Source organism: Caretta caretta, chromosome 3 (assembly GCF_965140235.1).
Source record: "Caretta caretta isolate rCarCar2 chromosome 3, rCarCar1.hap1, whole genome shotgun sequence".
NCBI lineage: Eukaryota > Metazoa > Chordata > Testudines > Cheloniidae > Caretta > Caretta caretta.
In genome coordinates, this window is record NC_134208.1 from 33185256 (window position 1) to 33329434 (window position 144179).

The 144179-nt window shown below is 41.6% G+C and overlaps 1 long non-coding RNA gene across 1 annotated transcript; it reads left to right on the plus strand.

Annotated features, from left to right (window-relative positions):
- The first annotated feature begins 67823 nt into the window (after positions 1–67823).
- LOC125634544 (uncharacterized) lies at positions 67824–116904 on the plus strand. Its single transcript, XR_007355960.2, has 4 exons — positions 67824–68112; positions 81683–81754; positions 113705–113769; positions 116689–116904. It is a non-coding gene; the product is annotated as an uncharacterized LOC125634544 (long non-coding RNA).
- The last annotated feature ends 27275 nt before the right edge of the window (positions 116905–144179 follow it).

The window sequence follows — 144179 nt, forward strand, 5'->3', positions numbered from 1 at the left end:
TGCAGAGCCACTCACTAGTTTGGGATGTTGGTGCTGGAGCTTGTAGGCCTTGACTGGACTCCTACACCTAGCAGGAGTTTCAGATTTCCCATGGCTGCTGAGCAATCCATTTCCATAACGTGGATAAGGGCTCAGAGACTGGGCGTGCTTGGGGCAATGGCACTATTTCCTCCAACATGACCCTTTGGACATGTGAAAGGGGCTGTAGGAGAAGGTGCCAGCACAGTGTGCTTTTCACCATACTATGCACTTGCTTGCAGCTCCCCAACTTGCCCTAGGAAGGCTTTCAGGACTGGACCCCTGAACATTTGGGTTCACTTCAGGGACACCTCCTTGCAGCATTTTACCTGGTAACGTCAAAGACCAGTGCTGGTTTTATGTTTTTGTAGGCAGTGGGAGAATTACTTAGTAGATATATCTGTTTCTTCAGTCACCTGCTTTTTTCCCCTCAACCAGAAAACTCTTGTCCTTCAAACCTCACTCCTCATAGGGCCCACCACTACTCTCTTCTCTTTCCACCTGGGGCAAGGACATGACCAGGATGTAGGAGGTTGTGCCTAATGGTTGGAGCTATGGAGGTAGCCAGGCCTAGAGGTTAGAGTGGAACCAAGCTAGAGTCAATGATGAGGACCTTGGGATACCCAGGGGTGTAGTTGAGAGCAGAGCCAGTGATCATAAGCCGAATGCCGAAGCCAGTGGGTGCGCCTGAGATGTGATTGGGAAGCAGAGCCAGGGTTCAGAACCAGAGATGTCAAGGATGGAGAAGGGAAGCAGCTGAAGCAGGCACAGGAAGCAGTACCAAGTGCAGCTGCGGGCTTGCAATGTGTTGAGTGGCCAACAAGATCTAGGCTCTTGGTGGGTCAAGTAGTAGCTAGCTCCACCCCTCCACCAGCCAGGAAGTGCAATCAATCAGACAGTCCCTGCCAGGATCAGCTGTGTCCAGTGTGTTGCTAGGAGACTGACTCTGCTGAAGCTAGCTCCCTGACACCACCTCTGTCCTTTCCATCTTCTTCCTCTTCAAAAACAAGAATAATGTACTTGCTGCTCCCAGTAACAGCAGATTGACCACTGAATGGGGGGTACCGCATGTGGGCCCCCATCCCTAGGAATGGCTCTGGATGTGATTCAAAACAATTACTAAATCTTGTTGGAACCGCAAGATAGCCCCCCCACTCTCGCCTCCCTAGTCTCTCCCATTTCCTGGATTATTGTTGCCAGGTTACCTTTCACTGTCTCGATTGTTAGGCAGAGTGGATCGGTAAAGCAGGTTGAATAATACAAAGTGATTTGTGAATGTTTTCTCACTCAAAAACTGTGAGTTTGTTTCAAAGTTGTTTGTGAGGACCTTAGATTTTTTGCTTGCTGCAAGGAGGACTCCTTGGGGTGAACCCAATGTTCAGGGGCCCAGTCCTGTAAGCCTTTATAGGGCAAGGGCTTGGAATAGCTTCTGGGTATTTCTGGAAATGTTCATGAATCCCCAAATGGTCTCAAATTTTGCCATGGATGATTTTTCATCTGAGAATTTGTGCCAGATATGTGTTGTTTGCAATTGATTATTCTCTAAAAAGTTTCGGTCATTCAATAAAGGATCAGATGCAATACCATATGATGTAGGTAACCAACTGTATATTGTGAATAGCTGAGGTGTGTAGTCCTTAAACAACCTCTAGGCTGAAATGTGTTACATGCACTATTTGGTGAATAGTTATATATACATTTGTGGACATCGAGATTGGATTACAAACAATCTACAAACAGAAAAAAGGGGAAATTAGCAACATATAATATTTGCAATGAATAATTTGACCAGCTGTAAGCATAGATCTGCTGAACTTCCAGGTCATGGTACTACCTGAAATGGTTAAACCTGGGAAGAGAGCTGGAATATAGAGCATCAGCAAACTGGTACGTTATTTACACTGGCAAAGTTCTCAGCTGTAGGGAAACCTATTCCAAGAAGTGTTAGTCTGGGCATGGTCAGCATTGGCTAGAGTTTATATAAAATGTAGATTCAGGAGATTATTGGGCACAAAAACAGACTTTGAGAATATTATAGATTTTAAAACACCTAAGAATGTTCAGCCTGTTCAATTATTCAGTCTGCTGAAAATATTCTACACATTTCTTTGGAAAAGAGAAGTTGGCTTTTGCCATGGAACAACAAATAAATGGTCCCATTGTCCCTCTGGACTGGGCTGTTAAGTAGGAAAGAGCTATGTACATAAACAAATACCAGCTTTTACATTTATTTAAGAGGCTAATAATAACCTTCAGTGGAGCTTTGTAGTCTATTCAAAGTGTGTTCCTCCCCCACAATATCATTGCATGTTAGCATTATGTTTATAATTTCACCCACACTACTCATGTACTGACATGAACAATTTGGGTAGTTTTTTCATGATAGGCTTGGGCATGAGTTATGGAAGAGTCATTGGATCAATGTCACAAGTCATGGAAATCACAGGATAAATTATGAAATGTTACCCGTGTTTTATAGTAAATAACCTATATTTTTATAGTGAATAACCTATCTTCCCAGAAGCAGGCCTCTACATTAAGAGCTAAATCTGGTGGTCCTTAAACTCTCAGTGAAGTCTGTGGGAATTTTGGCTGACTAAGGACTTCAGAATGAGACCTTAAACATATTCTGGGAACCCTCTTGATTTGAATACAGACCCTTCTTTTTATATATTCCTACTTTATAGGTTCAGGTTCCTTTCTTCTTCAACAAAAAGTTGCCTTTAGATTCAGGGTGTAACTTGTCACTACTTCTTGTTTGACAAGTTGTTTTCCTATATTGCCCTCTGGATCCATTGTGTCATAGAATATCAGGGTTGGAAGGGACCTCAGGAGGTCATCTAGTCTGACCCCCTGTGCAAAGCAGGACCAATCCCCAATTTTTTCCCCAGATCCCTAAATGGCCCCCTCAAGGATTGAACTCACAACCCTGGGTTTAGTAGGCCAATGCTCAAACCACTGAGCTATCCCTCCCCCATGTCACGTGTTGCTGATTCCGTGTTCTCTACTAATGCTCTGTGAAGTCTTTTGGGCTTCTTGTTTCAGTCTCAATGGGCCTGATTGTACACATCCTCCCCATGCAGCACTATTGGTGATATTTAATTGCGTGGTGCTGATTTCCGTGGTAGTTCCACACAGAGCAGTTTGTAGGGAAGTTCCAAACCTTATTCCAGCAGTTCTCAAACTATGGAGTGGACCTTGAAATTTGTCAAGGGAGATGTGAGCTGTGTGCTTTTTTTTTTTTTTTAAAGAGGTCTGGCTGTCAACCCCAGGTGCAGAAGGGCCATGGACACCCAGGAGGTGGGGATAAGGGTGACAGTTGGAGTCCTGCTGCTTGGGCTCTCTTTCCCCTTTCCTCCCACCCCCAATCCCTCACCGGGAGGCAGCCCAGCTTGGGCTCTCCTTCCTCCCTCCATTCTCAGTTCTCTCACTTGGAGGTGGCAGGGCTCTGGCTGTAAACCCCAGCGCAGAAATAAAGGTGGCAATTGTGTGCTAAGTCTGCTGTGACAGGTGATATTGACGAATATCACTTTTCACATTGCTACCCTTACTTCTGTGCTGCTGCTGGTGGCAACGCTGCCTTCAGAGTTGGGCACCCAGCGAGCAGCTACTGTTCTCCACTCTTTCTTCAGAGCTGGGAGGCGGTATATGTACTTGTGGAGGGGAGGAAGCACATAAATGACTACAGACAAAAAGAAGGAGGCGGGCGAATCAAATAAGTTAGAGAACCATTGCCTGATACAAATACTCACCTGCAGGTTCACACAGGTGCTTTGTTATCTGCCCAGCCGCTGACCTACTAACACACCTTTCCCCAAAGTCAAGGATATTTGTAACACAAACATGAAAATCTTTTGAGTCCATGACTCTTGTGATAATGGTGACAAATATACAGCCTTACTGATAGTAAAAGAGGACCTTGGGAGCAGCTTTTATCATTTACATGCTGTAGTGTTGCAAAAGAATGGAATAGGGAAAATGTATCAAAATAAATTAGGCTGGAAGAGTCTTTCCCCCGTATTGTAATGCATCTTTTCTCATTTATGTCCAGGGAGAATATTTTGTCTCCTATACTTAGGCTTAGTTATCGCTCATTTATGGCTTGATCGTGCAGTGTATTGACTCAATGGGAGTTGAGGGCACTTAGCACCTTGCAGTATCAAGCCAGTTGAAGATGGCTTTAAAAAGTGACTCATTTGCACCAGACCCGTCTTGCCATGTTACTGCTCACCTGGGAATAACTTGGTCTTAGTGAAGGTGGACTGATATATCCTGTGCATTGATTTCCCAACAGCAGTAACTTCACTGGCACAATAAAAAAATATTTCCTATCGGAACACACATCAAATCTTCAGTGAAATAATAAATTCAAACTGTCAAAAATGCAATGTCTCAGGGAGGATTTCCAATAGGAACAAAGTATCCTGTTGGAAGCAAAACTCTCAAACCAGGCCTTTATTACCTTGTGAAACTTCTTCTGAAATACAAAAAATTCTTGACGCATCATAAATGAAAAGAGGAATACAATTAAGTTAAAGTTAACTAAGACCAGATACATTTGTTATAGGAGGCAATATCCTAGGCTGAAACACCCCCCAACAACCTGGTATGTAGGTCCAAATGGCACCCTGGGAAGTTGTCTAAGGTTAACTAACATTACTAAGGGTCACTTTTAATTTGAAAGGAATATGAGGCACTTATTTTGGCCCTTGGTCTCTGCTGTTGTCAAACCCAACAGCAAAACCAAGCTTTCTCATAAAGATATATTATATGAAACTCAAACTACCAAATGAGACCTTTATACTTCCACCTGCACATTATGGCTATAATAAACACGTTATCAGCTCATGAAAATGATGGTAAACAGGTGACTGGAGGATTTGATAAGTCAGCAGCAAAGATTAACAGTTTTTTCTCAGGGAAAAGCTGTGAGAGATTCACTTATTTAAAACAATTGCAGCATGTGAATTTACTGCACTTAAATCATTATTGGCAATTAGGATGTGTCAGAAAGGTTGCAGCTGGCTCCAATTACAGGTGGAGCTTTTAGAATTTGAACTTAATTGTATGTGAGATAGTAGGAGGCTGGGCAGTGTATGCTAGAATGAGGAAACACCATTCAGAAAGGAGAACAAGATGCAGTGATTCGGATCTTGATTTTTTGCTTTGGCTTTAGTCCTCCCCCTTGAGGAAAAACTCATGGTAGGGGAAGGCTTCTGGGGCCTCAGCAGGGTTCACCTTGTGGTATTTCCTTCTTGTTCTGCTCCTCTCTAAGAGGGAGGGTCTTCTAACTTTGTGTTGAGGAGAGGGTGTGTGGCCTGGAAACCCTGTGCAGTTTATCTAACCCGCTGTCTGTCTTAAGGTTTCTCTATAGTGCCAAACCTTGGACTGTGGAGTTGTAGTATAGACACCAATCCCCTCTCGTCTGGTCCTAGCATCTCCTCAGCAGCTGTGTTGTCACTAGATAACTCCTGTGCCTGAGCTCTGTCTTCCCTGTTCAAGGGACAGAGGATGCAGCAGGATGCTTCTAATATTTCCACGTAGGAGCTCACTAGTGCATGCGGCTTACAACCCTGACATGTCTCCCAACTGACAGAGCCCAGCCCTTGTGTGTGCCTGAACTAGACTTGTGTATCTTCAGCGGGAGGAGGGAAAGAGCAGCAGAGATACTGCTTTCTTTTCCCTTCCCTCCCTGTCCATTGTTTCCAATTTCTTCCCCATTCCACTGGCTTTAGCTCCTCTATACTAGTGCCAGAGGAAAGGAGCAGTGTACCGTTGTATTTTAAAATACTCCAGCTGAGCTCATTTATAAACTGTGAGGCAATTTTCTGTTTGCATCCCCACATTCATTAGCTAGCAAATAAAGCCTGCATGGAGAGAAGGCAAGTGTTCTGCAGTAAGTTTGTATTGAGGCTTATGCCGGTGGTATAAGTGTCCTGTTCGTCTTTTAGATTGCTCATGTACCTTTGTTTGTGCAACAGGACGTCTACTGTGAAACTCATGAAAGTTGCTATTTCAGGAAAGCGTGATAGTGATGCAAGTACTAGGTGCAGGGCATTAACAGGGAAATAATTCTGTGCTTTGAAAACTAAATTGGCTCTTTATTAAGAGAACTGTTTAAAGAGGTGCTGCAAATGCAGCTGGCATTCTAGCCATCTGCCCTAGACTGACTTCCTGGTGCCTCCTCCAAGCTCTTCTCTCCTGCATGTTTTGCTCCTTACTTCAAGTTCCAGGCATGTTGCTACAGGTGGGATCATGAGTTTAAAATCCTAGCTGGATCTTTTCTCTCTCTCATCCTCTGTAGTTTTAGAAAGTAAGAGTTAACAAAACAAATGACCAGGAATGGGAGAGGGAGAATCTGTGAATCCCACCCTAATGCTATCCTTTCAAAGTGAAGGAAGGAGCACCATCAGAAATATTGATTGCTATGTGTGCTTAGTTAAGGGTGTTATTTGGAACTAGCCAAAATCAGAGTCTTATATCAGATCTTTGCAACCAGGAGACCATGTTGTACCTCTTAACTATAGTTGTTTACCAGATACATATCTTATATTAGAACCAAGTGGTATGCCTTTTCCATAGGAATGCCACATTAGGAAACTGGTGGGCTGTGACCACTGGTTTACATGCTGGCCTGTTTTACCTCATTGTTACCTTGTGCTCCCCTGCCTGTCTGTATCTTGCCTTATATTTAGATTGTAAGTTCCTTGTGGCAGGGTTTCAATCTGTTATGTATGTACAGCAGTAATCACCTTGTGGGCATATGATTGGAGCCCATAGAAGACAACAATGCCCCAGCAAGCTTTGCATAATTCTGTTTTGTTACTGTCAATTATTGACCTCACAAATGCTGACTGATGAAACTGGAAGCCATAGAAAAAAGTAAACATATTAAATCATCCTGTAAATCTTCCTTCTCCTGCACTATGTTAAGTGTTTGTATCTCAGTTGGAGGCTTTGTCACCTAGCTTTGAAGTCCAGCACCACACACTTGGTTTTTGGACAATTCTGTGCTATACAACAAAATTACAGTGATGAGTATGTTTTAGATCTGTATTTGCATCCCACGTTAGCAGCTAGGTCCCCAAATATTTCCCCCTCCATATATGATGATGTAGGTTTTTTTTTTTAACAGCAGTTGTATTAACTATTACTATTGGTAATTTTATTCCATGTATTTAACTACTTACCCAGGGTCTGATCTTCTACCTTACTACTGTGCGTGGATGGGAGTTACATTTAGTGCATCTGGATAAGAAGCAGAGAAGTTGAGGAGCAGTGGCTCTGAGGTATGCTTGCCTTTTCCACAGTCCCACTGAAGTGCCTCTGAAAGTACACCACAGAGCTCGGCCTCTGCTGATCAGACTCTCTTCTCTGGTCAGAGCATGAGCAGACGGCAACTGTCAAATACTTGGGACATGTCCTAGACATTGCTGGAAGATGCTTAAAAGATGCGGATGCTTGTGTAGCAGCTGCCTCTGCCACGTTCCAGGGCCTTCAGCAGCTTCTGTGGAGACATTGGGACATCACACTTTCTATGTATCTGCGGATTCTCAGAACTATGGTTATATCAATTCTGTTGTACAGCAGTGACATATAGGCACCAAGGAAGGCTGAAGAGCAGCGGACTGATATTTTTGATGCTCGTCATCACCAGCTGCTCCATATTAAGTGGCAGGAAAAGATAAGCAATAAGGATATTCGTAGCCAAACCCACCAAGTATCCCCATCAGTACTGGTTTCCTTTGGCAGCTTTCTGGGTATGGACATATTGTTAGGATGACAGACAACTGAATTACGAAGTGTATTTTCAAAAGAATGCCACCACAGGTTTAGTGATCACCAAAAGCTTCCGTAGTGCAATAAAATCACCAATGATGGAGATAGACTGACCATCGAGCCAGACCATCTTAAGGAGCTAGCTAGAGATCAATCAAAGTAGTGCTCAATCTGCAAGGAGGCCACTCCATTTGGGATCAGTCTTGACACTAATGATGGTCAGCAGGGCATGTAGGGCAATGCTGCTGTCCATAGTATGGTTCCCTCACAAACTTTAGTATCACATTCTTTCCTAATGTTGTTTTCATTTAGTTCCTTTGTTTATACCAATTTAGGTAGCATTATATGGTCATATGGATACAATGTGGCCTAGGAGTTAGAGCTGGTGACTGGAAATCAGTATTTTATTCTGGGTTTTAGTTTCAGCTTTGCGACTTGCAGTGTCCCAGGGTTAAGGCTACAATTCTGTCACTGGTATTTTTAGTAAAAGTCACGGACAGGTCACGGGCAGTAAACAAAAATTAATGGAAGCCTGTGACCTGTCTCTGACTCTTACTAAAAATTCCCTGGGGGAGGGGAGGGTGGAACAAACAGAGCACTCTTGGGGCTTGCAGCTGCTCTACCGCCACTCCTGCGGCAGGAGCTGACTACTGCCGCTTCAGCCCTGCGGCTGGCCGCTGGTCAGCTGTTCCAGCAGCCAGCCCTGGGGTCCTTGGGAACAGCTGATCGGGCGGCAGGCCCTGGGAACTGCTGATCGGCCATTGCTGCTCCAGCAGCCCCAGGGCCTGACAGCTGCTGCAGTCCTGCCCAGAAGAAGTCATGGAGTTCCTGGAAAGTCATGGAATCTGTAACCAAATTGTAGCCTTACCCATGGTACATCACTGAACCTCTCTACCCTTCTGTACAAGGGGGATAATAGTATCAATACATAGAGCTGTCCCGAGGCTTAAGTGGTTAATGTATTTTAAATACTTTTCATTTAAGAATTTCTAAGTATGCTCTAAATATATTTTATTGTTACCTTCAATTTCAGTTTCTGGGTATAACAATGTATATCAGCAGTGAGGCACCTCTTCTTTCTTCCATCAAGCCAGACTTTTGTATACCTTATTGAGGCAATATTGCCAACCTCCAGGAGTCATTAGACTGGCCTCAGAAAGCAGGCAACTGGCTTAAAAACAAGGAGGTCTCTACAAATAATATATATTTTGAACCTTCTGCTTTTCAGGCTGTTATGATTCGGGTTTTCAAGCCCCCTCCCCCCCCAAGCAGGAAGAGATTTATGTGTATAGAAACCTCCTTACTCATAATGTTACTTTTAACATCCATCTTGTCTCCTTGTGCGCTGAACAGACGTATTATAGAGTATCGCTAATCACCAATCTGATGTTTTTGAAGCCTTATGACATCTCTTCCAACTGCTTTTTCTAAAAATAGGCCTGGTGAAAAGATGGATTCTTATTTTCACAGGTTTCATACTCCCCTTTGTGGGAGGTTGTCCCTGTTTTGTTTTCTTTTCCCCACCTCTGCCTCCCCCCCCCCATTTCCTTTACAATGTCTTCTCTGTATTTGGGCAACTATAGCTGGGCTACACTCCACTCCAAGAGTTCCATCAACAGAGATTTGTTTTAACAACCAATGCTTTTGTAGCAGTGGTTGGGGTTTTTTTTTTTGTTTTGTTTTTTTAAAACCCCTCCACTGGGAACAGCTGTCAGCCCACATAACTAGTATTTAATCAAGGGAATATATTCAGGTTTTCACTCACTTTCACGTTTTAGCAGATTATTATTATTTTTAAACCCTGTTGTGTATATTCTGCCACCAAAACAAATGAACATTGTGTCACCATGTCTCAGTTCTTTTCGGATGACAGAAGCTGAGATAGTTGGGTACAGCGCGACCTGCACTACTGTTATAACTAGCTATATGTGCAATCTTGATGGATTACATTTAAAGTGCTCTATGCCTAAATCTAGTCACACAAGAACAAGAATTGTGGAAAAGGAACAGCGTTACGTGTATACTTTTCACATTCCTCCTCTGACAGCTTCCGGGCTGTCAAGATATGGCAATTCAAAGGAAAGTGATTTCAAGTAATGAGCTGCATTTCAATGAAACATTTAAAAAAAAAATCTATTTCAAAGTCCTTCATCAAAAGTAGAAAGTAATTTAAAAAATGTGATTCTGCTCTGAAAAGTGACCGTAAAAATAGCATTGTCAAGTTCCATATTTATTGTCTCTAAATGGTTTCCAGAGCAAATTTGGTTTATAAGTTTACTAAAAGTGTATCTTTAAAAATGCTCTACCAGGTAAACTCAATTTGAGGTTTATAGTCCTGATTGTGCGCCCTTTGAAATCAATGGCAAAACCTCTCTTGAATTCATTGGGAGCAGCGCCTGACAGTTAAGTGGTGGTTTTTCTGACTGTGTCATTAAATCCTTCCTTTAGTTGCACAGGTATAACTAGGGAGAGAATTGGGTCCTGTAATTTAGTTATTTCTAGTAATTATTTCATGGTGCATCACCCCAAATAAAATCCAGCTCGCTTTCTCAACACTATTGGCCTTACAAGGCTAATAGGAATATAAAGAAGTTGGGAATGGGTGACAGGGGATGGATCACTCGATTATTACCTGTTCTGTTCATTCCCTCTGAAGCACCTGGCATTGGCCACTGTCGGAAGACAGGATACTGGGCTACATGAACCTTTCGTCTGACCCAGTATGGCTGTTGTTAAGTTAACCATATAGGTCCAATTACTGCCCTCCTTCCCTGCTATTGCACTTCAGCACTACTCCATAAAGCTACACCATAAAGCCAGCTTAACTGGCTACTGGAGATTCTGCCAGTTAAGGACAATCCGCAGGCAGTGAAGAGCCAGTATGATAGTTCTATACCACTCTTGCTACAACCTTAAGCACACAGGCATTCTATGGCTGTCAAAACAGCTTTGGGGGAGAGGGCTAGGCAATTGGTCACAATTTAGAGCAACGTAAGTTGCATCAGGGGCTGAATCAAACCCAGGATCAAGATGGCCTAAAGCCATGTTTGATTCCCCGTCCCCCCTTTCCTGGTTCTGTATTGATTGCAACTCAGCCAGACCACAGGATCAGCATATGGACTGAAATTTTCAAACTTCAGTGCATAAAGTTAGGCACATAACTTCATATTTTGGCATGTTAATTAAAAATCTGCCTGACTTTGAGTTGCTGAGCACCAACTACTGCAAATGTTCTGCACCTTGGAACATCAGGCACTTTATTTTTAGATGACTAAATGGATTTAGGGGCCTATCCTCAGGTCCTAATTTAAAATTTTGGCTCAGGGAGCAGACCTGCTCAGGAAGAAGGTGCCATTTTAAACTGGTCAGTCTTCAGAGAAGAATGACATTTTAAACTTAATACAAAGAGAGGGAATTTCCTTTCAAATGACAAGTGAGAGTAGGCAGGTCTGCAACTCTCTTGTAGCCTGTGGTTTACTTAATTATTTTTAATGTTCTGAAGTGTTTATCTATTGATAGGGCTAACGGGCTCCTTTGCTAACAATACACTGATGACAGCTGTATATCTCATTTCCTACAGAGGCAAGCAGTTGCCATCACTAAGATTGCACAATGCCTGCCAAGAGATCACTGCCTGGATGAAGAAGAGCTGACTCTAACTGAAATTAGGCAAGACCAAATTTCAGGCTGGTAGAACAGGAAAAACACTGTGGAGAACTAGCTGGGACACTGACCTCCTGTCCTGCTGAAAAGATCTGCTCTCTGTTTGTTAAAGGGTACAAAGCCTTGTGGTCCTGCTGGACTCATCACTAACTCTGTATGCCCAGGCAGGAACAGTAATAATAAATGCCTTTTTTCTGCTATTAACTATTTTTGACTTTGCTTCTTCCTCTCAGGTGAGGGTCTGGCCATAGTGATCCATGTAGTCCATCATCTTCAGACTGAATTATGGTAATCAGGGCAGAAGATGGAAACAATACAGAGAATACGGCAGCCTGCATCCTAGTCAGATGAGCCACTATCACTTGTGCTCTAATCTCTCTTGGTTTCCCATCTGGCACAAATTTAAGACCTTGGTTCTGCTCTTCAAAGCCATGAGAATCCAGTTTATATCAGTGACTACATCTCCATCCCTGATCCACTAAGATAGAATCATAGAAGATGAGGGTTGGAAGAGACCTCAGGAGGTCATCTAGTCTAACCCCCGGCTCAAAGCTGGACCAACATCAACTAAATCATCCCAGCCAGGGCTCTGTCAAGATGGGCCTTAAAAACCTCTAAAGATAGAGATTCCACCACCTCCCTAGATAACCCATTTCAGTGCTTCACTACCCTCTTAGTGAAATAGTTTTTCCTAATATCCAACCTAGATCTCCCTCTCTGAAACTTGAGACCATTGCTCCTTGTTCTGTCATCTGCCACCATTGAGAACAACTAAGCTCCATCCTCTTTGGAACCCTCCTTCAGGTAGTTGAAGGCTGCTATCAAATCCACCCTCACTCTTCTCTTCTGCAGACTTAATAAGCCTAGCTCCCTCAGCCTCTCCTCATAAGTCATGTGCCCCAGCCCCCTGATCATTTTCCTTGCCCTCTCTCCAAGTTCTCCACATCCTTTCAGTAGTGGGGGGCTCAAAACTGGACGCAGTACTCCAGATGTGGCCTCACCAGTGCCGAATAGAGGGGAATAATCACTTCCCTCAATCTCCTGGCAATGATCCTACTAATGCAGCCCAATATGCCATTAGCCTTCTTGGCAACCAGGGCACACTGTTGACTCCTATTCAGCTTCTCATCCACTATAATCCCCAGGTCCTTTTCTGCAGAACTGCTGTTTAGCCAGTCAGTCCCCAGCCTGTAGCGGTGCATGGGATTCTTTCCATCCTAAGTGCAGGACTCTGCACTTGTCCTTGTTGAACCTCATCAGATTTCTTTTGGCCCAATCCTGCAATTTGTCTAGGTCACCCTGGACCCTATCCCTACCTTCCAGCGTATCTTCCTCTCCCCACAGCTTAGTGTCATTTGTGAACTTCCGGAGGGTGCAATCCATCCCATCATCCACATCATTAATAAAGATGTTGAACAAAACTGGCCCCAGGACAGACCCCTGGGGCACTCCGCTAGATACCATCTGCCAACTAGACATTGAGCCATTGATCACTACCCGTTGAGCCCAACGATCTAGCCAGCTTTCTATCCACCTTATAGTCCATTCATCCAATCCATACTACTTCAACTTGCTGGCAAGAATACTGTGGGAGACCATATCAAAATCGTTGATAAAGTCAAGATATACCATGGCTACCGCTTTCCCCATATTCACAGAGCCAGTTATCTCATCACTCAGGTTGGTGAGGCATGACTTGCCCATGGTGAATCCATGTTCACTGTTCCTGATCACTTTCTTTTCCTCCAAGTGCTTCAAAATGGATTCCTTGAGGACCTGCTCCATGATTTTTCCAGGGACTGAGGTGAGGCTGACTGGTCTGTAGGTCCACAGATTCTCCTTCTTCCCTTTTTAAAAGATGGGCGCTATATTTGCCTTTTTCCAATTGTCTGGGACCTCCCCTGATCGCCACAAGTTTTCAAAGACAATGGCCAAAGGCTCTGCAATCACATCCGCCAACTCCCTCAGCAGCCTCGGATGCATTAGATCCAGACCCATGGACTTGTGCGTATCCAGCTTTTCTAAATGTTCTTTAACCTGTTCTTTTACCACTGAGGGCTGCTCACCTCCTCCCTAACTGTGCTGCCCAGTGCAGCAGTCTGGGAGCTGACCTTGTCTGTGAAGACTGAGGCAAAAAAAGCATTGAGTACTTCAGCTTTTTCCACATCATCTGTCACTAGGTTGCCTCCCCCGTTCATTAAGGGTTCCGCACTTTCCCTGACCACCTTCCTGTTGCTAACATACCTGTAGAAACCCTTCTTGTTACCCTTCACATCACTTGCTAGCTGCAGCTCTAATTGTGCTTTGGCCTTTCTGATTGCACTGTTGCATGCACCCCGGTAGGACAGAATAGCTAACAGAGCTTAGATGAAGCGTGTGACAGTTGGAGCTAGAGCATTCATAGTGGTGGTATAGCCCACAGACTGCCACAGACTTGTGACAAAATTTTATGACTTCTAGAACATGCTGCAAGGGACACTTTTCCCCCTAAAAAGAAAAGGAGTACTTGGAATGCATCCGATGAAGTGAGCTGTAGCTCACGAAAGCTTATGCTCAAATAAATTTGTTAGTCTCTAAGGTGCCACAAGTACTCCTTTTCTTTTTGAGAATGCAGACTAACATGGCTGCTACTCTTTCCCCCCTAAAGCTTCTCCACCATAACCGGAAGGGTTAAAAAGGATATGGGCCTGGTTTGCAGAAGGGGTGTCCACCTACATCTCTAACTGAAGTAATGGGAGCTGCTGTGCCCAGCACCTCTTAAAACCAGGCACAAATGTACCCCAAGTAAAGTAAAGCTTCCTAGAATCTGTGAAGAGCAGAGAAAACCATGAAATTCACTCAGGATGTTGGTGTGCAGAAATAAATAGCCTGTATAATCATAGAATATCAGGGTTGGAGAGGACCTCAGGAGGTCATCTAGTCCAACCTCCTGCTCAAAGCAGGACCAATCCCTATCTAATGCTTAGATACTTCATTGCTGGAGGCTGTGGAAAATTCTAGTATACACAGGTTGGTGAGTTTCAGAACTTGGCATCTTTTTAGACCCTGAGCCCAGCTGAATGTAGAAGCCCAGGTTTTGTCCTTTGTCAGAATAGTTATTTTCATCTTTGCAGAGTTCAAAAGTTGCCCTCTTTTCTTCCAGATGCATACTCTGCCACAGTGATCCTCTCCTTTGGTGTCTTAGGCTGGGCTACTGTAATGTGCTTTAGTCCTCCTTACCCTTGAGAACTATTCATAGGTTGCAGCTGATGCAGAAAATAAAATCACAGCTGTTCAAAGAAACTTGCTCTGAGACCTGGTGATGCTAATGCTCCTTGATCAGCATGGGATGCCTACAGTCTAGACAGTTAAAGCTTTAACTAATATGACCAGTACATCTGAGGGCCTTTCTGTTGGGGTTGGTACTATTTATCATCCCTTGTTATAATCCAAATTTAGATCCGTATCCAGATTTTACAGTGGCCACTGTCTTTACTAATGGGGTCTATGAAATTGGACAACCAGTGGGACTCTGGTCTGACAGCCACTGACATTTGGAGAGTTCGAAATCAGGTTCTGGATTTTGTGTCCAGAGCCAGTCTCTAATTTATAATGAATATTAAACTCGGCACACTGCAGTAACAATATATTTTTGTTTATTTCGTTATTTAAGAGTTGGGCCTGAACTGGAACACTGGATCTGAGCCCTTTTTCCTCTCTATCACAAACTGTAGGCAAGTTTGGTTCTGGATTTGGATCCTGAAGCTTCAAGGTGTGGACTTTTCTTTTTAACTGGCTGAATCAGAACACCTGAACCTTGGAAAAGTTTGAATTCAGAGCTGATTTCAGATATGACCCTCACAACACAGATTCATCTATAATTACTTTATAATGTGCTACATGGCATATAGCTTCTGAGCACCTTGTACTGTAAAATATTGATAATCAGCACTGCAAGCATACACAGTACTTCTGAGGCCAAATTCCCTAAAGATTTGCAGGGTTTCAGGGGCTGGAGTGATGTTTAAGGGTATGTCTACACTCCAGTCAGAGAGACGACTGCAGCAGATATAGACATGCAGACACAAGTTAGCCACTTGAGTACATATCCAGGGACGCACGTGGCTTATGCCAACTACACAGCTTCCTGTGCTGTCGCAACTTCACTACTATAGTTATTTCAGCCGAGCTAGATCAAAGTTAGCTCCTTAATGTCTATACATGCTGCAGTCACACCCCTTGTTACAGTGTAGACATACCCAAAGTGGGAAGAACTTAGGACAGATTCTCAGGGCGCTTCCCATAGGGATAAATGACTCCCTTGAAAAAATGCCCCTCCCTATTTTAATAATAGAGATGACATTTTTGGAGGAATTCATAACAATTTTTTTTTCTGTTGCTTTTCCTTGCTTAGATTGTGAACAATTAGTTTAAACATCATCAAGACAGGATGCATTTCTACGATTCCAATATTCCAGTCTTCTTCTGTATGTTAAATAACGTCAGCTGTTTAGAAGCATTAAAGTGATATGGGCTGGATTATGCTTAGCCTTGTGCGGGGAAGTGTGGTAGTAGGGAGTTAGGCTCGAGGAGCCTTTACCCAGTCATGCGTTCCTCAACTCAAGGAGCAGCCATATTTACAGTCCCTGTGCTCAAAGAGTGCTATATTACTCTGTCCTATTGCTGCCAGAGGCAGAAATCACCCCAAGGTACCCCTCCTTCTCCATCTTCACACCAGTCCATGGAGCGGGTAGACCACAGAGGGGGACAGGCAGCGCCCAGAGTAGGGGAGAACCCTCCAAAGGAATGTTGCAGCTTGCAATATCTCTATCTTGTTGGCACAGTAAAAATTGGATATAAACTGGCCATGACCAAATTCAGGCTATTAGAAGACGGTTTCTAACCATTACAGGGGTGGGGTTCTGGAAGAGCCTCCCATTAAGAGTTGTGAGGGCAAATAACTTAATTAGTTGTAAGACTATTTAAAGCTGGACAATGTTATGAGTGTGATTTTTATGATGGGGTTGATTGTGATGTTAGGGGTCAGGGTTCAGCGGCCCTGGGGTTCACTTCTGCTTTATATCTTATGTTCCTAAAGCTCATGCTTCAGGCTTACAATGGGCCACCTGCAGGAGTCAGGAAGAGATTCCACTCCCCCCCCCCCCGCAGTGTATTCTGTTTGTTTTTAAGCTCCTTTCCCTGATGCATCAGGTTTGACCACAGTTAGCAATCAGATGTGGGGTGGGCCAAGGCTCTGATGTGGGACCAAGCACCCGCCACCCTCAGGTGCTTGGCTGGATGATTCTTGCTCACATGCTCAGGGTCTAACTGACTGGCATATGCAGTGTCGGGAAGGAATTTTTCCCCCAGGTCAGATTGGCAGTGAGCTTGGGGATTTTTCACTTCACTCTGCAGTGTGTGTGTGGATCCCTTCTAGGATTATCTTAGTATATCTCAATCACTTCCCTGCCATTTTGGGGGCCTCAGACTGGTGTACCTCAGGCCCCCCTATTCTCTGCCTGTGGCATACCACCTGTGGGTGTAATACTTTGGTCTAATTTTGGTTGTTGGGTTAGGTTGTGAGCAGTGGGTGGTGTTGGTGGCCTGCAATACACAGGAGGTCAGACTAGATCAGGGGCGGGCAAACTTTTTGGCCTCAGGGCCATATCGGCTTTCCAAAATTGTATGGAGGGCTGGTTAGGGAAGGCTGTGCCTCCCCAAACAGCCAGGTGTGGCCCAGCCCCTGCCCCCTGTCTGACTTCCCCTGCTTCTTGCCCCCTGATGGCCCCCCCGAGACTCGTGCCCCATCCAAACTCCCCTGTTCCCTGACAGCCTCCCTGGGACTCCTGCCTCAACCACACCCCTACCTGCTCCCTGAGCGCCCCATCCAACCCCTCCTCTCATTCCTGACTGTCCCTCTGGGACTCCTGCGCCCATTCAACCCCCCTGTTCCCCGCCCTCTGACCACTCTGACCCCATCCACAGCCCCGCCCCCTGACCACCACCCCAAACTCCCCAGCCCTCTATCCAACCCTCCCCACCCTGCTCCCTGCCCCCTTACCGCACTGCCCAGAGCACCAGGACAGGTAGTCGTGCTGCCTGGCTGGAGCCAGCCATGCCACCGCACAGCACAGAGCACGGGGTCAGGCTGTGGCTCTGCACCTGCACTGCCCGGCAAGAGCTCGCAGCCCTGCCGGTGGCGCAGTGAGCTGAGGCTGTGGGGGAGGGGGAACAGCAGGGGAGGTGCTGGGGGCTAGCCTCCTGGACCAGGAGCTCAGGGGCTGGGCAGGAGGGTCCCGTGGGCCATAGTTTGCCCACCTCTGGACTAGATAATCTGGTGGTCCCTGCTGGCCTTGTGTGGTTCCTAGCACTGCAGTATCTGCACCCCTCCACATGCCTGAGCAGGGGCAGGGAAAATGTTTCTTTATACACCGTTCCTCCTGGAGGTTCCTGGGGGCAAGGACATCACCACACTGCCCCTAAAGCAGACATGAATTCAAATAACACATCCTTTGCCAGTGTTAAAAACCTGTCCATGCAGACAGCCTTAACCAGAACTTGGTGTCTTGATGGGAAGAAAGGATGGTCCAGTGGTTAGGGTGCTAGCCTGGGAGTTGAGACATGGGTTCAATCCAGTCACTTAATCTCTCTCTGCCTCAGTTCCACATCTATAAAATGGGAATAAGAGCACTTCCCTACCTCACAGGAGTGTTGTGAGAATACACACATTAAAGGTTGTGAGGTGCTCAAATACTATGGTGATGGAGAGCTATATCACTATCCAAGATAGATTTATTGCTTTTATGTATTAGAAATAGAATGAACAGATGAGTCTGGATACTTTCACACTTGAACAGACATCTAGTAGGAAGGTATTTTTACCTTTGCTAGCCTGCCACTATGCCGGAAGGCCTTGCTGTCTAGAGATCTCTTTTCCCGAAAGGATTGTTTGAAGGAGAAACATTGCTCCATCAGACAATACTGACTGGATGGCTTTCAGTCACAGTCTATGGAAACAGTCCTGAACTGAGGCAGTGATTTTTGAAATGATGGATGCCCTTGCTGGCAACTAGGTATTAACAGGGCATGGTTAGGGCTTCTGTACTTTCCTAGATTAACCCATTTCTGAATACCATATCGCTGTTGCCATGCACAGAGCATCTTGCATCTCATTGAAACTGTCCCGCCAAATCAGTAAAATTATTTAAATACAGTATTTTATTAATTTATGGTATGAAATATTTTAGAGCAAATTCCTTTGATGTATGATATTCTAATCATACCCACAGGGCATTAGCAGGCACAAGGCACATCTGAGTGTCTCTAATTCCCTAGTGGTGTGATTATATCGCATAATATTCACAACCCCCCGGAGCTTCTTTACTGGTATAAATAAATCAATTATTTAAGTCAAATGCTTTGATCATTAGAAGCTGCCAGTGAGTGCGAGAATGCCTGAGCTGTGCAATTCACAGGGAATGACTTTGCCTCACAGGATGCTGAATGGCCAGTCTGAGTACTAGCAGCGCTTCATTTCCACCTGCTTTAAAAATTAGATTGGAAGTCCGTTTCTAATCCTTCACCCTGGACAGCGAGGTAGCGAGAACCTCTGCCTGGGTGGAATTATGAGATATTGCTGCCAACAGATCCTTTTATCGTTAAACACTGCAGTCATGGGATAAATATGGGCTACTGCTCATATTAACTAATAGCCATTATACAAGAAACCGATGCAGGGATTCCTGCGAATGCACCATGAACCTGATTCACACACGCTGTACCATATTAACTATTATTTGCACTCATGGGTGGAAAGGAATTTTGTGTCACTGGGGATATATCACAAATTAGCATTTTATATCATATTAATAAAGTGCTAATTGCTCCTGGCAACCTTTTTTTGTGAACATTGAATGGGTCCTGTTTGAGTTGTCATGGAACTGCTGTATTACCTTGCAGCACTTTCCTTAAGAAGAGGCAGCACAGAGTTCATCAAGGGAAAATATTGCTAATTGTGAGATAATTCGTCATGAAAATAATGTTGTTTAAAGTGGAGCAGTAATGCTGTAGTTTATATTGTATTAGTCTTTTTAATTCATTTTTTATTAATAGCTTTTGCTTTTGGGCATTTTACAAATACAACCCTCTTTTCCAATAATTCCTTCTCCCAACCTCTGTTTACCAGGGTGTAACCTTAACCTAACTCAAAACAAAATAATGGGATGTCTTTACTATGCTGGTGCAGGCCATTTACCTGTAAGGTGAATAGTAACTTTGAAAGAGCAAAATAGATAAATATGTCTAAGATGTTAGATTTACAGGTTGTTTGGTGCCCATAGACCTAATTCAACAGCCGTGGTGTCTAAAATAAATGTTATGAATTTTTGGAGACATTATAGCTAAAAAAATCCTTGTCTAAATTTGATCAACGTTCTCAGGACAGGGAAACTCTACACAGGAAGGAGAGGTAGCATGTGAAATTTCAAGGGGATTAGTTTTTTGTGGGAAGGAGGGAGATGGGGAAAGAGCAGGCTGAAAATTGAAGGCTAGTTTTGACATTAACTATGGGTTCTTTGCATTGGAAAGCAAACACTTACTTTTCTCTTATCACCTAAGAGAGCCCTGCAGCAAACTGCATGGATCTGCACTAGAGTCTTCAAATGTATGCCACACTGTAAAAGACTCAAAGCAAGACCCCTAAGTAGAAAATGGGTCAGCATGCCCTCTGGCACAGTCAAGTCATCCAGTTTTGGGTCTGAGACACATATTTTTTTCAGTGCAGTGTTAGATATGGGCAGATTGCAAGTTGCATCCCAGGGCAGTATGACTTGCAATCTGTGTTAAGAAACTTGTTGTCTTAGGTTGGGAAATAGATTGTGCAATATGTTGGGCACACGTAGAAATGCATGTTCAAATGTCTGTTCCTTCATCTTGGCTAGATGACCTTTGTGGTCCCTTCTAACCCTATGATTCTGTGTGTTCAGAAATTAGTATTTTTAAAGCCATTGATCTGATGGACAGGTTGATATTGATTGTTTTTCTATATATATCCACACTTTTATCAAAGACTCTGCATTCTCATCAGAAGAAATTGCATGAAGAAACTGCTTGTGCAGATTCTTAGGAATGTAGTCTCCTCAAGTATGTTTGCAGGGGAGGGTGATCAGGACTTGTACCTCAAATACACATACTGAATACTGTGTCCAGCTGTGCAAACTATTGTAAGAATGAAACAATGCAGCAGCCAAAGACCTCATGGTTTAGACCTACGTGTGCTAACAAATAAGTAAACAGGTGTATTGGTCAGACCTAAAGACTAGATAGAGGCACCTGCAAATTGCTTTGTTCTGCCTTGTATATGCTCCAGGCTTATTTAATGTGAAAAATGTTGATTGTCTGGATCTGGGCCATATCCTGTACACCAAGGTACCAAACCAGAAATACCTGATTTTGATGCTACTTGCATCTTTTTATCAAGTCTGAAACAAATGAGTCGTGCAGGGAGCTGGGCAAAACGAGCTTTGTGACATCAGCAGGTGCACCTGATTTATCCCTTCATAAAACATCTTCTACCTCACTACTACTATCAGTGTGAAGGGAAATCTTTTCTCTTCTTGCCAAATTTTTTTTTTAAGTGTAGCTTTCATTCCTTGGAATTGTACCCTGGGCTTTCTTTCCTAGCCACACTAGTGGCTAGTTGTTTCTACTTAATCTAACAAGCCACTCATTGAGGTTATGAACTGCTCCATCATCAGTAAAGTTTCTGTTCATATACAAAGTACCATATCATGGATGGGCAGGATTACAGTGTAAAATGTGAGGGCAGGGTCGAAGTACATAACAGGATTGGTTGTAACAGATGTGAAGCACACACACTACTATATACTGTGAGTGTGAGTATAGTGAGGCTGGGGAAGGAGGCAGGGGTACGTGGTGAGGTGGGAACTTTGGAAGTGTAGGAGTTTTTGTGTTTTAAACAGAAGCTGAAGTTAGGTGATAGGAGATTGTAAACTGCCTGAGGAGATCGAGCACCAAAGCTGTGGCAGAGGGATATGCGAAGCAAGTACTCCACCTTTCTCCATTACTGACAGGTGGGATTGCATTGTTTACACTATTCCGATAGTCCAAACTGACCCTGCAGAGGAGCTCAGCAGAAAGAGGAACCCCTTCTGGTAAATGAGGAAGGCTTCCTTTTGCCTCTAAAGCCACTTCCTGTTACATGACCTTTCTTTCTTTCTTTCTTGAACCGTTTGCAGGCATGCCTGTAAGGCATAGGGGTTACTACTGGGATTTGGAACTTTCTCAGCTCTAAGCTAAACGTCTAGCCTAGCTTGGTAGTTACCAAAACTGGTTACCAAGTGACAGCTGTTTGGTGGCCTGTGAGAAATGAGTTTGGTCTCAGGGTAGTTCCCAGTGGAGAGTTGTCTATGTCAAAAAAATCCCTACCACAGAAGACACTAGCTGGCACAGTTAGCCATCTCAGCAGAAAGAGCAAGGCTTTGGATGGGCTTGCAGCCAGAACGTGTCTCTCTGCCCCGGAGGTGAGGATTGGGGCACACGGTTTTGGAGAAGCATGAGGAAGTTTTTGCTGCTGCTGGTGGTGGTGGCACACCTATGGTTAAAGAGAAAACTTCCTTCCAAGGGGGTGTAGGCCAGGCACTACTACTTTTCAAAAGTGCAAAATCAATGTGAATAATATTAAAAGTTAATAGATTGAAGTCTGAAGCATAGCTCGTGTGAAATCAGGTAGAGAGACACCTCCCTAAGAGAACTTGCCTGCCTAAAATGTTGCTTTAAAAGAATCCATGTTTATTGATATTAATTTGTCCTGGGTGGAGCAGGAGGAACTGGTTACTGAAATAGTTCCTAAAGGTTCAGGTAGTTGTAATGTCTGAGAGCAGAATAAAAGGAAACAATTTACATAAGATTTGCCATACTGGAAAAGACCAACAGCCCAGGCCATCTAATCTCGCATGCTGTCCCTGACAGTGTCCTGTCATGGATGAAACAGAAGAAGGTGTAAAAACCTTGCAGAAAGGGCCAAACTGACACCAGTTTGAAAGATGGCAAAGCTGCCCTCAATCCGAATTCTTCCAGGGATTCCTAATTGAGAGTGGCCCCTCTGCCTTACCCCAAAATGCAGGCTGTGACTTAACACTACGTCCTGATTGAGACCTATTTGGGGCAAAGGGTGTTGTATTCTGGATCTTGAACTATGTGGCTGGCTTTTTCAGTGTGTATAGTGAACACCTGTATGGTGTTCCTGGGCTACAAGCAGAAATTAATCCTGCCTCAAATTAGCAGCCCTGCAGACAACACCAAAAGGTGCTGTGTATGGTCCCAAGCAGCCAATGCATAAGGAAGCTTTGAAATTTGACTTGTGTGCATGTGTCATTTTTCCTGGCTGTGACAGAGTGGAGAGTGCCTAAGAGAAATCATACTCAGTATAGCTTGACGTTTTTGAGAACTGACAATGAAATTACTGACAAATATGATAAATTGAAATTTAGGAATGGAAATATATAAAACCAACGCAGCCAACATCCCCAAAGGGTGACCAGGCTATTAACCTGAGATGAACTTACTCTGACCACGTGAATCTGATGAAGTGAGCTGTAGCTCACGAAAGCTTATCCTCAAATAAATTGGTTAGTCTCTGAGGTGCCACAAGTACTCCTTTTCTTCTGACCAAAGTGTGGGCAAAGAGATGCACGTATGCAGGATCAAGAAGTACATGAGACGAAACTGAAAATATTAGATTAGATTGCTGATCTCGAGAGTAGCTTTTATTAGCAATCATGTATAATGGTTATTGTGTTAGAAATTAGAAAAATTAACTCATATCCTAAGTACTGCATCAGAGGAAACATTCTCCCTGAGTGAAATTCACACCAGCACACAGGGCCAGTACAAGGTCTATGCACTGCTTAAATCCCATGTAAGCCCTCAAAATAAAGCTTAAGTGGGACGTAAGTGATGCATAATACAAGGGTGAATTTCAACTCTCAGAGTAATGTAACATATGGTTCCATGGCTGTTATGGTAATGTAGGTTCTAAACACATCAACTGGAAAGTATAATCGACAGGCTTCCTGACTTGTGGGTTCTCTTATACCACAGAACTGAAGCTTTGAGAGGCTAATTGAGAGGCTCTGAGAAACTGACCCTATCAGATGATTTTTAAAGTTAAGTGTTTTATTCTCTGATTTATTTTCTATGATTCACATATTTTGGCCTATCTTGGCAAGGCTGGGTACAGTCTGACACTGAGGTATGATTTCCACCATTTGCTTTTTTAATTCATCTTATGATAAACTTTATTTTATTCATGATAACTTTGGTTTTAAACAGTTTCTGGGCAATTCATTTGTGATCCATTCTCAAAGGCAAGAAAAAAAAATCATCAGTCCTCTGGGAAAAGGGGAAAAATTGGTGTATGATGGGGGAGAGAGGCAGGTACTTGATCAAAGGCACAGGGAAAAAATTTCCTGTTCCCCCAAGAGGTTTTACTTAGTGGATGGCTGGGTTCAATAAGTGGCTTCTAACAGTAATGAGAGTATGGGACTGAAGGTAACACTCCCCTTTCATGGAAGTGTGAATAGAAAAATAGGTTTAAGAATAAAACTAGTGAACATTCTCCAGCCAGAGAAAAAGTCCTTGATGGATGTATAAAATAAAAAGTGAATTGGTTATGCAGCTGAATCCATGTTCCTAGATCTGTTTTTAACAGACAACACCCACCTTTCAATCACACTGAGACATCTGTAACAAGTTTGCACACCTCTTGCTAAATATTTTCCTGTTTGTGGAAGAATGGTGAAATGGTTTCATAAGAGCTCAGGCCATTTGTTTGACAGCTCTTCCCATATTTAATTGTCTGTCTTCACTGATAAGGAATGAGTACGTAACCTGGAGTGTAACCACCAGAGGGGAAAAACCGGAAGCTTAGTAGAATATCAGCTTGAACATAAAGTCTTTTCAGAAGAACTTGCCTTTTGTTTTTTGGGGAACCCTGAACTTATCACCCTTCTGACCTTCCTCTTGCTAGCCCACATGCATTTTGAGGGGTGAACTGCTACAGATGTTCTCACAGACTGTCTCCCCTTTTACTTATTGATGTTGCTTTTAAGAGGCCCTATCATAAACATTCTTAAATGACAACACAGTGGGTATTGCTCTTAGCATGTTTTCTAAAGATCTTCATATCAGTGAAGGAATTTGCTTTCTTACTGAGACTTTCATAGCTTGGCTGGTGAGGAATAGGGCCCAGACCCTGCATCACTAAAGACAATTGGAGTTTTGCCATTGGCCTCAATGGGATCAGAATCATTCTTTTGGGGAGACAGAGTGTATATCTCCCCCAAAATATTAGCCTCGCTGCAGAGATTGGTCGTGGCTTGTTAGCAATGGCCCAGATCCTCAAAGGAATTTAGGTACCTAACTGCCATTGATTTCCAAGAGAGTGAATCTCAGTGGGAGTTCGGCGCCTATGTTCCTTTGAAGATCTGGATCAATATGCTGAGTCTCATTCAAAGACTGTCACATTGTGAAGAAATGTTTGAAACCATTTTGAAAACTTCAGTGTTTTTGAAATGTTTGTGGCATACGTCGCCCTATTTACAGTTTCCACATAATCAGAAATGCTCCCTCTTTCTTAGAAAGCTAGAACCAAGTGCAGAGCCTTTGCTCTACAACTGAGTACATGTTATCATTTCAGGGATAGTTTTACACTATAATTTTTCCACATTTCTTAATGGGGTGCATTGGAACACGGGTCTGGTCTGGAATGCCTTGGGGAGTAATACTTGTACAATCTTCTTTCGCCCTGCTCATTTTTTGCTCTGTGTGTAATCTGCCTTTCCCAACCATGTGACTGTAAATGTTGCATTTTTTAAATTTAGGGTTGATATCTCTGTGTTGAACTAAACCACAACAGTTAAAATCACTAGACCAAAGGAAGGTGATTTAGCCAATATCTTAGGCAGAACTTCACAAACCTTTCTGCAGCAAAAGTACCATGGAATCCAGGGGAGAAGCTAAAGGCAAAAGTGGTTCCCACTGGAGAAAGGGAGTGTAAGTTAGCAGGTCTGGAGAATAACATGTGTGAAAGAACTGATGGGCTTATAACACCAGTAATGACATCAGGTGCTATGGCCACCAAACTGATCCCCTCCTACTCTTGTGCATCTCCTATAGCATCATGTCTCACCCCGTAGGCCACTGTCTAACAATTAGGGCATCTGTTGGTTTGACAAAATGTACGTATGTTTGCCAACAAAGCCCACACTTACATTTTGCCAGCTGACAAGCAATAACTCAAGATAAAGGGTTAAATTCAGAGGTGCATATAAATAGGGCTGATTCTTATTTATACTAAGAGTCTTTTATGCTACTCTGGCGATGTAAAAGCACCTTTAAACTGACCGCAAGCTGCATTAACCCCTCCCCCCATTAATTTAACATACATCTTATTTACTTTTTGTAGGGTTTGCTATGGTACTCATTACTCTAGTATCTGAACGCTTCAGATACATTCATTTATCCAGGCAATGTCCCTGTGAGGAAGGAAGTATTATTATCTCCATTTTATAGATGTGATACAATTGTAGAAATGTAGGTCTGGAAGTGACCTCAAGAAGTCAAGTCCAGCTCCCTGCACTGGGGCAGGACCAAGTAAACCTAGACCATCCCTGACAGGTGTTACATCCAACCTGTTCTTCCAATGACGGGGATTCCACAACCTCACTTGGAAGCCAGTTCCAGAGTTTAACTGCCCTTATAGGGGAAAGTTTTTTCCCTAATATCTAACCTACATATTCCTTCCCTTGCTGTAGATTAAGCCCATTACTTCTTGTTCTACCTTCAGTTGACATGGAGAACAATTGATCACGGTCCTCTTTAAACAGCCCTTAACAAATCTGAAGACTGTTATCAATAAGGCTACGATTATGTCACAGAAGTCACAGACTCCAGGACTTCCATTGACCTCCATGACATTTTCTGCCCTGGGGCTAGAGTTCCCAGCCAAGCCCACCCTCGCAGCTCCCAGCCTCCACCATGGTGGGGGGACCCCGCAGCTCGCCAGCTGTGGCAGGCAGACCCTGCAGCTGCCCAGCCACGGTGGGGTGAGGGTGGGTGGGCTGGAGGACCCTGCACAGCTCCCCAGCCATGGTGGATGGGTTAGGGGACACTGGAGCAACCCAGCCCCAGGGACAGGGGGACCCCGGAGTTCCCATGCACTGTATCGGTGGGGGACCCAGAGCCTCACCAGCAGTGGGTGCTGAACCCACTTACCACTTTTGTCAGGGATATTTTTAATGAAAGTCAGGGACAGGTCACAGGCTGCTGTGAATTTTTGTTTATTTCCTGTGACCTGTGCATGACTTCTACTAAAAATATCCGTGACAAAAACTTAGCCTTAGATATCAGGTCCCCCTCAGTCTTTTTTTTCTTCTCATGACTAAACATGGCCATTTTTTTTAAACCTTTCCTCATAGCTGAGGTTTTGTAAACCTTTTATCATTTGAAGCTGAGGCAAAAAGAATGTGTGTAATTTGCTCAGCATCATGCAGGAAACCTATGGTAGAACAGAACTCAGATATTTCAAGGCCTGGTTTAGTGCCTTCCCCACCACGAGACCATCCTTTCTCATCTTTCTTCTAGCTCCTCAGCATGTAAATGACACCAACTTACACTCAACCCTGGGTGAGTGGTTGAAAGTAGGTTTGAGGGAGCCTAATTGAGAATAAGGGATTCTGACTTATATCACCTTACATAACATCTCTGAAAGAGTTGGTATTCCTGATTTCTATCCTATTCAAAATCACTAGATCATCAGTTCCAAATGAACATCCATGTTTGCTCTTGTTTTTCCAAATAAAAGCATTGAAACAACTTCTGTGCCATATTTACTAAGCACTTGGTAGGTGGGGAGGGAATCCCAAAAGAGTCAGATCACAGATGTTAAAACCTGCACCTGCAATGGAAGCCTGGAAGCAGATGTGGGTGGGTCTGACTGATTGTGATTAAAGTTTTCCAAAGCAAGAGCCCAATTTTGCTGGGTAGGTTTTCTCTCTGAAAGTATGGAGGGATCCCTCCTGCCTCTGTTCAGTCCAAAGTTTTAGATGGCAGGAAAATTTTCCTTCAATGTGTTGATAATATATAGGGGAGGGAGATAGACTGTTTATATCTTAAGGTTTCACTGTTAACAAAAGGGACTGCTTTTAGTTATATTTTTGTTTATGTTGTTGCCAGCCTGCCCCTGCCTTGAGAGAGTCAGAAAGCATTCTGTGGTATTTATTTCTAATGTAAACATCATAAGCAAGCTGACTAGTATGGTATTTTCAGTGGCAATACAGTATTTCTACTGGACAAAATGCAAGAATGTTTTATCTCATGGAATTTCCCACTCCAGAATGGAACTGTTTTTCACCCTGCTCAGGCTGCCTCAGCTCCAAATATGGTTTTAGCAAGTAGTACCAAAAATACCCATCAGGACCAAAAAACACAGCTATTATGGTGGCTTCTCAAAACCTTAAAGAGACATGTTAAGATAAAAATCTGTTTAAAAAATGCCCTTGCTTGTGTTACTAATAACACGTTAGAACAATTATGAAATGGAAAGGCTCTTGCACATCTAATTTTGCTTTTCAATGTTTTCTATTAGTTTGTATGTGCACTTCTCGCAGATTAGAAAACAAGACTAGACTACTGTGTTTAGTTAGTTTCAGTTCCTGCAGCTCACACATTCAATGTAGACATCTTTGTCTACTTTTGTCTACTTACCTACTTTGTATAAGTAGGGGCATAGCGAGCAGATCGAGGGACGTGATCGTTCCCCTCTATTCGACATTGGTGAGGCCTCATCTGGAGTACTGTGTCCAGTTTTGGGCCCCACACTTCAAGAAGGATGTGGATAAATTGGAGAGAGTCCAGTGAAGGGCAACAAAAATGATTAGGGGTCTGGAACACATGAGTTATCATAGAATCATAGAATATAAGGGTTGGAAGGGACCCCAGAAGGTCATCTAGTTCAACCCCCTGCTCGAAGCAGGACCAAATCCCAGTTAAATCATCCCAGCCAGGGCTTTGTCAAGCCTGACCTTAAAAACCTCTAAGGAAGGAGATTCTACCACCTCCCTAGGTAACGCATTCCAGTGTTTCACCACCCTCTTAGTGAAAAAGTTTTTCCTAATATCCAATCTAAACCTCCCCCACTGCAGCTTGAGACCATTACTCCTCGTTCTGTCATCTGCTACCATTGAGAACAGTCTAGAGCCATCCTCTTTGGAACCCCCTTTCAGGTAGTTGAAAGCAGCTATCAAATCCCCCCTCATTCTTCTCTTCTGCAGGCTAAACAATCCCAGCTCCCTCAGCCTCTCCTCATAACTCATGTGTTCCAGACCCCTAATCATTTTTGTTGCCCTTCGCTGGACTCTCTCCAATTTATCAACATCCTTCTTGAAGTGTGGGGCCCAAAACTGGACACAGTACTCCAGATGAGGCCTCACCAATGTCGAATAGAGGGGAACGATCACGTCCCTCGATCTGCTCGCTATGCCCCTACTTATACATCCCAAAATGCCATTGGCCTTCTTGGCAACAAGGGCACACTGCTGACTCATATCCAGCTTCTGTCACCCCTAGGTCCTTTTCCGCAGAACTGCTGCCTAGCCATTCGGTCCCTAGTCTGTAGCTGTGTATTGGGTTCTTCCGTCCTAAGTGCAGGACCCTGCACTTATCCTTATTGAACCTCATCAGATTTCTTTTGGCCCAATCCTCCAATTTGTCTAGGTCCTTCTGTATCCTATCCCTCCCCTCCAGCGTATCTACCACTCCTCCCAGTTTAGTATCATCAGCTGGGATTGTTTAGCCTGCAGAAGAGAAGAATGAGGGGGGATTTGATAGCTGCTTTCAACTACCTGAAAGGGGGTTCCAAAGAGGATGGCTCTAGACTGTTCTCAATGGTAGCAGATGACAGAACGAGGAGTAATTGTCTCAAGCTGCAGTGGGGGAGGTTTAGATTGGATATTAGGAAAAACTTTTTCACTAAGAGGGTGGTGAAACACTGGAATGCGTTACCTAGGGAGGTGGTAGAATCTCCTTCCTTAGAGGTTTTTAAGGTCAGGCTTGACAAAGCCCTGGCTGGGATGATTTAACTGGGAATTGGTCCTGCTTCGAGCAGGGGGTTGGACTAGATGACCTTCTGGGGTCCCTTCCAACCCTTATATTCTATGATTCTATGATCCCTTTCACACCACTGGCAGCAGCACATAGGGTGTGGGTAGCTACATGCTGCAATGGAAAGCAGGCTTTGTCCATGCTGTGGTGTATAGCTACATGTGGCAGTGAAAGGCTCTGGCAGGGGTGAGGCAACAGGGAAACGCTCTGGAAGTAGGCAGCTGAAGGAGACTTTTACACTGCCTCCCCTTGCCAGAACCTTTTCTCGCTGCCAGAGTCTTTCCAGGGAAGCCGTGGGATACTGCTCTCCTAAAAATAGCAGTATAGATGGGAGAGGCAATGCTTGGGTGTGTAGAGAGACATGCAGGGAACTTACATCAGAATCTTAGGATATCTTTATGCACCTAAGCAGTGCCTCACCATCTACACTGCTATTTATGCCCATGCTAGGGGGATGTGCAGTGTATGCACTCTAAACGCTGCCAGAAGGAGTGTGCAAGGTAGTCATACCCTAATATGACACTGCTGTTGTCTTTGGTTTTCCAACATGGCAGGGTGTGGTGGGATCAAGATATGAAACTGTTTGTTTTGGTTTTGTGAGTACTGCTCCTAAGCATTATTCTTGTTTTGAAGAGTTCAGCAACCATTTTGTTCCTAGGGTTTGTAGCCTGGCAAAATCTTTCACTCTGTGCTCTCTTCTTGCGACATTCCTCTTTTTTCTTCTTGCTGTGTTGATCTCTTAATGTAAAATATGGTATGTTCTGAATAAAAGCATCTATTTGCTCTTTGTTTACTGTTGAAATCCCCAAGCCCTATTTTCACTGACTTTATTAATTATTGAAAGCATTTGCATTCATAGTTGATTCTGAAAAAAAATTATATATAAATCTTAACAAAACTTAAACTTAGGTCTTTAGCTATATGTTATTTAAAGATCTAACTTATATGCTGCTTTATTGTTATGCAGTGAGAGAGAGAGAGAACTGTGAAGAGGTGACATGCAATGGTGCAATGTCAAATCCTAAGAGAGAAAATATTCCCTACGCTATATAACAAAGGGGTAATTCTAATGACTGGCTCCCATGACAAAATAAACTACTGTGAACCTCAGAAGGGCTGTTTCTGTCACCAGAACCCTGAGATAGAGTTATAGCCTTAATTTAATTATATGCATTTTGACAGCTCAGCCTCCATAAGAATCATAGGACTGGAAGGGACCTCAAGAGGTCTTCTAGTCCAGTCCCCTGCATTCAAGGCAGGACTAAGTATTATCTAGACCATCCCTGACCGGTGTTTGTCTAACCTGCTCTTAAAAATCTCCAATGACGGAGATTTCACAACCTCCCTAGGCAATTTATTCCAGTGCTTAATCACCCTGACAGTTAGGAAGTTTTTCTTAATATCCAACCTAAACATCTTTGCTGCAATTTAAGCCCATTGCTCTTTGTCCTATCCTCAATGGTTAATGAGAACAATTTTTCTCCCTCTTCCTTGTGTACTTGAAAACTGTTACCATGTCTCCCATCAGTCTTCTCTTCTGCAGGCTAAACAAACCCCATTTTTTCAATTTTTCCTCATAGGTCATATTTTCTAAACCTTTCATAAATTTTGTTGCTATCCTCTGGACTTTCAGGAAAGATGTGGACAAATTGGAGAAATATGGTGCCCAGAACTGGACACAATACTACAGTTGAGGCCTTATCAGTGTAGAGTAGAACATGATAAGGTTAAAAATAGTACCAGCAAAATGGTCTTATTGCTATTCGGTGAGGCAATGGGAGATAAAAACTAAAAAAATCACTGTCCGAGTTGCTGGATTATCATTTCGAGCCATGTTTCTTTCCTCTTTCATGAAAATCTGAATGCACTGCCTTGCTGTTCATGGGTTTCTGAGAATGGATTTTGAAACTGAGCTTTGTGTTTGGTCTAGGTGAATAATTGAGTGTGGGCAGGTTACCTATTAAAAAATGTTGGACACCCTGGTTATCCATCCTGAGTGGCTTACCCTCAGTCCAGAGTGGTGGGCAGACCTGTAAGGCTTCATACCCTGCCAGCCAATTCTGGCCAAGCTTTCTGGCTGGCTATCCTTTGGTTGCCCTAAGATGCTAATGGCACGGTGGGACAAAATATCCCGTCAGAAGGGAATTTTGAATGGTGCTGGGGCCCCTCTTGCCTTTGTTCTTCCCCAGGGTGGTTGCAGTTGGTTGTGTAACTTATTGAAACTTGTGTGATGTTTGCTATATCTAATGCTATATTATACCCTTGATGGTGCAGCTGGGGCTATTCTAACTCTCTTTATGAGGTTAGAGTGCTGGTGGGTTTATAACCCAAGCCAGTGAGCTAGGGCTTTGGTAGGCTGTATGGCTAAGGTGGTCAAGGGCCTGGCAGTAGGAACTTTGTTAAGAAAAGCTTTACTTACCCCTAGTTGCAATATGCTGTTTTTTACAATCCCTAGTGTCCTAGACAGACAAATATAATTGTTCAAGGGCATGCTCTGTGTGTCTGCCTTCTCTAGGTTGTAAACTCTTGGGGACAGAGCTGAAATTGTGAGGGGGCGGGCAAGTGACACATTTTCCAAAACACAAGGAGCAAATTGGGTGGTGGGCCAATATGGGTACTGGATGAACTGGGAGAGTTCAAAGCTGTGAAGATGTCATGCTGTCTTGATTCAAGAGAGCTGTCATTCTCTAGGGAAATACTGCTTCATAACAAAAGTAATACACTAATGGGCAAGGCTTAACTCTGCAGCACTAACTCAGGCAAAGTTCTCCTGGACTTCAAAGGGAGTTTTGCTTCAGTAATGACTTCAAGATCAGGAAGAATACTTACAGGGATGGGAGGAGCATGGGGAAAGTAAAGGTCTACATTGTATTTCCACCAGCAGTATTTCTACTTTTTGTTCTATTCAGTTATTTGAAAGTTGGTGTTCCAGATCTGATTGTTATGGATAATGTATTGCTAGCATTACTTTTTTATATGTTCTGATGTGGAGTCAATGGCTGGCTCCAGGTTTCAAAACTTGTTTTAACATGTAATCTTGGTTTTTTTTGTTTTTTTTTTTAAAAGCTCTGTGTAACCAATTTAATAGAGCAGGACATTCAGTGTCAGACTTCTCATTCTAAAGTCAGATGTGCAACACCAGTTACGTTTGTAGATGCAGTTTGAGAGACTCTTCTTCTTGTTGTGGAAACATTGTTAATAAATTGCACAGCAGACTGATAATTATGGTTTGATTACTCCTTATTAAATACTTAATTGGACGCCGACTCCAAGAGAGAGGGATGCTTTTGTAGAGGTGCTTCCTCTTGGCAATAATGTCAATGGCACCAGCCTGATGCCCACAGATGTGCTGAAGTGGGTAGTTCAGGAGGGGATAGAGTATCATACAGTAGATATCGATTTATGTCAATGGAAGCCCAACCAAAAATACTTGTGTCCAACTGGGGTATTCTTAGGTGTGCACATTTGCTTAAATATCAGTGAAAGCAAATGCCATTATGAATTGCAGCCTCAACCTGTTTCTCATTCCCAGATAGCGGTCATTAATGATCATTGTGTATGTCTCTGGGAGTTCTTGCAAAACATTTATTATAAATACCTTTTATGCTATAAATAATGACATCCACCCTAACTTGTGTTTATGTTTTGTCTTAACCATAGAGGGATGAGATGTTCGGTTTCAGTCGGAAAGGATGACATCTAGAGCCATTCGAACTGCATACTGTTTGTATGATCATGTCGAGTCAGTGAGTCTGGGACTAAAGATCTCGCTCATCAGCCAACTGATGGAGCACCCAGACCTCACCAGGCATGTCGATGAGGTGGTAGAATGAGGTAAATCACCTATGCTCACTGTTCACCACTTATCAGAACAAATAGAAGCAGTCCTCAAAAGAGTGCAGAGGACAGCGGCTATAAGTAATTGGTGGAAATCTCTGTTTGCTGACCCCACCAAGGTTGCTGAATCCTGGCATTTATTGGTACATCCTTTTACGATCTTGTTTTCGTTGCGATTTGTTATGTTTCTATTGTGTTTGTCGCATTACAGGTGGGCTCGCAACAATTTCAGGAAGGTAGACAAGAAATCCAGGTATGCCACCCTACCTGGGTGTCAGCGAGGTGTGTCAGCATGAGATCCCGGTGTTTAAAAGGGAATCCTTGCCGACAAGGGGGGGACTATAGGGGGGAAATTTCTGTTTTGGCATTAATACCCTCATGTTGCCTTGAAATTCTGGCAACAGCCACTAGGAATCCGTCTTGGCTGCCTTTCTTCCCCCTCCTCAGGTATAGTTGTAGCCCATAGGATTACTTTGCTAGCTATTATACCCTACTAATCCAGCCAGCCGTATCAAATAATATGTTTCTCTTTCTGAATTAATCCATTTTATTCTTATATTTTATCTTATTAATTCTTATGAATTTAGGATGTGTTGAGGCATATGATATGTGTTTCCTAATAATTATACATAGAATAAGTTTTGCTGAAATGCAAGAAGCCTACCGGCCTGTATCCAATAAGATCCGCTAAATAGCTAAAAGTATAATCAGTTAAGAGTAAGTCAGCATAAAACCTGGTAATCTTTGGCGTAGATAGGAATGGTCCCTGAACTTTGGGAACCAAAGGGAGGAACTATACACAACACTGAACAGGTTTATCCGGCGTCTGCAACCAGTTGGTAACCGCAGGGTATACCACAAACCTGGAAGTAACCAAGAGAGCCCCGGTTGGCAGTTTTTGGAGTGAGATAATCCTTAGTAATATATAGAGAGTAAGTGTCATAATCCAGTAACCTATAGGATAAGGATACCATAAGAAATGTATGGGTATGGAAATAAGATTTGGGTATATTAGGTTGGACCTGAATTACATAGTGTCAGGATCTATAAAATACCTTGTAAGGAAGAAAGCTTTAGCTCTTTCTTTTCTTTGTTCTCCTATATTCTATAGACTATCTTTTTATCTACCTATCATTCTATCTTCTGTCACGCTATCAGCTCAGCTTGTGTAGTATAGTATAACTACTCAACATTCCTAACTATTGGGGAAGCCAGCACTATTGTGTTATCGGGCATGCCAGGAGTAAGGCTGGTCCTTCACCTCCTGTTATCGGATTCTCAAAGAAGGGTGTGAGTATGTTAAGTTAAAGTACTTATAATAGGAAGGTTACCACCAGGAGTTTTGGAATTCTTTTACTGTTTTTCAGTTATAAGTTTCATAGCATTTATTATGCTTTTGTTAATCTCAATAAAGTTTTTATCAATTTGGTATTGTCCTCAGTGTAAGTGTTTTTGTCAAGTACCTCGAGAGTCCTCTCCCGATATAGAACACTCTGAGTTCTTGGACCCTGCACTCTGAATTGGACAAGAACCTATAAATCTTCTGGTTGGATATGATCAGTGGTGAGCCATAACAACTAACCCATAAAATTCCCCTCCACCTTTCTACTGAAAAGGCAGGGAACCAAGTAATCATCTGACATGTAATCTGCTCAGTAACAGCAGGGCATATAAGGGCTAGCACATCAGAAGGACTGGGCTGCCCATCTGAGTGGCAGAGTGCTGGACCACAGCAGTTCTACTCAGGAGTTTAGGCCAGAGCATCGTGCCTAGGGGTCGTGGGAGGGTTTAACACAATTGCACGCAAGGATGAGCTTCTAGCTCCCACTCTCTCACCTGGATCTTACTTGTACCCATGACGCTGCAGGGAAGGAGAAAGAAGAATTACCAGCATCAAGCAGAGTTACTACCTACCTGTTGTCTGAGGTCCACTCCTCACTCTGCTGAGTCACCTGGTCGGTTCTGGATTCAATCTGCATCGTGAGGTTCCAGAGGCAAGCTGCAAGAAATGGTAGAGACCTTTTAAGTCCTCCATACCCTTTACCTGGGACCTGTCTTGGGAAGGGAGTAAACCCTTTTTGGTCACAGTCAGTATAGTTATAATGTCACCTTTACCTATGTACCTTGCTTACCGGTGTTAGGATTCCTTTATAGCATATCCTGTTTACTTATCTTGTTTGACTGTTGTTGATCTAATAAACATACTTGCATTTTACTCCTACGCTCCCTTGTTGGTTTTTATTTCAGGCAATCTTAAACCCTGATGATAGATGCAGGTAGGGAGACAAATCTCTCGACTGGTCTCTGGCCATCCTGAAACCAGTAAACACTTTGACATTGCTGCCAAGGTAGGTCTCACCTGTTAAACAGGTTCACCATCAACTTCTAGGAATTTAAAGGGGCAGTGCACAGAAAAAAGACATAACATGTTCCTAGCGATATACATCAGACCCCTCATGTATGTTAGTGGATGAGAAAATACAGACAAATCATAAGAATAGGGGGCCAGATCTTCATCTCTTGTAAATTGTGGATGTCCTCCCATCTATGGTAAATCCCAGAGATCTTGGTGAATTTGTAGAGGGCTGAGGCCTCATGCAAAGGGGCCAAACTTTTTGTCTCTGTCCAGCTCTAATCATGGCCAGTGAGGATCTATGCCTCCAACATGGTGTAAAGTAGAATCCTGTGGGGAGTAAATCCTGAGAGGATCACGAGTAATTCCTGCATGAATTTCCCTACAGGTTTGTCAGGGGATCATGCTGCCCAGAACAGCTATTCCCACACCAGGCTCTTTCACTCCAGTTCACAACCCCAAAACCCCAAGTGTCCAAAATACATGGCATTCACATGGAAAAGCTTCTGCAGAGTTGAAGAATGCTGTTATGATGCACTGTAGAATCAACTCCCAGCAAATTTTTGGCTCATTGCAGCAGGTGTATGCTACTTTCATGTCTTCCACACCTACAGGTAGAGGCCAATTAGACCCTTAATTTCTACACTGATGAGCTTGTTACCTGCAAAAATAAAACTTGAATAAGTACATATTTATCTTTATAGTTGTCAAGGGAATAATGGAGAATATTTTAAGCCTCTCCAAGAGTTAAGCTCTGTATCCTACAATTGGTTTTCTCCTTTAGGTTATTGGTTCAAATTCAGCTCAGGTTGACAGTATGTCACAGTTGTTGATGGCCTAGGTGAAATGATTTGGTTTTCTCAGTATAGTTCTAGTGGACAGATGCTGATAACACAAAAGCCAGCATAACAAATGGCACTAACTGGTATTCTTCTTGGCAGTCTAAACAGAGGGAATTGCATGAGATTGGAGAATAAACCAACTGCCTGTGCAGGTTTGTTCCTCCAGGTCAGATGTAAGGCATGGTTGGTGGTGGGGAGAAGCTTGCTCTGCAGCTGGTCATGCTATGCCTATTCCTTGTGGATTTCATTCCCTAGGGCTATCAAATCTAAAAATACCTTACTGGAAAATCAACATGAAAATCACCAATGACATCAACCAATGATCTTTGGGGGTTTTCAAGTAATCAAGTAAATTGTTGAACTGCCTCTAAGGATGATGAGATATAACTTCATTTGTATAACCAATAAATTATACAGTGGTTGACAGTCTGAGCTTATGAAAAAGTTTTTTTGCTTTAACTACTTAAACAGCAACCAGATCTTTGCTATGGTGTAGAATCCTGAACAGCCTTTGGCAGGTCTGGTGAGGGTGCCCCTCTGTGCTAGGTGGTGCCAAATTCTTACAACCTTTGGGGGTGAAGGAATTCACCCAGGAAACACTCCACGGCACACATCAGTTCCAACACCTTTATTAGCATGAACCAAAGTTCATCATAATTGAAGACAACGGTCAATGGGAGCATGATAAAAATCCAATATGTCTAAAAGGAGCTCTATCTTCATCAGTCACAAACCATCTTGATGCCCCTCCAGCTGGTTCCTAGACTAAGGTATCTCCTTCCTTTTCTGCAGCAGCTAATTCTTGCGTGTGATACAGGCTCATAGGGCCATACACTCAGACTACTTCTTGGACCTGTCCTCCCAATCCTCAGCTCAGGCTCTGTTTGGTTTTGCTGTCCCTGCAGCAGGAGCATGTGCTTTCTCCAGTTGTGTCCCCCTTCTCCAATTGCAAGACAGCTGAAAGTAGGGGTGGGATTTCTTGCCAGGTCTGCAGACAACCAGGGTTCTACAGTGGTTGGAGAGGCCAACTTCTGTATGCAGCTCATGAGAGGTCCAGGTAGATGGCCAGCCTTCACAGCATTGCTGCTGATCTGTTGAGGGGAGCCGTGTACGTAGCAAAAGGGTGGAAGATTTAATCAGCTTTTTGAAAGGTACACAAATATATCCTGGCAAGCTTAAAAGCATGTCTGTATCTCCCTCTCATAACATTTAAAATAGTTCTTTTTCACCATTAAACCCCCTTGTCTCTGAATCAGCAGCACATGGGGCCATGTCTACGGAGCTTTTTATAAGCCATTTTGAAAGCAAATGTACAGCTCGCATCTTATAGCATCTGGCCACCATGCTATATCCTGCCAGTAACAAATAACTAGTGAGTTATTTAAAAATAAGTTAGTGTCTAATGTCTCTAGCCTCTCAGCCCCATCAAGACACCTGTGCTGACATTGAGGATGTAAATGCATTCCCCACGATAACTTCCAGCATTTATCAGTGTACAGATGTGTGTGAAAAGGCGCTCAGGTCTTTTATGAGTGCTTCAAGATTTGACACAATCTAATACGATTTACTTAGCACTAGATTGTGTCGGCCTTTATGCATACTGAATAGCATCTGCCTCTGCAGGGAGGCCCAATGAAGTATCAGCATCTGGCCCATCAGCTGCAGTTAGGGTATGACCCATACAGTGCACTATATATGGCATTATTTCCTTTCTATCCATTGAGACAGAGCGATTTGCCATGTATCCTGATATCACATGTCTGTCTTTTGGAAGCCCTGTTCACACAGCTTGATTCCATTTGTATTCTTGAGGAAGCCAGTTAGGTGGAAGATGTATCTGTCAAACACGTGTATTCTGGACAGCAGCCTTTTTACGGGTCACGCCTTGAAACATTACTAATTTGATTTCAAAGTGGTCCATTACAAAATGCCTTTTGTTTTTTTCAGACTTCAAGAGAAGTGCCTCAGTTGGAAATTTTGAAATACTGCATCTGCTGTAGTGACAGACCCTTCCTTGTAACAGATCTGAGAATCAGTCATGTCTTTGTCTAGGAGTTCTGCGTCTCTTCTGGAGGAGTCCCCTGATGAGAGAGGGGAATGGCTGAATGTGTGTAAAAGTTCCAAGGGACAGAAACTTAGTGATCCACAGCAGCCATATGATGTTCAAAGCTGTTGAGCAACCTTGGGGAAAGGATGGAAATTTAACTCTTGTTTATCTAGCCTGAGTTCTGAAACTGGGATTTTAGATATCAAGAAACTTGATATACACTAGGTCTGTGCAGTCTTTGGCAGAGCATGTTGCAGCGTGCTGCTCTCTGATACAATCCTGCACACCTGTTAATATTAACTCGGCATTAGGAACCTGTTTTCTTAAATACTACGGTGATTGGCACATTCAGCTACCACTCTTATGGATGTGGTATGAGAATCCAGATGGACAGCTAGAAGTAAGCTAGGCCCAAGATTTAAATGTTAGGTTTGGCACACAGACACTGAGGTACCCCAGAACTGGAGGCCACTTTTGAAAAATTTGGCCAAAGCTTCCACTTTTGTTTGGTCACATTTGCAAAATTAAATTAATCTGTTGCCTCAAGCCAATGGTTATTTATCTTTAGACCTCAGTGTTATTGAAAATATGAATAAAAATATTTTCTGCCCCGTACAGTAGCTCCTGCAACTGCATTTAAGAAACCAAATAAAACCAGCTGGATTCATACATTTGTTACAGCTTTTTCCCAGCCCCAGCTGCATCAGTATATGCAGTTAGGGTTGCAAATGATAAAAACCCACAGTTGCTCATAGACTGAACACTATCTATGCACATTAAAGCAATAATACCAGCCTAAGTGGCATTCAGTACAAATAAGGTTTAGATTCAGCGAGACTCTAACTCAGTACTGCTGTGTGCCAGAACAGAGGTCATTTAATTTCATGTTATGTTGCATAGTTTTGAAGTGACATGTGTTGAATTAGTTTTTCCCACTAAATGAACTATAACAAGTATTGCACTAATTGGCTCTGGTGAAATCCCGACAAAAGAGAGATGAAATCTTTCCAAAATAATATTCTACTAGAGAAATAAGTAGAACAAAGATTAGTGCCTCTGTCGTCAAGCTTATGTAATTACAAAAATAGGGATTTTGGCCCTTCTAAATGACAGCTTGCAGAAGTCATCACTGTTTTATAGACTACAGAGATGGACTTTTCATATATAAATGTCTGAAAAAATGGACTCAAGAGAGTGTGTGATCCCAGTAGCTTATCTTCAGAACCTAAATCCTTGTTTCCTGCTATTCTCAGTGATGCTGTAGGCATCGCCCGGTTCTCTCCCACTTTAGAGCTGTCTCCTATCCAAAATCCAGACTTTGGACCATATCCGTGCCGGTTCTGAGATTGGCGCAAGGACAAAGGAGAGGCGGCTTACATGCATTCAATACTGGTGCTGTCAGGGACTGGTTTATGAGCCCTGCATAGCCAGGTGATAACTTGGTCACAGGGACTCTCTGGGAATACATTGACATGCCCTTCCTCCCTGAACCACCCTGGAATGACCCTGACAGGGTGAGCACAGAGTAAGCTGACTGTGGTTGCCACAGAAGCTCCCTGTGGTACTTTTTCATGCAGACTCTTATACTAGGAGTAGTCACCTTCTTATGTGCCAAGCCATTCCCCTTTCCTCATTTAAACCCCTGCTTGGCCTGGCACTGTTTGCCCCAGAGCTTCAGCCTGATCTTTTCACAGATCCCTTTTATATCTTATGCTGAGAGGTCCTTGTCTTTGTAGATGCTTGTAAAGCATTGTGCAAATCTGCAACCCAATTGCAGTCTCTACTAAATAAATGGGAATTTTGCTTTTGACTTCAATGGGTGTGTGTGTAGGATGGGACACTATATAAATAATGAATTATTCTGCATGGAATCAAAATCCTTGGTGAGGCATGACCTGTGTGCTTCTTTAATGTCCTGCATAAGCTTTGCCTGCTAAAAATTAATTATCACTTAGGCCAATTTCAGCCCAGATCCTGTTGTCTCTATTTAGGCAATACTGTCACTGACATCAACTAGGCAAAGCTCCTCTTGAATGGAGAGAGAAAAATCAGAAGAATGTATCTGATCTACAATACTCTTCCCTCCTGTTGCCCCTGATAGTCTGGCTTTTTGAAGACCTAAAAGAGGAGGCAATTAGAGTTGGTTTGCAGGCACAAATTGGCTTATCCTGCAGTCACACAGTAAAGATAACCAGAAGTGAGGCTGGTTCATTTCATTTGGAGTCTATCTTTTCTGGATGGTTAATTATACTGGATGGCATCACCTGTATTGCATGCCACTCCCACTTAACTACACACATTGCACAAGGATACTTCTGTGCATACAGGTCGTAAATATTTTAACACTTAGCTGATCAATTGCCTATTTGATTTGTCGGTCATATAACATTACTTAACCAAGGACATCTAGACCTCAGTAAACTCATTTTTAAAAAAGTGGGGGAGGACAGAAAGAGGCCAGATGTTTGCTAGCTTAAATGACACAATGAAATAGATAGCATTATACAATCTACAGCCCAGCATCTCCCACAATGCTGGAGATGTCTGGCTGCTCCCCTCCACTCTGCGGCTCACAGAAGTGGATCACAGAATTGGTTCTCTGGACCCTGGCTATCTTTGCTCCTGCTTGCCACCAGATTCTTTGCCTCTGTGGCAGCGGGTCAGTTGGTGGTTACACTGCTTCTGCGCCTTTTATTTCTTCCCTTGTGTTTTTTTTTCCTTTTTCTTTCAGGCTGTGGTAAATAAAACTTTTTTGTTGCAGGCTTCTTTCCGCTGCCCTGGCGTGGTCTTAAGCAGCCTGGTGATTTTATCTACCCAGCAACTCTCTGCCGGCGCTTCTGCCCCTCTATAGGCAGGGCAGAGCAGTCAAGAAAGCAAGAGGTCAAATCCAAGCAGTGCTCCATTTGCGAGGCAGCCTTCCTGGGCTCAGCAGACAGCAAGTTGTGCCTAGTTTTCACCCATCCAGGCAAACCTAACTCTGTTACGTCTCAGGGCTATGTGGGGTCCAAAACAGCTGTGATTCCACCATGGGAAAAATGGATCAGGAAGCACAGAGCAGAGTAGCAAAGACAAGGAAGGCTCTAGCCAGCCGGCTCGGGCGGAGGTCCCAAGGTACTCCTGGGAGACCAAACTGGGGAGACTTGTGGGGCCACAAATCCTGCCATCCCCATGTTAAAGTCAGTCCTGAGTGCACTGGGAAAAGAATCATAGTTTACAGGTTCCCTCCTTTTTGGAGAAAAACTAGACAAGGTAGTGGCTGACAAAGCAGCAAAAAATCTAAGCACTCCCTCCCATCATCACTAAGTGCTCTGAGGAGGGAATACAGACCTGCCTTCAGACAGAGATGCTCCTTTCAGCCCTTGTCCTCACAGAGATACCAGCAAAGGGACAACAGATTCTCCAGGGGAGGTGAGGTTCAGGTTCAGCTCCCTGGGGAGCTGTCTTCCCCCTTCCCACTGCAATCCACTTTATGGCAAAAACCACAGAAGCTTCCACCCAGAACTAAAGCTAGGAGGCAGAATTTCCCATTTCCTGGAGGAATGGTTTGCATCAATCATGAACAAATGAGGTAAGGGAAATAGTGAGCCACGGATAATTCGTTGAGCTGTGGTGTGACACTGTACCTCAAAATAGCACGCTGGAACCCCCACATTCACCACTGTGATATGATTGATATGTTTTGTACAATGCATGCTGTGACACCCTGGCACCCCAATATTCATCATGGTCATGTAATTAGGGATATGTTTTGTACAAAGTATGCCTTGTGAGTTATCATTCTAAAAGTCTTGATCTACTGGACATTAAGATCTCATTGAATTGTATGTGCTATTTTGTATGTGAAGTTATGAAGTTTGGTGATGTATGTGTTACTGAAACATGTTGTGAGGTTGAAAACACCCACAAGCAGCCTTTCTGGTACAACAGTAAAAAGGCCAAACAATGTTAATGGCTTAATGAGGAAATGCACATAAGCACAAGGATTACCCCCGGAACTGTGTACCATAGAAACCTCTCAGAGATAGCACTACACAACGGGAACTGCTTGACCCAGGTCACAGCAAAAGAGCTTTCCAGCAAGTGGGAAGAAGATATAAAAGAGAGGAAATGTCATCATGTGGGGACCTCACTCTGGAAACACACCTGGAAACAGCCTGGGACCATCACTTCCCCCAGTTCAGTCTTTGTTCCTCAGGTAAGGGATTTCTAGCCTGTGTATGAAAACCTGGGAAACCCAAGGCAGCTTGTGTTTTAAGAATCTTCCAGTCATCACTTAGGGTGAGAATTTGCTAATTCATATCCTACCTATCTAGTATGTCGAGCTCAGTTTGCAGTTTTGTTTGTTTTCTAGGTAATCTGCTTTGATCTGTTTATCACTTGTAATCACTTAAAATCTATCCTTTTGTAGTTAATAAAATAAATTTGCTTTAATCCAAACCAGTGTGCATTTGACTAAGGTGTCTGGGGAAAATCTCAGCTTGGTTACCACAAGTGTGCATGGTCCTCTTCACATTGAGGGAGAGGTGGACCAGGTGTTAAATCCATTTACCGGCCAGATTTGAGCAGTCCAGCATGGTACTGCTCTGGGGTCCTAGGCTGGGAGGCTGGCGGTTAGAGAGCCTGCATGTGCCTACAGCTGTGTGTGTTCCTACCTGTGTGAATGCTGGTGAAAGTGCAAGCTTGGAGGGTTTTGCAACTTGTCACAGCAGCCCAGTGTCAGAGGGAGCCCAGGCTGGTGGATCAGAGAGCTCACAGATGCTGCAAACAGAGTATTATGAAGAGCAGACACCTGACACACGATGGTGCTGGGCAGAAGACCTTTGTTGATGCCATCTTGGAAAAATCCAAAATGGTTGAAATTCCTGGCTTTCTAGGATCAACACCATACTCTTGGCACCAGCTGCTGTCTCTGGCCCAAATAGAGGAATACACTTTTAGTGTTGATACTCTCCTCTATGAAAATAAAGTCCTGATGACTTTGGAGAACAAGCCAGAAATACTAGTACTTCCTTCTCAACAGACAGGCTGTTACTTGAAGCCAGTTTGGGTCCTGATGGAGAAAAGGACCTTGTGAAGAATTGTATGGTCTCCATGGAAACTGAAGCAGAGGTTCCAATTTCAGTTTTACCAGCTCTGAAAATCAAGGTCTCCTTGACCAGTGGAAAGTTATCAGTGTTACTGTGGCCTTCTCTCAGTGTATTTTCTGGACCACCTTCCCTAGGAAAGGAAAGGCACAGAGGAGATCCTGTGGCCGTCTTTGTGATAAGGCATCTGTCCCCAGATGAGATTTGGGTATGTCTCCCTGGTGAAGTATTTTGGTCTCTTCATTCATATGATTCATGACAGGTTGGCCGAAGGGAGACTGAGTGTCTACACAATTAAATCAAAGCCTCCTGATTCAGGCACCACTCAGAGCTGTTGTTCGTGTGCCCGCTGAGCCAGTCCACTTTTTGGTTCAAGTCCCCTTTTAAGTGGATCACTCTGAGAGAAAGGAGAAACTGCTCTGTCCACATCATTATTTCCATTGCTTCCACATGAAGTGCTGGGATCCTCATTCCCTCTAGGTTGTTCACACATGCAACTGTAGTCATGTTGTCTGACTGAACCAGGAAATGGCTCCCCTTCTAGACAGGTCTGGAACTGTCACAGGGCCAGTTTGACCTCTTTCAACTCTCGAAGTTATATGTTGTGAGCTCTTTCTTCTGTGCTCCAGAGGCCTTGATCCATTCAGATCCCAAATGTGCTCCCCAGTTGTGAGAACTCGGGGGTCTGGAAGGCCTATGGACATGCCTCTGCAGATGTTGCCTTGGGCTGACCACCATTTTAGGGAGCTGAGTACCTGCATCAGAGCCCACACTTGATCTTTCATGCATTCCAGGGAGTGATCCCACACCCTTAGGCAGGGGGTTGGACTAGATGACCTTCTGGGGTCCCTTCCAACCCTTATATTCTATGATTCTATGAAGACTTGAAGATGACTTACGTGTGATCCCTATACACAGCACCAGGGCCTAGCAGTTGACGACATAGCCCTATGGTAGGCCTCCTTAAGCTACAGAACACAGTGATAATATCCTGGATTATTTGAAATCTTTCCAGTGATGGGTAAATCTTTGTTGTCGAGGTGTCTACTCCCAGGTGAGTTATTCTGGTCCTTGGAATCAAGGAACTTTTCCTGGCATCGATGATGTGGCAATGTGCCTGCAGGAGATTCAGCATTTGAGTCATGACTCTGTGTTTTGCAACCTGGGATGGAGCTCTGAACAGGATGTCATCTAGGAAGGGGTACAGGTGGGTAAACTGTGACGTGAAAGACTGGCTATGATCACCGTCATCATCTGTGTAAAGACCCTGGGGTTGGAGAACAGGCCAAACGGGAGTGTTAGGTACTGTTGGAATTATTAATAATAGTTGAAATTATTAATACTGATATGGGAATCCACCAAACACAAATTTAGTCATAAATTCCTTTATTAAATCCAAAGGCCAAATGGTATTTATACAATTGCTCTAAACATGCTTAAAAAGCCTAACTAATAAGAAATTTACTACACCCATTACAGTAACAAAATATTTATAAACATTTGATCAAGATACTTACAAATGGATTAAACCCAGAGGTGCTTAAAACCCATATTGGTTGGCTCCAATATGGTCAGGCAAGTATTAGCAATGAACCCTTTTAGAGTTTACTTTTTATGCCCTTTAACAAACAAGTGATGTCATTGCCAATGACTGACTTCAGCTAAAAAGCAATGCAAGACAATTCACCCTTATTTCCCATCTCAATCCAGATAAGATTTACAACCGTCTTTCTTCACAAGGCCTTTCCTCCCCTCCTTCATGCTGCCCAACTGTTTTCCAGTGCTCCCGGATTAACATAGGCTTTAACACTGGTATGTGAGTTGGGGAAGAGCCATGTTGGCTCATTTTAAGACTGATTCTGTTTTTGTCTTATTTAAAATCATCTGCAGTCACCCGTAGCAGTCAGAGGTTTTCTTTTTAGAAACTTTCCCTTATCTCATTAGTTATTCTTTGAAGTAGACGTCCACCCTACATCATTTCTTCCAGCCTTGGAACTTCTTATATTCAAGGCCTTCCTTCTACTTGCTAGTCAGGGCCTTTCTTTACAACACATATATATTTTCTTAGCCAAACTTAATTCTTAAATTTCATATTTATCCTACAGGTACTGATCGTGCTTCCTGCTGCAAACAAATCTAGAAGTCTGTGGTGGCAATATGGAAGTAAGATGGGAATATGGAGGTAAGCATCTGCAAGATCCACTGAAGTCAGGAAGTCCATTTGCAACAGGGATGACACCACAGAGGCCAGAGTCTCAACCCAAAATCTAATTTTCTTCATACAATTGAACCTTTTGAGGTCAAGAATGTTACATAAGAAATAAAAATGGAATCACAGTCTAAATTCTAAACTTTAACAAACTAAGCAAGGTTTGATTTCTCACCCCACTGGATGTTCCAAGCAGTTTACAGTGATTAATATACAGGCTGAATTCTCTCTCAGCCTGGGACCAATCTCTCCATTTCAAAGTCTTTGTCTTCCAAACAATCTTCCAGGTGTTGAGATGCAGGAGGAGAGAGGCCAAGTGGTGATGTCACTGTCCCTCTTTTATACCTCATTCCAGCTGCTAGAAAGTTCCTTGCTGTGTCACAGGAGTTAGACTGCTCCCACCATGCACGTGCCCCCTGAGGCATCTCTGGGAGGGCCATTGGGAGAGTGGATTATTCTTAATGGGCCATCAGCACCTGTCTGGCCAATTAAGGTAACTCTGTCTTGTCAGTATTAGTTGCTCCTTTGTTGCCACAGAAAGACTAGCTGTGGGCATTTCTCATTTACCACAAGGCATGTGTGACAGGTTCCCCCAGGGTCTCCCAGGCAGAAAACCCACAGGTAACCAGGTTTCTTAGAACTGTCTGGCTCGCCAGGCAGGTGGGTAGAGCACTCTTTCGAAAATGGGACCTACTGCTTGCTTTGAGAGCCTTGACAAGCAATTTCTTTGACTTCAGTGTCAGAATTCTACTTGTACGTCAAAGCTTGCTCTCTGACAGCCATCATGTCCACCGGGCAAGGGCTGGAGCTGGCAGCCTTATCTATGCAGGAGCCTTACTACATGTTCCATGAAGACAAGGTAGCAGTCAGAACTCCAACTTCTTAAGGTGAACTCTTCCTTTCATGTTTCTCAAGAGGTTTTTCTTCCCTCATTCTGCCTAAGACCACCACATCTGACTGAAAAGATGTGGCACACCTTAGATGTAAGGAGACGGTCAGGAATCCTGTTCTTGTCCTGCTATCCAAAATGCCACGCACTTGGACTTTCCAGGTCCTCCATTGCTAGATGGCCTAGGCTATGAATTATGGAGGTTTACAAGACATTCAATATCCCTGCTCCATGAAGAGATCAAGGTGCGCTTTGAGATCCCTAGCAAACTCATGGGCAGAGCAAGCAAGTGCATTCACCTTGGAGATATGCAAAACAGCCCCTTGGTCAACAGCATTTCCCACTATTCTATCCACTCTAGATGGCTCATAAGCCAAAGGTGCGCTATTAAGTGGGATCATTATCGTGTGGCTATTTTGTGTGTTGTGTATAGTTACTTCATTAACTCTGGAGTATTTGCTAATAATATTGTTAAAAGTTTTTTCACAGTTTTGCAATAACCCATCTGGTGGCAACTGGCAGTAAAAGGGGTGTGGCCAGGGCACATGATGACAAATCCTTGAACTGCCTCTGTAAGCTACAGAGTGAATGGGAGCAGCCAGATGTCTAGAATGTTGAGAGATGCTGCTAGCGAATGGAAATTGGTAAGAAATTTTCCTTTATGCTGCTCTAACTTGTTTTCATAGACCATGTTTACAATATTTTACTGCCACTTGGTTTTAGGCTGAATAATGTTCTGCTACTTGCCAATATATGGGAATGGAGTTTATGTACATGCTTACATAAGTATGATATTAAACTTATTAATATTTCATCAACTATCAGAATACTTAATTTATAATCATATCAAATTTAGTACCAAGAACTGAACAAAATTGTTTCCGGAATACTTCAGATGCAGTTTTTATTTCCTCCCCCTTCCCTAAAAAAGTACGACTTTCCTCGCAGTTAAAGATATTAAGCTTCTCAAAATAAAGCTTCAATAATATAAACCTAATTTAATGCTTTCATGCCAATAAGAGCCTGAAGTCATAATACCCTAGAGTTTAAAAGCAATGTCATACAACTGGGTATCTCATGTGACAGTTCAACTCTTTTTTTCTTGCATCTTTGCTATGTGCAGGTCCTGATACGATGCCAGTTAAAGTAAACGGAAAGACTGCCATTGACTTCAGTAGACATTGGTGTAGGCCTCCAGTGGGCAGACTAACACAATTCTCTCTTCTTTTTGCTTGGTTATAGACCAGGGATCGGCAACCTTTGGCATGCGGCCTGTCAGGGAAATCTGCTGGTGGGTCAGGACAGTTTGTTTACCTGCAGTGTCCGTAGGTTCACTGATCGCAGCTCACACTGGGCTGAGGGATGTGCTGGCCACCGCTTCCCACAGCCCCCATTGGCCTGGAGCGGCGAACGACGGCCAGTGGGAGCTATGATTGGCCAAACCTGTGGACGCTGCAGGTAAACAAACCGTCCTGCCCGCCAGCGGATTCCCCTGATGGGCCACGGGCCAAAGGTTGCTGATCCCTGTTATTGACTTTTGTATAATTGCATGCACAGTATGTTACTTCCTTTAATTGACCGTAGCATATGTGAGAGAAAGGGCCTTATCCTACCCATTGTCTATCAATCTGTTTTTCTTATATGGACCCTGTCATCATGGTAGTTGCATTTTGGGTTCTGAGGATGGTCAGGTCAGTGCAGAAGTGGGCGCGGAGTAGCTCCACAGTAGCTGAGTGGTTGAAACACTTGGAGTTGCTGAAGAGGGCCACTCAGGATTCCATTTGTGCTCTGGAACTGAGAGTTAACATTGAGCAGATAGCTGTAGTCAGCTCCGTGCTTCAGAGCTCATTGGGGTCAATGTGTATAAATCGGGATAGTTGTATCCAACCCTTGATTCTTCACACTCTCCCAAGCTATTAATGTGTGACAGATTACCCCGAATCCCCACTTTAAAATGGCATTAGAAAGGCCCTAGCATGTCTTTTTCCTACTGGGATAGCACAGCTCTAATTTCAGACTTTGTATGCTAATTGTAGGAAACACGAGGCCCTGGGTTACATAAACTCGTGCACATTAAATTTGAGATGAACATGTGACCTAACGATGCATTTATTTGAATGAGTAATCATGATCAAACAATGCACTGTAATTGTTCTCTTTTCTTTTGTATAATTTCTCAATCCAAGAAAATTTAATGTAACCACCACAAAACCATCCCCCAAACTAATATTGTGTTAATATAACATTCTGGCTGACCTTATACCTGGACAACAGTCAGAAAAATCAAAATTATATATTTTCCACATTAACCATAACTTTGCCACCCTGAACTTGTTTAAAGCATCAGATATGATACAAAATACTACATGTGCACAAATGGGCTGTGAGAACAATAGCTTTGGATTGCCTGACTTTGTGTTCATGTAAAATCTCAATCATAACGTTGCACAGACATAGCTTTTTCATTTACTTTTACCTATTGATGATGATGTCCACAACTGACCCTCTTATAGGTTGCATGTTGATATATTGGTCTTTTATTTTGACAGCTCTCTCTTTCCCCCCAGCAGTTGATTCTTTAGGACTTCAGTACTTTTCCAGGTTGCCTAAACTGCCCTTTAATTTACCATTTCTAAGGGGATAACCATTGTGAAGATGGCTCTCTGATCCCTAATAAAAGCCATAATAATGTACTCAGGATGAATTATCTCCATTACTGTTCCTTTTAAACTAGATGCCGTATAGTACGCCTGATATAAATGTGTAGCTTTTATTGGAATTGCATGCCCCAGACTGAGGGCAGTATATGACCCATTTGGCCTTGTCCTGCTCCCTTTGACTTCAAAGGGAGCAGGATCGCGTCATTAGCTTGTACAGCTGACATACCATAGAAAGGGAGACAGGTACTACAGCAATGCTGATGGTGGTGTCAAAGCTACTGTTGTTTTTTTTTACTGAATCAGTCTAAAAGACTCTACTTAATATTTGAGGAGGTCTGAACAGATTAGAAGTTATGCTCGGGGTGGGTACTTGTCACTATTGAAAATATCTGTGGAGTCTCCAGGGAATCTACTCAGCTATGTCACATCTGTGTTAAAAAGAAACAAACCTCCACTGTGCTGAAGAACTTGGCTGACTTTAACAAAGCCACTTCAGTCTGACTGCCTGTTTTATCAGTTTCAAAGGTACAGAGCTCTTTTTCTAGATGTAAATAAGGCTTCTGGATATGAGAAGTTAATATGCTCATTCACACTTGTACCTAGGACTCAAAGAAATAATGAAAGTGCTAAAGGATATCTCTCAGGGTGTGGAAGGGTGTGTGGTGGTAGGCACAGTGCAAATACTTTTCACTCCTGAACTCTAAATTTAGAACTATCTGTGCAATAGTGCTCGTGGGTGTGCATGGCATACTGGGGGCCTAACTCTCCACTGATATGCACCTTGGGTATGCCATTCACACCAGTGCAATGTGGCCACAACATGCTTCTAAAACAGAATGACAATGTCTTAGACTATCTTTGCAACGGGGTCAGTGGTGACCCAAGGTGCAAGGGAGTGAAGAATTGGATCCTGTGTGGTATTGTTTAGGCATATTCAGTAGGCTGAGATCCAGATGAGGAAAATTTCTCTATATGTTGTAACTCTACTACGCAACCCACTCAACAGCTGCTCTGGCTGATTGTTGTTTTGTGGTTTTCTATTGCCAAAATCTTTACTTTGTGGCTACTTTACTAACAACTAAAAGCCTTTTTTAAAACGTTCAATTGCTACATCTGAAAAATGCCATGTGAACATCATTTGACTTCAAAGAAATGAGTGGTTACAGAATGAGAGCTCTGGTTCAAGCTCACTCATGCTGCTCTTATCTTCTCCTAATATGTCCCCACCGTGACATGAAAGGACCATCTCTAGTGGTGTGAGGCTATTAGGTCAATCTGTGTGATGGTTTAGTCCATGTCCTGTCAAGTGAGACCGTCAACAAGGCTTCTAAATTGACTTACTACTTGAGACATGTAGCACCAATTCATTTCATATAGGTCCCTGTCACAGATGGGACTGCCCTATAGCACTCCTTGCAGGGCTCAGCATGGTGCTGCAGGTGCTCCCTGCCTTAATCCACAAGTTTGGCCACCAGCTCGAAGTAAGCTCAGTATGAGTCTCCAAAGAGTTAAATAAAGATAAAGCTCAGAATTTGGCTGCCTGCACCTTTCAACAAATAAACAAAACTCAAAGGCAAGTGTTTAGCTGCAGTGCTTGAGGGCAAGGCCTTGACCTGGCCTTGGGGGAACATCTTCTCTGTCTTAGTCTCACCCTGCCCCGCCCCTGAGAAGAAGCCGATAAGCCTTCTTAATGGCCTGTTGGCTGCTGATTGGTCTTCTCCTGGCCCTTTTAGGCCTCTTGAGGACTAAATCTTGTTGGTAGGCCAGTCTGAGTAGTTTTCCTTGAATAAGGGGGTGTCAGGGTGCCAGTGCCTCCAGTAAGGGCAGAGTAGGCCTGATGATCCTGTCACAGTCCCCACAATGCATCAGATAGATGGCAATCACATTAATTAAATCACTGGGCCAGATTCTCTCCTAGTGGTGCTGAAATTCCACTGACATTGATTAGTATTAGTAGTATTGCAGTAGTGTCCTGAAGGTCCAGTCAAGGTCAGAGCCCCACTATGCTAGTGTGTACATAGGATCCACAGACCCAGCTCTAAAGAATTTTCAGTGTAATCTGAAACAAGACAACAAGTGAATGGATAACATAGAGTAGGATGGGTTAATGGTAATAAGATCACAGTTACATAGGCTAGCTGTGTGTACAACTTGATTAATCTGAATCATCCGAAAATTCTTAAAAATAATATCAGCCCTCTCCAGTCCTCAACATAGCCATTGCAGTTGGTACATTTCTTGTAGGATTTACGGCAGAGGTGGGTTTAGAGGAATATCTGAAGGAAGGGGAACAGTGGCCTTATAGGTTAGTCTAGGAAAGGCATTCCATAAGAAATTAGTGGACGGTTAACCACTAGGTCTGAATTCATCCCACAGAATAGAGTAATTAGATCACTCATCCATCTCACTGCCCATAAAGAATTTCTTTTTAGCAGCATTTTGTCTTATCTAATTTTGAATGTGTCTAAAAACATGTTTCCTCCTCCTACTTTGGGAGATACTTTGCAAACTAACATTAATTTCATTCTATTGCTCCTAGTTAAACCTTCTTTTCTTATACTACCTAAAATAATCAATCTTATTCGATGATGTTTACATCCTTCAACATTTGTAGACTCTTATCACTTTTAATCACTGCCAACCTGAGCCAGATTTGAACTGATGACCTAGAGGTGAAAAGCTCTGTCTTCCATTACTGACCCCAAGAGAAATAGATTGCCCTTCCCCACCCCATTTTCATCTAAAGAAAATTATTTTTCTGTACAGGCTCTTTTTCTTCCATGACTGCTCTCTTTGTCAAGAGCTTTTGTAATGATTTTCTTTTGGTCCAATCCTGAATGATGCACGGATCACCTGCATCAAAGACAACGAAGTAGCTGAACTGCCTGCAGTATTGGATACTTACTCACCAACATGCTCTTTAGAATAGAGGTAGGATAGATAACAGTGTAAATAATAACTCTCATTTCTCTTGTGGTAGAGACATTTTAAATGGAGGACTCACAAACTGGGGTTTTAGCGGTGAGCGTTTGTGTATTATTTTGGTTGATAATAGCTTTTCCTTAATTCTAAGAATTGATCTTTAGTATATGACTGGCCAAATGTGATTCTATGTATCAGCAAAGCAAAAGAAACTGAAAACTAGAGCTCACAGGGAATGTTTTTGGACAAAATATTTTTGTTGGAACATGTTAGTTTGTCAAAACCAAGACTCTTTGTGGGAATGCATAGGTATAGATGAATTACCCATTTTGAAAAAAATTGAAAAAAAAGTTGCAGACTTGTCAAAATGTCCTAGTTAGACAATTTCAAAATGAAAAGTTCTGTTTCTCAGTTTGAAATGACTTTATTTGGAAATTTGTTATTTTAGAATAAATAAATAAAAGTAAAAATGATCAAAATTGAATCAAAACATTTTGACTGACGATCTGATAATCTGGGTGGACTTTTGGTTTGTAAAAATGCTCATCTCTCAGCTTTTCATCCTGATTGGGGATGGGAAAAAAAATTAAATCTCAAAAATTCTCATAGTACAATAAAACTGTTTCCTTCCTAGCTCTACTGAAACCATCATGGCGGGGTAGGAGTGTAGTGTGGGGAGAGAGATAATTGGTGCATTGTAGTCCCATTTAAGTGATACAGGACATCATGGAGTTGACAATGATTTGCATTTGTGGGACTCACTGGGAGAAAGGCAGCTGGGGTATCAGAGATGGCTGCAAGAGATGGAGCTTATATAATTGTTACTGTGAGCAAGTGCAAGGGTAAAAAGGGGGAAGAAATCTTTCTTGAAAACCCAGTATAAAACAAGAGAACAACACATGCATGCCAATTGGCATTGCTGGGAGAACAAACTCAGTTAATGAAGGTTACAAACCTAATGGAAAGTTGAGAATGAAATCCAGATTTCCTATTGGTTACTCAGCTGGGCTTTGACAGCTGAGGCAAGAGCAGTACTTGGACCAGAACTCCATATCCATGCAAAAATATAATTTTAACTTTGTAACACATAGGATAATTGCACTAAATTAAGCATGTCTGTAATGCTTTTCATCTTAAAGTACTTTATTAACATAATGAAGTCACAACTGATATGCTGTAGTCTGCAAACCCTTACTTACACAACATGGATGTTACTCAAATGAATTCACGTTGCTCCTACAAAAAAGCTTTATAAACATTAGTATTCCCACTGAAGTCAGTGGGACTATTCTCATGAGTAAGGATTGTTAATGTGAGTAAGCATTTGCTGGATCAGATTGCAATCTAGGTTGGAATTTTCTTTGAGTTAATGATTCCTCCAGCTAATTGTTAACTGCCAGGAATTACCTTCCTCAGTGTTCATGATGGCTTAATAATAGCTCTCAGATACTCCTTTCCCAAGTTTGGTTCATCATTTTTCTTTACTAATTCCTCCCAGGAGTGGATGAACTATTGGAGAAACTGCCCCCTCCTCCCTTACTAGCTCTGGATACTTAGAAACAAATGTTTTAGGACTCATATCACATGAGACTAGATTCTTTGGGCAGGCATTTGGATCATAATGACATAGCAGGTTGCAAAAATGTTCATTGGTGTTTTGATGTGAACTCAGAAAACATCTGGCTGAGCCAAGGAAAAATATTAGAATTGAAGAAACCACAGAGGATCAATTTTTCAGTCCATAGAATAGATTTGCATCATCTTTGAGGTTCATACAGAACCCAAGTTTGTGTGTACAATCAGCTAATTGTGATTCCAGCTACCTAACGTATGCATGCAAATACAGGCTTTGTCTACACAAAGTTGTGTATGTGCCACAGGTTTAGTGACTCCTTTTTAAAATTTGGCTCTAAGAGCACACAAAAAGATCTCTTATGATAGAGGATTGATGAGATTTGTCAGCTTTCCATATGAATAGATGATAATGTCTACATCACATTACATACTAAACGGTGTGACCTGCAACATATCTGTACTAACTGAGATTAGCTTTCATGCATTTTAAATGTCTTTGTGTGTGTATACAGATAATAGTACATGCACATTTACTCATATTTAATTCAAGCTCTAGGTTCGGTCTGAACTGACTTACCTTGATGAAGGAGTACATACTGCACATACAAGTGAAAGTTTCCTTGTCCTACAGGGGTTTTCCTATCTTGCATGATGAATTCCATGAAGCAATATTGAGAACCTGTATAAAAAATACATTTCCTTCCTACAGGAGAGGTGGTGTTTTAAGGCTGTAGTTTGAAACCAATATATATGACTGCACGATATGTTATAACAACGCAGTCCCACACACATGTGCAAGTGAAACTCCGTCAGGATAAAGCGCACACTTCTAGACCCCTTCTCATGACAAACTCATAAGGTGCTTCGTGAAGCAAATCAGTGTAAAGGGCTTACAAAAGGCCATTAAGTACATTCTTTCATAGGGCAAGACAGGAGTTCTCAGTTTTTAGCCCCATGCATATGTACTGGAGTGTGCACAATTTGCACTCAGTCTGTGAAACCCAGTGGTAAAAGGACTTGTGGGTAAAACAGTAAAAACTGAAACAAGGGAAGGGATTCGTGTAATAATATTTTTGCAGCTATGTCTTCTTCATCAATGATCAAGACAAATCATCCAGGGACATAGACACTCAATCTGCAAGAAGGCTATGTCTTATTGTAACAGGGTGACTTGCCCCTTTAAGAGCCAGACTCTTTGGGCCAGTCAGCCCTGTTCCAGTAGCCCGACTCTATTGCACCTGTGCAGAATTGATTTTAAGAGGCAAGAAGCTCAGTAGTAGGATGCTGGCTGGAGAGGAGAGCACAAGGCAGGCAGAAGCCTGTGGAAGACTTGAGGTAGAAAGGCCTGGAAGTGGCTTCTCCAAAGAAAGCTGAGTGGGATGCAAAGGAGCCCAGGATGGGCTGAAGTGAGAGACTGAGCAGAGCCTGGGATGGGCTGAAAAGCTGTGTCCAGAGTGGAATTCTGAAGACACATATCCTACAGGTGGGATGGTGCCCCCTTGAGGCTGGGGTGGAAGACCCCTTTGTGTTTATTTTGAACTTCATTAATAAACTAAACTGAAGCACAGGTGGACTGGACCAGATCCCTGTTACAGGGCATAGTCCATTCTGTGACACTTAAATGTGGTAAAAAATAGTCAGATGGAATACAATATCCAGAGTGATTCTCTCTGCCCCTTGTTCTAACAAAATCTGGTTACAAAACCAACCAACCTGTAACTGATATGACTAAATGTAGACATTTTAAATTCAATATTTGTCTCTAAATAATTAGAGCCTGATTTCTAAATGTTTTGAGCTCTGCAGTTCCTGGAGGATAGGTCCATCAATGGTTATTAGCCAGGTGGGCATGGATGGTGTCCCTAGACTCTGTTTTTCAGAAGCTGAGAATGGGTGACAGGGGATGGATCACTTGGTGATTACCTGTTCTGTTCATTCCCTCTGAAGTACCTGGCATTGACCACTGTCAGAAGACAGGATACTGGTCTAGATGGACCTTTGGTTTGACCCAGTATGGCCTTTCTTATGTTCTTATGCTGAAAGTCTGGTTTTACAGTGCTGGTGCCAATAGAGAATTAAGTTACTTTGAAGGAACATCCAACTTCACTTAAGTTCTTTGGAGGCACTTAATCAGTTATGTTATTTTTACACTAAACAGCAACACTGCATTCCAATTTCACCTCATTCCTGCCCAAATCATATACAACAGGAGACTGGAGGTATAAAGTGGATACCAAAAACTTGAGCTGCTCATTTCAGTGGAAGTATGGAACTGCTGATATTTTAACACTATTTAAGATCTTCCTTTTCACAAATACTTATTTTAATCAAGTCTCCGACAATGGACAACCTTTGTTGTACACATGTTCCTCCAAAGACTGAGGGACTGATTTCGATCTCCATTTACACTGGTTCTATGCCAATTTACCTTCAATAACTTCAGTTACGTTACTGATTTACAGAGGTGTAAATGAGTACAGGATCAAGACCTCTAATCAAGACCTCATCTTTAGAAAGAGTCAAACAAAGGGTGCAGCCCTGCAGGCTTGCAGAATTGAACTCCGAAACTGAATCCGAACAGCATTGAACATTAACATTTGTGACTGAAATCTTGTAATTTTCTGGCTTGGACCCATTGCTGGTTATAATAATAATGCTATTTCCTCGGCAGGTGCCAAATTGAGATTACTGATACTGGTTGGCTAAGAATGGCATACAGAGCCAGTCTGTACCAAGACATCCTATATTTGTTGTTTCGTTTCATTCCCACTCACTTACTTGTTTGAAGCACCTGTGTCCCTTGTCTTTTAGGCCCAGATGCAGGACAACACTCAATCATGTTCTTAACTTGAAGCCTGAGCTTAACTCAGGTTGACCTCAGTTAGATGCTGCCCTGAACTAGGGATGCTTTCCTGAATCAGGGCCTTAGTCAGTCAGTTCTTTGAGGCAAGGCCTGTCTTACTATGTTTGCAAAGCACTTACAATAAAAGGGTCCCAACTTAGCTGAGGCTTCTAGGCACTACTGCAATATACATTTTAATAATTAATAATTTTTGGTTATATAAACCCTTTTGGACACTTCCAAAGATTGGATTATGAGGACTGAAGAGGAAAATCCTAGGACCCAGCGACTACAGTTGTCAAATACTTACATTAGAAAATATATAATTTAAAAAGTTGAGAATTCCAACTTCTTACAAAAGAAACAACCTTACCTGATGAGCATCTCTGGGCTACCTTGAAGGTCAAATACTTTAAGACTTGGACATTTCAAGCTGCTGTCCCATTTAAGTTCCAAATCATTAGTGAAGCAAATAGAAACTTTAATGTATGCATAGTCAATGGGGAAGAAAAATTCCACAGCATAATCTGTCTAGGGATAGAAAGAGCTACAGCATACAAGTACATTTTTAATTCATCATTCCTTACTTTAAAAAAAAAACCCACCCCAAAACTGACATGCTTGCAAAAACTAGGTCTGAATTCCCAGTGGGAATAATGAGCAACAGTAAGAGTGAATGCCGGGAGAGAAGAATGGGATTGTATTAGGCTCCATCACAATGGGAGGTAAACCCAAATCATTTATAAAAGGTAAATGCTGGCAGAACACAGGGAGCCCAGAGCACCACACTGCAGGTGTGATTTATGAGGGTAGAGACTGGCTATAAATCAAACCCTTTTGTTTTAAATAGTACTGCTTCAGTGCAGTAGATCAATTTACATGCAGAGCGAATGATGAAAAAATCCAGTACATTGCATCCAAAGAATATTAGAGAATCAGATTGACTATTAGTGGTTCATTCACACAATAGATATCTGATGCATTATTTAATGAATGCTACCAGCTTCTATATACAGTGCCATAATCTAGCAACTCAAGTACATTTTAAAATATATTTTTGGAATGTATGTTATGAGGTAGTCATTAGAATTGCTGTACTTATGACCAGGAATTTTTTGGCTAGATTGCTAAATAGGTGGAGGTGCACTTGTATGTCATCAAGGGCAGAATTTGGTTTTAACATCACTAGGTTTTCTCAGGTTTATACATTTAATTATTTGGAAGCCTAATCCAAGGGTGATGGGTGGATAAAACAATTAATTGCATGGGAAACTACTGGGACATAGGCATATAGAAATCATTTGCACGTTAAGAGGAAAATGCATCCCTAGATGGAAGGGGAAAGTCTGTCACAGTCTGTGTCCATTTTCAGTTAAATATGGAAAATGCTCTATGATTATCTAATAGAGATTTTAAAGGTAACAGATTAAGAGCAAAATTATCTCTTTTGACCAGCATTCCAGATTTTGCAGTGCTGATATTCACTATATATTTTTGCACTCATTTTGCATGTATGGAACAAGTGCAGAATATATACTTGTGATCCAGCGGCATTTTTCTTTCTTTATCTATCTCTACATTTTGATTATTATTGAGGGAAACATTTTTTCATTGGTTTGTGTGTGTGTGTATGGTGAACTTGGTGTTTATCAACATTTACTGATAAAAATCTAATCCTTCCAAACCTACTTATGGATAAGTGAGCACCTTCTCTGTAACCCAGGGGGTCCAAACCATTCTTGCAATGTTTAGGACATTCACATGCTATCATTTCTCATACGTGAATGTCTTCAGTGTCCAAAATGCAAATATTACATAAAGACAAAGAAATTTTCAGGATATTTTTGAGGGTCTGATATAGAGACAACCAAGAGAGTCCTTTGTTCATAATTATAGATATCAGCTAAGGCCAAAGGCATTAATATCAATTGCCCGTATGAAAACAGTATCAACAATGAAGTCAAAAAGTGATTTGTTCTTATTATTCTAAAACATTTATAGTGCTATACATTTAGTGGGCATTGTATAAACATAGCTGAGACATGTTCCTGGCCCAAAAGAGCTTACAATGTAAATAAGACACATACAAGACAAAGGTGCCAGAACATCAGTTCAGGTGAGAGGACTCCGGTGTCGTTCATTATTTGAAACTAACTGTATTTCAAATTGATAATGACCCTTTACTAATAAAGGTCAAGGATATATGAATATTAAAAATGGCAGCACAAAACTCATAGCTCAGGGAGGAAGGAGTTAAAATGGCCTGAAGGCACTTTTTCTCCCTCTCAATCCTAGGCTGCTCTGGGACCCCAACGTTAATTTTGTTAGCACTGAGAAGTCTGTCTAAGCTATGGCAGCCTCCCTAGGCTGCAACGCTGTGTAGAACCCCCCATTCTGATGCATCCCTCCCACCTCCAGCTCCACCCCAAGCACACCACCTATGCGAAGACTTGTGAGGGTCCTCGGAATGCAGTCTGATGGCTGCTCCCAGAGCCTTCTACAGAGGAATCCTCTCCCACTCCAGAACCAGGGCTTATAGGGCCCTTTTATGGCAACCTGGAACAGGAATGAGGATCCCACTTAAGAATTTTTAATTACACGAGAATGTTACAACAGCAGAGGTGGAAAAAAATATAAGAAAAGAAAAAGCAACCAAAGCATTTACATGTCTCTAATGACCTATTGATTAATTATATAGAAAAGGCACAAATATTTTGCATAGAAAAAACACGAAGGCTGTCCACTCCAAAGTCTGCAAATCTCCTGTTTGGAGAGAAGAGATTGTGAGCATGTCTGAGCATTTTGTGTATACAATATTTTTATATTGTATTACATTTTGACTTTTTCTGATACACTTGGTTTAGAGTGTAGAGAAGACTGTGTGAGGAATGATATAATAATAGGTTTCATCATCCAGACATAGGTGATGGAATGAGAAGTAATTTCCCTCCTCAGATTGAGGATGTAGGAGAGGAGAAAGCATGTACTGTACTTATGATAGGCAGTATATAGGCATTTTGGTGACCTGAGGAGTGCTAGTCTAGATTACAGTGGAGACCTGCAGTTTTTTCCTGTTGCAGGGCTGCTGTGTTGAATGCTGAATACAAATCTTGAAACAAATTTTGTTCTGATTTACTGTCTGAGTAATTGTACTGAAGCTGACTGACATTGCACTAGGTTAAAATCAAAGCAGAATTTGGTCTCTTGTGTTCTGTGATTGATGAAGAAAATGTCTCATATTTATACTAATGACCATTTTAATCTCAGCGGGACTGTGCATGCGGCAGCCTATTTCAAAATATCTACTACTCTGCTTATGAATATGTAACGATCAGTGTTAGCACATATACACAGACACTATGCAGGTTGTATAGCAAATAGACTCATGAGCTTTGGTTCCAAAGCCATAACCTGCATATAGCAAGCTATAGGATCAGAGTCACTAGATCAGCTGCTGAGTGGAACCAATGAAATGTGCACAGATCAGACAGTCTGTGTGGTAGCAGGGAGTGACTCACGTACATGCAAGCCAGTTTACTATGCATGCTAGATTTTTTTTTCAGCTGCAGTGTTATGCACTGCCTATCAGAGATTAGAATCTGTTAAAAAAAGTGTCTTCTAAGATTTTACTTCACTTTCCAATGTTAAGAATTAGATTTCCTACTTAATCAGCACTTGGACCCTGATTCAGCAAAGCACATTAGTATGTGCATAGGGCCAGTCCTATTCAGCAGAGCACTTTAACAGGTGCTTTCTCTTTAAGCACATGCTTCAATCCCACAGAAATGGGGTTAAAGTTAAGCATGTGTTTATGTGCTTTCTGGAGTTGGGGCCCAAATCAATGGGGTTCCACGTGGGCTGTGCAGCAGTCTGACTGCATAAATTTCAGTGTGGTATTTTTTCATCTGTATTAGGAAAGGGTCTGGTACATAGTGGGCATTACTGGAAACTACTACTAACTAGATAAAATAGATAGCAGGGGATTTTAGGGACCTTTGCTAAGCTACCATTACAGTTCTAATTAAGATATAAATTAAACAGAAACAATTTGAGAATACTGGAGTTATTAAAAAAGCAAATATCTGGAAGCTTGAAAATTCAGAGTTAATGTTGAAGTTAAAGTATACAGACCAGAAACAGCACCATCTCATAGGCACTGTATGCTGAAAAACCCAGTCTACCTTATCTGTTCTCCAAAATGTACACTGAGGGGAATGTCTCACAAATTGCAGCTTCTTGATGTGACTTGGCTACCTCACCATAAAATAGGTGGATGACCCCTGAATTTCAAACATTTTTTGATTTAATGTTAATATCCAGGTTTCAAGTATACTCTGTTTTAGAAGTACCTCAATCCAACAATATTATTTCACAGGATAATAGGAATTAATATCCTGGATCAGACTACTGGTCCATTTGGTTTGGTGTCCTGTCTTCAAAAGTTGCCAGTAGCAGAGGAAGAGCTAAAACATTGTAATGGGCAACTCTGCAATAACATGACAATGGGGACGTTTCTCCCTAATCCCAGGCTGCTAAATTTAGGTCCTGATGCGTGAAGGTTGGTATCCCTTATAAATTGTTATTTTAATCTAGTGTAACTGAGGATGATGTTCTTTTTAATTTCCCATTAGTCCCTTGGGCTTGATGATATCTTATGGCAGAGTCACAGGCCAGTTGCGCATTATGTACAAGAGTATTCCCTTCTGCTAGTTTATAGTGTCTTGTCTTTTAAGTCATCTTATTTTTAATTCTTGATTTCCTCAACTGTTTATGATTTGTTTTAAAATCTCAGAAATTAGAGCAATGACATATTAGTTCGTCCAACTCACCCTCTGGCGATGCAGGATTTTTTCCTACAGCACATTCTTTAGTGCTTTTGTAACCCACACACCTTCTGGATGTGGTGTTCTGTCCCATCTCGTGGCACCGAGACCGCTTAGAGAGAGCGAGAGAGAGAGATAAAATGAGTCTGCTCTACAGCCTTAGTTAACAGCCAGTTGGCTTTTAGCTCATGCAGTAGAGGCTCATACACTAAGCTCCAGAGGTCCCAGGTTTGAACCTGCCTGCTGGTGACCGGGGTCTGCCGGCATTATGCTTTGTCATGTTCAGTTTTAAACATCTCAAGAGATAGGGTGTCCACTGCCGCCTTTGCAGGATTATGTCCATAATCTTAAAGACAGATGCTAATCACAGGGTATGTCTGCTTTGGAGGTGGAAGTGTAGCCACAGCAGCATGAGTAGGGTGTGAGGGCCTAGCTGTACCATCCCATCTGAAAAATTAGGTATGTATTTTGGCAGCTAGCCCCTCCTGCTGCTTGTGCCCTGCAGCTACACTTCTATTTTTAGCATACTAGCTCCATCAGAGCTGGCATGGGTATGTCTGTTCTAATTGGAAATTACACCTTCCATCTCCAGCCTAGCTTTGTCTGTGTTCTTTTTGGACAGAATATTAAGAGAGAACTCCATGTTCTGTTTGTCCATTGCAAAGCGTTTTGAAAAACTATGCAGGCATGAGGAAGTAGTTATTTAACATTGATATCTTGGGCCAGAGTCTGCTCTCATTTAAACTGGTAAATCCAGAGGAGCACCAATATCTTCAGAGGAGATCATTTGCCCTTAGACTGACAAAACTGCATTGTTTTGACACCGTTTCTGAGCTCTGATTATGGCACTATCCTGCCATGTTTGCTGCATTTTCCTAAGTATGTTTTACAAGGGACTTACATTTTCATTATAGCCAAATCTATGTATTATTGAATTACGATTCTTATTACTCCTGCTATCTCTTCCCTCTCAGTTGCCAGTTGTCTTCTTCCAACTGGGCAGACAAAACATTTGCCCTACAAGACTGTTAATTCAGCACTATAAATAGGCTGGGAAGCAATACTGTTGGAGTGAAGCAGTTGGCACGCTCTTCTTTCCCCTCCCCAGTGGCAAAGTTGTTCATGACCACAATGCACCTGGTCTCCATTAGCCTGCAGAGCAGAACTCAGAGGTTATTTTTGCATCTGGGTCCCTCACATGGCTTCATAAAGCACACTACATTTTAAACTAGCACACTGAATGTCATACAAAGGCAACGACAGAAGATGAGACCTCTCCTGCCACATTGCACTGTTCCATAAACAAAACAGAATTCTCAGTTGATGCGTATTTTAAATGTTTTGCATAGTTGGTACAGTTAGGAATTTGTTAGCCTGCAATATAAGCTGTGAATTGTATAGCTATTTGTCAGGCTGGTTGATGAAGTGATCTAGTAGTAGTTTTGCTTTTCCTCAGTTTAATGGCTCCCTTTTTTCTGCCTCAAACTAATGCTTTCTGGCCTCACCTTCAAACTTGACCAAACCTACTTCTCATCTTGCTGCCCTACTTTCCCCCCTTTGTGTCCTTCTCCACTTTCAAATTTGTGCCTTTTGCCATGCTACCTCTATGTATCGATCAGTCTCCATCCAGGAATCTCTTCTACATTTTCACACCAATAATTCTGTGCATACCTTTGCTTTTCTGAACTTTTGTTCTCTGCCTTGTCTTTGATACCTTGTATTAGAAGTAGAGCTGAATGAAATTTTTTACACCAGTTTTCGGCCAGAAATGCAGATTTGGAGCACCAAAGAATTGTGTGAATTCATATCCATTTCATCAAATTGTTTTGGTTGAAAAAAAACCCCACAACACACCAAAGAACATTTCTGCAAAAAAATCAGTGTTTTGTTTTGACATTTTTAAAATGACTTTTGGTTTAGAAATTTCCTTCACTTTTATTTAAAAATGACTGAAATGAAAACAAAATGTTTAGTTTCACATAAAAATGAATTTTACTTTTTCATTTGTTGAAAATTGTGAAAGACATTGGTTTTGGGTTTACCCCAAACATATTTTCTGTTTTTCCAGAATCACCAGCAAAATAAGAAATCTGTTACTGGCCCACCTTTAATTATAGCATTTTTAGGGTTAGAGAACATGTCGTTTGGGATTTAAAGTCCCACATAAATTTACAGTGCTATATACAGAAAGTGTTTTTTAATAACAACGACCATATTTTGCAAGCTGCTGAAGCCCCCTGAAAACCAAAACAGAGGAATTTAAATATCTGATTCTGAAAGCTCTGGGGGCAGTAGCTAGATCAGATACTAAAAAGCACCATTCACAGTAAAAAATAATTTCAGCAATTCCTTCCAGGTAGCAAAAGCAGACACATATTGCAATAGTTGCAGAAACACTTGTTTGATTCTGGAAGAAAAATGTAAACTGGGTGACAATTCTGGGTAACTATTTGTTTTGATTCTCTAAGCAGAGACTTTTTATAAACCATGTAAATGATTATTTGTTCTTAGGTGATAATGTTCCTGTCATGGGATACACCCACTGGTGGGGCACCCTCTGGTGACTGCATCTGGGGATTAGCTCTGCCGGGTCTGATGCCCCCTTCTTTTAGTTGCTCATAACACAGTCTCTCATGCTCTTTAGGGATTGCAGTGCTTCCTCTTCGTGGCTTGGCCCTCCAATCAGGTCACTATGTAGTTTTCCCTTTCTGGAATAACAGAGTCTCAGCAGACCAGCTGTCCATGTGCCTTTTGAGACAGTCTTCCAATTCAAGCCTGTGCCACTTTCCCAATAGTCGGTAGGAAACCTGGGCCCACAAACTACTCTGAGTTCCAGTCCAGAGACCTTACAATTAGCAGCCAAGGTCTGCACCATCTCAATCCTTGCTGCCATTTCCCTGGGCTTCTTTCTACTCCACACTCTGCAAGCTTCCTTCTCCACTACCCCTCTGCGTAAACCCTTTCCCCCAGGGTCAGGATCCCAGGGCTTCTGCTCCCCCCTGGATTTCCTCCTTTTCTCACTAGGCCCAGTGAATTACTGCAGCACCCATCTGCTCTCTTTTCCTGGCTTTACAAGCCCCTGCCTGCTCCAGCCCAAATGGGCTTCATCTTCAGTTAGGGCTTGTCAGTCAAGCCTACGTATCCCCACAGGTGCAGCCTACTAGGTTAATTAGCCCCTCCTGAGCCACCTTAATCACTTCAGGAGCGGTGTGGGGTGAACATCCCATCACAGTCCCACGTATAGCCATTATGCAAGTATGATACAATACAGAGTTATCTAAAATGGAGGGGTTTTTTTGTTTTTTGTTTTTTAAAAAGGGCTAGTGCAGGAGCGAACACAAGACCCAAAACGTGAACGGTGACTCAGTGGAATCTACCAAGTTGCCTCTGGTTACTACTCGGTTGCCTCTGGTTATAACTCCAGTCTGCTAAAAATGTGAGCTTGGGTCAGTTTTCGCTTTTGTGTTGCTATCAGGGGAAACTCAGCAGTTTCAGCTGAGTTACTGTTTGAGTCTGGGACCTTGTTTGATCCTGAAACTCAAACTGAAACTCGGCTTGATGGTTTGTGAACAACCTTGGGTTGAAACTGGAGACAAGCTTTCCATGAACCACTGTAAACTGAAACCACTTTGTTAACCTAGATGGGGCAGCCGATTTCCTTAGCTTAAGTAACGGCATCTGCAACTAGCTTGCTCAATCGGTTGGTGCTCAATCACAATGGCTAGATGAAGCCTTTAGGCTCAGCCCTGAGTAAAGGGTGATGAATAACTGCACTGTCCCAAAGAAGTTCCTCAAGGGAATTGACTCTTCTTCTGCTCCCATCTTGTTTCAAATGGGAGAGAAAGAGAGTTGCCAGCCCTTGACAAGGAGTAGTTACTTCTGCCGTCAAAATTTTATGGGGCAGGTACTTTGGCCAGCAGGTAGGAGGATGAGCCAGAGACAGGAATCCTCTCATCCCCTGCCAGTCACTATTTCTTCTCCATCCACTTTGTTGTGGGGTATCTACAGACCAGGGGTGTCATAAATATAAAGGGAAGGGTAACAACCTTCCTGCATAGAGTACTATAAAATCCCTCCTGGCCAGAGGCACAAAATCCTTTTACCTGTAAAGGGTTAAGAAGCTCAGGTAACCTGGCTGGCACCAGGACCAAAAGGGGACAAGATACTTTCAAATCTGGGGTGGGGGGAAAGGTTTTGGTCTGTCTTTTCTGTGTGCTTGCCATACACAGGTCAAGGAAGCAAGCAATCCAACTCCATTAGAATTAGTAAGTACTAGCAAGGGAATGCGTTAACTTATTTTGTTTTGGCTTGTGATTTTCTCTGTGCTGAGCGGAAGGTGTATTCCTGGTTTTCTTTTTGTAACTTTAAAGTTTGGCCCAGAGAGAAATCCTCTGTGTTTTTGAATCTGATTGTCCTGTAAGATGATCGTCCATTCTGATTTTACAGAGGTGCTTCTTTTACCTTTTTTCTTTATAATAAAGTTCTGTTTCTTTTAGAATCTGATTGGGGTTTTTTTAGTGTCCTAAAAAACCCCAAGGTTGGTCTGTGCTCATCTTGTTTATTCTCAAGCCTCCCCAGGAAAGGGGGTGTAAGGGCTTGGGGGGATATTTTGGGAGAATAGGAACTCCAAGTGGTTCTCTCCCTGATTCTTTGTTAAATCACTTGGTGGTGGCAGCATACCCTCCAAGGACAAAGAATTTGTGCCTGGGGAAGTTTTAACCGAAGTTGGTAGAAATAAGCTTAGGGGGTCTTTCTTGCGGGTCCCCATGTCTGTACCCTAGAGTTCAGAGTGGGGAGGGAACCCTGACAAGGGGCTAGGCTTTGCACCAGTCCCACTGTTAGCAATGGGGTAGGCCACAACTGGGGCCTAAAGTTTGGATCAGAATTGGAAGTTCCACGAAGCTCAGGGTCTCAAAAGCCAACATTTTGGTTTGGCTCATTATTAAAAGAGACTGGCTGTGAAGTTCAGAACTGGCTCTGAACTTATCAACATTTGGGGCTCAGAGCCAGGGATTTGCATCAGGTCCTGGTCTATTTATTTATGTTTTTTGTAGTTATTTTAGACCGGGTTCCTAAATTCTATGCTTGGACTCCAGAACCATAGGAATGGGGTTAGATACTGTAGGCTAGGCACTGCAAGCTATGCTAACTGAGAGTAAGCTCTGGTTTGGGTCTGTACATTTAGATCTCTTTTGTTAGCAGCGGAACTGGAATGACCCAAATTGCCCAATCCTTAAAGTGCACTCTTCTGTCAGCGCATGCATGCCATGCATAACATTATTTTCTACTTATTAATTTTTTTGTGAAGATACATTTATTTATTAATGGTCTCAGCCAAATTGCTGAAGAACAAGTGTTCACATCACAAAAAATACACTTTTAACTGGGAGGCCAAGCATTGCATAGGCACGTGCAGCCTCTCATCTTTAGAAGTGTCCCCTCCAGGTCAGACCTCAGGCACATTATTAAGATTATTGCACTGCTGCTGTCTGTCCTGTACCTGTTTTGTGCCTACAGTTTCTAAAGTTGTCCATCTGGAGCCTTTAAACAATACTGAAATTCACTTAAATCGTTTTATTTTTATGGGCACCCTTCAACCTGAAGATTCATTAAGTACTTTTGTCTATCTGCTTTTATTCTGTCTGTCTGCAGTGTTCTTTAATCAATCACAGAAATGCAGCCGCTGCTGGGGAGAAATGCAACAGCTGTTTAACAGCACACACAAGCCTTATGCTATATTTGTCACCACTGCAAGGAAAATCTTAATCACTCTTATAACACTTCAGGTTTATAACATAGCAGAGTTTTGGGTTTTTTTCAAATCTACGGCAGGTTTTTGTTTTTTAGGTCAGCTTCCAAGGCTGTAGAAATACAGAATAACTAGATATACATTTAGTAATTTGCTGTGAACTAGTAATTTTGTCTTTTTGCAACTCAAAATAGATGTTTCATGGGAGAGAGGGAACTTTTAGACGTTAGAGGTGGCTGCATTAGTAGCATAAGCCTGAGCAGAGTTCAGTATGTTAAAGTAGCTCCCACTCACTCCCCCGATTGCTATGTACTCACATAGCCTGCTACTTGGTTAAGGAAAAACGTGCAATGAGTGCAGTTGGTGCAAAGATGTGTGTCTGCTCTACACAGGAAAAAAAGAAAAAACTAAAAAAAAGAATTCCATCTGTCTGTATTTGAAATCAGCTCGCCAACCTGTAGTTGGTCGAACCCCACCCAGATGGTGCTGCGCAAATGTATGTTAAAAGATATCTTATATTAGTGTTGTGGGTGTCCAATTTTTTTTTTTGAATGCCATTTAGCCAATGTGCCCAACCTGCTGCACAGAGAAATCGTGACAAAGTAAAGATATGCTGAAGAGTTTCTATTTCAAGGGCCAGATCCTGCAGACAGTTCTGGATGTGAGTAACTTTATTTGTGTTTTGTCCTATTGATTTTTGTAGGTCTATGCATGTGAGTAATGCTACTCCTGTGCAGTGTTTACAAAATTGGGACCAAGTCCATAAAGTTGTACAGAAAAGGGGGAATGATCTCTTTCACAGAAAGTATTCTCATGCTATCAAATTTGAGTAGTTACATAAATAAGAAGAAACTAAAATAGGTATTAAGCATAGACCTCTCATATAAAATATTTATATTTTAGTAATATACATATTTATAAGAAAACAGCAGGTATTTTTTAAAGCTTTTGATATTTATTGTACTTACCGTCCATAAATGTTCATACGTACAATTTACCTTTAAGAGGAAAGGTTCCGCAGTGGGCATTTAGCTAGATTTATACACCTACATGCTGCAGATGGTTTAGTTTTATAAGAGATGAAACTGCATTTGGTGGAACTGATTAAATATAAAAACACCACCATCTGCCATTTATTCTAATATAAAATGGTTTGGGCAGATGCTGACATCTTTCGAGATGATTGATTCATCTCTGACAAGTGAAGATTCTCAGAGGGCTCCAGCTGCCCACTGCTCACACAATACCAGTTTACAAGACTAAACGCCAATCACGGCCTTTTGATTTGGATGTAGCAGGTGAACGAAGGGCACTTTAATAACCAGCAGCCTAGAATTCCTAAATACGTTGGATTAGGTTGCTGTTTTTTTTCTCCTTCATTTCTGGCCCATATTTAACTGTGATAAGGGTATGCACACAGTATACTGTATTAAAGTATAGCTACCCCAGCACTGTGAAAACTTGAAGAGTGTCAGTGTCTGGCACAAGCAGCTCTCCAGCTTTTTTTCAGAAAAAAAAAACAGTGAATACTCTCTACATATGTTATGCATTTTAAAATGATTTTTGCTAAGTGTCCATCAGGGTTCCATTTAAACAGCCTGGGGTTAGTGTTTATTAAGTATGACACTTAATGGTTTGTAATAATTTAAATAACAGATTATACATTGTTTTATTTAATAACATAGATTCATAGAGTCCAAGGCCAGAAGGGACCATTGTGCTTGTCTAGTCTGGCTTCTTATATAACACAAGCCATAGAACTTCCCTAAAGTAATTCCTAGAGTAGATCTTGCAGGAAACATCCAATCTTGATTTAAAAATTGTCAGTGATGGAGAATCCACCATGACCCTTGGTAAGCTGTTCCAATGGTTAATTACTCTCACTGTTTAAACTTTTACATCTACATTATCTCTATTGAGCATGCTTTATTGTAGCTTGTTACAGCATCATCCTTTAAAAATTTTCATTAAAACGTTTTAGGGCATGCTCAATGTCTAGTTGACAGCTGGTATCAAGTGGAGTGCCCCAAGGGTTGGTCCTCAGGCTGGTTTTGTTCAATATCTTCATTAATGATCTGGAGGATGGTGTGGATTGCACCCTCAGCAAGTTTGCAGATGCCACTAAACTGGGAGGAGAGGTAGATACGCTGGAGGGTATGGATAGGATACAGAGGGCCCTAGACAAATTAGAGGATTGGGCCAAAAGAAATCTGATGAGGTTCAACAAGAACAAGTGCAGAATCCTGCATTTAGGATGGAAGAATCCCATGCACTGCTACAGACTAGGGACCGAATGGCTAGGCAGCAGTTCTGCAGAAAAGGACCTAGGGGTGACAGTGGACGAGAAGCTGGATATGAGTCAACAGTGTGCTGTTGTTGCCAAGAAGGCCAATGGCATTTTGGGATGTATAAGTAGGGGCATTGCCAGCAGATCAAGGGACGTGATCATTCCCCTCTATTCGACATTGGTGAGGCCTCATCTGGAGTACTGTGTCCAGTTTTGGGCCCCACACTACAAGAAGGATGTGGAAAAATTGAAAAACGTCCAGCGGAGGGCAACAAAAATGATTAGGGGACTGGAACACATGACTTATGAGGAGAGGCTGAGGGAACTGGGATTGTTTAATCTGCGGAAGAGAAGAATGAGGGGGGATTTGAGAGCTGTTTTCAACTACTTGAAAGGGGGTTCCAAAGAGGATGGCTCTAGACTGTTCTCAGTGGTAGCAGATGACAGAACGAGGAGTAATGGTCTCAAGTTGTAGTGGGGGAAGTTTAGGTTGGATATTAGGAAAAACTTTTTCAGTATGAGGGTGGTGAAGCACTGGAATGCGTTACCTAGGGAGGTGGTGGAATCTCCTTCCTTAGAAGTTTTTAAGGTCAGGCTTGACAAAGCCCTGGCTGGGATGGTTTAGTTGGGGATTGGTCCTGCTTTGAGCAGGGGGATGGACTAGATAACCTCCTGAGGTCCCTTCCAACCCTGATATTCTATGATTCTATGATTTTATGGAAGTTATGAAAGAATGCATCTAAAAACACTAAGGACCAGATTATGATACTCTGATTCCCATTGAATAGTAGTTTATGCCATCAATAGCCCAACTGAAGGCAATGGGGCTACTCGTGGAGTAACAGCCTGATCCATAGCTCACTTGAAATCAGAGGAAAGATCCCCATTGACTTCAGTGGATCAGACTCTAAATTGCTCCTCAATGTGAGTCCTAAGGGTATCATAATCTGGCAATAAAGGACCAGATCCAACTTTGGAGTCAGTCATATTTTTGCCTTTATAGGGACAGGATTGGTGCAGAGATTTTAAAACAGCAGTCCCAATATGTGTGTGAACGGTGTAGAGTGCTTTTCTCTTTCTAGCAAAAAACCCCCTCTTTGAACATTTTTCTTATTATAAATATATATATATTTTTAAAAATAGGGGGCTGCTTATATAAAGTATTACCAAATATATAAAAACTTGGTATTGTGCTGGGGAGAAAGGTACATGTTATGTCAGTATGACTCAGATCATAGGGATATTGAATCACATTCTTTTGTCATTTACAATAGAGTCACTCTGGAGTAGCTCAAACAAAGTCTGGAATAACCCTGGTGTAAATGACATCAGAATTTGGCTAACCAACTTCTGTAATTCTGCAATGAAAGTACCTGATGGAAGACTGTTTAATCATGGAATGAAGCTGAAACCTATTCTAAAAAGGAGGAATCATTACAATTATTGAAACCTAATCTGTCATGAAGATAAAACCATACATTTTTACTTATTTTTTAAAAAAAGGTAAATTAAGTACAACAAAAAGTTAGCCAGATCCTTAGCTAGTGTAAACTGATGTGTGAAGTCAATGGAGCTATGCTTATTTACACCACCTGAGGATCTGACCCAGAGAATTCAGAAATGGATTTAGCTTTCTTGTGTATTTTTTCCCCTCTTCGAATGAACCCTTTCATAGTGTAGTTATTTGAGCAAGGGAGACATCTCTTTAAATCAGAAGTTCAACATGTTCTAGATTCCTCACATTCCCTTCTTCCCCATTCCTCCCATGTTAACTACCATCCCAAATTACCTTTTGACCAGGAAAATGCAATCTGTCATTTTCTTTGAAGCCCTGCTTATAGGTCTTCCACTGATCTGCTGATAGAAGGAGCTGAAGAGCAGGCCTGTAAGGACAGTGCCATTGTGGAGAGTAACTGTGTCATTTTCACAATCTGGCCTAGTCTCTGCAGTGACTGAAGGAGCCAAAGGAGATTGCTCATGAACCTGGGTTTCTGGTGTAAAAGAATCTTGCTCATGTTTATTACCTTGTGGAAACTTAAAATGTAATATCCCCAGGGGTGTGCCCAAAGGGGGACAAGCAGGGGCATGCTCCAGTAATCGGCAGAGGAGTTCTGTGCCCACACCGCAGCCAAGTACTTGTGGATGCATTTATTTGGATGGCTCCACGGCGCATGGATTTTCATTGAAATGGTGAGTGTACAGCTGTTTATTTCTATGCAAATGATGTATGTGTGTGTGTTGATATAGTTTACTGTGTACAATATGTGTGGTTTTAATGTGCCCCTCTACCCCCAGTGGTCGAATTTAAATTCCTGTGCACGTCCCTGATATATCCCCGATCTCCAATTAACAAAAGGTTAAACTTTAGAAAGTGAAGCAGAATCTAATAGGGGCAGTCTAGAAAAAAACGAGGCATTAAAAGTGGAAAAGAAAAACAGCGTCCTAATAAATATACAATATTTAATGTATGGAATGTGAATCTGACCTCAGGGAACAGACTTTTTTCTCACCTTTGGCTCATATTTCCTTTCTGACATAGAAACATAATACAAATCGAAAGTCTCTGATCCAAGAAAGAGCAGCCACAATTTTTATAACACTAATGATCTTACATTTCTATGGTGTCTTTCCCCCTGAAGGGTCCCACAGTGCTGTACAAATCACACATGGCTCCATGAATCTATTCCCACAGCTCTGAACTGAGAGGCATTTGTGCATAGCAACATTACCTGGGAGAGGAAGTGATAAATACAAAACATTAACACAACAAGAGAGGAGGAAATACAACATAATTAAATCTAAAAATATTGAAGGAAAGGTAAAATCAAGCTCCTTCCTTCCTTCAGTGCTGCCACCCAATGTTGGTGGTACTCATTGGAGTAAACACCTGGTGCTTAGGGATTGTAGCAGTAGGTCCGGACACTCCATCATGGCCTTTGTGAAAGTGGAGTAGCCCCTTTCCCTCACCACACATGTATGGATCTTTGTGCTGGACAAAATCCTTCAAAGCAGAAAAAGCAGCAAACCAAAACTATGAACAAGTGTACACTATAAACTGTTGACGTCATTCATCTGCTCTGGGGAGTTACGCTGGCCACTGGGGGATAAGCACCATCCACAGGCCCTGCAGTGCTTTCAGGAAATGTTGCATGGAGCTGGCATGCACTCTGCACACCTGAAAGAAGATGCCTGGTGTGGCCACCTGGACTACTGTCTCCTGGCCCAGTTCAGCAGCGAGTTGCGACTGCCCAGGTCTTCTTTTTTAAAATGTCACACGGTTGCTACCACCAGTGGGAGCCCTCACCCAGCTGTTCGTGCTAAAACTAGAACTGGCTGGAGGTCAGGAAAAGGGGGGAAAGAATTTCCTGCAAACAATGTAAATGAAAAACTTTTCATTTTAGTCAAAAAATGACATTATTTTTCAGGTTTTCGTAACCAAGAACTGATATTTTCCCTAGAAAAATTTTGGCTGGTGGAGCAAATACTTTCAGCAAAACCAAATTTTAAGTTTGGGGTTTTTCAATAAAAACCCGAATTATGTTGCCAAAGACCTGACACTTCCTGAAGAAAGCTTATGTTCAACAAAATTGTCAGTTTCTATTTGGAAAAATGTTTCAGTGGAAAATTTGTGACCAGGCAGTTTTAACCAATTTGGCTGACCATTATTCAGGGCTAGTTTAAATGACATGTTGGTTAAAATGCTGGCAGACAGTGTGCACTAACTTATTGACTGGTGGTAAGTAACAGTCAGCAGGGGCATGCACAGGAATTTAAATTTGACCATTTTGGGGGAGAGGACATGTTAAACACACACACATTATACACATTAAACTATATCAACACAGTCACATACAACATATGCATAGAAATAATCAGCACTACATTCACCATTTCAACAAAAATCCGTGCGCCATAGAGCCATCTGAATAAATGCATCCACAAGTACTTGGCTGTGGTGGGCTCCCCACCTCCAGCCCCAGCGTCGTGGTGGGGAGAGAGATAGAGCTCCTTTTGCTCTGGGGTCAGAGGAATTCTGTGTCACCGCTGCAGCCCCAGGGCCAGAGGAACTCGCTCTCCTTGCTGCAGCCCCAAGGCTGGAGGAGTTCTGTGCCTGCGCCCATTATGGGTGGGAGGCCCATGACAGTGGGTAATTTTAAGAAAAAAAATCCAGGTAAGCAAGGCTTTTGGGTGGAGCATCGCATTACAATGATGCAGAGTAACATGGTAGTGGGTACTTAGTCTTGCTCAGAATAGGTACAATGAAAACAGTGGTATACATCATAGAATCATAGAATCATAGAATATAAGGGTTGGAAGGGACCCCGGAAGGTCATCTAGTCCAACCCCCTGCTCAAAGCAGGACCAATTCCCAGTTAAATCATCCCAGCCAGGGCTTTGTCAAGCCTGACCTTAAAAACCTCTAAGGAAGGAGATTCTACCACCTCCCTAGGTAACGCATTCCAGTGTTTCACCACCCTCATAGTGAAAAAGTTTTTCCTAATATCCAATCTAAACCTCCCCCACTGTAACTTGAGACCATTACTCCTCGTTCTGTCATCTGAAACCATTGAGAACAGTCTAGAGCCATCCTCTTTGGAACCCCCTTTCAGGTAGTTGAAAACAGCTATCAAATCCCCCCTCATTCTTCTCTTCTGCAGGCTAAACAATCCCAGCTCCCTCAGCCTCTCCTCATAACTCATATGTTCCAGACCCCTAATCATTTTTGTTGCCCTTCGCTGGACTCTCTCCAATTTATCCACATCCTTCTTGAAGTGTGGGGCCCAAAACTGGACACAGTACTCCAGATGAGGCCTCACCAATGTCGAATAGAGGGGAACGATCACGTCCCTCGATCTGCTCGCTATGCCCCTACTTATACATCCCAAAATGCCATTGGCCTTCTTGGCAACAAGGGCACACTGCTGACTCATATCCAGCTTCTCGTCCACTGTCACCCCTAGGTCCTTTTCCGCAGAACTGCTGCCTAGCCATTCGGTCCCTAGTCTGTAGCTGTGCATTGGGTTCTTCCGTCCTAAGTGCAGGACCCTGCACTTATCCTTATTGAACCTCATCAGATTTCTTTTGGCCCAATCCTCCAATTTGTCTAGGTCCTTCTGTATCCTATCCCTCCCCTCCAGCGTATCTACCACTCCTCCCAGTTTAGTATCATCCGCAAATTTGCTGAGAGTGCAATCCACACCATCCTCCAGATCATTTATGAAGATATTGAACAAAACCGGCCCCAGGACCGACCCTTGGGGCACACCACTTGATACCGGCTGCCAACTAGACATGGAGCCATTGATCACTACCCGTTGAGCCCGACAATCTAGCCAGCTTTCTACCCACCTTGTAGTGCATTCATCCAGCCCATACTTCCTTAACTTGCTGACAAGAATACTGTGGGAGACCGTGTCAAAAGCTTTGCTAAAGTCAAGAAACAATACATCCACTGCTTTCCCTTCATCCACAGAACCAGTAATCTCATCATAGAAGGCGATTAGATTAGTCAGGCATGACCTTCCCTTGGTGAATCCATGCTGGCTGTTCCTGATCACTTTCCTCTCATGCAAGTGCTTCAGGATTGATTCTTTGAGGACCTGCTCCATGATTTTTCCAGGGACTGAAGTGAGGCTGACTGGCCTGTAGTTCCCAGGATCCTCCTTCTTCCCTTTTTTAAAGATTGGCACTACATTAGCCTTTTTCCAGTCATCCGGGACTTCCCCGGTTCGCCACGAGTTTTCAAAGATAATGGCCAATGGCTCTGCAATCACAGCCGCCAGTTCCTTCAGCACTCTCGGATGCAACTCGTCCGGCCCCATGGACTTGTGCACGTCCAGCTTTTCTAAAAAGTCCCTAACCACCTCTATCTCCACAGAGGGCTGGCCATCTCTTCCCCATTTTGTGATGCCCAGCGTAGCAGTCTGGGAGCTGACCTTGTTAGTGAAAACAGAGGCAAAAAAAGCATTGAGTACATTAGCTTTTTCCACATCCTCTGTCACTAGTTTGCCTCCCTCATTCAGTAAGGGGCCCACACATTCCTTGGCTTTCTTCTTGTTGCCAACATACCTGAAGAAACCCTTCTTGTTACTCTTGACATCTCTTGCTAGCTGCAGCTCCAGGTGCGATTTGGCCCTCCTGATAACATTCCTACATGCCCTAGCAATATTTTTATACTCTTCCCTGGTCATATGTCCAACCTTCCACTTCTTGTAAGCTTCTTTTTTATGTTTAAGATCCGCTAAGATTTCACCATTAAGCCAAGCTGGTCGCCTGCCATATTTACTATTCTTTCGACTCATCGGGATGGTTTGTCCCTGTAACCTCAACAGGGATTCCTTGAAATACAGCCAGCTCTCCTGGACTCCTTTCCCCTTCAAGTTAGTCCCCCAGGGGATCCTGGCCATCCGTTCCCTGAGGGAGTCGAAGTCTGCTTTCCTGAAGTCCAGCGTCCGTATCGTGCTGCTTACCTTTCTTCCCTGTGTCAGGATCCTGAACTCAACCAACTCATGGTCACTGCCCCCCAGATTCCCATCCACTTTTGCTTCCCCCACTAATTCTACCCGGTTTGTGAGCAGCAGGTCAAGAAAAGCGCCCCCCCTAGTTGGCTCCTCGAGCACTTGCGCCAGGAAATTGTCCCCTACGCTTTCCAAAAACTTCCTGGATTGTCTATGCACCGCTGTATTGCTCTCCCAGCAGATATCAGGAAAATTAAAGTCACCCATGAGAATCAGGGCATGCGATCCAGTAGCTTCCGTGAGCTGCCGGAAGAAAGCCTGTGTATCTGTGGGAAGAATTTTTCTGGGTAGATGAAACTTTTTATACATGTGTTAGAGGATTGTAACAGTAACTGCAAAACCTAACTTCTCTAGGGTAAAAGTGCCTCAGCGATGTTCAAACAGACTTAGGCTCCTAAATCATCTAGAGTGCTTTTAAAACTTCTACCCCTTGTGTACAAAAGCCTTGTATGGCAACATTTCTGGGATAAGAATCATATGTATGTGTAAATGCTTCTCAGCTGTGCAAAAGAGCTACCATAGCATCAAGTGAATTGTAGATTTCATAATAAGAAAATGGTCCCCGCTGTATCTCTAGAACTGTACATCTCTAGAACTTCTATTGGTCCCCCTGTTAACTGGAATTGCTGTTTGTTGTTTGACAATAGTGGATTTCATTCTGTTTTCTTTGGTAATTATATACGTTAACTCTAAATTATAGTTTATAAGTCCCAGACAAAAACTTTGTTAAAATACAGTTAAGGTTGTAAATAGATTTCTCTTTAATTAAATGTACGTTATTAGAATGCAGTTTAAAATAACCCAACCCACAAATATTTGAAAGTCAGGTTAAAGGGCCTGATCCAAAGTCCATAAAGTCAATGGAAAGACTCCCATTGATTTCAGTGGGATTTGGCCCATATAACTTAAAGCTTTCACAGAAGTACTCATATATGTGTACTCCCTGAAGGAGGAGGCAGACCTTGAAAGCAGGCCTCCCACAACATTCATCATGCATATCAGACAAGTGCCCATATGGAAAAATCCTATAGAAATGTGCCAGGGACCAATGTAATCAATACAGTTCTGTAGAAATGTGAGCAGCCTAAAATACTGCACAGAACATGGAAAATGCCAAAGAGTAAGTGATCCTGAGACGATGATGTTTCCATGTGAGGGTCATATCTGCATTGTAGCCCTCTCTCTGGAACATAACCATACTCCCAGAGTTTACATGTTCCATCCAAGTGCTTCCCTAAGCTCATCCTTCTGCCATTTGTGTCACTCTTTCTATTAGTTTAGTAATAGCCTGTCATCTTGATTTTTCTTAATTTTGCTTGTGATATAAACTTCTCTTCCCCCTCCCCACCCGCCCACCATGTGAACAGATTTCTTCTGCCATATGCCCATTTAAACCTAATTTAGTGTCTGAAAAACTTTTATGCCTAGCTGCAGTATCCCTTGGGGTTCAACTATGGCACAGTATGTATGTGACCTATAAAGCCATTTCAGTGTGAGACTCTTTCAGTACATGGATCTTTAAAGCGTGGCCATCTATGCTATGCACAAACACATGTGACCATCCTGCCTTTTTACGAGGGTATAATTTTTTGGGCAGATTCCATATTTAAAATCAGTATGCAAAGTATTTTTAAAATCTCAGTTTCCCCAGGATCAAGTTCCTAAAGATTAAAAATGAACAAATCAAAGCTGTTACATTTTGTTTTTTACTCCAGCTAATTTGTAGTGGTAGCTACTCAAACATGACTAATTGGCAATTTGTAAAATGGGTTGCTTTCAACAGCATGTTTCTTAGAAGCATGAGTTATGTGGCTGTTGCTTTATTATGGTAAGTCTTAAAAAATGGGGTTGTGGTGAAAAGTGAAGTCAGAGAAATATAGCAAAAAAAGTTAAGTGTTACAGGCTTTGTTTTGTAACCCAAATAACCTTTATTTCCCCATTTTAGGGCAAAAAACTCGAGCTATGATTGTTCTGTGTTAACAGTGGGCATATAACAGTAGTTACCATACCAGAGCCAACTTTTGCCCCAGCTACCACACACTGTCATGGGTGAGTGTGTCTCAGTATGTATGTTACAAGACAAGCACTGTGTTCAGATGGAGTGAAGAGTACACATGCACAGATGACTTTGATCTTTGCAGATTTTTGTTTGTTGGTGGATGGAACCGAGCACAGCTGGTCCTCCTGGCTCCTGCCTCTGCTAGGCCCAGATAAAGTCACTCAGAGACCCTCTGGTTCTGAAACCACTGGTGCTTTTATTTACAAGTCTGTGTTCCCACCATCTTCTCACCCTACAGTAAACACACCTCTGGGTTCCTTGTGTCTGAACCCAGCGGGTTTTCTCCCTGCCTTCACTCCCTCATCTCCTGTCCCACCCCTCCCTCTTCCTTCTTCCCAGCCTCTTATATAGCCCTGGGCTAACTGAGCTGGCAGTTGGCTCTCTTTCCCCAATTAGGGTAGGTTCTTTCCAGCCAGCACCACTTTATTCACTTAAATGGTGCTGGTGTGGCAGGGGATTGATTCTGCAGTCTTGCTGCTCAGCACCCTGTCACAGTGGGACACACAAATCTTGAAAACTGTCAACATTAGGCTGCCTGGGGAGGCCTAGAAAGGGGGAGTAGTCCAGCAGCAGTATATGCATTAAATATATGCATTCCAAGTCAAAAATCTATGTTACATTGGAGTTGATTGACTGAACATATTGGTAACCTAAGTGTAAAATACATTACAGGTATGTTGCAATTATCCTCAAGACCTGGAAGTTCAGAGCTCAGGTTACACTTAAAAGAAATCAAAACATGTTAAGTCATGGAAAGGCACAATGAAGACATCCAAACAACCTTAACTCTGCCCTGCAGTGACCCCACACAATAACGGTATGACAGTGATTAAGGTGTATAGTGGTTCAAGAGTAGATTAAAGTGATCTTTAAATACACATTATGGTTTTTTAAAAATATTTTTACTCCTTCTTATGTCAGTACAGTGCAGATCCTACATCCAAACATATCTGAACTTTGACGTATTCAAAATCTAGATTTGGATCCAGATCTAAATTTTGTGGTTTCAGCTGTTTACAAAGATATTGTAAACGATTAGTATTTAAGAAACAACACAAAACCAGCAGCTAAGGTGGGCAAAATTAGCAAGGAGGGGCCTATTCTTTTCCTCTTCTTAACTGTATGATTAGAAGTTAGGAAGAGCAATGTCCTTTGTAGCATAAGTCATGAACAAAGCCAAACACTAGAGAACTTGTTTGTGTCCATTTTCAAACCAATCATCTCCATGATAAACTCCTCCCAAACCTCATTAGACTATCTCTCCTATGAAGACATATGTAGATCTCACCACTCTGATGCAATTACTATACGGGATTGTAACACAGCAGCTGCTCTTTATGGGGAGTTAGGGCCCAGTCTGCTCATGAGGTGGTCAGGAGAAAAGCAACATTCTTCTTTATCCTCCCACATACTCAAGGGCATAGCAGTGCCACTGGAACACTTTTAATAGTGGGGATGCTGAAAGCTAGCCCCCTTACGTCTGTCTGTGCCCCTGCCACCTAGACCTGGGGCTGGGAGCAGGGACGTGTCTCCGGGACGGGAGGACCCAGACAGAGGTAAGGGGGCTGAGGCTGGGGCCGCAGCTGGAGGTGGGTGCAGCATCCCCTGCACCCCTAGTTCCCATACCTATGGGTCATAGGTTGTCCATCAGTTTCCATAATTTATTTGGTCTTGTGCTGGTCTGCTCAGGTTTCTGAGTATCATGTTGATGTATCTGGTTTCTTTCTCTGTGTAATGTTTCTCTAGGTGGCCCTCTTCTTCTCTTTCCAGGTAGTGTCCATATTCTCACTTGCCATGGAAGTCATGTGGGTGGCATCCTTAAAGTGTGTCCTAAACACGTTCATGAGCACCTTCTTACGCTGTTTGATGCTTTAGATTGGGTTGTTCTTCTTAGAGTTTCTTGCAGCATCAGAAATTCTTTACAATGGATGCTGAAGATCTTCCATGGGCATTTACTTTGGAATGAATTAATCTTCTAACTGATTTATTTTGTAGATTTCCATGACTCTGCTCCATAAAGGAGGACAGCCATGATGCTGGTGTTAAGAAAAAAAAAAATTCTGTCAGTGCCAATCGTGCTACTTTTTCAAATCTTTTCAAGATTATGAAAATTATTTTCTCCTTTTGATATTTGTTACCTGATGCCTAGCATGGTGGTACCAACATTGCACATCTCATGCCTTAGATAGGTAAAATGACTTACTACTTGTAAGATCAACATTGGGCTGCAAGATAATAGAAAAAATCAAGGGCTAAGCCATCTGCTTCCTTACATTATTGCAGTCAGATATGGCTGATCATCTGACTCTTGTCTTAATCGGGTGAAGATGTTTTCAAAATAAAATCTGTGGAGTGGTGACAGATAATACTGTAGTTGGGAGGGGGGCGGATATGGAGTTTTGGTAAGAGATTTATTTTCAGAGTGTTAATAAATGCTACCCAAGAAAGAGTGCGTTTTCCAGTGTTGCAGTAAGTGTTTTCCAGTGTTCAAAGCTTCCACCTATATACCTCCCAAAAATTAATCTCTTCCATGATGCCAATATTATGGCCCAATACAGCAAGGCACTTGAACAGATGCTTAAGGCCCATTGACTTCAATGGGATTGAAGCATGGACTTAAGTGCTTTGTGAATTAGGGTTTACGTGAGCCAAGAATATTAACTATAGGCCTGATCCAAAAAGCATTGCAGTCAACTGGACTCTTTCCATGGACTTCAGTGGGATTTGCTTGACATTCCATTTTTCTTAATTTTTAATACATTTAATTAAAACATCTCAGCTGAAGAACCATTATATTTCTGTACCTAAGATGAGCAGTCACATAATGGTATTACTACAACTCCAGTCTTTTTTTGCCTCACTGTCCTCCTTACTCTTTGTCACCTCCACTTGTGTGTCATGCTTAAAATATAGATTGGTAGCTCTTAGGGGCATACACTATTTCTCCTTTTGGGCCTTATCAAATAATAGGTATTAGCAAAAACACTCTCCAAGAACTTGCTCAGTATTTTTTATGAGGGTGAATAGTTTAACTCAAAATGTTTTTCTGTCATGGCAGGAACATGAACATAAAAATATGGTAGAACTGTCCACCCAGCAGTAAGGCCCCATCAAGACTGCTCAGAAGCCACTATGGTAGAAAAACAGACCATGCTTCCAATAAATTCATTAATTTTAATACCAATGACCTAATCAAATTTGTAAAGCTCTTTAAAATTTATGTTGTTGGTGTTAACATTTCTTGGGTAGCATTTATTATGAAATATTTGGGAGTGAAATAATTACTTGCAAATTGTATTATGTAACTGTACATGTTGTTTGACCAATAATCAGACCTTTCATATCTCATTTCTCTTCTGTTTTGCAGCCTACATTTGTCAACTAGCGCTAGCTTTGCACATGAAAACACATGTTGAAGTCTCTAATGAGCTGCTGATGGGTAAGAACAAATAGCTTGGGAAAAAAGTGCTTTGGCTTATTCCAGATAAAGACACTGATGTCCTAAGTTAACATCTAATATGTTTTAAAGCTCAGAGCTAAAACACACGTGAAGTTGTATGTGTCAATGCTGCTGTGGATGTAATTAGTGTAAATGGGATTTAGCATATCACATTTCATACAGTCAAGTTCTGTAACCACCTGGCCACATCATATATGCTAATCCTTTTCTCTTAATAAGAAATTATGTGGAATTGGATTGAAACAGATAAAATATATACAAATCTGCTGCAATAACAACACTTTGGAGTTTTGGAGATTGGTTTTTGAAGGGTCAATTCTAATCAAATTTGGTGAAAAACTTGTGAGATTTAAACTAATATTTAATATATGAATTTTGTATTATTTGAGTGTGTTCACATGCTGAAATGCTCCAGTGAGAAGGAGAATGATTGATAGCTGAATTTCAAAACCAGTTTCAGTTATACTTGACGGTCTTCACAAATACAGAGCTTCAAGCTTTTTTTACACAGCTTCTTTTTTTTGGTGGTTGTTGTTGGTTAGTGCATCATGTTTTTCTTATCCTTTACTAGATGCAGCAAAAAAGAGTGTTCTGTTTTATAGCTGCAGCACTCTGTGATTCCTGAAAATGTGAATTTTTTTCAAAAGAAAAGATAAATGTGGGAATGAAATGGTTGAAAATTCCTCCTTCGATAGTTTATAATTTTTGTTTTAACAGCTAGAACTATGGATTTTTTTTTATTGCATATGGTGTTCTAACTAAAAGCTTAGAAACATATCCACCATGTATGCTTGTGTGTTTATTTCTTTGGGGCTCTGCTTTGGATCTCAGAGATATGGTATAATCCATAGACTGTTCAGCTGACTACGGCAAATTGTCCCTTATTGAATAATAGAGGATCCTTTCTGAAGAAATTCCCATAGGATGGGATCAAGAAGGATGGCTAGGAATACTCCATGAGGATTCCCCTTGTGAGTTTTCCCCAAATCTCTTTGTTTAAGGAAGAGTTTTGTTGCATGGTTTCCCCCCAAATTTGTGAATCACTGTATCAGCTTTCGGGCTCTCCTGAGCATTCTGACAATGCAACCTCACCAGTAATTTTGAAGTCAATGGAGCAATGCTGACTTACACCCGTTGAGAATCTAGTGCAATATGTATAACTTTACACCGTCTGTACAATCCGGGCAAGTTAATGGCCTGCTGAGAAGATGAACTTGTATATTTAGATTCACAACTGCAACATTGTTTCAAAGTTGATTTTTTGTATTTAAGTGGAGCTGAGTTTGCCACTTTCAAGTGTTTGGGGAGGGGGAAGAAGTATCTTCTCAAATCTTTTCTAGAATACAGTGGAATGTTTACTTTCTCATTCTGTAACTCTCTCATCTTGTGTAACAGTTGTGCTAGGGCAGTACTGGCTATCTAGTTCTTTACTGAATTGCCATTTTTCCATTTGGCCTTTTGTTAACATTTCTGAAAAATAACTGACTGTCTACAGCTGTTCAAATCACGTTGCTTTTTTCTAAATGTTACCTTAGTGATTGTTCTCACCAATATGGGCTTTACTTCAAAAGGAAAATAAGGTACAATAGGGCTTGTTGTTGAGTAAAACTGAACATGTGGGCAGTGGGAATCTGAATCTGAAAAGCGAATTGCACAGGTTTAATACAGCAGCCATTCACGTCTCACTGTGACGAAGGCCCTACAGAATTTTGGCAATATCGCTATATACAATTAACTTTAAATAACTTTTTTTGTTTTCTACAGTTGGTGTTATTTCTTCATTTTTTCTCATTTGAAGCTAATCCGCATCTAAGAAACAATTAGCATGATTGTGCATGTTAGTGTTAACTGGGCTTTAGGTTTTTGCAATAGCATTAGCTATACTCTTCCTATGGCACTGAGCATAATAAATTATGGAAGTGTAACATATGAGGCCAATTAATATACTACTTTGCTGTTAAAGGCACTATAATAATCATAAATTGACTTTCATATGATTTATATTAATCGATGGTCTACCCTATTTGAAGGAATTCTTTAAAGAATTCTTAAAATTACAGTTCTGGAATAAAAAGAAATTTTGCTTGTAGATTTCTATTTCTATGCAATGTAATCTTTACTTCTGTTGGAGAAGTCACTATGTCCAGTTTCTCTCCTTGATCCCCATATGCAAATCCCACTGACAAATGGCAAAAAAGATAAAAGATAGAATTTGGCCATGATACAAAATCAGGAAAGAACCAAACCATTTTGAAGAAATAATAATAGTTGCAAGTTTTTATCTTTGCTGGAGATTGGTACTGAATTGATTATATTAATATTTAGATGAGGTTAATGATCTTATCTTTTTTCTTTCACTCTGTTTGTAAGGACAAAAACATCTAATTTATAAATCAGAAGTGAGGAACAAAGGAATGAACTGAAGTAACTCAACTCTACCCTTTCCAAAGCTGAGGACACAAAGTAATAATTGTCACTCAGCTAAATTATCACACAAAAGAACAGCAAGTCATTCATTTCCACATGAAAAAGCACAAAAATAGGATTTCTGAAAGACTGATTGGAAGATTAATGATCAGAAGGTTAGCATTAAAGTTTGTGCCTAAAGGTACATGAGCTTTTGGGGCCTGATTCTCCACCCCATTTACACCAGTTTTCTTTCAGCATAACTACATTGAAATTATAACATTAGTGTAAAGGGAAAATTTGGCCCAATGGTTTAACAGATCTAGTCACAAACATTTTGGGTCAGATCCTTAGCTGGGGTAAACAGGAAGTGCTTCACTGACTTCAATGGAGCTGTATAGATTTATATGAGGTAAGGATCTGCTGTCTTTGTCTGGGTGGATGGGTATGTTTTTGATAAGTTAGGGCAGCCAAAAGTCTAGGTACCAACATCAGCATAGGGTTCAACTGAGCATTTACATCACATTCCCCTGCAAACTGCTTGCACAGTCTGGGATGTTTCAGTCTGCAGGCTCAATGAAGAGGAGACATCAGTGAGAGTAGTCACTCATTCTGTCCCTGATGCCAGATTGACTCAGCAACCCCCTCTACTCCCAGATGAGCCGTTCAGGAGTGGGGTATTGGATAAATGGGCTGTGCATTGAAGAATCATAGCAATGAAGGGCTGGAAGGGACCTTGAGAGATCATCTAGTCCAGCCCCCCATAGTGAGGCAGGACCAAGTATACCTAGACCCTCCCTGACAAATGTTTGTCCAACCTGTTCCTAAAAACCTCCAATGATGGGGATTCTAAAACCTTATTTGGGAACCTGTTCTAGTACGTACATATACTTTATAGTTAGAAAGTTTTGCCTCCATATCTGACCTAAATCTCCCTTGCAGCAGATTAAGCTGATGATCCTATCTTCAGCGGACATAGAGAACAACTAATCGCTGTTCCCTCTGTAACCACCTTGAACATATTTAAAGACTGTTATCAGGTCCTCTTAGTCTTCTTTTCTCAAGACTAAACATGCCTAGTTTGTAAACGTTTCCTTGTATGTCTGGTTTTCTCAACCTTTTCTCATTTCTTGTTGCTCTCCTCTGGACTCTCTTCAGTTTGTCGACATCTTAAAGTGTGGTGCCCAAAACGGGACACATTATTCCAGCCGAGGCCTCATCAGTGCCGAGTAGAGTGGGTCAATCACCTCCCATGTTTTATACACAATACTCCTGTTCAGACACCTCAGAATATTAGCTTTTTTTGCAACTGCATCATATTGTTCACTTATCTCCAATTGGTGATCCTCTATAACCCCTACATTCTTGTCAGCCAGTTATTCCCCATTTTGTAGTTGTGCATTTGATTTTTTTTTCTTGTGTTGTATTTTGCACTTGTCTTTATTGAATTTTATCTTACTGATTTCAGTCCAATTCTCCAGTTCATCAACATCATTGTGAAATCTAATCCTGAATTCCAAAGTGTTTGCAAACCTCCCTCCCCCACAACCTCTGGTTGCTGTCATCCATACATTTTATAAGCCTACTATTCACTCCATTATCCAAATTATTAATGAAAAAAGACCTCTGTGTGACCCCACTGGATATAACATCCCAGTTTGACAGTATAGCTACTCTTTTTGAGTACTGTCTTTCAACCAGCTATGCACCCTCCTCATCCTAATGTCATCTAAACCAGTGCTTCTCAAACTATCTGGTGTGGGGGACCGGCAATTTTTTTCCCCCAGTGTGTGTGCAGACTGGCAGCCGATGGCTCGCGGACCGGCACCGGTCCGCGGACCACCACTTTGGGTAGCACTGATCTAAAGTACATTTCCCCCATTTGCTTATGAAAATGTCATGTGATATTGTATCAAAAGCATTACTAAAATCAAGACATATTACCTCTACTGCTTCCCACACCCAGTAGGGCAGGAATCCTGTAAAAGAAGGAAATTAGGTTGGTTTGGCATGATTTGTTCTTGACAAATCCATGTAGGCTATTACTTATTACCTTAATAGCCTCTAGGTGCTTATAAGTTGATTGTTTAATAATTTGTTCCAGTATCTTTCCAGGTATCAAAGTTAGGCTGACTGGTCTATAATTCTCTGAATCCTCTTTGTTCTTTTTTTAAAAGATAGATACTATGTTTGCCCTTCTCTAGCCCTCCATAAGTTCTCAAAGATAATTGCTAACAGTTCTGAGATTGCTTCAGTTAGCTTTTTAAGTATTCTAGGTGAACTTTGTCAGGCCCTGCTGACTTGAATACATCTAACTTAGTAAATATTCTTTAACCTGTTCTCTCCCTATTCTGGCTTTTGTTCCTTCCCCCTTAATATTAATTATATTAAGCATTTGGTCATGCTTAACTTTTTTTTAGTGAAGACTGAAGCAAAATAGGCATTAAACACTTGGGCCTTCTTGATGTCATTTGCTATTAGCTCTCCTTCCCTTCCCTGCATTTTCCTTCATCTGTCTCGTGCCCAAATGTATTTATAAAACCTCTTCTTGTTGCCTTTTATGTCCCTTGCTATGTGTAACTCATTTTGTGCCATAAGCTTTTGGACTTTGTCCCTTGTGCTATTTTTTTTGTATTTATCCAAAACAATTTGTAGATGTTTCTACTTTTTGTAGGATTCCTTTTTGATTTTCAGGTCATTAAAGAGCTCCTGATGGAGCGATATTGCCTCTTACTATTCTTCCTATCTTTCCTTCAGATCAGGATAGTTTGCTGTAGTGCTCTTAATATTGTTTCTTTGAGAAACTGCCAGCTCTCCTTCATCCCTTAGATTTTCTTCCCATAGGATCTTATCAAGCAATTCTCTGAGTTTTTTAAAATCTGTTCTTTGAAATCTATTGCATTTTTTCTGTTGCTCTCACTCCTTCCTTTCCTTAGAATCCTGAAATCTATCACTTCAGAATTATTTTCACCCGAATAGTCATGTGACCAGGTGGCTCCCTTTGGAGAATGCAAAATATTAGACAGGGCTGCATGGCTATAATTCAGGTGGTAAAGGACTGTTACAAGGCAGAAGGGCGAGCACTCTTTTTCAAAGCTGCTTAAAGTATCAGATACTGGAGTTTGTTGGAAAGAAGGGTGGTTTGTTGGGTAGAGGGAGTTGCTCTAAGGAAATTAGTGAGTTTTATCGGAATTTGGTCCGGGATTCTTGGAGTTTTGAGCCAGTTGTAAAACACCTTTAATCAATTAGGCTGTGACAAGGAAGACATTTTTAATGATAAACTGTTAGCCATTTTATACTCCAATTTTGCTTGAGTATGCCTTGAATTGCTAATGATTAAATTAAAATCTACTTCATAAAACAAGAGAGTGTCATTAAACAAATACCTATGACTGGATCAGACCAATTTAAGAATAGCAGCTAGGTAAAAACAAAATTAATTCTTTAATATTTTCCAACCGGAGAATTTTATTTGGTGAGAATGACTTTACATATGATGACTGTTGGACTATGTGCAATGAGTTGGAGGCCTCAGTCCAAACTGTAACACATCTGGCACTACTTGACAACTAATTGTTGGGAATCTCAGGCAAGAGGCCAAGGAGTGAATGGACATGGTGATTGATCTGTCCGCTAGCCTCCAGAGGTGTTTCCTCCAGACCAGGGTCATGGTATGTTGATGGGGCTATGTGTGGAAGCTTTCACTGTCACACTATTATATTTGTTCTGTGGATGTACAGAGAGCTGTCTGTTACTTTTCAGCTGCATTAAATTTAATAAAGATAGGATTTTACTTGAATTAGCTGCATCAGAAACACAAATGTAAATTGTTGATCTTAGAGCTATTTTTTGTTGTGACAGCTCAGGCTGTCTTAGTGAAGAGTGATAACAACAGTGATAAAAGTATCTAATCTATTTTTGTAGAGTGGGGAGATGAGGATGTTCAGTTTGACCCAGATACTAGCCATAATACAAAAACAGCAAGCCCTGTGCATGATATTTTCTTAAGTGTGGTTCTGTGATGCTGACCACTAGCTGCTTGCTATAAGGAGCGGAACAGCCACACTCAGAACGTTGGACAGATACACATCTAGGTCTCCACTGCTGGGAGACAAAGAATGTATGCAGTAACTCATCTGGGTGTCTTTATCGCTGCTGTTTCACATTAGTAACTGTTTTACTGGGGCCCTACATCTGCTGAAAACAAAGTTCTGCAGCTTTGTGGTTCGATATTTAAATACCTTTGAAATTGGGTGCTCAGAAAAAGAGGATTATCAACTTTGCTTAAGCAAAAGTCTTTAAAGAAATGCAAGCTATTCTATCTGGAAAGAGTAATTTCATCATTAATTTTACTAGTAACACAACAGCTTAATGTCAAACTTTAGCTTCACTACTTTTGTTTATTAAGGTTTTGGCTTAAAAGCAGAAATGAATACAAGGGATACCAAAATCCTTAGGGTCAGTCAGAGCTTTAGTGTGTCAAAGATAGTCATGTGAGATTTCATCTTTTAATAATTTGTGTGATTTTAAATGTTCAGCTATTGGTCAGGATCATGATTACCATATGTTTAATTTTCATTACTATTTTTTCTTGTATAAAAGCTTGCTTTTACATTTCTACTAATTTAAATACATATTAGTATTAATTTCTGATGTGTTATCAGTATGAAGCCCCTAGTATTAAAATAATATGTAAGGGCACTTTTTAAATGAAACTGGCTTTTTTATAATAGAAATTATAGATGAAAAAGCTCTCTTAGGTCATCTAGTCCTTTCCCAATGAAAGATTGTTCTTTCCTGCAGTGTCTGCATCAGTATTTGCCTAGTGAGTTTGGTTTTAAATGTCTCCAACAGGATTTCCATAGTCAGGATTGGAACTCAGGGCTCCTTGTCTCCCATTCCTTTTTCAGATTGCTTTCTCTGAATCACCCTTTAAAACAGCTTTTTAAAACACTTTTGCTGCATCAAACACTTTTTTGCTGAAAAAAGAGGCACTTAATATAGAGTATATTAAAGGTAACTAATTTAATTTTTAAATATACTTTATTGAAATATGTCTCATTTATTATCAGGGAAGTTTCCCAGGAGGAGCAATAATCTGTTATCCTTCTGCATGTCTTGTGCAATGCTGCCTTCAGTGACTCAAGAGTTTGAGTACCAACCTCAGGGCAGTCTGGTAGGAAGCAGGGCACATCCACTAAACTGGTGGTGAATTCTGTACTTTGATTTCACCAACCAATTATCAAGTGTAAACTCCTCAGGCTCTAGAAGAGCTTTAATATGGAGTCACGGACAGTCCCCTTCGATACTCCAGTCTGTCTGGCCATGCAGGTGAACGTTCCTTTTTTGACAGATGGTCCTTTAGACCAAGAATCGCAGCGATATTCAGGGTACTCCCACTTCCAAAAGACCAGCCATTTACTGCAGGTCAGTTGCACATTAGATCTCACACCAAAGACAACGCTTGTAGCCAATCCTATAATAAACTATATAAAGATTTATTAAAGAGGAAAAGGAAACCCAAGAGGTATTTATAAGGTTAAAACAGATAAACATATGTACAAAAATGAGTTACAATCCTAAATTTCAAAAGACAATAGAAGCCTCTTAGCAATCTCTATATGTCCTTTAGGACTAACCCAGGCTATGCAGCTTGGGATCTCTTGCTTATGCCTAGAAACCCTTTGCCTCCAGAGTGCAAGAAGCAGCATATAGATAATCAGTTCCTTCTTATTAGGGGTTTTTAATTCTCTCTTTTGCCATGTGAACTGCAAACTCATCTGATGGGAGGAATCCACTTGCATGACTCATCTTCATGGGGATGAGTGAAAAGCAGAACAATAAACATCTTTTGTTCTCTTAACGACCCAGAATAGTCCATTTGGGGTTGATGGAGCTTTTCTGTTGGGAAGGACACAACACCTTCTGTTGCTACTGAGCCCTTTTCACTAGCTAATGTCTCTCTCCTATCTGGTGATCTACACTGCAACAGATGCTCACAATACAACTGCTGAAATGTTGCCTATATTGGATACAGATGTTATAAGTGAAAATAATGCATGCAGCAGCTCACAAACATTCAATAAAGTCTAAACTCTAAATATATTCTTATAATTTGAATTCCTATCTTAGAAATACTAACACAAGGATGAGCCAGACTGATTCCAGCTATTTATTTGTCAGTGTTCAGTTGAGACTTGGGGACTTGGGCATGAGCTGGCACCTGGTCTGCCAGTGTCACACCTGATTCAGACATTTGTTTTTAATTTCCTTCAATTACAATTGTCTTGGATAGAAAATGGTAATGGAAATGTCAGTATAAACTATGCATAAACACAGAATGTTTGAGGTATGTCATATTCCAATATACTTTATCTGCATATTTTTCCATGCACGGAATTTTTTTTTCTTAACTCTTCAAGCCAAGGAGCATTGCAAATATAATATTCTGTGCTTGGCACAATAGAATTTGTTTTCATGACTTTTTTCTTTTCATTTCATTTGCTTTCGTTTCTTTTCAATTTCAGCAGGGAGGAGAATGTGCTAAAAATGTGTGTCTGTGTGGTGTCTGGTGTTTACACTTCTAGTGGACATTTCACTAGCATTCCTTCCCATCGCTGATGCTTTATGTGGTCAGCTATGGCTCTTCAAACCTGGCCAGCGCACTGTGGGAAGACATGGATAGCTCTTGTTGTGTTAGCACACCTGTGTTTTGCTCATAGCTGTTTGGTTCACAACAAGGTTGCTGTTAGCGGTTATGTTAGTGCTATGGTGTTTTTCACACCACCCACCCACTATCCACTGCTTTATAGCATTTGCTGGCACTTGCTGATGGAGTTGAACTTTTTTTTTTTCCAAAGGACACTAAGATTCTTTATGTATGCGAATAAGCCAAATTGGCACAACACAGTATTCAAAAATATTCCATTCCTCTAGTGTCAAAGATTATTAGTTCTCTTTTGGTGACGTGCAAATGAGGTGCAGTCATAACAAGTAAATTTTTTTTTTTAATTTTACAGTGGGTTTCTTTTCCTGGTTATTAAATAGTTCTATACTGGCCAGAGTTGAACAGTTCGGAACATTACATCAGTTTCCACCACCTATTATCTGAGAACAGTCATTCATTTTTTAATACATCTGTGTTATGATAGCAAGACTGACAGCTTTATTTGTAGTCTTTGATTGCTATCTCTTCTTTATATCCTACCCAAAAAAAAAAATCTGATTTTTGCAAAGAACTTGGATAGCTTAATGGATCCTAAAGGGAGATCACTAAAAGATCAATCTTCTCATATTCCAGATGTTATGAAGTATACAAATGGGAAAGAAATAAAGACTGGAAGAACCAAATATAGCTGGCAAAAGTGAGGCAGATGTTACATGAAAAGGGGAAAAAAGACAAATTAACTTAATATAAAAACCGCTTCAGTTCAAAATATGGACAAAAAGTAGTCCAGCTCTGATACCACACATTTACACTGAACATTAGACATTGGGTAACTTGGCTTTTACTGTATAAAAATACTTTTAAAATTCCTAGATTAGGAAGACAGTTGAACTTTTCTATGTAGTTTTATCAGCTGCATTTTGTATCTCTCCGTGGCACAGTATGTGGCTGTGCTCTGAAAGCAGGACAATGTGTTTTGACAGCCCTTGGCAATGACAACAACAGTGAGAAAAGCAAACTAGAGTGATTCAACTTAACACAAGCTGACTGTTGTGTAGCTGGACCATCCAAAGCATGTACCATGAATAGAAAGTCTAGAATTCCATAAGGTACTCCACGTCAACTGTTTAGAAAAACAGAAGAGAAGGAGCTAACAGGGCTAGCTGTTATACCACCTGCAGAAATAGTTGTTTTCTCTGCTAAGCAAACTGAGGGGGGCTGTTGCAGTAGCAGTTGTCTGAAGTAATAGTTGATCTTCACCAAAGAAGTGAAAGAGACACCCGCCCAACCCTAAGACTTGGGGGAAGGAGGGAAGAACCCCAGACATTCTATTCTATTCAGGTTTTTATATTGCACTCCTCATCCTTGCATCTGAGCATCTTCCAGTAGTTCATTAAGCCATGTGACTACACATCCATCATGTGGTGTTTGTTCTCTCATCCTCTTCCCAATGGAAGAAGCATGTGCAATGGAGTGTCCTGGCTGAGTAGTGTGTGTTGTTTTTGTTTTTAATATACCTGTTGCTATGCTGTTTATGTTGAAGAAGGCAAGGCCAATGAAATGGAGTGGAAGTTGGTGAGGTTTGTGATGGCCGTGAGTTCTTGGGAGAGTTCATTCCATGGGTTTCAGACTGCTCCCCAGAGAATGATTTGTCTCCTGCACTGGTGAACTTTACTATTATTGTTGGGAGTTCCATTGTGCAAGAGAAGCATATGTGTTGATGCCAGACTTCGTCCTGGAGCTTTAGATGATCTTTTAGATACCTGGGGTCAGGCCACAGAGTGCTTTGAAAATAAGGAGTGAGACCTTAAACTTCATCTAAGGTTCTATGGGAAGCCAGTGTAGTGAGTGAAGATAGCCAAGACATAATGTGTGCATCCCAGGTATGAGGCAGTAGTTGGTGGGAGATATAGAGAAGAATGTAGGTGTGGGACCTTTCATGGACATGGGCACCAGGTCACTATAGTATCTGATTATTTCACGATCATTAGTGGATTTTATCCTCCCAATGTCCCTGTGAGGTAGGGAAGTATTGTGGGGACCTAAGAAATGGAGTGACTTGTCCAAGACCATAAGAGGAGTTTGTCGCCATGGCAAGAATCTAATTCAGGTCTCCTGAGTCCTAATCCCGCGTCCTAGCTACTAGTCCACCTGTTTAACCTTGAAGATACTCCAAGTGTAGAGTATTATAATCAGCTCTGGTGTTCAATACAAATTATTTGCATTCCTTCCATAAAGCCAACTAATAAATAAAAACAGAATAGCACCCTGTTCCTTTCTGGGAGTTGGGGGTGCAGGGCTGAATGCAGGGGTCCATAATTCATGCTATTCAGATTCAGCTATTTAGCATTTGTCTGTCCCTAATGGGTTATTTGCAAAGTAAAATGTTTTCTAACAGCTGTAAGGACAAGAGAGGCTAAAATTTCTCCCTATACATAATATCCATGAAATTGCATTGAATATTGTAATGATGTGTTATGCTGCCATTAGCACACTATGAATACCTAATTTGGAAGGTTAATGAAATTGACAAATGTGTGTACTGTATGCATATTGTCAATACTAGTTAATGGCAAATCTCTCATTTTTATTTGTAAAATTATATAAAATGGAAAGTGACAATTATTGTAACTTCATCTTTTTTGTCAGAAGTTATGGAATATATCACAGTTATTTAAATAGGGCTGTATGTGTGTAATTTCAGTGTGTATGTAATCTTAGGAATTTTTTGCACATTATGTGATTATATACGTAATTTTTATATAAAAAGAGTGCATGCATTATAACATGCATATTCTTTTATAGCCTACTTGGCCAACTTCATCCCTGGTGTAGGCGTAGCTAAAGAAAGGAGGTGCTTCACTCCCTGTTGAATAAAAGGGGGTTGGTGACAAAAGTGATGCCCCGCATGTGGGCTTAACTCAGGAAAAGCCTCAGACTTTGAATGAGCTTTCACCGGCAAGAAAAGCATGTAACCCACACTAGGAGAGTATGGGCCTTTTTCCATGCTAATGACTAATCCACATAAAAGATCAATGAGGCACCTACAGTTGCTAGCTAAGGGAGTTAGTTCTCTAGCTCAAGTAGTGCAGATGTGATTTTAGGAATGATATTTCTGGGTTCAAAACTTCCTGTTGATCCAAGATCATTAAGCAGCAGTGAAGGTATTTCTCCAGAGTCCTTGGGTGTCCGAGATTCTAACCCTTATGATCACCTAGTCTGACTTCCTGCAACACAGATTACTGAACATCACCTAGGAATTTTTGCCAATAACTTTTGAGTTATAGCATATCTTTCAGAAAGACATCCAATCTTAATTTAAAGATTAAGTAATGAAAAAACCACTATATCCCTAAGTAATTTCAATGATTGATTACCCTCACTGGTAAAAAATTGCACCTCTAGTCTCTATTAGTCTAGCTTCAGTTTGCACCAATTAGATCTTGTTAGGCCTTTTTTCCCTCGAGATTAAAGAGCAGTCTACTATCTGAAAAATCTTCTCCCCATGTAGGTATTTACAGACTATGATCAAGTCACCTCTGAATCTTCTCTTGGATTAACAAAATAGATTGAGCTGGTGCTGGAGTGGTACTGAGCTGGAGTCAACAGCCCAAATGGAGTGTCTGTGGTCTGGAGGTTGCAAGGTTAACCTCCCTTTTCAGCTTCCTTTCCAGGCATCTGATGGTAGTATTAAACTATGTTGAGGGACGATTTTTGTAAAGTGAATCTGGTTGACAGAGGCAAGAGGCATGGCTATCTCTGAGCCTTGGTCCTGTCAGCAGAAAATGTCAGAGGGGGAGTGACAAAGATCAGAGGTGGGAAGGCCCATCTTCCTACACCCTGGCTGGTTGTTATTGGAAATTCCTTTTTGTGTGCTGGAGCCTTTCATAGGTTTCTTCTGGAAGTATGTTGCTGTCACTAAGGTGGAGTTCATGTCTGGAGGGGTGGGGGAGAAGAGATAGGTGGGGAGGAGGGGACAGACCTCCAGGACCTGGTGTTCCTGGATCAGCTTCCAGGGTTGACTTGAGTGCCAGGGGAAGAGAGGGAGGAAGAGCAGGATAGTCTAGGGAGGTTGTGGAATCTCTATCACTGGATTCAGAGTGGTAGCCGTGTTAGTCTGTATCAGCAAAAACAACTAGGAGTCCTTGTGGCACCTTAGAGACTAACAAATTTATATAGCCCACAAAAGCTTATGCCCAAATAAATTTGTTAGTCTCTAAGGTGCCACAAGGACTCCTCGTTTTTTCTATCACTGGAGATTTTTAAGAGCAGATTAGATAAACACCTGTCAGGGATGGTCTAGATAATACTTAGTTCTGCCTTGAGTGCTGGGCACTGGACAAGATGTCCTCTCAAGGTCCCTTCCAGTCCTATGATTCTACTCCTCTGACTTTTACTGGAGCCCATTCTGAAAAACCAGAGGACAAAGAAGAGTGCAGCTGCCCTGGTGGAGAACCCCTGTGTTAATTCCAAGAATAAAGCAAGCAGGATTTAAGCTTTGGGCTATATTTAGCCTGTGACTCATAAATCTTTAGATCAATAACCAAAGTGTTTTTATATGTGGGGGCAGCCCCAAATACAGTGAGTCACTGTCGGCAATTCCACTTTTAACACCATTCAGGGAGGTATCTGGTTTCAGATGACTGATCATGAGAGGGGAATGAGATGAGCCATGCGAGTGAAAGAGTTCAAGCTGTTTGCTGGTATAACAGAGTGGAGTTTCTTTTTGATATGAATGCACCTGCCAATTATTCATCATTCAGCTTCATCTAGAAGTTGCATTCTCAGGATGCATTATATGTGGTGTCTAAGTTAGCAGGATATCTGATAATCAAGAGGCATATTTTAAAAAGAAGTGTCTTGGATTTAGCAGTTTTAACAGAGGTTCTTCAACTTAGATTTTCTTGAAGCTCAATTACTTTTCCCTGTTTTTAGTAGCGATTAAAATGTTAGGTTTGTAAATACACTGCAGATGGAAGGATAGCATTGTTTTGGTTTTCTGCAAAAGTTGCCACAGATTACTATGGGATAAAGCATCTCAGAGAGATGAAACCTCTGTTCTTCCACATCTTATAACTGGGAACTTCCTCACTCTTGCTTGATTCCCGGATGTTCTCTTAGGTGGGCATTGTACATTATGTAATTTGCTTTAGTTTGAAGGTCTCTTTTCCTTTTATTTCTGTGGTTCTCCTGATTATTAGACTGTTCTGTACTGAAAGGGGTAAAGGAATTGTTAAGTAGAGATCATATGAAATAACTTCCAGAATCATAGAAGATTAGGGTTGGAAGAGACCTCAGGAGGTCATCTAGTCCAACCCCCTGATCAAAGCAGGACAACATCAACTAAATCATCCCAGCCAGGGCTCTGTCAAGCCGGGCCTTAAAAATCTCTAAGGATGGAAATTCCACCACCTTCCTAGGTAACCCATTCCAGTGCTTCACCACCCTCCTAGTGAAAGAGTGTTTCCTAATGTCCAACCCTGTAACTTGAGACCATTGCTCCTTGTTCTGTCATCTGCCACCACTGAGAACAGCCTCTCTCCATCCTCTTTGGAACCCCCCTTCAGGTAGTTGAAGACTGCTATCAAATCTCCCCCACACACACACACTCTTCTCTTCTGCAGACTAAATAACCCCAGTTCCCTCAGCATCTCCTCATTAGTCATGTGCCCCAGACCCTAATCATTTTCACTGCCCTCCATTGGACTCTCTCCAATTTGTCCACATCTAGGGTGACCAGACAGCAAGTGTGAAAAATCGGGACGGGGGTGGGGGGCAATAGAAGCCTATATAAGAAAAAGACCCAAAAAATCAGGACTGTCCCTATAAAATTGGGATATCTGGTCACCCTATCCACATCCCTTCTGTAGTGGGGGGACCAAAACTGCATACAATACTCCAGGTGTGGCTTCACCAGTGCCAAATAGAGGGGAATAATCACTTCCCTTGATCTCCTGGCAATACTCCTACTAATACAGCCCAATATGCCATTGGCCTTCTTGGCAACAAGGGCACACTGTTGACTCCTATCCAGCTTCTCACCCACTTTAATCCCCAGGTCCTTTTCTGCAGAACTGCTGCTTAGCCAGTCAGTCCCCAGCCTGTAGCGGTGCATGGGATTCTTCCTTCCTAAGTGCAGGACTCTGCACTTGTCCTTGTTGAACCTCATCAGATTTCTTTTGGCCCAATCCTCCAATGTGTCTAGGTAACTCTGGACCCTATCCCGACCTTCCAGCATATCTACCTCTCCCCCCAGCTTAGTGTTGTCCGCAAATTTGCTGAGGGTGCAATCTATCCCATCATCCAGATCATTAATAAAGATGTTGAACAAAACCGGCTCCAGGACCAACCCTTGGGGCACTCCTCTTAATACCGGCTTCCAACTAGACATCGAGCTGTTGATCACTACCTGTTGAGCCCGACAATCTAGCCAGCTTTCTATCCACCTTATTGTCCATTCATCCAATCCGTACTTCTTTAACTTGCTGGCAAGAATACTGTGGGAGACCGTATCAAAAGCTTTGCTAAAGTCAAGATATATCACGTCCACCGCTTTCCCCATATATACAGAGCCAGTTATCTCATCGTAGAAGGCAATCAGATTGGTCAGGCATGACTTGCCCTTGGTGAATCTATGTTGACTGTTCCTGATCACCTTCCTCTCCTCCAAGTGCTTCAAAATGGATTCCTTGAGGACCTGCTCCATGATTTTGCTGGGGACTGAAGTGAGGCTGACCAGTCTGTAGTTCCCTGGGTTCTCTTTCTTCCCTTTTTTCTTGGGGACTATATTTTCCTTTTTCCAATCATCTGGGACCTCCCCCGATCGCCACGAATTTTCAAAGATCATGGCCAATGGCTCTGCAATCACATCAGCCAGCTCAGCACCCTTAGATGCATTAGATCCAAATGCACTTGATGCAAAATGCACATATGGATGCTTCTAGTGCTTCTCGTCAAGTTGTTGCTGTGGTTCACTTTGAAATGTGCTCAGTCCCAGACATATCACACCAGAGCTACCCACCTGTAGAATTTCCAAATGGAAAGATTAAGATTTTGGGCTTCTGATTTGCAGAAGGATAATAAGGGATTTCCTTTTATGTCAGGGAAAAGCCTCAGATTATTCAGTCTATTTCCTCCTTGCACCAGCTGAGTAATGGAATGGGAAAGACCCCGAGACAATGTAATAATCAAGAAAGAATATTCTTTTAAACTAAATGCTCTCTCCTCATTAAAGATGGTGTGTGTGTGTATATATATAAGTAAGTCAGCTTTTAAAATCTGAAGCAGGGTTTCTAGAAGTTTGAAGTTCAGCACATCTCAGAAAGTGTGCTGAAAAAGTGACATTGTGGGTTTCCATGGTTATTGAGTCTCACTGATTCCATCCTGAAGGTGCTTAGCTGGCAGATAAAGTGGGGTCAGTCCAGGAAACTCTGAGAGCCCAGCTGGAATCTTCCTTCTCACACATTATCACCAGCCATTAAGAGTTGAATGGTGAAATTAGATCCCCAGTGAGACCTGTGCAATCCGACTGCCTTTAAATTACATTCTCATCATCTTCACATTAGGCTTCATGGAGTCCTGTGCAATCTCCATTGTCATCCAGTGGCTTCTGATGTTTTAAAATGTTATACTACCACTAATGTGGCCAGATAACACCTTGGCCATATATATGTTTGCCCCTAGTGAATGGGCTGAGCATATTGTGGATACACTGAAAACAATTATCCAGTGTTGCCAATTCTCTCCATTTTTTTTGCAAGTGACATGATTTTGGCTGAGGAGGGAGCCCCTCCAATGACAGGAGAAGCTCTAGCGAGCTAGTAAATTTGAGCCCTCTGATTGGCTGCCTGAGCCATTTGCCCACTTCCTGGGGCAGAATAACTAATCAGAGCTGCTGCAGGCAGAGCTTTTGCCCTCTGCCCCTCCCCATTGCAAACCAAAGCCTTTCTCACAGGAGGGATGGGTGAGGAGGGTATTAAAGAGCCCAGCTGCTCAGGGTGTCTCTGCTCCCCCCTTCCTCCTGGGAGCAATGGGGGCAGGCTGGTGCTCTCCTCCCAGGCCTGGGAAAGGCCATGGGGGAGAAGACCCCTGGAGCTGCCCCCACTGCTTGGCTTGGAAGGGGGTGTGTGAAGAACCCCGGGAGGAGTAGAGATGAGGCTAGGAGGAATGTCCTGGAGAGAGTGGAGTTTGAACTGATGGGGGGCAGAACAGAAGGGTTGGGGGGCTAGAGGAATGAACTGAGGGGAGCTGAACTGATGGGGATGGGTACTGAGGATTGGAGTTGAGGGAGAATGAATGGATGGGGGTTGAACTGTCCCCACTCAGCTCCCACTTCCATTAGAATTAATTGCTGGACAGGGGATGGGCAGATGTGGGGGTGAAAAGCTCCCATTAGCAGGGGCCAAAACCATCTTATCCAATAAATTTGGGAGAGTGGGCAACACTCATTTTCTCTCTCTTACATACACACACACGATGGGCAGGGGGATTTCAAAAATAAAAAGACCAAAAAACTGTACAGTAGAGTATTTTTTAAAATTTCATGGTTTGGGGGGGGAGGGGGGAGGGACAATCTCATGATTTTGGGGGGTCTGACTCATGATTTTAGATCTCTTGAGGCTGGCGACACTGAAAATCTGATACTAGTAATAACTCCCTGTATGGTATTTGTTTCTTCTTGCAGGCTAGTTAGGTGTAAAAATTACCAAAGTCTACCGCTTTTCCTCGAAAATATAGACCGTGATCAGTCGTTAAAAGATGCCACTCAGTAATTTCTCTCTTCAGTTAAAAGCTCTGCTGTAAAATGACCCCTGGCCTCTAACGAAAAAATAGTGGCTTATGGATTTGGTTACATGGCATGAACATCACTCTGTAGAACACCAAACTGATTCATAAGAAAAGAAAACTCTTCAGATGTCTGCAGGTTTCTAGAGAAAATGGTGGAAGTCCTGGTTACATAGCAAGAGTAATCATTCCCTCATTTATGGCTTGTTCCAGAGCCCCGTGGAAAGACTCCCATTGCCTTCAGTGAACGCTGGATTAGACTCCAGAGGTGAAATTGTGAAATCCTGGCTCAGTTGAAATCAGTAGAATTTTGCATTGACATAGAGGGAGCCTAGATTTCACCCCAAATCTTTTTTTAAAAGCTGCATCACGTTCTAATGAATACAGAGGGCCCTGTTTTGTCCCCTCACGTGCCCAACCCCAAAATGCACAAGGGGGAAGCTCTGATACCAAGAGGTGTAAGAAAAGTTGCTACACTTGAGCGAGAGGAAACACAGTTTACAGCATCGCCTTGGGTTTTGTGCAGGGCTATTGTTCTGCTGATCAGATCCTTTTGTTTTAGCAGTGAGATCTTTAGCATTCTTTACTGCAGTTTTTAGATTATTGTTTTCAACTGGGATTGCCACTTGCTCCTCTGCTTTGAAGATGGCTGGGTAAAAGGTTGCATTGCCACAGCTCTTACCACGCAGCAGTTTCCAGGTTGGACTAAGAGCGACTATGAAACTCAGGAGTGACATTCTGATATAAAGGTTTCAGAGTAGCAGCCGTGTTAGTCTGTATTCGCAAAAAGAACAGGACTTGTGGCACCTTAGAGACTAACCAATTTATTTGAGCAACAAGTACTCCTTTTCATTCTGCTATAAAGTAATTGTTTTATCTCTGATTTGCGAGTCTTTTATTTTCATTGCAGCAAACAAAGGAAATCCTTGTTTCAGAAACTGTTCAGCTGAATCCAGGTGATGTGGATGTGATCCCTGCTTGTGGCCTGCAGCCTGTGTCATGTTAGCTTCTAATTTAAAAGGCACAGGGGGAAATCCTGGCCCTGTTGAAGGCAATGGCAAAATTTACATTGACTTTTTTACAGCTAGATTTCCCTGGTACTCTAACTTTCACAGTTGTGATGGCTGCAAGAGTCAAGTTAAAAGGCGCAGTCAGGGTTTTTGTAGGAAATCTAAAGCTTGGAAGTTGTTGTGGTGGAGCTAATTCTCTGCCGCATTCCTCTGTCCTTCAGAATAATTGTTTTCTCGGGGAAGTCATCTATTTTTTCATACGCTTTAGATCTCTTCCACAGCTGAGATTGCTTCTCTGCTTCCCATAGCTGGTGTGTGAAAGTATCCACTCAGAAAGAAAACTTGTCCATAGCCTGTTGTTGAGTGATTTGGGCTCCATAATAACAGTCAGGTTTTTGGTAGTCTCTTTCCTGATCCCATTTATCCTCTCTGCTGTACCCGTGGCAAAGTCTTCATCTTGGGTCTCACTGAAGGTGTTCAGATACCCTGGTGATGGCTGGGGAATTGGAACTGGATAGGTATAGATCCATGTCTGCCCCAGTTTTTTTTCTCTCCTCATGTTGCTTTTCTGATTTAGCCTGTTATGCCAACATTTGCTGGACTTCTAATTTGTTATTGTTTCCAAGTAAAATATTGCTGTTAGAGGGCGTTTAACTGTTGTAGAAGCAGGATTCAGCTGGCAGTTCAGTGGGATACGTGCAGCAGGCAACTTGCATTATGTTACTCCCCATTTTCTTGACTTTAGTGGGACTACTTGGGTAAGTAAGGCTTACTTGTCTGAGTAAAGGTTGTTGGCTGATTGTGTTGAATCTCAATACTGTATTTCTCACTTAAAAACCCGCTCTGCCTGTTGTCAAACACCCAGTGTTTGTTTTCAGATGCCAGCTTCTCAGGTAAAGCTGTTTTGTTTATTCTGACTCACTACAGCAGCAAATAAATATGAAGCTTTTGTTTACGTCTGTTCGGGCTTGTGTGTCTTTAAACAGTCTGGAAATATTTTGATTTTTTTTCTCAATGCTTCATTAATTCTGCTGGTATGAAAGATAGAGGAGAGAGAGAAATCACTGTAAAGTTTCACCTAGGAAGATGGGACTGGCCTCACCTAGCGGATATGACACAAGTATGATGGTTAAACCCAGGAGAGAACAGGGTTTCAGTCTGGAGTAATCAACAACCTTAGTTATTAAACCCTCACTCTCCAGATGACCATTACTTGACATTTAAAAAAAAATCCACTTTTCGCCATGAAGCTAACAGTCATCTTCAAAGTGAGCGTCGCCCACGTAGTGCACTTGAGGAACCGGGCGGGTCAGGCTGATTCTCATTCACCAGTTCTGTAATCTGTCATCCACTTCATAGGGCTGTAACTTACAAACATGTTCACAGAATGCAGACGGTGGTTCTCTGCTTGGCTTAACCACAGCCTAGTTCTGCTTCACCACAGTTTGACCTCTCTGACAAGGCACATGTTAAAGAGTGTTTATAGACCGTGTATGTGTGTATCCGTCTATAGATCTGTTGACAAACACGTACTGTGGAGTTGTTTATATTCACACTTGGTTGGTTGTTTTTTGGTTTTTTTGCAATGAAGAAGCTGATCACTTTTCCCTGATAAGCGGTTTTCATGGCCTCGGCCCTTCTGTGTTGGGGAGTGCTGTCACCAGCCTGCACAAGAAATATTGAGCAAGATTTTCAAAAATAGGTGCCTATGTTTTTGCTTTGTTTTAGGCACCTAAAATAAATCACCTGCTTTTCAGCAGTGCTGAGTGTCCAGCCTCTCCTAGTGACCTCCATGGAAGCTGCTAGATGCTTAGCTATTTTGTACCGGGAACAAGCTGCCTTTTCATGTAGCCTTTCTTGAATATGGAAGCCACATGCTGTTAAATTAATTGCTGTGAATGGTCCATAATACTGGGCTGAAAATAAATATGTTTTAGGGACAAACTGTGGGCTGGCTATGACCTCCTTATGCTTTTGTGGGTATTTGCGTCATAGACACTATTGTAGGAGGCTCTGCAGAGTTGCTGCTTTGCTGCTGGCCTCCCAGCACAGATGGGCACAAGGGGCAGTTTGGGGAGCGGTCAAAGCTCTGAACTGGCTGCCCAATGCATAGGGTGGCGTGGTTGTGTAAGTGCTTTGGAGAATGTATGCTGTGCAAGGTCTAGGCCCACTGCAGTTTACTCCTCCCAGGAACAACAGGGAAACCAGGAAGATCCTTTCTGGTCTTGCTCTAGAGACAGCACAATAACACTCTGCTCCTTACACAGGGCAGAACATTATCTCATGGTCTAGCCTTTGGTTTAATTTTCTATTGCAGTTATTTGGACTGGGGCTGTGGCCCAGGTTCCCAAGTGGCAGAACTATGCACAGGAATCTTTTCATAGTGTGTGTGTGTGTGTGTGTGGAAGCGAGAGAGAGAACGCAAAGCATACTTTCTGGTTTGCTCTGTCATATGAGTCCCAAGGGAAAAGGCTCTTGTCCTCTTTGTCCTTCTTTGCAACATGCTGAAACCTGTTATCGGTTTCATTGTGCAGATGAAAAACTACATCTTGAGCAACATCTCCTATAAATGGTAGAGAGCTGGGTTTTCTTAGTGTTTACTGAGAACATATTATGTTTTAGTGTATCTACCATAAATACCTTTTTGTTAATCTTTCACCCTCACTAAATCTATTACAAGCTTTAATCAACCCTTCTATGCAGCAATAAAATGTTATCAGTGGCTGGCAGAGATTATAAGTGAGAGACCTGAATGTTTTCTAATGATTGTCATTATTTGGATGGGTGTTTGTAGTTTTACAGAAAAATAATTAGCTCTATTGTATATATTTGTAAAGGGATGGAGTGTTCCTGCTCTGAAAGTTTATTCACTAGATCTCTAATTTGTAAATAATTATTTTAAAAAAATGCAGCCGGTTAGAAAATGCTTAGGTAAATGCAGACCTAGGAGAACATGCTTTATTCTGAAAAGGCAAGAACTCACTCGGCTCCAATTCAAATTGTTCACCGGTCAGTGTATTTTTGCAAACAAGGTCTGAAGTAACAAGAATGCTCAAATGCCTGGAGTACACAGTCTTCTTGAAAAATCTTCATTCTGGAATCTTCATTTATTTTTTAAAATAAAGTTAATACAATTTATGTTTCATCTTTAGGTTAAGAACAAGTCCAGGACTCATTCGCTTACATACCAATGCCCCAACTTGTTGCTGGAGGTGCTGTGGTGCAATATTTGAGATGGGACATAAAATTAAGGCTATGAATACATATGATCATTAAAGATTCCAGTGGTATTTTTCACATTGGAAAGGGTGCTGTAAACCGTGAGTCCTGGCTGAATTTCAGCTTATGCACACTCCGGCCTACTTACATTTCTTAGAGGCACAGCACAGAATTTCATCCTAAATTCCAGGCAACATGGGCTCTCTGGAAGGTCAGTATCAGGAATGAGGACTGTCAGCCTACCCAGTCTCTGGGCAGCCTATAAGCACAGCTGAGCCACAGCAGGGCTGCCTGGTTGATCACTTGACCCGATTGCCTGAGGAGGTCAGCAAGTCTGCTCGTAAACCCAACAGCAACTGATCTCTGGCTGCTCAACGCACATGCCTGCAGCTATAACCTTTCTGTTCCTGTCCTGATCCTGTCTTGTTCTCAGCCTGGCTCCTGTCCTGCCCCCTTGCCTGGTTCCTTACTCTGGCTTTGACATTCGGTGCTGATCCTGGCCTTTGACTCCAGCTCTGAGCACTAGGCCTGACTGCCCACACCTCAGTCAGTGACAAAAAGTATGTAAAAGCTCTGTATCACTGAAAGAGCCTGCATCCTGTATGCAGAAAGCAATGTCAGGCAGGTTTCTACACTAAAGACCAACTTATTTTGATCTAGTTACTTTGGTCTTTGGTTTGCTAATAAGACCATCCCAAACATAATGCCCAGTCCATTGGCTAAAAGCAGTCACTACTTTTACAGGTCACAAATAAAGTGTGTGCACATGTATCTATAGCTAATGAATACCTATGTGCACACATCCAAAATTGTAGGCTGTGCATACAGATTCAGCAGGAGAGTGGTACGGGTTGGGTTAGGGAAAACTGAACAGCATTAGAACTCATCTAGTTCAGTCTTAGGCCCTGATCCTGCAACTGACTCCACGAAGACATGACGGAGCTCTGCACGGGTCAGCCCACACAGAGTCATTTACAGAATTAGGGGTTTTATTTTTTCTAAAGTGTATCCTAATCTTCTTTTCCCTTTTACAGTTTGGGTTATTTCTCCTTGTTACGCTTCTCTCAGTCAATGTAAACAAAGCCTCCAGTACCTTCTATTATTACCTCTCCAATATTAGTAGACTGCTATGCTGACCCCTGTTGCCTTTAGCAGGTAGCAAGTGTGTTTGCTTTGTTCTTCCCTTTCCCTAGGGCTATTTGAAAGGCTACCTTTCTTCTCAGAAATGATTTCTTAGGGCACTAGTCAACATTGCACAAGCATCATTATGAAGAAGGACAATCCATTTTTAAAAAAAACATTGGTTAGGAAAAGCTAAATGACATGTTTTTTTTGAAGCAAAAGAGGCATTTCAGTGATTTATTTCTTTTCCAAACCTCTCTGTTTCCCTGGAGAAGGATGTGCATCCCAAAGATACTATAAAGAGAGTAAAAAAACCCAACTTGAAAGAAGCAGCAGTGTTTAAAGTTAGCATTTAGTATATCTGCAAGCAGCAGCAGCAGGGTTTAATGTGGGAAATTCCAAACTAAAACTTCTTCAGCTAGACAGTATGCAGTACAAGAGTAGACTTTCAATTTATATCTTTGATATGAGTCATTGAATGTTCTGATTCGTAGTTTATTTGTCCTGTCTTCAGCAAAATCAATTGAATATAGGATTATCCAACTATGATGCATTGTCTCTGTGCCTCAGATGTTATATTGATGAAATCTTAGTGTCTGGCACTATCTTAGAGGAATATAAAATTCTGATTTGATCTGCAGCCAGCTTTCCTCCCACTCTGGAACAATGATGGAACATCTGGGAGAACACTGTATTCATGAACCCAAATCCTGAACACTCCATGTAATCCCCGATCTCATAAGAATCTGCTTAATTTTCCAGCCTGTATATTTTCTATTGGCTATGGATAAAGCACATCCAGTCAACGGCCCTTGCTGCTTTTAAATTTTTGAGCCGTTACATAGTGTTGTGTTTTGTCGTGATGTGACGACAACATGATTCCCATTCGTTATTTTCTTTTAAATACCAGCTACACAGACTTCCATTCTGCGCTGGCTCCTCCATGGATTTCTTTTTGTCATTACTATTTTTGGCTGAAGACTTTAGGGTTTTCTTTTGCCCAACCTCTTAGGTGAAGCCATATTCAAAGAAGCCACCTAGCCTTCCTCAGGATGGGTCTTGGCATATCAGACCACGTGCCACCTTTATCGTTCTTCCTATTGTCATAATATCTACGTTTTCACAGCAGCAGCTGCACACTAGCATTGCGGCTAATAGAATAGCTCACCTCCTCCTAGGCATTAGTGCTGCTCTTGGGCCCGCTGCTATGTGGTATACAAGAGGGATGCAGTTGGTAGATCCCAAACTGATGTAAGCAGTGGTCTGAATCACATGGGAGAAAAGCCTTCAGGAGCAAACCATATTTGCGTAGACGCGCCTGCTTTGCTTAGACAATCAGCAGACCTGCCTGCTTTGCCGACGTGATCAATTTCAGCTGTTTTGGATTAAGATCCACTTTAGTTTTGGATGCATGGGGTAATGAAATGTTATTATCCTTATTGTATGCATAAAGGGTAGCCTGGGACTTGGGAGACCTGAATTCAGTTCCCTGCTTCACCATAGCCATTCTGTGACACCTTGGGCAAGTCACCTAGTCCCTTTGTGACCCAATTTCCCATCCATAAAAGGATGATAGTAGCACCATCCTACCTTACAAGGGTGCTTTTAGGATAAATACACTAAAACTTGGATGCTGTGGTAATGGGGGCCATACAAGCACCCCAGATAAAAAGAGTACAGGTTCTCTTCTTAAATGCAAGAAAACTGGTAACATTTGCTAAGTTACCAAAAGACTTAATTTAAAGAGGGTGAGAATAAAATTGATGGATTTCCTTGCCCCTTCTGTTGACTGTTGCCATCTTTAAAATGAACACACTGTTTGCCATTTCCTCATGGGGTCTGTCTAATGTGAGGAAAGGTTTGAGATTTAAGTAAATTATTTCCTGGTTGCATTTTATATCCACATTCTACAAAAGAGGTTAAATGATGGATGACTCAGAACAATGATATTGCATTAGTTTTGCTGAAAGAGTTAAGGTCACTAATAGCATGCAGTTATAACACTTAGCCCCTCACATCTTCAAAGCAATGTACAAACAGTAACCAATTAATCCTCAAAACACCCCGCTAAGGTGGAAAAGTAAATATCCCTCTTTTACAGCTAACCGAAGCTCATGGCTAAATTTATTCAGATCGTAATGCAGTTGTGCCTGCTTGAACTTGTCAACAGAATAGTTAAATTGCTTTCCTCAAAGCTGCAAAGAAATTCAGCAGCAGTTCTAGGATTAGAATTCCGGAGTGACTCCCAGCTTCACTTCCTGGCCACATTCTGCTGGGCCACATTAGCTCTCTGTGTAGATGGGATACAGCTATAGCCAAAGCGCCTGATAAAGTAGCTCTTTTATGTGGCAATGTGGTGGTCCGAATGCATATGTGCAGTATTTCTTTAACTCTCGATATTTTAGGGTACCTGATCAACGCCCATTTGACACTGCTTTTTTTTTTTGTTTTGGTCTTTGTTTCCGTAATAAAATGTGTGAAGTTATTTCTTCACTGACCTCACCTCTTTCCTGAGAATTTACTCTCCTACAAACCCACTATCATAAAGTTTAGCACCAAAACAGAACGGACTGTTAATACAATTAAAGGAAAACTGCAGCATAAAAGGATTTCAGTAAGGCTATTCTGATACCACAGCTGAGGATCTGGCCCTAAGAACTGAGTCTAGAGAATAGAGGATGGAGACACTCCCTGACAATTGACTTGACTCATACAAAGGAGACATAGAAATTTCAAATAAACTAAAACCATTTGCGAGACTGTTTATCTGAAACTAATGTATCAAACTTGAATATTCATGATAATGAAGGAAATGAAGCTGCTGAGCTCTTTGAAAAACCTGCTCCCATTGATGTGAAACTCTCATGAGTTACTTATGGAGTTCAATACTTCCAAATACTGTGATTAAATACAAATGAACTACATGACATTTACATCATATGGGCTCACTGAGACCCAGACCTGCTGGCCCCAACTCACCACAAAATATTGTTCTATTGACTTTCTCACAGTGCGTTATGCCACAATTTATTCTGTTATACAGGGGTCTCAAACTCAAATGACCATGAGGGCCACATGAGGATTAGTACATTGGCCCGAGGGCCACACCACTGACCCCCCTCCTGCTGCCCTGGCCCCACCCCAACTCCACCCCTTCCATGAGGCCCCGCCCCTGTCCCACCTCTTCCCACCCCTTCCCTGCCCCCATTCCAACCCCTTCCCCGGGAACAGGGAACCGTGGCCTATTGTGACCTTCAGGGGAGGTACCTGGAGGCGCGGCCAGTGCAACACACAGACCCTTGTGGCCCCCCTCCCGCAGATCCCGGCCGCTTCCCGGAGAGGCACGGGGGCAGGGCAGGCAGCCAGGGAGGGAGCCTTCCCTCTCCCTCGTGCGCACTAGGCCGGAGCCCCTCTAGGTAAATGCTGGGAGGGACAGGGGGACCGCGGAGAGCTGGCGGGCCACAGAAAATAAACCCGCGGGCCGTGTGTTTGAAACCCCTGCTGTTATATCACACCAATAACTGTATTAATGTAGCCTGAAGGTTAACAGTTGCAGTCACCAAAAGTCAGAGAATACAAATGCTAAATTTCCAGCAGGGCTGTGTATTTTGCATCTTTTCATGATATTCTGCATCTGAATGTGCCACGAAAGAGGTCCATGCCCTCTTATGCATTGCAAGGAAGAGGATTAGGAGAGGAAGGCTGGTCCAGTGGCTTGGGTGTTATCTTGGGGCTCAGGAACCCAGGGTCAACTCTGTGCTCTGCCACAGATTACCTGTGTGATCTTGGGGAAGTCTCTCCATTCTTCATCTGTAAAATGGGAGTAGGAATATTTCTCGGCCTCATGCAAGAGTTGAGGATAAATACATTAAAGGTTGTGAGGTGCTCAGATACTACAGCCCTGGGGATCATATAACATGGATAGGCCTTAATGGGAGTACTCACATTTGTAAAGTTAAGGAGCTTCCTAAGTTTTGCACGATTGGGGCCTAAATTTATGAAAGGCATTGTCTAAAACAATGGCAGGTAAGGTTGCTTGCACCTATAGAGATAAAGCTGTGGCAGATTTGAGAGTGGAAAGTTCAGGAGACATCATCATTTGGAGGGCTGAATGTAGGCTTGGTCTTCACAACATCTTACTTTCTAAACCTGGAGCTTCAAATGTGATTTACTATGTAACCTTGGGCAAGTCTTTCCATCTCTGTGCCAGGTTCCATATCTGTAAAATAAAGTCAATAATTTTTTACCACCCCTTACAGAAATCCTGTAAGGATTACCATGATTAGTTTGTCCATGCTGTTCTTTGTACATGTAAAGCATTACGAAAATCTTTTGGAAAGCTGAGTTTTAAAAAAGTGAAAAGCAATCCTGAAGAAAAATATTTATAAAGCCACAAACTTTAGAATGTTTGATAACATTTCAAAATATGGAACTTCAGATGCTTGAAAGTCGGGTTAAGTTAATTTCTGCACATTTGATCCTGAATGTGCACAAAACCAGCACAAACTGCAAGATGCTCCTCTGACTGTTTTTGGATACTAAAAATCCAGAGCTTGTCCACATCACAAAATTATTTCTTTAATAGGATACACAGGGGTGCATGTTTCCATTGGATTATCGCTAATCTAATCACTACCAAAAGTGGTCTTTTCAGGTCCAGGCTGAGTGCGTGGGTCTAGATTAGAGCTTTGTGCTTTAGTCTTTCTGAAGCACACTTAGTTACAAAATCTAGTGATGCTGGCTCAATCCTGTCTCATTGCTGAAATGAAATGTTCACTCATCAGTGTCAATGATACCATTCATGTGTGTGTGTATGTGTTTGTGTATATACACATGTGTGTATATATATATTTATATATTATGCCAGTTCAGCTATTTGAGGATCTGGCTTTATATACGTGTATATACACAAACACATACACACATATATATGTGTGTGTGTTTGTGTATATACACGTATATAAAGCCAGATCCTCAAATAGCTGAACTGGCATAATAACCTTTGATTTCAAGGGAGGATCTGGCCTACAATACATATGGATTGTAATATGTATATGTTTAGGTCAGTGGCTTTCGGGGTACAGGATTTCACCCATCGTATTTATTTTGACTCTTTAGATTTATTTTATGATTATTTACACAGAGCTGTAAGTGTGCACATATGATTTAATGTCATTATAAAATACAAATAATTGCCTTTAATGATATCTTAATGTTGAAATTTGAAGCACTCAAAATCAGAAAGTTCTGAATATCAAGGATGCTCCAACAATATTAACTCATTATGCATCCTCTGATGTATGTCATACCGCATCATTGCTAACAAATAATTGATTACAATTTGCACTTACCCAAGAAAACCCAATTAGAAAATGCCATACATGTGTGATGTGTCCTGAGATGAAGTGCAGGAAGCAACGTTAAGATCTGATCTTGCTGTGGCTGAAGGCAATAGCTATATGTCTCTTGACCCTTTCCATCTCCTTGGCTATCATTTTGCTGGAGCCATCATGTTCCCTAAGTGCCTTAGAGTTGGGCTGTCTACAGAGGCACCACCCATCCTGATGTCACTTCTCAGCACCCACAGTCAAAAATGCCAAAGGGAAGGGGTGGTCTCATAGACTCAGTCTCCAGGGAAGGAGGCAATGTTTGAGGGGTCACCAAACAGCTATGTGTCATCTTCTGGTGATTCCTACCTTAGAATTTCAAATCTTGTCTGTGTCCTAGAGCTAAGCAGCTCCAGTTCCATGGAGGCTGTATATATATCTACATGCAGAAACATAACTCTGCTGCAGTGGTATTTCCAGTTTTTGAGCTGGATTAGACTGGTGCAGGGTCAAATAAGCCATGGATTCTAGGCTGATAAGTCAAATGAAAGACAAGGCATCAGGCAATAGGGGGAGGGAAAGCTCAGTGGTTTGAGCATTGGCCTGCTAACCCCAGAGTTGTGAGTTCCATCCTTGAGGCGGCCATTTAGGGATCTGGGGCAAAAATTAGGGATTGGTCCTGCTTTGAGCAGGGGGTTGGACTAGATGACCTCCTGAGGTCCCTTCCAACCCTGATATTCTATATATATATATGGAAAACACATAGCGGGATGTATTCTCTAAGGTGTTCAATGACTGGGATGATGAGTGCCAGATAGTTTCCTTCACTTTTGCCATTATCCAAGTTGGGTAGAATGAGCATGTGCAAAGAAAGGAAACGGCCCTGTACAGAGACAGCAATAGAAAAATGAACAAACAGGCCCAGGATGTGGTATAAATCTTGTTGCCCTAATAATGTGCAGAGATACACTGAGAACATTTCCTTTACACATTTTTCATCCAAAGGGCAAGTTCTGGCCCTGCATCAAGTGACAGAGAGTTGTATTATTGTAGTAAATGAAGACATTTCAGGGAAACATTTTTCTGGTACATCCACTTTAATGGGAACATGATTAAGGCCGTATGAGCATATTAATAAACAGTGTGCCTGAGCCTACTTCCACTGAAGTCAGTGATGATTTTTCCATTGACGTCAATGGGAGCAGAATTGGGGCTGGAATTTCAGTTTTGAAGCATCACTGCAATGGTATCAGTAGTTTAATTCATGAAGGGCAGAATGCAGATGTTGCTATAGAAATAAAGACCAATTTAAGAGAAAAAGTGGTCACATACTTTTGCATGGGCCCAGCTCATGAGTGCAGTTCAGAGCTTTGAAAATACCCATGCCTAGGCATGAAAAACACCTTGACTTGTATGTCATCAGGCATTGTGCATGCGTTTTTGAAAAACTGGCCATAAGAGGATTGCTGTGACCATTGGACGGAATAATTTTGATGCTAGGAACATTGAGGCCTACATCTAGGGGTGGAAGATTCTCCCATAGATAGAGGTGTTAAGATTCTTTATTATGTGAGGGTTTTTTTCTCCCTTTTTCATTTTGCTACATTCTATAATTTCTGCTCAGATGTCGCATAGGGTCATCTGCACTGGTGTCATCAGCAACCACGTAGCGCCCCATGGCTATGGTGCCACAAAGCCTTCCTGGGGCCGTTTCCTGACATCCCAACAATGCAGTGGACTGAGGCAGTAGCTGACATTACAAAGGTGCTCAATTGTCTTAAGTCTCCCATTCTGCTATCATTTGTTTTTTGAAAAAGAAGCAGCTATTTTAGAATATAAAATCCTTGCCAAGCCACGCTTTCCTGGGTTCCTCAGATTAGTAGCCAGCTCTGCCTTTGTTTATAGACACATAGATACTGTTACTAATCAGTTTTTACATCGAATGCTATTGCTGTTTTAACTTGTACTCCAAAGAAAAGTTCTATAATCTGGCAATACCGTAAATGTCTCATGTTAGGGGAAAAGGTAGTGAACTATTAGGATAAATCCTAATTGATGTTAATGGATCGCATCAGCACATTTGGTTCCTTTCTTCCTAAATGGCATACATCTATGGAATGTTTGAAATGTAAGAGTTTGATCTGAGTAATGGTCAAAGTCAAAACTGAGAAAGGGAATTTATTTTTCACACAATACACAGGTGGAATGTGGAACCCATTGCCACAAGGTATCATTGAGATCAAGAGGTCTGCAATGTTACAAAATATATACTGAATTAAATCTGATCCAGCATGGCAGTCCCTGCCATGTATAAGTACGTACATAGCCAAATGCTGCATTATAATATTTCTTTTCCTGTCTTTTATACTCCGATCCTGTTATAGATGCTTAGGCACTACAGTGATGTGTGCCATTTAAGTGTCTAGATAAATAGTTTATATTTACTTGTTTTTGTTTCTTGGTACTGCTAATATTATGCCTGATGTTTGCATACTCAAAGGGGTACATCTTCAGAAGGAAGGCCTCCCTTTCATTTTCACAATTTGCTCTCTCATTTTTGTGCTCAAAAGTAAATCCAGGGTGCAAATCTGAAGAGTTGCATCCCTAACTACCCAATCGGGGGGCGCAAATCAACAACCTGCTCAGTTTTGCACCCTGGATTTAATTTTGAGTACAATGCAACTACTCAGTTTTGCACTTACAGCCCATTATGTGGATCCAAAAATACAGAAGCAATGAGAGAGTTTTGGTGTCAGCCTTTCTGAATATACTCCCCCCAAATGTACACTTTTTAAGATCTGTTTGAGATTAGGTATCTGCAGCGGAAATGAAGAGGGCAAAGCTCAACTACCTTGGAATATGGCAACAGAAGGTATTTTGGTAAATGTGCTCCTCTCCGAGCCCTGCGTTTGCCCATGCAAGCATGTGCCCAGTGTGTTGCTGTCTTAGGAGACCATCTGTACTGGACCTGTTTGGTAGATCCAGCCCTGCTGTTATGTATGTTTTCCCTAGTGTGGCAAAGCAGCATATCTAAAAATGCTACTATGCTATGAAAAGCACTGATCAACTGGCACAAATACAACATACTCAGAAGTGTATTGTGGTACCGGACAAAGGCTCAGTGTCATATCGAGAAGTGCATTTTGGGGGTAGAGGTGGGAAGCAGGTAGCTCAGTTCCACTCTGTTTCTAGTTTCTTCAGCTCTGCAGAAGACCACCGTCCCCTCACGTTGTTTGAGGTATATTATAAAAAACAGCTGAACTAGACAGGTGGCTTTCTTTAATCATTTGGAAGGATTTATGCTGAGTTAACTATATATCTATAACAACGAGTATAAAGATACACTCTGTGGTTACTCAAAGATTCTGACCTAAACATTTGTTTCATGTTTTAGCACCAAAATTGGCAGAGAAGAATAAAATGTCGAAAACTGTTATATCCACCTGAAAGAAAAAAATCGTGAGTAAAACCTATTTCCTTGTGTGAAGCTTTTCATTAGAAAAGGTAGATCATACCATGCCAAAAAGAAGAAACCATGGGTTATGCTATTTTCCTAACATATGGGGAGATTTTGTTATGCCAGGGGACCTGCAGATCAGTTTCTGTGTGAAGAAGTCAAGGTTTGATTATAGTTTCTACATTATTATTTATAGTTTAGCAGTCATACACACCACGTCCTTGGCTGTGGCATTGCAGTTTGCTCCATCTATGTCTGCTTCCTAAATTTATTGATCTCATTAGTAGATAAAAGTGACAAAGATAGCTCATAATACTTCTGAGAAATGTAAAACCATTAGCAGGTCATTGTCAATGTTATAATATGTCCTTTTAAGCTGCTTAGCAAACGGGTGGCAGCCTATGATACAGGGATTAACCTGTGCCAGGAGTGACTGAGTGGAGTACAGTGGAATGGTTAATATTCAGCCTGCCTGTGAAGCTCTGTAGCTGCCACATGAAGTGATATAGTGAAATGATAAACAGAAATGCATTAAAAACAAAGGCAATGGAAGTTTTTCTTCCCCGTTCTTTGTCTTGCTCTGCTTAAGGCATGAGGCATAACAGGTTTTAGAGAATGAGTCTGAAATTAGAGTCGTCTCTTGGAGTTGAATTTTTGTTGGGCTTGCAAGACTCCTGGTTTTGCTCCCTGCATGTTTGATGCCCTTGGGCAAGTCACAAAGGCCCATGTTCTCTAAAGTAGGTGCCTAAATCCTAATTTAGGCATTTAAATAGGGTATATACTGGGTCATTTTGGATCAATGTGCAGAGAAATTGGCCAGCCCAGCAATGGAAGGGTAGTGCTGCCTCATGGGATTTGGGTTTGAGACACAAACTTGCTCCCTTGATCCTCAGCTAGACATGCACATTGGGGAGTTAGGAGGGAAGGGGGATTGAGATGGGGAGGAAGCACCTTGTGACTCTCTCTAGTGTCTCTGTCCCCGTTCGGCCAACTGAAGTAGTATCAATACTTCCTTGTTCCTTTGCTGGCATGATGATCACTCTAATATGTCCCTGTGGCGAGGAGGAGTAAAAGAGAGAAGAATGATAAGATTTTAGAATTCTCAGAATCCGGTTCACTGTTGTCCTGCGTTATATGACTTCACTTACACTCACTTTGCATTGGGGAGACATGTTACCATTCTCATTTGGTAGCATTTTATGCCGACTTTGCACAGGAGGAAATGACTACGCCAGGGCAAGGCAGCAATGAATCAGCCCTGAATGGTTGTTTGTAGACTCCTGCAAAAGACAGTAGGAAGATAAACATTATTAAACAGTCATTTATTTCTCCTGTGCTTGAGCACATATTGGTTTTATCCATTGGCAGCAAGTCGGGCACAGGAGGACAGGACTCCCGGGCTCCATTCCTGATTCTGCCATTTCTCGCTGTGTATCCTTGGACAGGTCTTAGCCTTTCTGTGCTTGAGAATATGTTTCTGTAAATTGGCATGATGCTCATATGGTATCTACCTCCTGGAGGTGTTTTGGGGCGTAATTAATGTTTTTAAAGCACTTAGAATTCCTTGGATTTAACCTGCTAGACGGTTATTAATAATTATACAGTAAGTAGCAATTCTCAACCAGCTGATCAGGTACCAATCTGCTGCGATTTTATAGTAACATAGATGTTACTATGTTTATTACTGTAGCACCTAGGAGCCCTAGTCATGGTCCAGGACCCCATTGTGCTAGGTTCTGTACAGACACAGAACAAAAAGATAGTTCTTGCCCCAAAGAGCTTACAATCTAAGTATAAGACACAAGACAACAGATGGAGACAGACAGACAAGGGAGTACAAGGAAACAATTAGACCATTTTGGTGAGCATGATAGGCAGTGCTCTCTGCCATAATGCCTATAAAAAAGTTGACAATGGCTGCTTGTGAGCTAAGGATAGTTTTAAGACGTCGTTTTCTACTTGATTTAGCAAAACAATCTTTAAGGTTTAATGGGATATTTCCAAATCTTGGAAATACACAGGATGCATTCAATAAAGAATTAAAGGATGATAGCATAATGAATAGAGCTGTGTGGAGAAAGGTAATTCCCTTTCATGGAGGATTTTGATATTTCAAAATTTGGTTTCATTTAAGTTAGAAAGGAAAACAAAACATTTTGAAGTTCTCTGTGAAGGGGAAAGCCCTGGGGTTCCCAATTCCAAGGCAGTCTACCTGGCTGGCTGCTCTGGAGCTGCAGACTCTGGAAGCCCTGCCGTCTCCAGCCCACAGGCAGTCTGCTTGGCGGGCTGCCCAGGAGATGCAGATGCTGGAAGCCCTGTGTCCAATTTTCATGCCCGCACTTTAAAAGGATGTTGACAAATTGGACAGGGTTCAGAAAAGAGCTGCAAGAATGAATCCAAGTCTGGAAAGCTTGCCTTACATTGAAAGAATCTCAATCTATTTAGCTTATCCAAGAAAAGGTTAAGAGGTGATTTAATCACAGTCTTTTTAGTACCTACATAGTGAGAAGATTTCCAATAGTAAAGGAATCTTTAGTTTAGCAGACAAAGGCATAACAATATCCAGTAACTGTGAGCTGAAGCTAGACAAATTCAGACCAGAAATAAGATGCAATTTTTTTTTTAACGGAAAGGGTAAGTTACTATTTAAACAGCTTACCTAGGGATGTGGTGGATACTCAGTCACTTGAAATCTTTAAAGCATATCTTTCTAAAAGACATACTCTGGCTCAACTAAGGGGGGCTTAATGTAGGAACCACTTGCTGAAACTCTGTGGCTTGGGCAGAAGGTCAGACTAGATAATCATAATGGCCTTAACTTTGGTGAATCTATTAATTCTTTCCTTTATGGTTATAATGAACATTCTTTGTTTCTCCATGATGCTGGCCCAAAGAGCAAATCTCTGCTTGTCGTTTTCTAGACCAAATCCTGATATGCACAAGATCTTGAATACTGCTGATGGACCTCTGTTGGTTTTGCCTGAAAAAGGAAATCCGTCTAAAATAAACAATGATATTTTAGCCCTCTGACAGCTTCTTACGCCAATCCTGGAAAGAAATGGGAACATTTTCCAAACATGCAAATGTTCTGTCCAGAAGCATGAGTATCATTTTCAGTTTTAACAACTGCTTCGTTATGTGTCACTCCTTATAAGTGGTGTCTTACAGTTGTTTCAAAAAGACACTTAGGGACTTTTCCAATAACTAAATAAATTATATTTCTTGATACATGGATTTACCAAGCATTGTGTTTTATGTGCTCAAAGCACTTTATGGTCATTAACTAATTGATAAATTCATGAACAGGTTTATATAACAGGGTTGACTGTGATAACAGGGAACTGGGCTCTATAACTCAGGAGTTCCCTTCCAGTCCTATGTTGCTAATTAATTCTCTCAACTGCCCTGTCTGCTAGGCAAGGCTGTAAGTATTATTACCTCAAATTTATAGATTTTCAAACTGTGGCTGAGATGAAGTGACTTGCTCAAGACTACACCATGCTACTGGCAGAGCCTGGATTAGAATTCAGGACCTCCTGACTCCCAATCCGACGTTAATTTCTCCAAACCAAAATGCTACATTAGCTACACAACAGGAACAGCACTCTTGTTAGTATGTTAGAATATTTCATCTGCAACTAGAGATGGTCAGAAATATTTCAACAAAACAGAGTTTCATTAGAAAATGCCCATTTGTCGAACCTGAAATGTCTTGTGAAAACAGGCTGGGTTGGATGGACTTTTCATCAAATCACAGGGAGGGTTCGAATGGAAACCTGTTCGGCAGGTTGTTGGGGAGCCCGGGCTTCCAGTGTCCATGGCTCTGGGGCAGCTCTGCTGTGCTGGTGTTAGACAAATAGTCAAAGAAACCAAGCAAACTAAAATTCTACTGGGTAGTATATGGGCTTGTCCACATGGAGGTGTGATTTTTAAAGCTCATTAAAGGGCTGCGCATTAACTGGGCCATGTAGACCCTCCTGGTGAGCACTAAAGGTTCCCTAGAGTGATTTACATTAAAGCACACCAGCAGGATCTATATGGACTAATTATGCACAGCATATTAGTGTGCTTTAGAAATCATAAACCCTGTAGTGTGTATTATCCCACTGTGTAGACAAGCCCAAGGTGTTTTAATTAAAAATACATCAGTGTTTTATATAACAAACAAGTTTTCCTGCCTCTTTGGGGGTCACTTAGTAGGTTTGCAAAACATGGGAGAGTGAGAGAATATCCAACTTAAAAGAAAAGAAAAAAAGAGGGTCAGTAAGTAAAAAAGAATGAAACAAGAAAATAAGATCCTAGTGTTTCTGCTGCAGATTGAAAAGAGCAAGGTGTAGGTGTTGAGATGTGTGCACACTTCTGTCTCTCATTATATGCTCCCATATCTCATTCCATTTCATGCTCCCTCTTGAGTTGGTGACAGTGATCTCTGCACTGAGTTGTGCCTCAGAGGCTTGGAAAGATATGAAGAGCAGGAGCAGGAGCAGTGCTTCAGAAGGTGAATTTAGTAGATCCAAAGGAAGTAGGTTCTACAATGTCAGTGATTGGCAGAACCAAATCTCTGGCACTTCGAATACAAGACTGATCGGGGTGGCTATTTGTGCATTTGTTGGACAATGAAGGTGGAGTCAGGGTATTGTATAACAAACACTGTTGAACTAGAAGGATATATTCCCTGCATATTTAAAATGCAGATCCAAAGACTGATGTACATCTGTCCACCTCGATTTCTCCTTGTGGCAGGGGCCTCCAACTTGCTGGAACAGCTTGCCTATCGTACAATGCCATGTACACGTATGGCATTTTAGAAATGAAATAATAATGATCGATAACAAATGGGTTCCAGATGTTAAGACTCCTCTGTGTTCAAACACTTCACTCAGAAAAGAAGAGAGTATGAACTTTCCCCCACATGACGCTGTTAACAGCTAATGAGTGTATTTAACTTTCTCTGAAATCAGAGAAGATGGCAATGTGGGGACTCAGGTGGAGCAGAAGCAAGAGAAATAGCAATGCTGCTAGTTTGTAGATAATTTCTGTGCTTGGTTCAAATTCACTGTGGGTGTGGGGTTACAGTACATTTTGGCTTCTGGAAATAAACAGCACTAAGAAAAATGTTAGCTGAAGATATCATGTTTAGTTGAACCTCCGAGACTTTTTGTTAGGAAATGGAGACCTATCATCTCTTGTGTTTGTACGTTTTCTGTGTGACACTGTCTCTGCAGGCATGGAGTCCTGGCCATCCTAATCTGCCATGGCAACTCCCACTCTTTATTTAAATCCCTCCTAAAGACTTTCTGCATTGCCCACAAGAAAGGAGTTATTGGCATAACCTCCCCCATGACGAACAGACAACCTGGTTAAATGTCTTTATTCCTGCCCTATTTTGCCTGTCTTTTAACCAAGACATTTAATTACGATGACAGATTTCAGAGTAACAGCCGTGTTAGTCTGTATTCGCAAAAAGAAAAGGAGTACTTGTGGCACCTTAGAGACTAACCAATTTATTTGAGCATGAGCTTTCGTGAGCTACAGCTCACTTCATCGGATGCATACTGTGGAAACTGCAGCAGACTTTATATACACACAGAGAATATGAAACAATACCACCTCCCACCCCACTGTCCTGCTGGTAATAGCTTATCTAAAGTGATCAACAGGTGGGCCATTTCCAGCACAAATCCAGGTTTTCTCACCCTCCACCCCCCCACACAAATTCACTCTCCTGCTGGTGATAGCCCATCCAAAGTGACAAATTAATTACGATGGGCCAAATTCAGATACTTGTTATGGTATCACAATGCCAGGATGCTTCTGTTCCCACTTTGGGAATTGAATTGGTACAGACAAGTATTGGATTTATACATATATGTGGTAATGGGAAAACATACTTACATGAAATGATAATAAAAGACCAATAGTTTACAGTTTGGTTACTTTCTTCTTAATTGCCCTGATACCATTTACACAAGCAGTTAAATTTCATTTGTTGTATCTTATTGACTCACTGTGTTATACTGATATTTACTTATTTTTTCCTGACTGTGCAACTCACCAGTAACAATGTTCTCCCTTTTTGCATGAAGATGAATGATACATGGCCAATGTTCAACTATCCATAGTGGGGAATGACAGGGAGTGCCAGTCACTCATTCTCATAATGTTTTTTGTTTATTTGTTTCAAAAGCTTCTTGTACTGACACAAATAATAAACTTTCCCCCTGTACAGAAAAAGAAGTGGTTGGGGTTTTTCTCTCTGTCAACACATTTTCCCCACCCACTCATTGTCTTTTATATACACACACAAATGTACTTGTAAGCTAGCAAGTTTCAGAGAATTTCACACCATTTAGAAGAATTTGACCAATGTCCGGGAGGAAATGCTTACATTTTCAGAACCACGAGTCATTTCCACCAGTGCTACCTCTGCTGATGGGTGTTTCTGGGAACAATGTAAAGCGCCAGTTGCTTAGCATTAAAATGTCATTCTTGGAAATATTGCTATGAGGAAACAAACCATAGAAGTGTACAATGTTGTCAAGAACTACTTGCTGTCTTCCCATCTTAGTGCCCTAGTGAAAAGCACTTGTGTGTTTTCGAAGTGATTTGTCCACTAAGTGATGTTGATGAAAGTGTTTCTTTGCCTATCACAGTGTTATAAAGAAAGTGATGTGTATTATTGACTTTCCTCATTGCTATGGCTCTGCCTCTGGAATGTTGCTTCTCATACATACAGTACAATAGCAATACACAAAGGTGTAAGGAATGCATTTTTATGCATGGAGGATTTATTAGTACTTTGCTAAATTTTTTAATATTGTATTTCATGTATAAAGATAAGCAAAGACAAATATTAATACAAAGATATATGGGGATGTAAATGAAATACAATTCATTTAATACCATTGATTACAAACATAGGGCTCCATTCTCCTCGGAGTGGGCTATAGCCATACAGGGAAGGTGGTACCTGCACATTTCAGTGCATGGAGTTTCTCTTACCCCCTTCTGGGGATTGGGGTTGGGCGGGAGGAGGGAAGGAAGGGACAATAAGACTTGCACCCCCACCCTCCAAGAGAGGCTAGAGATGCCATTGCCAAAACCATTTACATGGGAGGATGTGCCAGAGGTGGTGCATACATTGCTGGGTGCACTGGATCACATCATCACCTGGTGGGAATTGACATAGCCCCATTGGCTTCATTATTTCCTAAGTCCTTACATTTTAATGAATTCAGTGGTGATTTACACCAGTGCAAGTTCTGACCCATTGCATTTAAAAATCATTAATAATAATTTCAGGTTGAATGCTCAAAAGGAATTAGGCTCCTAACTTCAATTTAGGCTACTAACTTCCAGTGAAATCAGTGGAAGTTCAGAACCCAACTCCTTTTAAGCATTCAGCCCTTCCTCTCTAGTTGCAATGCCACTAAAACAGCTTTTTAGTAAATGACCTTTCGTAGTTAGAACAAAATCTTTCTAAATCCCAATGATTTAAATATGGACCAGCAGGGGTGGATTTTGCTTATTAGAAAGCCTGCTACCCACCTCAATATTCCCTTCTGCTAAACTTGCCTCCTCCAGAATTTAAGGCATCAAGTTGCAGGGGGCTAAACATAAGGCACTTACTAATTGCAAATGAATAGTGCCAAGAATATGTACAGATGGTACCTGAAGTTAGTTGCTGAAGACTATCCAGTAGACTATATATAATGTGCACAACACGTATGTGTAGTAAGTAGGGAGAACAACTTTTGTGGTCTCTCACATTTGTAAAAAAAAAATTTGTGAAATCATAAATGAACATTCTCAGTCTGTGAAAAAGCTTATTTAGGAAAACAGAAACCGGTATTTCTGTTTATTTAACTTAATTAAATTAATTAATTTAACATGCTTCAAGATTTCGGTAGTTTACAGATACAGGTGTAAATGTCTGGTGAGCATACTATATATATTAATCTACACATACGTAGCTAGTAAATATTTTGCTGCATTAGTTTGCTCATTCCCAAGCAATCAATTGTGAACCTCCAGTGTTGTAACAGGTCCACAGGGAACATTTGTGCTTTGGTTGGCACTTAGATTAAATTTATCATATGATTTTTTTCCCTTCAAGGCTGACATTTCGGTTTTATAAAAAAATGGTTATGTGCCAACTGCCAAAGTCAAATAATTAAATGGTAAATTTGAAATTTGTAGAGGGAAACTATCATTCAGTGTTAATATATGACCTTGGGAGAATGAACATATTAATCCATCTCACAAACGGCATTGAAGATCTTCCCCCAGGGGGTCTGATCCTGCTCCCATTGAAGGCCATGGCAAAAGGCCCATAGGTTTCTGTGGGCTCAGGGTCGGGCCCATGGATTGGAACTAACTATGCTTTTTCTTTTTCTTTGTGACACATCAGAAATAAGCAGAGGCCCCTGTGAGCATACATAGTCTAATCCAGGTAATACAACATCCAGTGAAGAGAGAGCACTTTAATTTGTTCATTCATTCTCCATTAAACTGTTTATTCTAAACTCTTAATAAGGGCTGAACTCCTATTGAAGTTAATGGGAAGCTAATATTTGGACCCATAATCCATGATTCTATGTTTGTTGTAGAATCATAGAAACTAATGATGGAAAACAACTATTAGAGGATAATACAGGACAAGAGTCCTCCCTAGAGCATCCTTTCAATTTCTATTGCTTTATCCAGTCCCTAACAGTGGTGCTTTCCTTATGAGATTATTCCACAATCTGATAGATGTGACTATCAGGGATTTCTTTACTGATATTTAGCCTCCATTTTTCTTTTCATAATGTCACGCCATTAGATATATGCTCATGACTTATCCTTGCTGTTTTTACCCCTCAAGTGTTTGTGGACCGCCCGTAATTATTCTATCACTTAGCTATGCACACTTACCTATTTTAGGATCTGATTCAGCTCCCATTGAAGTCAGCTGGAATCATGTCAAGCCCTGAATTTTCTTCAAGTCAGTCCCTCCAACTCTATGCACCTCTATGAACTCCCTCCAGTTTTTCAATATCTTTACATTAATGAAATGCTCAGGAATTAATACGACACAGACACCACACAAGAGCAGTCATTTTGTTTATTTTGTACTGTAGGCCCAGATAGTGGATCAGGGCCCTATGGTGCTAGACACCATGCTCATACCCAGAAGGACAGTTCCTATCTCAGTTTGCTTGCAGTATTAACATATGATGAGAAATAGCAGGAGTGAATAAAAACAGTTAAGTTGGGATGGACAAGACATCAGTGAAACTATGCCTCTGCATTTGCAGTCCAACATTCCTCGGTTAATTTTGCTTCCACGTCTAATGCTGGACTCCTGTCTAATTTGCTGCCTGCCCTCACCCACGGTTTCATGATGTTGGCAAAGGTGCAGTGTATGTTTATTTCTGTGAGGAGAGTGGAGGTGCCTGAACAGAGTAGCCTCCAGCCTAACTGGGAAATGTTTACACATATGGTGCATTATTTGGCAGTTTACTGGCATGAAGATGATGTATTGTAAGAAAAAGGCATTAGGCCCAGCCATTTGTAGTACAGGAAAGAGAAGGAATCCATGGTTGGGTCACTAGCTTGGGACCTCAGGGTTCTGTTCCCTGCTCCGCCATAGACTTCTTGGGTCACCTGGGGTAAGCCACTCAGCTTCTCTGTGCCTCAGTGCCCTATCTGTGAAATGGGGGTAATAGCATTTCTCTACCTCATAGGGGAGTTGTGAAGATAAGTACATTAAATGATTGTGAAGTGCTCAGATCCTGCAATACTGTAGGCCATCTACGTATCTTAGACAAATAAATATGCTTGGTTTACGTAGGTTGCCAAAATCACCACATTGGCTGGGGAAAGGATCCCCAAGCACTGAGTTTAAATTTCTGGGTAATTCAGGTTTCCTTTTACCAGCATTGAATGCATATCCAAGTTGGTTCCATGCAAAAGGCGTGTGTGTGCATGTATTAGGCATTGTTAAATCTTGAATCCCACTTTCAAAGAGACCATAAATAACATGAAGGCAGTAAATCGCCCAATATTTCCCCCCAGAAGTTGTATTTCAGCATAGTCTTCATGAGTATCCTAATCTCCAGAAGTATAAAGTTTCCTGCTATGATTGTTTGACTGTTGCCTATCACAGATCTGCTTTTGGCAGCTTTCTCCCCAACCTGCTGATTATCTAATGTGTGGTTACTAATACAATCTGGGAAATTGGTGTAAACTGGGATGCAAAAGATGTAATAACTGCATGTGCTAAAGACAGTTTGTAATATAATTATCAATACTGTGAAAAGAAATACTGTATTGAGAAATACAGCCAAGTCTCTGTCTTTCTTGTGGAATGTGGCACAAGGAAACCATGCAATAAACAGGCATATTTGCCCCTTGAGGCACACTCATAATTTTCATTCTATTCATAGATTTTTAAGGCTTGAAGAGGGACTGTTAGATCAGCAAATCTGGCCATCTGTAAAACCAGAATTTCATACATTTACTCCTCTATTAGAACAAATAGAGGACAGGGTCAGATCTTCAACTGGTGTAAATCAGCATCATTCTACTGAACTGGAACTGATAGTATATCCATATAATGAATGATTTTTGCTTTTTCCCTGACTCTAAAGATAGTGGTCCTTTGCCTTTTTTTTTTTTAAACAACAGTGATGGGAGAACTTGGTGAAGGCTTGGCTTTCAAAAAAATCTTTAAAAATTTAAAAGAAAATGTTTAGTTTTCTTAAAACTTTTGGGGGATTTGTATAGTATTTGCCCCCTTAATTTAAACCCTTGGTTTCCCCCCAGAATAAACATAATTAAAAGAAAGTATTACCCATTAACTGGAAACCTGTGCTTTGATTCTTGTTTGAAAGGAATTCTTGTCCTACTTCTAGGACTATTGGGAGAACAAAACTAAATAACATAACAAAAGACACACAACAGCCAGAAACTCACACTTTGCCAAAGCAGAGTGGAACTTGAACTTGGAAAGTTCAGAGATTAATTCTATAGCTAGAGTCCATAATTTTTCAGAGGGTTCTCTATTTGGCAAAACATGATGCCTCATCACTATTTTGTAGCAATCTGTACAGTTATGTGGTTGATGTTATTGTATTTATAGCAGATACACCCTTATCATTCAGCTACAGTCAGACTTCTACCTGTGCAGAGCTACAGGTTTTAAGAATGCACTCAGACGATGTTGACACAGTCAATGAAACAACCACCTGTAATCTGAACTCAGGCTAAGACTGTGCGTACACCAAAGTTGAACAAAAATAGGCTTCCTCCAGCTCCCCAAACACAGTGAAGGAGCCATTAAAGTAGAAGGACACCAGTGGGGGAAGATCATCCTGCGGGTTCCTCCTTCTTCTCTTTAGATTCCATTCATGCAGCTGTAATCCTCTGGGAAGGACTGCAGAATATCGGTGGCAGCATTCTGCAAGAGGCTGGGACATCTCACTGAAAAATCAGAGTGGGAATAGATATAAAATAAGGCAACTCCTGAAACTGGGCAGATTAACTTGCTTCCACTCTGCTACCTAGTTAGCTAATGCTCTTCCTGAAGCCATAAACAGCCATAAAGCTACTGAGTTCTCCTCTCATACAAATTCTGCCTCAGTGACAACAAACCAACTAATGACAGTTAAATTAAGGGGTGGCTAGGGATAGTAGCTATTTATTTTTAAAAAAATAAAAAGGCCTTAGGTTTTATATTGAATCACGTTCCCCACCCTTTGTTTGGTTCTTTTCAGGTTCGATGGCAAGATCTCCAGATTTCAGAGGAACAGCCGTGTTAGTCTGTATTCGCAAAAAGAAAAGGAGTACTTGTGGCACCTTAGAGACTAACCAATTTATTTGAGCATGAGCTTTCGTGAGCTACAGCTCACTTCATCAGATGTTTACCGTGGAAACTGCAGCAGACTTTATATACACACAGAAATCATGAAACAATACCTCCTCCCACCCCACTGTCCTGCTGGTAATAGCTTATCTAAAGTGATCAACAGGTGGGCCATTTCCAGCACAAATCCAGGTTTTCTCACCCTCCACCCCCCCACACAAATTCACTCTCCTGCTGGTGCTAGCCCATCCAAAGTGACAACTCTTTACAAAATCATGAATTTGTGTGGGGGGGTGGAGGGTGAGAAAACCTGGATTTGTGCTGGAAATGGCCCACCTGTTGATCACTTTAGATAAGCTATTACCAGCAGGACAGTGGGGTGGGAGGAGGTATTGTTTCATGATTTCTGTGTGTATATAAAGTCTGCTGCAGTTTCCACGGTAAACATCTGATGAAGTGAGCTGTAGCTCACGAAAGCTCATGCTCAAATAAATTGGTTAGTCTCTAAGGTGCCACAAGATCTCCAGAGTGGAAACTGTGTCTTCCTATATGTGTGTAGAGACCTCAGCACATTTTATGTGCCACCATCATATGGATAAATAATAATTACAATTTACAGCACACAGAAACATCAAAGCATCTGGCATAGAACTTACTGCTAGAGCCCGTATTTGCCTGCACCCCTTTTTCTACTTTTAGCAGTACTACACCCACCTAGAAGAAGCAATCCTTGACCATGCCATGCAGACCTCTTTACAGGATGAGATTACACATCATCCTTATGCAGAAACATTAAAATTCTCTCTGTTCAAGAAATCCTCAGTTAACTCTCGTGTGCTATAAATAGACCTGGTAACTTGTCAACAGCTTTCATACAAACATTCCCAATGCAAAATGATGTCCTTATCTTATTTGTTGCCTGCAATGTAACAGGTACCCATTCAGTAAACTATATTTCCCATAAGACTTCAGAACAAACTTCACAGAGTAAAAGGGGTGACAGCTCCTGGCTTCGTGACCACGCTAAGCTGCTCCAAACTACAAGGAGGACACCTAGGGTAAGAAGTAGCATCCAGCCACACTGGCCATGCTGTTGCATCAGCAACCCCCAATTTGCAAACAACAAACTAAAGTAACTTTTAACAATAGATAAAATGTCACACCACAACTCTCTTATCAGCAAAATCGCTTCAATGGGTTTATTCATGTACTTAGAGAGAGGCACATGCATAAGAACCATCTTGAAGTGGGACCATAGCGAACATTAATGATTCACTTATTGTGGGCTTTGCAGAAGTGATGAAGAGATTTAAATGAGAAAAGGAGAACGTGATTAAAATTATATGTCTCACTCATGCCATTTGGGCACAGTTGGAGGCCATGTGGACTTGATCTACCCAAGGAGGAAGCTCTCCAGCACACAAAAAAAGTATGCCCACTCCTACACCCTTTCCAGGAGAGGCATTATATTTATTATTTATTTCTGTATGCACAATACCCTATATTAGATATGCCTCCTCTGGCCTTAAAGAGTTGATACTCTAACAAGACAAGACAAAGAGACTGATGGAGGGTAGGGGAAACAGGCACACCACACAAGCAAAGCAGGCAGATGGTGATTGGAGAGGCCCTGATAATTCAGGCTGAATAAAATAAAGATATTTAGATGACGCCTCAGTTAGGCCCCACCACACCAGAACCAGCCCATTCATTTATTTTAGGCATCAATGTAGAAGTGGATCTTCAGGAGTGTAGAGAGAGTAGTGGCCTTGTGAACCAACATACTTCCCATGCGCACTCACCAGCTTTGCTGCTGTATTGTAGGGGGGTTCTGCCTGCTCCATGTGCCCTTTTGGATATCTTGCCACCAGGGCGTATGTTCATTGCTCCAAGCTTGCTGTGCTGGGCTGTAAGGAGAGTCAGGACTTTTTCTACCCCTTTTTTGCAAACTGGCAAAAAAGTCATGAAGATGGCATAAGCTGAAAAGTTACAAGCTGGAGTTGAATTTCCATGAGGTTTGGGGGTGTTTGAATGTGGCATTTTAGGTTGGACCTTTCTGTAAATAAAGATATTATAAACCTTGCTTTGTCAGGCAATAGACTGGCTCCCCAGAAGCCCGTAAGCGTACTGACCAAAATTTTCAAGACCAGGAGCCTAGTGCGAGGCAATTATTATAGAAAATTTTGTCCAGTGTTTGTAACTCTTTCCCCTAAATTATATTGGAAACTCAATAAAAAAAACCCAGACAAACGCTGTAGGCTGGCATGACTGGACTCTCACCAGTCAGTAACAGGGCCAGTCATATATATTTATTATTTGTTTTACAAAATACTAACAATTGCATACACAGAAGCTTTGAGCTTTGCAAGCTGGTGCTAAAACCTCAATCATACAGTTCCATTTTCTCATTTGCTTGTGGAATACCTCTTTCCAACATTAAAATTAAAATTGAAAAGACTTTCTCATTTTGGAAGGAAAAAAGCACTATTGGCAAGCTCTTCTCACTGGCAAATTAATAGATAAGATCTATCCTGCTAATGCAAAATCAAGTGAAAGGTAAAAATTCAATCTCTATCACAACCAAGTTATTTTCTAAACTGGGGAATTAATATACATTGGAATGTATAGAGAGGGATAGGTTCTTTTTCAAAAAGTGTTTTTAAAGTTTGAAGAATCCATAACTAATATTGAGAATGGAGGTTATGTATAACTGACAACCTTCTCTTTTACATTACTTTGCATTTATTACATTTTTATGGGAGTTTATGGAGATTCTCAAGGAATTAAACTTATATTCATGATAGCAACATGGGGCTGTTTCTAAATAACATTTTCACCGTATTAACTGTTGCCTAGATAACAGGCATATCTCCTCAAGAGCCTTTATTCTGGTCTAACACTACAGCCTGCAGATGAATACAGTCGTCATAAGACAGCAAACTATATCACTTACCATTTCATTATTGTTCAAATCAAAATCCATACTTTCCAGTTTTCCCTAGCATTACAGACTGGATAGGGAAGCTTTATCATTCTGCAAAATAATCTCTCGTGGCTCCTTCTCATTGGTATTAAGAGGAACAGCTAATCACATTACACTAATTTTCATATTAATCAGTACAGTGCAAGAGAGAGTTAACAGTTTCCATCTATGTTCAACCTTGCAACACTGTTTTTTTTGTTTTTGTTTTTTTTGGAGCCACATTAGCACACCAGATTTCATGTCCTATTCAATACATAAACCAGGGTCAAACCAACAGCCCAGCCTTATACTTTTAATCAAAATGGCAATCTGTCACCAATTTGTGACTTAGGATAATTTTTAAATAGATAAAGGTGGATGCACACTAAATTTTTATGGTAAATAAAAAGGCAATCTTTCTGCAGCATGGGAGAAAGCTCTAGAGTACCGTACAAATGCTTGGTGCATGCTCTAGAACCTGTGATCCTATGGGATGTATAATTGTAAAAAAATGAAAGTTATGTTGAAAGCTAAATTCTAGCTGCCAGGAGCTTTACTTCTGAAAGTTTTTCATATATTTGTAACACTGCCAGTTTAAATTAAACTCTAGCTCTTTAAAACTTTAGGATCCAACATTTTCCACATCAGTTGCCTAAAGCTACTAACCTAAGTAAAAAGAAAAGGAGGACTTGTGGCACCTTAGAGACTAATAAATTTATTTGAGCATGAGCTTTCGTGACCTACAGCTCATTTCATCGGATGCTTATGCTCAAATAAATTTGTTAGTCGCTAAGGTGCCACAAGTCCTCCTTTTCTTTTTGCGGATACAGACTAACACGGCTGCTACTCTGAAACCTAACCTAAGTAAGTGTCCTGATTTTCAGAGTCACCTATTTGTAGATTTAGGTGGTTGGCAAAGGTTTCAAAAATATGACAATTAAGTTGCCTAATTTTAGGAATCCTGCATTTCAAAATTTGTACTGTAATAAATTTGGTTAATTAACATTTTATGTAAGCTGTCTGCTTTATTTCACCAACGACAGTGATTTTAATGATTCCACCTGTCTGCTCTGTTGCATCATTCCCCACATCTTCATTTTCCTGGGGCCTTGTGCAAGGCCCATTGATGTTATCTCCCCTTGATTTCAATGGGCTTTGGATCAGGGCCCTGATTCTTAACTTGTCTCCACCCAATCCCTCTTTTTCTACCATCTCCAACCACTCCCTGCATCTCTCTGCACCCCTTCATCCTCTCCTACTTTTACATCTCACATCTAAAATCCCAGTGCCACATCCCCTGGCACTGTTAAATTACTTGGACAGAATGCAAGTGAGACAGGTGCCTACAGCTCCATATTGAAACAGAAGCAAGAGACTCCAAAAGAAAAGCCTAGAGGGTCTGCTGCTCTGCACAGATCCTCCAACATCTTCTGGGATAAGAAGCAACGTTAACAATGGATGTCATGGTGGTTTAATGGTTGTACTCACAAATATACATAAAATGTAAAGATTTAAAATATGGATATTTTTTTATTTCCACTTATTTCATGAAATTTAAAGATCACTAAGGTCAGATTCTGAGCTCAGGTACACTGGTGTAAATCTAGTAACTTCACTAAAATCCATGGACTTGTTCTAGCTTTACAGCAGTTAAACAGAAATCAGAATCTGGCTCGCTCCTAAATTTCAGACATTACACATTTATAATATAACATAATTCCTACACAGCATATGGTATTAATCTGGTGTAAATATCATGTTATGATTATATCCTAACAATACATCTGACATGAAAAATGTCTTACTTGTACCTTAAAGTATAATGTTTTGAGAAACAATTATGAATACATGGTCATTGTTCCGGTTGCTATGTGAATTTTGATTTCTTATTCATTCTTATTCATCTGAGTGAATAGAATGAAATATTTTGTATGAAAGAGGAAGGATTTCTAAAGTTGTGAAAGAAATTTAGCTCAGAATTGTCCATACGTCTAGTATTTATGTTACTTAAGAATGGGTGTCAGAAATCTTAATTCCATGGTGACAGTGGTTTTGTGTGTGGTGGAATTTCCTTCATTTAGGTGAGTTTAGGTGAACTCGTACTAGCGCAAGGAACACCTGGACACAACGTACAGGAGATTTTTATTAAGTAGATACTGTCAAATATTTGTGTTTAGGTGAATATTTAAATTGTTACTCATGGAAGAAGTAATATCCTCCCGCCCAATATTCAAATACCCAAAACATCAATTTCTACCAGGTTCTTCTTAATCTTTTCAAGTCAGAGAAGAGAACATGTGTGTTTCTTCTTTGGGGCAGTCCATAATTAGTTTCTTTCTTCTTCCAGCACAGTCCATTCCAATAGATGCTTGTAGTCCTTAAATCTGCTCTCAAATGATGCACATGAGCCAAAAATTTTGTTACAAATTAATAAATAAAAGAAGATATTTTGGAACGTAAACATTTGCTCTTGGTATTATTTTTATTTAAGGACTTCTTAATAGGACACACAGGTCCAGCTCTTCAGCTGGTATGAATTAATGTAGCCACACTGAATTAACTGATGTCTCAGACAGACAAGTCACTTTCCAGGCTTTATTAGTTGCAGATTTTTCAGATTGTCGCTATACCCTGTAATTATCACTTTCCTTTTGAGGTTTTCTTATCACTTTTTTCCTCCCAGAGGGTCCTTCCTTTAACTTAATTCTTGTAGAAACAAAATATGGCACCATCTGTTGACAATCTCCAAAACTGCTATGATGCTGGCAGGCCAGATGTCAACTGTTGCTCAGGCTGCAAGCATCAGAACTGACAAACTCATAGCTGGAGACCAGACCAATTCACCTGTATGTTCGTTTTGCTCAAAAGAGGTATTAGTCTTATAAGAGTGAATTTAGTGTTTAGATTCTCTGAAATGCTTATAGCTTGCTGAATGCATTAATCTCACTTGTAATATCTGTATTCCACGCTCTTAGGAAATATGTACGTTTTGCTTTATAACTTTGAAAATGTTTGCTCTGAATTTGTGAACCCAGGCACAGGAATGGTTCCCCCACCATTCCAGGAGGACTATCAAAATTTAAGTAACAACCTAAATACAGTGTGATTTTTTTGTATGAATGACCATTTAGCACTAAGGCCAGTTTGTCTGGGTGGCAAGACAGCCCAGAGAATCTAAGGGCATTGTCTGTGACTCCATGGTAAGATTGTTACAGTGATCCAGGCATTCACATGTGTTACTGGCTCGGTGAAATCTAATTTTAGAACAACCACAAGTTTGGGGTGTCTGCCCTGTTTTTGACAGGCTGCCCTGAGGTAGACACTCATGGTCATGAGCCACCACAGACAGCATGATAACTGCATTCTAACAATTGAATAAAACTGTTCACTTAACAAAAACACTAACAGCCAAATTCTGCTCTGACTTGCATTGATATAAACCTGGAATAACTTTAGTTGAGTTACTCCACATTTGCAGCAGTGTGACTGACAACAGATTTGGCTGGGTAGTGTTTTTATTATGCAAACAGTTTTATTTAATGGCTGTAATGCAATATAACATCTTGCTGTTCCAATCGGGATCCTTTTCAGGACAGATCAAGCCAAATTCAAATTGCAGTTGAACCAAGGTAAGACTGGCATGACTCAATTGAAAATTTACACCAGTGTGACTGAGAACTGAATTTGGCCCATTACGTGGAATTACTTTTAATGGTTTCTGCATGCTCAGACATTCACCAGTGGCTTAGATAAAACCACCAGACTCATTGTTATATGTGATCTAAGCACGGCATCAGAGGTGAAAGGGTAACACATTATCACAGGACACCACCTGGCCCATCCTCTACAATTTCAACAACCATCATTGTATTGATTACTTCTGGTGCTCATGACTAATGACCTCTAGCTGTAGCCTCACATTTTCTAAACCTTTTAAATGCTGATTTAATAATAAGATTTGATTTGAAAATTGCCATTAGTCAGTGCCAGCCATTAGTCAGCAGGATGGTGTGCCACTAAATCCCATTGAGTTTCATTAGTTTGGAATTAAAAGGAACATAGAACTTCCTTATTATGATCCCATTTCTAACAGAAATCAAACCAAATAATCCTGTACACAAATTTAACGAAACACACGGACAGCCATAGCAGCTGCATGTCTGCATTGCAGGGTTCTAAGGAGTTAAAGGGACACCCTCACAGCTGGTAGGCACATTTTGTTCTTACTTCTTATACTTGATTGCAAAGCCTGTGTAATGGTGGGTTCTCTTTCTAAATAAATGGATCCTTTTCAGCACAGAAGGACACATAAAAACTACTCCTTGGTTACTTCATGAACAGCCTTACCACAACAAAGCGCTGTGAAGTGTGTACACAAATAAAGAGGTGGTGGTTTTAAAAAATTGGCGAGGGATCAGGTCTAATGTTTAAACTTTCTGGGAACTGTTAGAAACCAGGAACAAGATTTGTTTGAAAAATATTTAAAATCAATTGACATGCAGTCAAAACTCCTTTAGAAAATAACAATTTAGACAATGATTCAGGAACGCTGTTTCTATTCAGGAAAGACCTTAAGACGTACTTGACTTTAAGCATGTGTTTAAGTCCTATTGAAGTGCTTTCCTGAATAGGGATGAACTTAAGCATGTGCTTAAGTGCTATGCTGAATTGGGCATGTAGGCCCTCATTGTCCAAAGCACCTATGCAAATACATAATTTATGTGCTTTGTTAAATGGGATAGGCATAAGCATGTGCTTAAGTGACATGTTTTCAAGTCCCATTGAATTTGAGAGCTCTAATGAATAGGGGTGGAGTTAAGCACATTCTTAAAATGAAGCACACACTGAAGTGCTATGCTGAATTGGGGCCTTAGCATCTCTCAAGTTCAGGAGTACAGGAGATGATCCTCTGACAGGATGAACATATGCTGCAAGATGCTGAGAATCCACAGAGCGCATCTGAAGTCGACTGGTTGAAGGGCTGGGAGAGTTAGGTGAGGGAGGGATAGCTCAGTGGTTTGAGCGTTGGCCTGCTAAACCCAGGGTTGTGAGTTCAATCCTTAAGGGGGCTATTTAGGGATCTGGGGCAAAAATTGGGGATTGGTCCTGCTTTGGGCAGGGGATTGGACTAGATGACCTCCTAAGGTCCCTTCCAACCCTGATATTCTATTCTATGACAGTGAAATCAATGAGAGCTAAGAGTACTGAGTGCTTTTCAGGTTCATACCTTTAAGTAATAGAAGAGCCTTGAGTCAGAGTAGAAGCATTTCTCCCTGTCTCTGGGACAATGACCAACCAAGAAAACTCTCCTCTCCCACTTATATCCCCCAGAAACCACAAAACTCCAAACCCAGACCCTCTACAATTTGCAGGAAGATTTAACAAACATTTGATTGATTCAATAGCTGTGTATACAGGACCCTTCTTCTGTCACCTTCAGGAAAGTCATTTCTACATGTATTTTGTTAATAAAGTTTGTTTTTGGCAACTGTTGTTGTCCCTGATTATTATAAGTGCTTTTAAATGGTTTCATTCATTAAGGCTGCTTTTGTGGGCTACATCCATTTAGTAGAAAGAAGGGCTGCCCGTACATCTGCCATTGACTTCTGTTTGCCTGAGCTTTTTATACCCCTGTGAATAACACAGTGGAGAGAGACAGAGAGGTGAATTGTATCCAGAAAAACACAAAGGTCAAGCAAGACTCAAATTACTTTCAATTCATTTTTCCAGGGTTTCCGAGAGGCGGGTGGAAAGTAAGTTGAACTCTGATTACATTGGAATAGCCCCCTTAAAAATGAATGTCTGAAGTTCAAAGAAAAGCTAAAGAATGAATTTGGCTGTTGGGTATTTTGGTTTTGGAGGCAAGCAAGGAGATGATTAGAATGTCTCAGTATTAATGTACAGAGGTTTGTACACCCTCCTATGAAAGCATTACTGGCCAGATTATAATCATAATTACCTTGGCTTCATCTCACTGTTTATCTGCCATGACACCCACCCAACCACCTGCCTGCTATTAATTCATTCAACACTAACTTCATCTTTTTCCTTTTATCTTGTTTTTTATCCTGTTATCCTAACTTTCAAAATATGTGTCCGTTATTAGAAACAAACTAATACACTATTTGTTTGTCCATGACATCATGTGTTCCTTTGTTTGACCCTCCCTCCCCCACCATATTATAAAAATAACATATTTGTGTTGTATAGTGAAAACTGGAAAGATCCAGCATTTGACTAAAAAACTTAGAACTGTTGGAAACAGCATCTAAATGAAACCCTTTCCTCGTCTGAATTAACATCAGTAATTCACAAAAGACATTATATTTATGATTTGGGGTAATAAGTGGGATATACAGTTGGCATTTAAGATCCTGTTGGGGGGTTGAGTTTTGTGCAAGACTTGAATTTGTTTTGTTTTTTTAATTTGATGCAGTGATGAGGTTTACCATTTGCTCAAACAGCGGTCTGAAGTTTGAGATTTTGGTGTGATCAGTTATCCCGTGCCACGTGCGCTCCTGGTTACATAATACAAAGGTAACTGGAAATAAAAATCTCTGCATTGTGGAAATTCCATTGTGCTAACTGAGGACTACATTCTACCACCCTACCTGCGTGGTAAGGTATTATTCAGTGTAAGTAAGGGTGGGACTGTGAGTCAGAGCCTGCTGAATGTTTTGTGCATGCTGGATTGTACGACTGACCCTGTAATATCCTAATTACAATAATGGCTTTAGGTCAGGCAAATGCTTCATCATTTACCTGACCTAGCCACCGCTTATTATATGCCTTGTGTCAACATATGTTTTATATAAAATAATAATCAGTACCTGTAATTAATTTAATTTCAGGATTTAAGATGTAGTGTAATTGCAAAGGATGTTAGGCACGGTTAAGATTTAACAGTGATGTTTTTCAAGTTGAGCAATATAAATCCATAAGTGAAGAATCTTTAAAACGTGTTTTAATTTGACCAATTTAAGGGCCTGATCTGGCAACTCCTAATCAAGCTCCAAGACAGCAACCTGTGCTGAACTTTAAGCCTGTAGGTAGGCCCCACTGAACTCAAAACATGTGTTTAAATGCTTTGGTGAAGTGGGGCCTCAGGGCCAGACCTTCCAGGGTAATTAAGTGCCTAACTCCCATTGATTTCAATGGGAGTTAGGTGCCTAAATATCTTGGAGGCTCTGGGCCTCAGTCCTTGCACAAGTAGTCATGAGAATTTCAATGAGGTTACTTGAGTGAGTTAAATGTATCAGGGTCAAGTCCTAACTGCCCATATTATTTTTTATTGTACGTGTTCCTTTTTCAGTGACTGTTTTGCTTTTAGTTTGTCTGTCAGAGTTGAAATTGCCCCAGCTCTCAGATATCTGTCCTGGACCTTTGTAGAGATTTGGGGTCATGGTTCAAGCAAGTGATGAATGAAGAGGGTTTTCCAAATGAATAGTAATATTTGATGGCTCCTCAATAGTTTTTCTGTCCTGTTACTGGCTAAGGAGGTCTTCTTTCTGTATAATTCATAATGATACAGGAACTGTATGTTGCCTGTGTATATATAATTATAATTCTTTGCACTTCTGTAGTCCATTGGATCATTCTGAGTGCTTTACATGTATTCCTGAATTAACTCGCACAACTCACCTGTGATGTCAGTAAGTATTATCATGCTCACTACTTCCCATCAGAATGCAGGTAAATATAGGGAAATCAAGGCACAGAGGTTGTGGGGGAGATTTTCAAAGGCTGTTAAGTGCCTAATTTCTATTGAAAGTCAATGGGAATGAAGTCACATAACAACCTACATGCTTTTGAAACTTCACCCTAACTGATTAGCCCAGGGTCATACAAGAGGTGGCAGAATTGGAAATAGAATCCAGATCTCTGGCTCCTAACCCCATGCCTTAACCATTTGTGAATGAGTGTGTACCCCCCCCCCCAGGCATTTAAGGGTTAACGTGGGCCTGAGAGGCTAATTATGCTACCTGGCTGCACCTGGAGGGTGGGCCAGGCTTAATTAAAGATGAAGTCCAGCTGGGGAGGGACTACAAAGAAGGGAAGTGCTAGTTACAAAATGGTAACAGAGAGAAAGTAGAGAACTTGTAGTCACTCTCTGAGTACTGGAGAGTTAAAAAAAAAAATCAAACAAACAGGAGGGTCTAGGAGGAAGTCCAGGGGGAAAGTTGGCCCTGGGATCCTCTTGTGAGAAGGGAAGTCTGGCAAGAGCCAGGTGAGACACCGAGCAGTCACGAGGGTGGAGCAAACTCCAGTAGTGAGCCCTGCTAAAAGGGCAGGACCTGGACTTCCAAGAAGAGAGACCTGGAGGTGTTTAACTGAGGAAGTGTGTAAAGGCAACTTAGGAGTGTTGAAAGGTCAGGCTTGCAGAGAGCAAAGTGGATTAAATTGTACTGTTGTTCTGGGATTTAATGGGAGTTTCCAAGGGACAGCCCTGCAAGTCTAGCCCTGAAAGAGGAGTGAACTTAGAGAGGCTGTGTGAGAGGCCTGCTCACAGGTTTGGTAGGAAGAAGTCCAGGGACATGTAGCAAGGAGTCTGGTGGAGTGAACTTTGGCTGTCAGTTCTAGAGTTTCTGTACTAGACCCAGTGTAAAGGGCTGGCTTGGATTCTGCTATACTAGCTGCTAGGATGGTGGTGAGAAGCTGAGAAGGGGATAAAATGAAAGCCCTGAGAGAAGGAGTGTAAGGACCACAGAGCCCAGAGTTGAGGCCTGAAGACCTTTTAAAAGGAGATTGGACTTTCCGTTATCCTAGAAGGGGTGGGATTAAACTTGACCTGGCCAGAGGGCCAAGATGAGAGACCACCACAGGACCTGAGCAAATGATGGCAGGGTTGCTAAAGTGGAAACAGCTGCTACGCCATACCCAGCCACAAGAGGGTGCACCAACGGTGAGTCAACCCTTCTACGCCATTAAACATCCTTAGTGTAATGCTTGTTGGCTGGATTTTGATCTTCCCTTTTATTTTAGGCATCTAAAGTCAGAGGGCCTAGCAGCTTTTGATGTACGTGGGAAGTTGTAGTTGTGTACCTGGGAATTGGAATGATGCATTCCAGAAATAGTTAATTGAAGCATAATTAGCAGAATGTAAATATCCCAGTCTTGGTATGATTTGCAGCACTGTTAATTTTGCAGTGCATGGCTAGCATAACTCTGCCTTCTTCAAAGTCCTCTTTGTTGCAGATATCTATCTGAGTTATGATTACTAGTTATCTTTGATCAAGAAACCAACAGCTTCAGGCTCTTGATCCAGGGAGCAATGCATATGTCCTATGAACTGACTCATCTGATTGAGAAAGGTCATGGCATTCACCAAATGGAGTTCCCTCAAAGCACCTGTACTCCACTACAGAACTGTGATTGTTTGTTTTTGAACCCACAGTTCATATGTAACAGAAAGTCTTGTTTCATGTGTATACCAGGGCATTAGAAATAAACATGCATTCCTCCTTAAGGTATCAAGGAGAAGCTTCCTGTTCATTGCAGACTTAGTGTCCAAAAATACATTGGGATAATGTGAAATAACCAGACAGAGAGAACCCATTTTTGGACTGAATTTTTTTTGCCACATAAAGTATTTGCTCCTTCTTTCCAAATGCCCAACAGGGGACACCTTGTTCAACTCAAGTAGAAGTCATGGAGGATCTTGAACATAGTGGAATCAGTGCAATTCCCCTCTTAAAGAAGGAGCAGGAACAGAGGCAATGCAGGTGGCCTATGCATTTCCTTTGCACTCCAAAACACTGGTCTGTGACAGCCTTTGCTGCAGGAGCAGAACAAGAGAGCACTGGGAGAGGGCAGGGATATGTCCCGTGACTAGGCAGATCGATTTGTCTAACACTATATCTAAGGACTGCATGGTAGGCCATGGACACTATGCATCAAAGGAGGGCTTTGGGTATCCTCTACTTCCTGCCTTGGTTTGGGCAGCAAGATACCATTTAATATATGTATATATTAAGTCCACTATACTTTTAGGGCCTAATCTGGGTCTCTATGCACAGCCTGAGTGTGTGGTGTTGGTACAGGGAATATTTCCAGGGAACTGGGTTAGATAGAAAGTTGGAGAGTGGGGGGCTAGATACACTTAATGTTCCTTAAACTTCTTTAAACTTAAGGTGTCATAAATATAAAGGGAAGGGTAAACACCTTTAAATCCCTCCTGGCCAGAGGAAAAACCCTTTCTCCTGTAAAGAGTTAAGAAGCTAGGATAACCTCGCTGGCACCTGACCAAAATGACCGATGAGGAGACAAGATACTTTCAAAGCTGGAGGAGGGGGAGAAACAAAGGTTCTCTCTGCCTGTGTTTTGGTTTTGCCCGGACCAGAGCAGGAATGCTGGTTAGAACCCCTGTAAAGGGCTAATAAGCAATCTCGTTAGATTCTGTTTTGTTTAAATGGCTGAGAAAATAAGTTGTGCTGAATGGAATGTATATTCCTGTTTTTGTCTTTTTGTAACTTAAGGTTTTGCCTAGAGGGATTCTCTGTTTTGAATCTGATTACCCTGTAAGGTATTTACCATCCTGATTTTACAGAGGTGATTCTTTTACTTTTTCTTCAATTAAAATTCTTCTTTTAAGAACCTGATTGCTTTTTCATTGTTCTTAAGATCCAAGGGTTTGGGTCTGTGTTCACCTATGCAAATTGGTGAGGATTTTTATCAAGCCTTCCCCAGGAAAGGGGGTGTAGGGTTTGGGAGGATTTTGGGGGGAAAAGACGTTTCCAAGTGGGCTCTTTCCATGTTATATATTTGTTAGATGCTTGGTGGTGGCAGCAATAAAGTCCAAGGGCAAAAGGTAAAATAGTTTGTACCTTGGGGAAGTTTTAACCTAAGCTGGTAAAAATAAGCTTAGGGGGTTTTTCATGCAGGTCCCCACATCTGTACCCTAGAGTTCAGAGTGGGGAAGGAACCTTGACATAAGCCAAAAAACACCCCCTGATAAAAACAAAACAACAAAAAAAGAACGAGCTGCAGGAGTAAAAAGAGACTGCAGGCAGAAGTCCAGCAACAGAGTGAGGGCTATCTAGTTTATTGCACCCAATGCAGCATGTATGATTACCTGCCCTATGGGCAGTTGGCGTGTGTCTGCATTCATTGCAGGGAGTTCCTGGCCCTCAGAGACCGTGTATGGGCTTTGGATACCAGGGTGGCTGAGCTGGAGGATCTAAGGGAGACAGAGGTACATAGATGAGACTTTGCAGGACACAGTAGAACCGTTCCACCCCCAGTCTGACAGCCTCTGTTGAGGAGGATGAAAGCTTCAGGGAAAGAGAACACCCAACCGAAGCAGAGGGAAATAGCCCATAGTTGGGACCCTCCTTCCAGATGATGTTGTGGTATCTTCTCACACTGAGGATACCTCTCCAGGGGAGGGAACTCCAGTTATTAGCAAGAGACAGGTATTAGTAATGGGCAATTCGATCATTAGAAACATAGATAGCTGGGTTTGCAATGACCGGGAGAACTGCATGGTGACTTGCCTGCCTGCGGCGAAGGTCGCGGATATCTCAAGACATCTAGATAGACTTATGTGTAGTGCTGGGTAGGAGCTGATGATCGTGGTACATGTAGGTATCAATGACATAGGGAAGGATAGGAGAGAGGTCCTGGAGGCCAAATTTAGGCTGCTAGGTAAGAAGAGATTGAAGTCCAGGACCTCCATGGTAGCATTCTCTGAAATGCTTCCAGTTCCACGCGCAGGGCCAGTTAGCCAGGCAGAACTGCAGGGTCTCAATGCGTAGATGAGACAAGAGTGTAGGGAGGAGGGGTTTAGATTTATTAGGAACAGGGGGAACTTTTGGGAAAGGGGGAGCCTATACAGGAAGGATGGGCTCCACCTAAACCAAAATGGAACCAGATTGCTGGCTCTTTAAGTTTAAAAACTGCTCTACGACCTTTTTAATTTTAAGGCTGGGGGAAAGTTGACAGGTGTGGAGGAGCACATGGTTCAGACATCCCTTAGGGAAGGTCTATAAATGGAGATTCCCTGTGTCCTAATAAGGAGGAGAGGATGGAAGATGATAAAATACAGGTATGATCTCATGAGAAACAGTCAAAAAAAAAGTCCCATTCTATTACATCATGTAATGGCAGACAGCTTAAAAAGTGACAAGTTATTAAAGTGCTTATATACCAATGCTAGAAGTCTAAATAATAAAATGGGTGAACTAGAATGCCTCATATTAAATGAGGATATTGATATAATAGGCATCACAGAAACTTGGTGGAATGAGGATAATCAGCGGGACACAGTAATACCAGGGTACAAATATATTAGAAGGACAGAACAGGTCATGCTGGTGGGGGAATGGCATTATATGTGAAAGAAAGCATAGAATCAAATAAAGTAAAAATCTTAAATGAACCAAACTGTGCCATAGAAACTCTATGGTTAGTAATTCCATGCTTCAATAATAAGAACATAGCAGTAGGGACATATTGCAGACCACCTGACCAGGATGGTGATAGTGACTGTGAAATGCTCAGGGAGATTAGAGAGGCTACTAAAATAAAAAACTCAATAATAATGGGGGATTTCAACTATCTCCATATTGACTAGATACATATCACCTCAGGATGGGATGCAGAGATAAAGTTTCTTGACACCTTAAATGACTGCTTCTTGGAACAGCTAGTCCTGGAACCCACCAGAGGAGAGGCAAGTTGATTTACTCCTAAGTGGAAACAGGATCTGGTCCAAGAGGTGAATATAGCTGGACTGTGTGATAATGGTGACCATGATATAATTAAATTTAACACCACAGCGACCCAACAATGTAGCATTTAATTTCAGAAAGGGGAACTTACACAAAAATGAGGAGGTGAGTTAAACAGAAATTAAAAGGCACAGCACCAAAAGTAAAATCCCTGCAAGCTGCATGGAAGCTTTTTAAGGACACCATAATAGAGGCTCACTTAAATGTATACCCCAAATTAAAAAACATAGTAAGAGAAACAAAGAGCCACCGTGGCTAAACAACAAAGTAAAAGAAGCAGTGAGAAGCAAAAAGGCATCCTTTAAAAAGTGGAAGTTAAATCCTAATGAGGAAAATAGAAAGTAGTATAAACTCTGGCAAATGAAGTGTAAAAATGTAATTAGGAAGGCCAAAATAGAATCTGAAGAACAGCTAGCCAAAGACTCCAAAAGTAATAACAATGTTTTTAAAGTACATCAGAAGCAGGAAGCCTGCTAAACAACCAGTGTGGCCACTGGATGATTGAGATGCTAGAGGAGCACTCAAGGACGATAAGGCCATTGCGGAGAAACTAAATTAATTGTTTGCATCAGTCTTCACGGTTGAGGATGTGAGGGAGACTCCCAAACATGAGCCATTCTTTTTAGGTGACAAATCTGAGGAAAAAAAAATTTCCACGGTATGCATCCGATGAAGTGAGCTGTAGCTCACGAAAGCTCATGCTCAAATAAATTGGTTAGTCTCTAAGGTGCCACAAGTACTCCTTTTCTTTTTGCGAATACAGACTAACACGGCTGCTACTCTGAAATCTGAGGAACTGTCCCAGATTGAAGTGTCATTAGAGCAGGTTTTGGAACACATTGATAAACTAAACAGTAATAAGTCACCAGGACCAGATGGTATTCACCCAAGAGTTCTGAAGGAACTCAAATATGAAATTGCAGGTCTACTAATTGTCGTCTGTAACCTATCATTTATATCAGTTTTTGTACCAAATGACTGGAGGATAGCTAACTGTGACTCCAATTTTTAAAAACCGCTCCAGAGGTGACCCTGGCAATTACAGGCTGGTAAGCCTGACTTCAGTACTGGGTAAACTGGTTGAAACTATAGTAAAGAACAAAATTGTCAGACACATAGATGAACATAATTTGTTGGGGAATAGTCAACATGGTTTTTGTAAAGAGAAATTATGCCTCACCAATCTACTAGAATTCCTTGAGGGGGTTGTCAAGCATGTGGACAAGTGGGATCCAGTGGATATAGTGTATTTAGATTTTCAGAAAGCCTTTGACAAGGTCCCTCACCAAAGGCTTTCAAAGTAAGCACTCACCAGACTGCAAAGTAAGCAGTCCTGGGATAAGAGGGACGGTCCTCTAATAGACTGGTAACTGGTTAAAAGATAGGAAACAAAGGGTAGGACTAAATGGTCCATTCTTAGAATGGAGAGAGGTAAATAGTGGTGTTCCCCAGGGGTCTGTACTGGGATCAGTCCTATTCAACATATTCCTAAATGATCTGGAAAAAGGGGTAAACAGTGAGGTGGCAAAATTTGCAGATGGTACAAAACTACTCAAGATAGTTAAGGCAGACTGCGAAGAGCTACAAAAGGATCTCTCAAAACTGGGTGATTGGGCAACAAAATGGCAGATGAAATTCAATGTTGATAAATGCAAAGTAATGTACATTGGAAAACCTAATCCCAACTATACATATAAAATGATGGGGTCAAGAAAGAGATGTTGGAGTCATTGCAGATAGTTCATTGAAAACATCCACTCAATGTGCTTCGGCAGTCAAAAAAGCAAACAGAATGTTGGGAATCATTAAGAAAGGGATAGATAATAAGACAGAAAATGTCATATTGCCTCTATATAAATCCATGGTACACCCACATCTTGAATACTGTGTGCAGATGTGGCTGCCCTATCTCAAAAAAGATATATTGGGCTTGGGAAAGGTTCAGAAAAGGGCAATGAAAATAATTAGGGGTATGGGATGGCTGCTGTATGAGGAGAGATTAATAAGACTAGGACTTTTCATCTTCGGAAGGAGACATCTTAGGGGGGATATGTTTGAGGTCTATAAAATCATGACGGGGTGGAGAAAGTCAATAAGGAAGTGTTGTTTACTCCTTATGACACAAGAACTAGGGTCCACCAAATGAAATTAATAGGCAGCATTTTTAAAACAAACAAAAGGAAATTTTTTTTTCACACAAGGCACAGTCAATCTGTGATACTCCTTGCCAGAGGATGTTGTGAAGGTCAAGACTATAGTAGGATTCAAAACAGAACTAGATAAATACATGGAGGTTAGGTCCATCAATGACTATTAGCTGGGATGGTGTCCCTAGCCTCCGTTTGCCAGAAGCTGGGAATGAGTGACAGAGATGGATCACTTGACGATTATCTCTTCTGTTCATTCCCTCTGAAGAACTTGGCATTGGCCACTGTCAGAAAACAGGATATTGAGCTAGATGGACTTTTGGTCTGACCCAGTATGGCTGTTCTTATGTTCTTATGAATGAATATTTGGTCAACGATGTTCATGAAAAGCAGAAGCCCCATATCTGCTCAGGCAATGGGGAATTCACACCAGAAGCATTCTCCAGACCATTTTGAAAGTTCTTTGTCATGTCAGAGGTAGAGGGGAAAGGAGGACTGAGGTTTCTGGAGAATAAATATGACCATAGTTGCAGAAGGGTCCCTGGCTTGGAGCATCTCTGGCCTTGAAGTGTCACCTGGTAATTGGGATGTATGCCTGGAGTTTGACCAGACAATGAAGAGGGGCAATGCTCACCCTGTAACAGATATCTTCCAGTACCTCCTTAGACTGTGGCATCCCAAAGTGTGTGCTGGGTCACCTCTTGGAGGACAAACGCTTTTGGAACTT